This window comes from Theropithecus gelada, chromosome 5 (genome assembly GCF_003255815.1).
Source record: "Theropithecus gelada isolate Dixy chromosome 5, Tgel_1.0, whole genome shotgun sequence".
Lineage (NCBI taxonomy): Eukaryota > Metazoa > Chordata > Mammalia > Primates > Cercopithecidae > Theropithecus > Theropithecus gelada.
In genome coordinates, this window is record NC_037672.1 from 64,185,069 (window position 1) to 64,329,247 (window position 144,179).

At 37.5% G+C, this 144,179-nt stretch overlaps 1 protein-coding gene across 2 annotated transcripts; it reads left to right on the forward strand.

The window, feature by feature from the left end:
* The first annotated feature begins 4,969 nt into the window (after positions 1-4,969).
* CNOT6L (CCR4-NOT transcription complex subunit 6 like) lies at positions 4,970-108,862 on the forward strand. 2 transcript variants are annotated; one of them, XM_025386293.1, is made up of 12 exons: positions 4,970-5,130; positions 49,013-49,134; positions 50,692-50,878; positions 52,232-52,317; positions 65,586-65,675; positions 74,206-74,274; positions 77,643-77,800; positions 80,197-80,351; positions 90,771-90,922; positions 93,238-93,465; positions 95,943-96,145; positions 101,655-108,862. In XM_025386293.1, the coding sequence occupies exons 1-12, from the start codon at positions 5,126-5,128 to the stop codon at positions 101,865-101,867; spliced, it is 1,668 nt and encodes a 555-aa protein (XP_025242078.1). In that variant the 5' UTR covers positions 4,970-5,125; the 3' UTR covers positions 101,868-108,862. The 2 variants fall into 2 exon arrangements, with proteins under 2 accessions (XP_025242078.1, XP_025242079.1); XM_025386294.1 differs by having other exon boundaries at positions 4,973-5,059.
* The last annotated feature ends 35,317 nt before the right edge of the window (positions 108,863-144,179 follow it).

The window sequence follows — 144,179 nt, forward strand, 5'->3', positions numbered from 1 at the left end:
AAAATCAAATTTGCCAGGCACAATGGCTCACGCCTATAATCCCAGCACTTTGGGAGGCTGAGGCGGGCGGATCACTTGAGGTTTTGAGACCAGCATGACCAACATGAAGAAACCCCATCTCTACTAAAAATACAAAATTAGCCGGGCATGGTGGCGCATACTTGTAATGCCAGCTACTTGGGAGGCTGAGGCAGGAGAATTGCTTGAACCCGGGAGGCAGAGGTTGAGGTGAGCTGAGATAATGCCATTGCACTCTAGTTTTGCAAAAAGAGCAAAACTCTGTCCCACCACCCCCCAAAAATCAAATTTAATAGACTATCAAATAGTACTAATTTTCTTTTTCTTTTTTTATGAGGTTGGAGTTTCACTCTATTGCCCAAGCTGGAGTGCAGTGGTGTGATCTTGGTTCACTGCAACTTCTGCCTCCCAGGTTCAAGTGATTCTCCTGCCTCAGCCTCCTGAGTGGCTGAGACTATAGGCACGCACCACCACGCCAGACTAATTTTTATATTTTAGTAGAGACGGGGTTTCACCATGTTGGCCAGGCTGGTCTCAAACTCCAGACCTCAAGTGATCTGCCTGCCTCAGCCTCCCAAAGTGCTGGGATTACAGGCGTGAGCCACCACACCTGGCCAAATAGTACTAATTTTCTTAAAAAATTGAAATCTTCATCTTTTGAATAAGCTGCTCAACAGAATTTCAGAAAAGAGACAAAAGAACAGTTATAAGGGATCTTATAGGACCCACCACTACCTGTGTTAACAACAAAAACATGGAGAGATAGGAAGATTTATTCAGTTCAAACATTAATTGCTAATTTGGAAAAGACACAGGTGGTCTCTAGAACACGAAGTACCTTTTTCTTTAATTGAGTAGGAATAAACCAATTCTCCAATAATACAAATAAACATAATTGTTGTTTCAGAACAAATTGTACCTATATACTGCTGCTATTAAACCAATTTGGTCAAAAAGGCCACACTTAAGCCAGAAGCTTCAGTTGGATAAATCATTTCTTTAAAGATTTTTTTTTTTTTTTTTTTTGAGATGGAGTCTCACTCTGTCACCTAGGCTGGAGTGCAGTGGTGCGACCTTGGCTCACTGCAACCTCCTCCTCCAGGGTTCAAGCAATTCTCCTACCTCAGCCTCCTGAGTAGCTGGGATTACAGGTGCCTGCCACCACACCTGGCTAATTTCTGTATTTTCAGTAGAGATGAGTTTTCAGGCTGGTCTCGAACTCCTCACCTTAAGTGATGAGCCTGCCTTGGCCTCCCAAAATATTGGTATTACAGGAGTGAGACACCGCACCCAGCTATTTTCTTATTGCATTATTTCTAACCTTAAATACTGCAATATCTGATAAACATGAAAAATTCTCAGAAATGAGATATCAAAAGCAGGTTACTTTCAGTAGCAAACTTTGATCCACTATAAAACTGCTTCTTTACAATGGCTAAAGTGCTATTCACTTGTTGTCGTTTCTGGGATATCTTTTGAAGTGGAATCTTATGAGGAACTTTTTTTTTTTTTTTTTTTTTTTTTTTTTTTGAGACAGAGTTTCACTCTTGTTGCCCAGGCTGGAGTGCAATGGCACAATCTCGGGCTTACTGCAAACTCCGCCTCCCAGGTTCAAGTGATTCTCTGGCCTCAGCCTCCCGAGTAGCTGGGATTACAGGCGTGGGCCACCACACTCGGCTAATGTTGTATTTTTAGTGGAGATGGGGTTTCACCATGTTGGTCAGGCTGGTCTCAAACTTCCAACCTCAGGTGATCCACCACCCGCCTTGGCCTCTCAAAGTGCGGGATTACAGGCCTGAGCCACTGCGCCCGGCCTGTTTATTTTTTAATCTCACTGAAGACAATTTCTTGGCGTTTGTATAGTGCCAACTATCTGAAAACTTATTTCTCCAATGTCATTCTAATTGCAAATGAGAAAAACAGCAATCTATTTTTTGATAATATAGTTAATATATAAAAGTATTCCTTTCCTTTTGTTTTTAGTGAGTCAATCAATTTGATATCGTATAAAGAGGACATCTTTGAGAGTAAATACTAAACTTAACCTGCACTAAAATAAATGATCCTATGACAACATCCACTGTCCATCATTAACTCTGAAAGTTACAATTACCCCTCCCTGCTATGGATTGTGGTGCATTTACTACTTAAAATTTAGAGGCCAACAAAGAACATCCCATATATAAAGTTGACCTTCAGGACCACCAAAATCCACCATTTATTAGTGCTTAACATTCACAATGGCCCTGTCATTTTTCCCCACTACTGTCACTACCGCTAGGCAGCCTGTGAGAGTGGGCAGATGTCATATGGCTCACGTGTAAATGCCAGTGCTGTCAGCCCATCCTCCTAGACATTGTTGTGACTATTAATTTTGTGTCATCTCTCATACTTTCATTTCTGGTTTGTTCCGTGAGAATTTCCTGTTTATGTGTCAGCTTCCCCTACAATGATTGTGAGTTACTTAGGAAAAGGGACTATATATGCTTGGCTGTGTGTCTCCAATGCTAAACATAGCGTCTGGAACACAATATGCCCTCCACATGTGCTTGTTTATTGTATATGAATGAAAATTCATTGACTACTCATAGAAAATTTATCGTTAAAGATGCTTAAATCTGTGAGGTTATCACATTATCTGATTTGTATTTTTTCAGGTATTTATTTTCCTCTTTCCTTCCATATTTGGTAGTATTTCTCCTTGGGAGAGAGTGTTTGTGTGCCAAGGAGAAATACTGTGGCAAGATGCCACTGAGGCAGGTCCACTATTTGGACTCCTGAAGTGACTTGCTTGGCTTTTCTGCTTACAAAGTCAAAGATAAGTATTCATTTTATGTCAGCCTAGACTCTTAGTTGAGAAAGAGTGAGACTTCTTCCAGGCTTAAGGACGTTTTGACATGTTTTACAGAAGATGGTGTGGGGCTGGTGTTGCTAGGGAGGGAAATGGAAAATTAACATAGGTAGAAAAGAAAGTAGTCTGTGGTCTTGTGAACTGAGGGGCTTTTTTACTCACTCATTCACCCTTCTTGGTGCCAAGATGAAAGTGGTGCAATAGTTCTGCAATTGTGGACTCTTGTAACAGCTGTTCAGTTTTAGCTAAATGATGATTTGCATTTTTACCGCACCTTTCCCCCCAAGAGAGGAAGGCATTTTACATTCAGTAATAAGGCCTAAGATGAACTGCAACTAACGCAACGTGCTTAGTGTGCTAAACACTCCTATGGGGGGAGAAAATACTGAACATTGCTAATATACCCTTGACCAACACTGGTACATACACCAGTCCGGGCATGCATTGAGAAAGAGATTAAAATTGTGCAAAACTGCAACAGCAGTACTCTGCCTCTACAGCCGGTGTAATTTGCTTTTCGGACTGCTGGCGGTTAAAAGCTGAAGCTGGCCCACAAAAACAAAAACAAACCCCAGAAACTTAAAGTATCAGAGCCACGTTCACCAAGTAAACATTACTATTTCTAGTTTACATTAGGATGTTTTCATTCTGTAGATGGATGGATAAACTACCAAACAACAAACTAAAGTCTACAACAAGAAGGGAGAATTAGAAAATAGGACCAGGTTATCGCTAAGCGTCACAGGTTCTTTTATTTACCCTTCACGACACAACTTACAGATGTTACACGTTTTAAAAAAAAATCGACCGAAGAGGTCAGGAAACATTTCCTTCGGTCACTTCACCTCACCTGGCGTCTCCGCCACCTAAACCTACGCTCCGCTTCGCCGTCAGGTCGCCTCGGGCGAGGAGGGTGCAGTAAACAGCGCCCACACAAGAACCCGGGGTGAGGCGGTTTTCCGTCTCTTCCGCCAAGGCTCTGTGGATGTGGGTTTTTGAAACCCTGCCACTCTTCTCAGCCCCGCTCCTCGCTCAAACCAGGGAAAGACAGTGAGAAAACAGTCAGGGCAAAAGAGAAAACCAACAAGAAGCCCCGGCCTCCGCGCGCGCACCGCGACAAAACGCGGCGCACGGGGGGCGGGGCCAAAGCGCGGCGTAGAAGCTCCGCCCCGTCACCGCCCCGCCTCCTTCCCCTCACCCCAACCCTCCGCGCTGTGGAGTGACTGACTCCCGCCAGCCCCTCCACGTCAATCAACCCTCCTCCTTCTCGCACTCTCTGCACCTTGTTATTAATCTCAATACCGATATCGCCCGGACGTCTCTCCCCCGGCCCTCGGGGGTGTGAACGTGTGTGAGCGGAAGCGAAGGCACCGAAAGCTGGCGTCTCTGTTCAACCGCGGCCCCAGCAGCACCCGGCGCAGCAGCAACCCCCGCAGCGGCGGCAGCCCAAGCACCAGGAGGCCAAGGCCAAGGCCAGGCTCTGCGTGGCTCTCGGAGCAATAGCCGCGGCTCCGGCCCTGCGGGGGCGCAGCTTCCTTCGGCTGGGGCCTTCGCGCCGGCGGCCGCGGCCCCGGGGCCTCTCCTGCGCGCCTGGGGTCACTGTCCTCGAAGCCCGGCGGCGCGGCCCTCGTCCCCCTTCCCGCCCCCCGGTCTGTCTCCTTCTCGCTCCCTTCAGCCGCCCTCCGCGCCGCCGCCTCTGCCGTTCGTCAGGCGGCCCGGCCCGGCCCGCCCGCCCCGCATCCCCTCCGGCCGGTGCCTCTCCCCCCGGCGGGCTGCCTGCATGTCTTTGCTGCCCTCAGCCCCGCCGCCACCGCCGCCGCCGCCTCCCCCGCCGCCGCAGCACCAGCACCAGCCGCCCCGTCGCCGCCGCCGCCGCCGCCGCCCGGACCCCGGCGCGCTGAATGCAGGTGAGGAGGGGGCGCGGGCCCCCCGAGACCCCGGGCCCGGGTTCCCTGCGCGCCCGCCCGCGAGTCCCAGGTCTGGGCCCGGTTTGCCGCCGCGGCTTCCCCTCGGGGCGGGCGGGAGCGAGGCCCGCCGTGGGTGTTTGTGTTTGCGTCTGCGGCCGCGGCTCTGGAGGGGAAGCATCTGTGGGGGCCTGGTGCGCGCGCGCGCGCGTGTTTGTGTGTGTATTTCCCCTGCCGCGGGGAAATGGCTGCTGTTGCTTCTTCTGGGCCAGAGGAAGAGAATGAGGTAGAGTGTTCTTGTGCCTCCGAGTAGGATCGAGAGTGTTGGGAAGAGGAGCGCGTCCCCGGGGAAATGAGGTGGGAGAGGGACAAATGTGCGTGTGGGTGTGCGAGTTGGGACTTTGGCGGGTGGGGGGGCGGCCCGAGGACCCACGGCGAGTGGGTGTGTGTCGGGTGACTGGAGGGGGCGGCGGGGCTGACCCGCGTCTCTTCAGAGGCGGGCGAAGGTTCCGGGGTGTGTGTGTGTGTGTGTGTGTCGGGGGTGGCCCGGGGCCGGGACCCCAGAGTGGCGTGTCCCTCCTGTTTTGTGGCTGAGGCTCCCGAGCCTCGCAGGTGAGAGCTGCTCCTCGGGGGCCGGCCGGGGAGGGCTGAGTGAGTGCGGCACACGCGCGGCAGCGGGGCTGGGAGAGCTGCGGGTCGGTGCCGCGCCGCCGTTCCCCGGCCGCGGCAGGAAGCGCGCCGGCCTGCAGCGCGGCCTAACCGCCTGGGCGCCCGCCCGCCTCCCTGGACGCCTCCCGGGACGCCGAGCCCGCGCGAGCCCACGGCGCTGCTTCGGGCCTGGGCAGGTGAGGGTCGGAGGCGGGACGCGCCGATTGCCGTCGCCGTGGCCGCCTCCGCGTCTCCTGAGAGGCGAAGGCTTATTTTGGCGTTCCAACTGCAAGCCTTCGCCCGGCCGGCTGTGGGACTCGAGGGAAAGTGAATCAGAACAGTTGGGAATCCGCGGTGTCGTGTTCCCTTCTTTTCATCCTTCCCCTAAGGCTGTGTGGAGGGACTGAGTAAATATTTTGGATTTTTGTTGCAAATACTTTGCCGTTGGTAAGTTTTTTTTTTTTTTTTTTTAATTAGACAAACATTTTCTTGGAAGGGTTGAGGAAGAAAGGGAAACTGGCTTCCCTGGCCAGTGGTATTGGTGGGACTGGGTGGATTTTGTGCATTTGAAATTGTTTTATCCTGCCTCCTAGGGGGAGAGGCGTGTACGCGCCGCCGAGCTGAGGAGCTGGGTGAGGAAGAGGAAGTTACTGGAGCTGTCATCCTCCTTAACTCGGCCGGCTATTGAGCTTACACTGTTTAGGTGGATTGTGTTCAGGGAGTTTAGCTGAGCCGTTTGTACACATTGGAAGCACAGTGTTACATTTTACCGTATTGCCTCTAGTTATCTTGTCAATGAAGATAGGCTCAACAAACACGTTTTCCTCAGTCTCCAAAAACTAAATCAAGCAGCCTCTGTCGTCTACTCAGCATGTGCTGCTGGAAAGCTATTTTGAGACTAGTCTAAGCAAAACTCAATTGTAAAGATAAACCTGCTGCCAGTAGGTGTACAGTACATTTCAGAGCCAAGTACAAATGGCATTTGGATAATTATTTGCTAATGTGCTTTTCTACTCCAACCTCATTACATTTGTATGTAGTTAGATCATTTAGCTAGAACCCTACTATGGATAAAATCATAATACAGATTCGATCCTTGTAGGCCGTACTCTGTGTCATGGCCAGAGATTGCTCTTTGCACCTGGTCTCACAAAGAAATAGTGTATGCTGTTCACGGGGAAGTGGAGGGAAGAGAAGGAGGGGCGAAGAGCTGTTCTCTATTACCACTACTGGAAAAATAATTTAACACACGCAGTTAGTGGGAAAAGGACTTGTTTTACAGACTTCAGTTAGCATCCCAGCTGTGTGATTTTTCTTAGCTGTTTGACCTTAGGCAACATACCTAGTATCTATAAACCAGAGTTTTTATCAGTCACAGAGAGCGAATACCTTTATAGTAAGGTCGTTTTGAGAATAGAATGAGAAAATATATGTTTGGCATATAGTAGATGCTTAGTTAAATTTTAGTTCTGCCTCCTGCAGCCCTGACTATGGGCATTGAAGAGCCTTTGTAAGCACAAATATGATTAATTATTTAGAGCAATATTAAGTAACTATAACATAAAAAAGACAATGGAATCTTTCAGAACCCTTCAATGTACAAAAGGTATATATATATAAATGACTTTAGTGTATATGAGAAGTCATTTTTCTAATAATAAAAATGGTCATTAAAATAGCCTAGTCATTTATAAAAATAGTTATACTTAATATTTTTTTCATATTTTCAAATAGACCATCTCTCAGTTTCATTATTCTTTATGATTTTTGTTTTGTAGCCCTGGAAAAAAATTTGCAACCACTATATAGCACATACATGTTTCAATACAGTTAAACGTTAAAAAGGATCAAGGAACCAAAATTTATATAGATCCCTAAAGTTTAAATACTATGAAAAATGCTAGCTCACGTTGACTGATTTTGGTAAACAAAACCTCTTAGAATATTTCTCTGAATGTAAGGTAAAATCCTGGGTCAACTTAACTTTCAATAACTTTCCATTTTTATTATTTTGTCTGGAGTAGGAAACGTGTTCTTAAATTTTAACTGTGCTGTGTGGAAAAAATAATATCATGGAGAGATATGGAATTTAAGGTAAAGATAACAGAAAAGTTAATATATTGTTTTCTTTTTGTTTTGAGTAAAGACAGGACAAAGAAAATGTGGGAGTTTGGTTTAAATTTGTCATGGCCCTATTTACAAATGCCAGGTTTCCCTGTAGGACTTACGTAATTTATTTGTATCAATAAATAATAAGCTGTAAAAAATCTTATTTTCTAAGATTCAAACTAAAATTTCAATACATTCAGTATAACTTTTATGCATTTTTTTAATATAAAAATTTCTGTGAAGCTAAGAGTCACAGGATGGGGAGGGGGAAGCGCTCATTGAGGGGCTTGAATTTTTGTAAATAACTAGGGGCAACTATTAGAATGCAAAATATGATTTTCTTGAAGTGTGTATGGAGTGTGTATTTACACTGAACAGAATATTCTGCCATATGGTTATATTTAAAGGAATAATTCTTACCTTAAAACTCTAAATGATACTTTTTAATACCTTAGAAACAATGAAATAGAAATGAATTTGCTCTTATTTAGTATTTGATAAAGTAATTTTCATTGGACTTTATTAATTATTTTCAAAGACTTCATAATTTTTTTTAATTTGGGAGAATTGGTGAGAACGTTTCTGTAGTAATCATGAAAACAGATAATATTGAACTATAAAGATATTTGGATATGAAGTGGAAGTACTAAGGCTATTTAAACTAAAGGAATTATGTTACAACAAAATCAAAGTGGAAACTTGTTTAGATTTTAAAATTTAATGTTACTTAAATGGGTTTTTAAGCAATCTTTCCAAAATATCTGTTATTAATGTCTTTAGGGAGAATTGGAATACTTAGGAATTTCTGTGTGTATTACTTTGGGTAATGCTAATTAGAGTAATAAATACATTCCAAAATTTCAGAGAAGTTTACTTGCTTTCATGACAGTTCAGTGCAGATGTTTACTTGCTTTCATGACAGTTCTACTTGCTTTCATGACAGTTCCAGTGCAGGTGCTCCTGGTTAGCAGATTTCTTGTGGCTTTCCTCTATGTTGTAGTTTAGGAACTCATACAACTTATATCTTGTGACTCCACCATTTCTTAGGGCCTTGAAGTCCTCCTTATTACCTGAAGACCATTTCTTAAGAAACTCCGGACTTAAATGACAAACGTTCCTCCAAATTTTATTGGCAAGATTTGTCACAGAGTCTTATTTGAATGCAAGGGGAGTGGGAAATGTCCCTGGCTGGTGGAAAGCTTGGCCATCTCTGCTACAAGGGGCATTTCATGGTGTTATTGTAGATGTTAGCATATATTTATGAAATTACATCCAAAAGGTGAATTATGGTAGTTAAGAATTGCTTTCCATCTTAAAAGAGTAAAATTGTATGTGAGTGGAGAGTGGTGGGGAGAGGAGAAAGAAGAGTCATAGGAGTGGGACGGTGAAGCTCTCATCATTGAGGGGCTTGAATGACAAGTGAGTTTCTGTAGCTATTTAAAGACATACATTTTTCAGAGAGCATTACAGTTGGATCCTGTAACCTTTAGTGGGTCTCTCCTGTACTATCCAGTTTTTGATTGTCATTGTGCTTTAATGAGTTCTGGCAGTTTGAGTTATTTCTCTCTGTATTTTGAAATCAGTTCAGATCAGTAGGACAAAACTCTGAATTTCAGTTTCTGGGTATAGTTTCATAGGAAACACATTTTTAAAATTTTCTTCCTCTGTTATTGGGATAGATGATGATTATTACTTTTACTTTGAGGGAAATCTCATTTAGGTGGACCTTACCATATTCTCTTGTTTGTTGCTGCAGTTTTTATAATTCTAAAGTTATTAAAATTAATACATATGAGCCTTAACCCAGAAAGAACAATAAAATCATCAAGTAAACAACAGAGGCTTAATTATTAATTTGTGCTCATGCTTCATGATGAAAATACTACAACTTTCTTTTACTAACTGCACTGACACTGGATCTCTAATACAGTAAATGGTATTTTGTCACTGAACAACTTTAATTTTGATTGAATCACAATTTATTCTATCATTGCCCAGGGTTGTTATAATGTGAAACCTCAGCTCTGGGTCACCTTTACTTATCTTTTATTCTAACAGTTTGGTTAGGGATCTCTGGGGAGTTATATATAATCTCTTTATTTCCTAAAAGGAAGATTTTGGAGTAGTCTGGTTGACTTCTCCATGGTAAATACTTCTCTAATATCTTGCATCTTGAAAATTGAAAACCTAATCTGAGGACCCACTCTGTACCCATTATTGTACCCAGTTCTAAAGAGAAGTATGAAAGATGTAGAAGAGACTCTTGCAAGGCTTATAGTTTGTGAGTAAAGGAGATAAAGCATATAATTTAGTTACTTCAAAACAAATGAACTAGTGCAAGTCAATACGATATAAACTATAGACATTCTGAGACATAAAATGGAATGTCAGTTGGGTCAGGAATTACTTAAATGGTTGATTTCTTTTGGGCACCTTTTATGAGGTATAATTTAGATAGCTTAGAAGTAATGCATTTAAAGTGTACAGCTCAACAGTTTTTAGTATATTAACAATTGTGCAACCATCACTATAGTTACTTTTAGAACATTTTCATTACCTAAAATATAAATCTTGTATCTTTCAAGAGTCACCCTTCATTCTCTTATGCCCCTAGTTCTGGGCAATTACTGCTTCCTTTCTCTATAGATTTGGCCAATTTTGGACACTTTGTACAAATGCAATCTTAACATATGGTCTTTTATGATAAGCACCTTTCACTTACCATGTTTTCACGGTTCATCCGTGTCATAGCAAGTACTTCATTCTTGTAATGGGTGAATAGTAAGTCAGTGTAAGAATACACCACATTTATCTATTCATGAGCTGATGGACATTCACTTTTTGGCTATTATAAATCATGCCGCCGTGAGCATTCATGTACAAGTTCTTATGTATGTATGTATGTTTTGAATTCTTTTGGATATGTACCTGAGAGTGGAATTGCTGAAACATATACCACTTTGTGTTTAAACTTTTGAGGAACTTGTAGACAGTTTTCCAAAGCAGTTGCAGTATTTTACGTTTCCACCAGCAGTGTATGAGAGCTCTAATTTATCCACTTTGTGCCAACAATTGTTATTATCTCCTTTTTTCATCATAGCTCTCCTAGCGGGTGTGATTTGATCCTGGTTTTGATTTGCATTTCCCTGATGCCTAATGATGCTTTTTATGTGCTATTGGCCGTTTGTATATCCTCTTTGGAGAGAAGTGTGTGAAAAGACTCAAAATCTTTGCCCATTTTTATAATGAGTTTTTTTTTTTTAATTACTGAGTTGTAAGAGTCTTTTATATACTCTAGATGTGTCCCTTATATATGATTTGCAAGTATTTTCCTCCATTTTGTAAGTTGTCTTTTCATTTTCCTGATGGTGTCGTTTGAGGCACAAACGTTTTCAGCTTGATGAAGTGAAATTATTGTTATTATTTTGCTGAGCTTTTGGTGTCGTATCTAAGAAATCATTGCCTAATCTAAGGCCACAGAGATTTACTTCTGTGTTTTGTCCTGAGAGTTTTACAGTCTTAACTCTTACATTTAGATCTTTGATCCATTTCGAATTAATTTCTGTACATGATCTGTTATAGAGGTCTAATATTTCTTTGCATGTGGATACTCAGTTGCCCCAGTACCATTTATTGAAAAGATTATTCTTTCTCCATTGAATTGTGTCATCACCCTTGTCCAAAATTAACTAACTGTGTGAGAATTTATTTCTGGACTTTTAATTCTATTTCATTGATTTATATGTTTATCCTTACACTAATATGGTCTCAACTATTGCAGCTTTGTAATTGAGAGTTCTGATTCCTCAAACCTCTCAAACTTTTTCCTTTTGAGAAGAAAAAAAGAAAAACTCTTTTTTTCTTTTTCAAGATTGTTTTGGCTATTTGAACCTCTTGTATTTCCATATCAATTATAGGATCAGCTTGTCAGTTTCTGCAAAGAAGTCAGCTGGAATTTTGATGGAGATTGTGTTAAATCTGTGCATCAATTTTGGGACCACTGCCATCTCAATATTAGGGCTTCCTGTCCATGAACATGGGATGTTTTTCTATTTATTTAGATCTTCTTTGTCAACAGTGTTTCATAGTTTTCAGAATATAAGTTTCATACTTCTGTCGCTGCATTTCTTCCCAAATATTTTATTCTTCCAGATATTGTAAATGGAATTAAAAAAAAATTGGGGGTTTTTTGCATGGCAAGTGTATAAAAATACACTTGATTTATGTTTGTTGATCTCATATCCTGCAACCTTGCTGAATTTCTTAGTTTCATTAGTTTTTGTTTGTTTGTTTGTTTGTTTGAGACGGAGTCTCACTCTGTCACCCAGGCTGGAGTGCAATGGCGTGTTCTTGGCTCGCTGAAACCTCTGCCTCCCGGGTTCAAGTGATTCTCTTGCCTCAGCCTCCCGAGCAGCTGGGATTACAGGCGCCCACCACCATGCCTGGCTAATTTTTGTATTTTTAGTAGAGATGGGGTTTCACTGTCTTGGCCAGGCTGGTCTTGAACTGCTGACCTCGTGATCCACCAGCCTTGGCCTCTCAAAGTGCTGGGATTACAGGTGTGAGCCAGTGCACCCGGCCAGTTTTAATAGTTTTTAAGTGGATTCCATATGATTTTCTACATACGAATATCATGTCACCTTCAAACAAATGATGTTTCAATTCTGCTTTTCCAATATGGATGCATTTTAGTTTATTTTCTTGCTTCATTGCCCTGAATAGAACCTGCAGAACATAATTGAAAAGAAACATCAAGAGAAGTCACTTGACTTGCAGCAAATCCTTGTCTTGCTCCCAATCTTAGGGGGAAAACATTCCATCTTAAGTATGATGTTAGCTGTGTGGTTTTTTTTGTTTGTTTGTTTTTTAAACTGCTCCTTGTGGAGAAGGGCTAGCCCATAGGCAGGCAGTGTGCAGAAAGTAGTGAGCTATAAATTTTTCATGAATAGCCTTTATCAGGTTGAGAAAGTTCATTTCCTAGATTGTTGAGTGTGTGTGTGCGTGTGTGTGTTTGTGAGAGAGTGTTAGGATTGAGTTTTGAGGGAAGTGTGAAATGTGGATTAGAAAAGTAAAGATGCTATGTCAGGTAATAAGGGGCAGATAATAATGCTTAACTTGCTGGAGGAAGAGGGGCTAGCTTTTCCTCCTTTTCCCTGTCCCTTTCTGCCCCATTCCTTTCTTGTTTTTGTTTTTGTTTTTTTGAGACGGAGTATTGCTCTGTCGCCCAGGCTGGAGAGCAGTGGCCTGATCTCAGCTCACTGCAACCTCTGCCTCCCAGGTTCAAGTGATTCTCCTGCCTCAGTCTCCTGAGAAGCTGGGACTATAGGCTAATTTTTGTATTTTTAGTAGAGACGGGGTTTCACTATGTTGGCCAGGCTGGTCTTGAACTCCTGACCTTGTGATCTGCCCGCCTCATCCTCCCAAAGTGCTGGGATTACAGGTGTGAGCCACTGCGCCCGGCCCTTTCTTGATCTTTAATCATCTTCATATCAGTACACATACACATTTGGAGATGGTTTAATCTTTTACTGATCTGAATAGTTAAGATTTTTTGAGCAGTGGAAAGTATCGTTTCTGTTGAAAAATACTAAAAAGCATGTGGAGAATTTCTTACTGAGTAGCTTGATAGCTAGGTTTGGAGGGCATCAGAGGAGATACTAAATCATAAATGAAGTGCCAGCCATGGACTTAAAAAGAAGTGAACACAATGGAATTCTTTAGCCATAAAGAATGAAATCCATCTTCAAAAAGAATGAAATCCTGTCATTCTTGGCAACTTGGATGGAACTAAAGGACACTGTGTTAAGTGGAATAAGCCAGGAACAGAAAGGTAAAAACACCACGTATTCTCACTTCTAGGTGGAAGCCAAGAAAAGTCGATCTCATGGAAGTAAAAAGTAGAAAAGGGGATTCTAGAGGCTGGGAAGGGTAGGGGGAAGAGGGCTAGGGAGAGAGATTGTTAAAGGGCACAAAATTATAGCTAGATGGGGGAGTAAGTTCTGGTGTTCTGTAGCACTGTAGGATGACTATAGTTAACAATATTATTATGTAGTTTCAAATAGCCAGAAGGAAAATACTGAATGTTCCAAATGCAAAGAAATGATAAGTGTTTGAGATAATGGATATGCTAATTGCCTTGATCTGATTGCTACACATTGTATGTATGGAAACATCACTGTGTACCCCGTACATATATACAATTAAATGCCAATTAAAAAAATTTAAAAAGTAAGCAAACATTTGCCATATTGGGGCTATGGTTAATAAAAAATTTTATGTTTAGTTTAATGTACTTTGAATCTAGCTGTCAGCTGACATTCTCCCACCCTAAACATTTCAGCATCAATGGCTTTGTTTTTATAAGTTTTCTTTATAATTTTCTAATTTAACAAATTTCATAGGAAACTTTGCTTAGTAAGGTAAAGTTGTGTTTCCCTTTGATGTGGTGATTACCCTTTGTTTACTTTTTGAAATTTTAATTGTGTTCCCATGCAGCCATTTTCTGATTAGATAAATATTTTTAAAAATTTTTATTTTTGTCTTTCATGTATAGCTCTGAGAAGTTAACTTTGAGTTTAGCTAAGAATATTCCTGTTAACAGGTGAAATTGGAAAGTGGTAATAGAATTTTTATTTTGTATTTTTTTTTGTAGCAGGATTATTTTCATTAATTCTTTTTAGTCCACTTTAAAATTTTGGTACAGATAAAATTTATAATTATTTTTTAAAAAATAAGTAGTTTGTTTTGCTCTATGAGAAACTCATTATTTGTACTGAATAGATGCCTGGTAATTTGGGGCTTTCAAATATTGTTTTCATTTATTAACAATTGAAATTGGTGACACAAAATAGAGATTAAAACACTTTATGTTCCTTATAGTCATCTTTTGCAGAGAGAACCTCCCTCTCTAATCTTAAAGTTTAAACTCTATTTTTCTCTTTCCCATATTACTTAAATAGGTTTCCGAAATGAGTAACATAAATTAGAGTTATATAATACCAGCTACAAATACTGCTAAAAGAATAGAACTAAATTTAGTATATCCCAACTTTAATGTCTCTCTATACAAAGACTTTGTTGGAATCTCATATCCATTGCTTTCTGATCATAATGTTTATTATATTTAACAAAGCAAAACCCAGAAATTACTTACAGGGTATGTTCTTCTATAGGTTCATATTTAGTACAATCTTCTGTAATATCTACATATAATTTTGTGGAACAACATAATGTGAGTTATATACAGAATGGTAGCCTTGAAACACTGTAAGAATTTGAATCACCAAAAGTATAACCTGTTAATTAATATTTATTAAGCTTCTATTTGTTATAGACTATTGTATTCAGGGTTCTGGGGAATAAAAAGAAATGCAGAATAATCTTTCTACCAGGGAATGAAACTAATATTTATTTGACTACTGAGTACCAAGGAATGTGAAAAGCCACTCCCCTCCTTCCCTTTAAATGTGTAATCTAAATTATTCTTCTTGAAAATCCTATGAGAGAGGCAGTATGATTCTCATTCTAAAGCTGGTTAAGAAAGTGAGCCTTGGATCATCCACTTTCTAGCTCTACAGAAACTCATTTAACCTCTCCATGCTTCAGTTTTCTCATCTGTCATAGGGCGATAATATTCCTTATCTTGTAGAGTTTTATGAGGATTAAATGATGTACTGTAAAGTATTTAGGACACTACCTGGCACATCTGTAGTAAAAAACCAAACTAAAAATCAATACACGTACACTATTACTGTTTCCTATTAGGAAAGAAGTTAATTAACATGCCCAAGATTACAACCAGATCTATTTGAATTTAAAACACTCTTATAGTATAATGCTTACACTTATAGGATGTTTAAGTTTGGATCTAGTAAACAAGTGAAGGCAGAATATGCTAAGTAACTAATATTAAGTGCTGTGACATACAGAGTACATATGGATTTTAAACTACAGGCATAAGTAAGAGAGGAGATAAATGTTGCTCTTGCCTTTATGATGAGAAGAAAGGCAGAGAAAAAATTAATAGACAACTGCAGTATCTTCCTTGCTAGTCTACAACTTCCATTATATCTCATTTAACATCTTTTCCTTTATATACATTGTCACTAGGGAAATCCTTGTAAAATTCATCCCACATTGCTTACATTCTCTACTTGTAATCCTTTACTAATAATAGTTAGTGTTTTCTGGTTACCTACTATGGGGCTAGGGTAGGAGACAACAAGCTTCTCTTCTTTTCTCTTTTGTCTTCTCTTTCCTTCCTTTTTTTTTTTTTTTAAATGGTAGAGTCCCACTCTCACCCAGGCTGGGGTGCAGTGGCATGATCTCAGCTCGCTGCAACCTCTGCCTCCCAGGTTCAAGCAATTCTTCTGCCTCAGCCTCCCGAGAAGCTGGGGTGGCAGGCGCACACCACCACACCACACCTCACTAATTTTTGTATTTTTACTGGAGATGGGGTTTCACCATGTTGGCCAGGCTGGTCTCGAACTCCTGACCTCAAATGATCCTGCCTCAGCCTCCCAAAGTTTTGGGATTACAGACATGAGCCACCATGCCAGGCCTAGCAAGCTTTTTTCTGTGAAGGGACAGATGTAAATATTTTGGCTTTTTGGGTCATGTAAGATCTCTGTTGCATATTCTTTTTTGCTGTAATTTTTTGTTTTTTAACAATCCTTTAATTTTTGTTGTTGTAATTCTTTTTTAACAATCCTTTAAGAATGTAAAAGCCATTCTTTGCTGCCAAATCAGTCTGGATGCAGTTTATTGACTGACCCTATGCAAGGAGATTTACGTGAACTCATTTCTTTTTGTAACAATCCTGGTAAAGTTGATATTATTAATTTCTACTTTACAGTTGAGGAAATTGAAGCTTAGAGAGGCAGATTTGATGAAGGTCAAGTAAGTGATAGATTGAGGCCACTGGAATACCTAAACTTGTGTACTCTCTAGGATGTCTTGCTGCTTCCTGTTACTTTTAAATAAGATGCAGATTTCTTAGCATTATATGTAAGGGCCATGATGATCTTGTCTTTGCTTACTTTTCTAGTTTTTGTATTTGTTACTCCTCTCTCTCACATATTCTGTAGTGAGTGACTTACAGCCTGGTCTGTGCTTTATATATGCCTACAATACCTTATAAACTTTATCACCTCATTGATTTATTTAATAATCTACCTCTGGTACTGTCTACTCTGGGAAACCTCACTTGGTACTTCCAGTCCTGCTTTATGAACTTTTTCTGTGCTCTTCTAGCATTCTGTGCATTCTTCATTGATAACACTTACTACATTGCCTTGTGTTTGACTTGGCTTTATGTCTCTGTTTTGCATTAGACTGTGAGTTTTTTTTTTTAAGAGATGGAGATCTGGCTATGTTGCCCAGGCTGGCCTTGCATTCCTGAGCTCAACAGATCCTCCCCCTGTAGCCTTAGATTGTAGGATTTTTTTTTTTTTTTTGAGATGGAGTCTTGCTCTGTCGCCATGCTGGAGTGCAGTGGCGTGATCTCAGCTCACTGCAACCTCTGACTCCCTGGTTCAAGCGATTCTTTTGCCTCAGCCTCGGGAGTAGCTGGGATTGCAGGCACGCACCACCACGCCCAGTTAACCGAGGCGGGTGGATCACCAGGTCAGAAGATGGAGACCATCCTGGCCAATATGGTGAAATCCCATCTCTACTGAAAATACAAAAGATTGTGAGATTTTTAAGGGCACAGATGATATATGCCTCACCTTTGTAGCTCAAGTGTTTGATACATAGTAGGGGCTTAATACAGAGTTTGGCATATAGTAGGGAATTGGAAAGTGTTTATTAAATGAATGAGTAATTAAATGGCATTACAGACATGGAAATCGTATCAACAGATCTATAGTTTCAGAAAAATGAGTCCAGGTTCAAGGGTGGTGGTAAGTGGGAAAGTAAGCAAATTTCTGGTTAACTTCTAGGGCTTGAGTGGAAACATGAGATTAATAAGGCAAATTGGAGCATGATCGTGGAGGGGCTTGAATATCTTGGTAAGGAATTTTAATTTTGTTCTGGAGTCATTGATACAAAGATTTCAACTCTAGAGCGCAGGTGGTTTTTAAATCTGTAACCTCGGTTCTCTTAATGCACAAATTGTATGTTGTAATACTGTTTTAGATGTTTTGTAGAACATTGATTTACCTACGCAATTGTTTTGATTAATAGATACTGCAAGATGTAGCTCTAGAATATCATAATTATCAGTACTACTATTAAAGACATTGGGAGCCATGGAATGATTTTGAGCAGGTTGGTGGCAGTTTGAAATTCATTTTTTTGTTTTTTTTTGAGACGGAGTTTTGCTCTTGTTGCCTAGGCTGGAGTGCAATGGCGCGATCTCGGTTCCCTGCAACCTCCGCCTCCCTCGTTCAAATGATTCTCCTGACTCAGCCTTCCCAGTACCTGGGATTACAGGCATGCACCACCATGCCCAGCTAATTTTGTATTTTTAGTAGAGATGGGGTTTCTCCATGTTGGTCAGGCTGATCTCGAACTCCAGACCTCAGTTGATCCGCCCGCCTTGGCCTCCCAAAGTGCTGGGATTATAGGCGTGAGCCACTGTGCCCGACCTGAAGTTAATTTTTTAAGAAGATTAATCTAATTGAGGTATTCACAATCAGCTGAGGAGATGGGACTGGAAAGAAGGAGGCCTTTTTAAAAAAAGTTAAATCCTCTCTAGTGAAAGCATATGTAACAAAGAGACTCAAATTATCTCTAAAATTTTTGTAATTTATGTGGTTAATAAAAATAAATATTAAAAATTTGATAGGATAAGATCATATGATCAAAAAACAAGAGAAGCAATATCAAAAAAAGAAAGGGAAATCAGGTAATGGTAATATGTGTCAAAAATTTTAAAAAATTATTATTCTGGATATGACTATATGATTAAAATGCAATATTAATACCTATGGCAGAAAGCTAATAATTATAAAAGTAAAAGAACTAACATAAAGAAATACAGACATGATGGATGGGTTTAAAATGAATTAGATAACACTGAATGTATATTATCACACTGGAATATACAGTTAATCTTCGTTGTTCACAGATTCTGTATTTGTGAATTTCCTACCTACTAAAATTTATTTGTAACCAAAAAAAAAAAAAAAAAAGTTAAAATATAAAGTGGTAAGTCAAGAAATAGATCTACTTAATGATTGACTATGAGGAAGTCAGAGATGAATAAGAAAAACTGAAGAGGCAGGTCAAGGAAGAAAATTGTGTATTTTGTGTTAAATAGATTGCTGTGAATTCTATTGGAGTGATTTCTATTGTTGCGTGAATTTGGGCTCTGCTTACTTTATGCTTGAATGATTAGAATATTCTCGTGATTGGTTTCCCTTCCTGTCACTAATGCATGGATTCTTAATCTTTAGTGCTGTGGACCTTTTTTCAGTCTGAAGAAGGCAGTGAATCCATTGTAGAATAATAATTTTAAATGAGTGAAATAAAATAAATAGGACTTAAAAGGAACTTGTTATATTGAAATACCAAAATATGATATAGTAATATATATACTTCTCTATTAATACGGTTAGGTAACGTCTTGCAATGAGTCTAATAACTACCATAATTTTGGAGTACTGGTACATATACTTTGAGATTTCTGTAACAACTATAATATGAAATGAAAATGTACTTCTGTTAGTGACAAAAATCATAGGTACTGCTAATACTATTATGGTAGATTATTTAGGTTTGCATGAAAATTTTAGAGATTAGTGAAAATGGCAATGTAATTTTTTTCTATATAAATTCGCAGGTTTCCTGAGATTTATGGAACCCAGGTTTATTATCTTTGCTTGTATTGTCTCCTGTTTTACCCTCTTCTATGTATTTTTGTCATAGTAATGTAGTTTTCTTTGCAGATGGTAGTATTTTTATTGCATCATGTCTGTTTTGGGAAGTAATATGTGTTCTTTAAAAAAAAATTCAAATGATAATAAAACGCATAATTTTCTGGTTATCCTGCTTCATGGCGATCAAGCTTGTTAGTAGTATAATATATACAGTAGTCTATTGGTATAGAGAGGATTGGTTTCATGACCCTGTGTATGCCTAAATCCATGCATACATACTCAGGTCCTGCCATGTGTATGAAAAATTGGCCTTCTGTGTACATGGGTTTCTCATCTCACGAGTGCTGTATTTTCCATCTGTGGTTGGTTAAAAAAAAATCCTCATATGAGTGAACCTGTGCAGTTCAAACCCATGTTGTTCAAGGCTAAGCAGTAGTACTGTTATCTGTTTTTGGTCAATGTATACTTCCATAACTACAAAAACATAACTGAAATAGATTCATATTGTGTATACTGTTTTTAATTTGCTTTTTTATTTGAAAATATCTTTTTTCATTAATAAATACACCTCATGCTTTAAAACATTGGATAAAAATTGAGATATGTATTATATAACACAAATATTCACCATTTTGAAGTGTATATTTCAGTGGTTTTAGTACATTCACTGTGTTGCGAACCACCACTACTGGCAAATTCCAGATGGTTTCCATCACCCACAAAAGAAACCTTATATTTAATATCAGTTAGTTCCAGTTCCCCCATCCATTGACAATTTCTACTCTACTTTCTGTCTCTATGGATTTGCTTCTTCTAGGCATTTAATATAAGTAGAATCATATAATATGTGACTGTGTCTGCTTTTTTCACTTAGCATAATATTTTCAAGATTAATTCATGTTGTCGCATGTAACAGTATTTCATTCCTTTTTTTTTTGAGATGGGGTCTTGCTGCATCACCCAGGCTGGAGTGCAGTGGCGCGCTATATCGGTTCACTACAACCTCCGCCTCCCAGGTCAAGCAATTCTCCTGCCTCAGCCTCCCGAGTAGCTGGGATTACAGGAGCCCGCCACCGCACCTGGCTCATTTTTTGTATTTTTAGTAGAGACGGGGTTTCACCATGTTGGCCAGGCTGGTCTCGAACTCCTGACTTCAGGTGATCTGCCTACTTCGGCCTCCTTAAGTGCTGGCCAAAGTGCTGAGATTACAGGCATGAGCCACTGTGCCCGGCCAATATTTCATTCCTTTTTATGAGTGAGCAATATGTTATTATACATAGTTATTATAAATAATTCATGTATATGGTTTTGTGAAGATGTATGTTTTCATTTCTCTTGGGTGTATACCTAGAAGTGGAATTGCTGGGTCATATGTATTTCTGTGTTTTAACTTTTTGAGGAATTGATAGGCTTTTCCAAAGCAGCAGTGCCATTTTACATTTCCACACCTCGCGTTTTTTTTTTTTTTTTTTTAAATGGAGTGTCGCTCTTGTTGACAGGCTGGAGTGCAATGTCGCTATCTTGGCTCACTGAAGCCTGGCCTCCTGGATTCAAGCGTTTCTCCTGCCTCAGCCTCCTGAGTAGCTGGGATTACAGTCATGTGCCACCACTCCTGGCTAATTTTGTATTTTTAGTGGAGATGGGATTTCTCCATGTTGGTCAGGCTGGTCTTGAACTCCCAACCTCAGATGATCCGCCTGCCTCAGCCTCCCAAAGTGATGAGATTATAGGCATGAGCAACCGCACCTGGCCCTACCTCATGCTTTTTAACGGCTTCATTGTAATTCATTTTATTGATGTCCTATCATTCAATCCCCTGTTGATTGACTATTTATTTCTGTATTTTTGAGGGTTATCAATACTAATGTAGTGAAAAAACTTGTATAAACACCTTTGCACACTTTTTTAAAGTGCAAATTTTTAGGAAAGAAATTGCTGGATCAGAGTAATTACACATTTAAGATTTGATACATCTTGTCAGATTGCCCTTTAGAAATGTTTTATAAAATTTTACTCCCAACAATTGTGTAATGTATGCTTATTTTCCCAAACTCATACTCACATTATTAATTTTTGTCATTTTGATAACAAAAAGTCATACATATTTTAAATTTTGGAATGTGTTAATTATAGTGGAGGTAATTTTTTTTTTTGGCCATGCATTCTTTTGTGATTTGCCTGATCATGACCTTTACCCTAAATTTTTCTATTGGGTGTCTGTATTTTTTTCTTATTGTTTTGTTAATAGCTATTTACATTTTAGAAACATTACCTTATTGCTCATTATCAATATTGCAGAGACTTTGTTCCAGTTTCTTGTTTATATTTTGATTTTGTTTATGACTTTGCTCTTTGCCTTATAGACATTAAAGTTTTAAAATACTGTTTATCATTCCTTATAAAAGGCCTTTGCCTTGCTTAGAATAAGTTTTCTGCACCCAAAGATTATAAAATATTTTCTCCACATTTTCTTCTGGGAATGTCTGAAATTTGGCGTGATTTTGTAGAAGCTTGGATTTTGTATTTGGTCTTAACTATGTTAAAATTCCTGTCTAGCCACTTACTAGCTGTGAGATGTTAGATGTCTGCACAACTTCTCTGTATCTCAGCTTCCTCATCTGTAAAATGATAGTTGATAGTTAGGGTCTATACTTTTGGTGAAGTTAAATGCAGTAATTCAAATTCTCTAGCATACCATCTGGGCACATACGGGGTGTTGAGTGCATTTTTTCTTTTCTCTCTCATTCGTAAACTCTATCAGTCTAATTAAAATCTGGTCCAGAAGATAAGGGAGGGGAAAGTTTCAAGAAATAATGTCCTTAGTTTTCGAAGTCAGAGAAACCATGTGGGATGAGTGCTGGTTGAAAAGGAGATTGAAAATTCATTTAGTAATTAGGAAGTCATTTATGTTTAATGAAAACATATTTTAGTAGCATAAGAGGCATATTTTAATACAAAGAAGACTAAAACCTATATAACATACATAAAGGATATGTGCATATGCAACATGTATTCGTCATGATTTGTAATATTTGGGAGAAATAGTTGTAACTCTACTCTTTTCTTCTTGTTGGAATACTGGTAAGAGGATAGAGAATCAATGCTGACATACAGTATATTTATATTGTATGTATAAGTTGTATATAAATTTAGGTAATTTTTGCTATTAATAGTTACAAATTACTGTATTTGTAACACACCTCACAATCATCTGTTTTAGAACAGATGATTTAGCTCCATTGGAATCTTCTTAGTAGCTTTATAATGGACTTTAATGGAATTTACACATATTCTTCACTAAATTGAAATTATGCGTAAATAGTGTTATATTTCTTTTGTGGAAAGCAAGTTTAAATACATTTTAGAAAGAAACGGGACATAAATGTTTACAATATGGTAGTCATTGTTTACATTTTTGTCATCTTGTTTCGTGAACTATAAGGATTTTAGGGTAGGGGGACATAGTTTTTGCTATATTGCCCAGGCTGGAATACAGTGGCTATTCGCAGATGCAACCTTAGTTCACTATAGCCTTGGGCTCCTGACTTCAAGCAATCCTCCTGCCTAAGCCTCTGAGTAGCCAGGACTACAGGCACATGCAAGGTGCATGACTTATCCTGGGTTTTTGATAAATATTCATAAAATGTTACATTCCCCCCCCCCCCGCCTTTTGTCTTCTGATAAAATAACTTCGAAATAAAGGTTTTAAGATTTGTTAAGAAAAATAAATAAATCCTCCTCAAGTGGAGTAATATTAGACATGGATTCTCTGCAATTTGGTTTCAGAAAATGATATCAAATTCTATTCCTTGACTCTTAGTAACTATCTAAAAAGTTTTTTTAGTATGTTGTATGTATACTGTCATTATTTTGTCAGCTTCAAAACAAGAAGAAGGAAATTATTCCATATTGGTTAGCTCAGGAGGAAGGTAATGAGTTTTAAGTAACAAAACAGGAAATTAGCTCCTCTGTGACCTTTGATGAGTTTGTGAAGCTGGCGTTTTGAGTGCAGGATTGAAATTGTGAAGAGCATTATATTTAGTTTGCTTTGTTGCTTTTGCAGAGTATCTTTTTGCCAAGAAAACCTAGGAATTGAAGTTAAAGGCTCTGCTACCTTCATGGGAAATGAACAATACTCTTCCTTCTGCTGGCAAAATCTGGGTGTCTATATTTTTCAGTGGCTGGTTTTTGCTTTCACATAGGGTCAGAGTATCCTTTTCCTGGAACCAAGCTTGACTCAAAGCCATTGTAAGTTCTCTTGTTCTTTATCCTTCTAATCAACTATTTTTGGAGCTATTTTAAAGTTGACACCCCTTCCCTTCTAACCTTTTCGCTCAATACAAAGCACCACCTTCTTGGCAGTCATTTGTATGAGTAGAGTGGATACTTTTGTAGGCATTTTATTCATGCCAAAAAGTTAAGGGTTAGCTCTTTGTTTAATGCTAGTTGTTTTGGATCAATGTGAGTCAGCATTGGCCTTACCTTTCTTTTAAATCCTTCTGTAATTAAGATGTTGGTACCTTGGAACCCTTTCCTGGATGGAGCTTTTCTTTATACTTTATCAAGTTTTATCTCAGACAGTTGGGTTACTAAGATTTTTCTGTCTTACTCTACTGTTTTTAATGGAGACTTGTAGATTTTAGATATGGCTTATACACATTCTAAACCCTGGTTCTCAGGATAGTCATACTAGTTTTAACACGTCTTTATGCATCTTTTATGTTTATCTGACATTAAAATATTGTATAATTTGGTTCAGATCAAAAGTATGGGATGGCTGTTACATCTATTCTCAGACTTTCATATTGTTCAAAACTTTGTATACAAGACTTTTTTTTTTTTTTTAAGAGACAGGGTCTTGCCTTGTTGCTCAAGCCGGAGTGCAGTGGCATGATTATAAGCTCATTGACCTCCTGGGCTCAAGTAATCCTCCTACCTAAGCCTCCCAAGAAGCTAGTGCTCACTCACAGTCACATGCTACTGTGCCTGGCTACTTTAAAAACAAAAAAATTTTTTTTGGGTAGAGGTAGGGTCTCACTGTGTTACCCAGGCTGGCCTTGAACGCTTGGGCTCAAGCAGTCCTCCCACCTTGGCCTCCCAAAGTGCTGGAATTATAGGTGTGAGCCATAACACCTGCCTTTGTATAAGACTTAATTTAAAATATTTTCCTGAAGAAATAGAAAAGCTAAAGTAATTAGCTTTATGAAAAGGATTCATTAGTTCAGTTTTTGATACTATCAAGTTCAGTTTTCTAGTAATTAAAACCAATTTCTAGAATTAGTTTTTTTTTTTTTTTGATGGAGTACAACATTCTTAGTTTATATACAGGTGATTGTTTATATAAACAAACAGATATTACATTTGTGAAAAAATACTCAGTTCTTGGATTTGCCATATACCACCAGAGAGGCAGAGCCCGAAATTGGAAGATAGGAAAGGGAAAAAGATGAAGGATTTTATATGAAGTGTTAGAATGTTACTTAAGTTTTTTTCACATTAAAGCATTGACTAAATCTACTTTTTCTAGAGGATTTGTTACTTGGAATGAAAGATCTCTTATACACTTGGTTTAAAATAGATGATATGTGATCCTTTTGTACAGGTACCCTTGCAACATCTTAGTTTGGGTCTGAATGTGTTCCTTTTTTTTTTTTTTAAATACATAGTTTCACTCCCCTCACCCAGGCTGCAGTGCAGTGGCACGATCTCAGCTCACTGCAACCTCCGCCTCCTGAGTTCAGGCAACTCTCCTGTCCTATCTCACCTTCTGAGTAACCGGGATTACAGGCGCCCACCACCATGCCCAGCTACTTTCTGTATTTTTAGTAGAGACAGAGTTTCACCATGTTGGCAAGGCTGGTCTTGAACTCTTGACCTCAGGTGATCCACCTGCCTCGGTCTCCGAAAGTGCTGGGATTACAGGCGTGAGCTAACACACCCGTCCTGAACATACTACTTTTGACCTTGTTTATACTAGCCTAGGCTGGAGTACAGTGGCATGAGCATGGCTCACTGCAGCCTCAACCTCCTGGGCTCAAGTAATCTTCCTGAGTAGCTAGGACTACAGGTGCATGCCACCATGCCCAGCAAACTTTGTTTTTTTGTAGAGACAGGAACTTGATATGTTGCCCAGGCTGGTCTTGAACTACTGGCCTGAAATAATCCTGTCACCTTGTCCTCCCAAAGTGTTGGGATTACAGTCATGAGCCACTGTGCTTGGCCTGTTTAACAATTTCCAGCTTGGGGCTATTATAAGTAAAGCTATAAGAATATTTGAGTTCAGTTGAGTCTTTGGGTGAACAAATGTTTTCATTTTTCTTGGGTAAATACCTAGGAGTGGAATGCCTGGATCATATGGTAGCTGCATTTTTTTTTTTTTTTCTTTTTTTTGAGACGGAGTCTCGCTCTGTCGCCCAGGCTGGAGTGCAGTGGCCGGATCTCAGCTCACTGCAAGCTCCGCCTCCTGGGTTCACGCCATTCTCCTGCCTCAGCCTCCTGAGTAGCTGGGACTACAGGCGCCCGCCACCTCACCCAGCTAGTTTTTTGTATTTTTTAGTAGAGACGGGGTTTCACTGTGTCAGCCAGGATGGTCTCGATCTCCTGACCTCGTGATCTGCCCATCTTGGCCTCCCAAAGTGCTGGGATTACAGGCTTGAGCCACCGCGCCCGGCCGGTAGCTGCATATTTAACTTTTTTCTTTTTTTGAGATAGGGTCTTGCTCCTTCACTCAGGCTGCAGTGCAGTTGTGTGATCATGGCACATTGTAGCCTTGACCTCCCAGGCTCAAGCAATCCTTCTACCTTGGCTGCCTTAGTAGCTGGAATCACAGGTGCACACCACCATGCCTGGCTTTTTTTTTTTTTTAATTGAAATGGGGTCTTACTATGTTGCCCAGGCTCATGCTGAACTCCTGACTCAAGCAGTCCTCCCACCTCGGCCTCCCAAAGTGTTGGGATTATACGTGTGAGCCACTGTGCCTGGCCTGTTTACCTTTTTAAGAAACCTTCAAACTTTTCCCCAAAGTTGGAGAATTTTGCATTCTCATCTGTAGTGTGTGAAAGTTTCGGTTGTTTTCTTGCTCGATTTTTAAAAAACGTAGCCATTCTAATAGGCCAAAGTATAGAGTAGAATCTCATTGTGGTTTAATTTTCACTTCTCTAATGACTAAAGCATCTTACGTACTTTTTAACCATCAATATATCTTCTTTGAAGTGTCTATTAAAATGCTTTGCCCATTAGAAATTTTTTTATTGCTGAATTTTGACAGTTCTTTATGTTGGACATACATTCTTTATCATATACATGATTTGTAAATATTTTTTCCCAGTGTGTGGGTTATTTTCTTTTTTAAAAAAAATCGTTTATATATTTTAGAGACAAGATTTCAATCTGTTGCCAAGGCTGGAGTGCAATGGCATGATCATAGCTCACTGCAGCCTCTGGGCTCAAGCAGTCGTCCTGCCTCAGCCTCCTGAGTAGCTAGGACTGTAGGCACCTGGCTGATTTTGTATTAGTTTTGTGAAGATGGGGTCTGGCTGTATTTGCCCAGGCTGGTCTTGAACTCCTGGTCTCCAGTGCTCCTCCTTCCTTGGCCTCCCAAAGTATTGGGATTACAGACAGGAGCCATTATGCCTAGCCTATTTTCTTAATAATGTTTTTCAAAGAGCAAAAGTTCTTGATTTTGATGAAGTCTGACTTTGTTTTATAGATCATGCTTTTGTTTTGGTGTTGAAGAAATCCTTGCCAAAGTCATAGTCACCAAGGTTTTCTTCTGTGTTTTCTTCTAGATATTTTATAATTTTGGCTCTGTGATCCATGTTGAGCATAGAGTTGTCCCACCCTTATTTGTGGGGGATATATATTCCAAGACCCTCAGTGGATGCCTAAAACTGCAGTTACCACACGAATTTCTGTTTCCTTCTTCACAATGTTATGGGTAGAAGATTAATTCTTACCATAGATCTTGGCAGCCTCACTAGACGATTTTTTTCTTCTCTTATTAAATTGAAAGTTTTCACCTTTTCACTTAAAAAGGAAGCCTCTTATGGTTTCTCTTTGGCATATCTGAATTTCCAGCATCACTACTCGTGCTTTGGGGCCATTATTAAGTAAAATAAGGGTTTCTTAAACACACTGTGAGACTGACAGTCTGATAACTGAGACAGATACTGATTGACTAATGGGCAGGTATACTAAACAGTGTGAATATGCTGGACAAAGGGATGAATCATGTCCAAGCAGGACTGAACGAGACAGCATGGGATTTCATCACACTACGCAGACTGGCACACAATTTAAAACTTGTGAATTGTTTATTTCTGGAATTTTCCATTTAATATCTTCTGACCCAGTTGGCTACAGGTTACAAACTGCAGTGAAACTGTAGATAAGGGATGGGAATGGGGGGGCTACTGTGTTTTTTTTTTTTTAATATATATATAGTATGAGGTAAAGTTTGAGGTTCATTTGTTTAAAATATGATAATCTAATTGCTCCAGCACTATTAGTTAAAGATTATCCTCCCCACTGAATATCCTTGGCAGGTTTTTTGTTTTTTTTTTTTAAATAAGGACTTTCTCTGTCAGGCTGGAGTGCAGTGGCACCATCATGGCTCAGTGCAGCGGCACCATCATGGCTCATTGCAGCCTGGACCTCCCAGGCTCAAGTGATCCTCTCTCCCCAGCCTCCCAAGTAGTTAGGACCACAGGGTCACCACCATGCCCAGCTAATCTTTTGTATTTCTCTGTTAGACATGGGGTTTTGCCATGTTGTCCAGGCTGGTCTCGAACTCCTGAGCTCAGGCAATCTGCCTTCCTCGGCCCCCCAAAGTGGTGGGATTACAGGCATGAGCCACCACACCTGTGTCCTTGGCAGTTTTGTTGAAAATTAATTGACCATATATGTTTATGTTTGCTTCTAGACTCTGTTCTCTTGATGTTTATCTTTGTGAGTACCTTATTGACATGATTACTGAAGCTTTGTAATAACTCTTGAAATTACATAGTTGTGTTAGTCTGTTCTCACACTGCTATAAAGAAATAGCTGAAACTGGGTAGTTTATGAAGAAAAGAAGTTTAATTGACTCCTGGTTCGCAGGCAAGAAGCATGATTGGGAGGCCTCAGGAAACTTACAATCATGGCAGAAGGTGAAGGGGAAGCAAGCATGTCTTAGCATGGCAGAGCAGTGGGGAGAGAGAGTGAAGGGGGAAGTGCCACACATCCCCCTCAGACAACCATCTCTCCTGAAAACTCACTATCACAAGAAAAAGCACGGGAGAAGTCCTCCCCCATGATTCAATCACTTCCCACGAAGCACCTCCCCCAACACATGGAGATTACAATTTGAGATGAGATTTGAGTGGGGACCCAGAGCCAGATCATATCAATGGTGTAAATCCTCCAATTTTATTTTTCTTTTTCAAAGTTGTTTCAGTGTTAGCTTTTCTAGACCATTTGTATTTCCATATATATTTTAGAATAAGCATGTTAATTTCTATAAAAAATGCATCATGGGGGGAGCAGGGCTGAAAAACTACCTATTAGGTAGTTTAGTTACTACCTGGGTGACCCTAAACCCCAGCATCACGCAATATACCCATGTAACAAGCCTGCATGTGTACTCCCTGAATCTAAAATAAAAGCTGAAATTATTAAAGATAAAAGGAAAGAAAAAAGATCACTTTCAATGAATTAAAAAGAACCCACCTTAGGTATTTCACTGGGATTGTGTTAAATTTGTAGATCAGTTTGGGAAGAATAACATCTTAATATTGATTCTTCTGACCCACGAATATAATGTATGTCTTCATTTATTTAGTTCTTTTAATTTTTCTCAGTAATGTGTTATAGTTTCCAGTGTACTGGTGTATTAGTCCATTCTCACACTGCTATAAAAACATACCTGAGACTGGGTAATTTATAAAGAGAAGAGGCTTAATCAGCTCGTGGTTCTGTGGGCCCTGTACTTACTTCTGCTTCTGGGGAGGCCTCAGAAGACTTACAATCATAGTGGAAGGTGAAAAGGAAGCAGGCACATCCTTACAAGGCCAGCAGGAGAGAGAGAGAGAGAGACAGAGAGAGAACAGGAGTGAAGGGGGAAGTGCCTCACACTTTTCAAATAACCAGCTCTCTTAAGAACTTTGTCATGAGAACAGCAAGGGAGAAGTCTGTCCCCATGATTCAGTCACCTCCCACCAGGCCCCTCCTCCAACACTAGGAACCGCAACTGGACATGAGATTTGGGTGTGGACACAGAGCCAAACCGTGTCAACTGGTTTGTTTGCACATCTGTTTTTTATATTAATCTCTATTTTTTTATGTTATTGTAAATGATACTTTAAAAAATTTTACTCGCCGGGTGCGGTGACTCATACCTGTAATCTCAGCACTTTGGGAGGCTGAGGTGGGTGGATCACCTGAGGTTGGGAGCTCGAGACCAGCCTGACCAACATGGAGAAACCTCATCTCTACTAAAAATACAAAATTAGCCAGCCGTGGTGGCGCATGCCTGTAATCTCAGCTACTCATGAGGCTGAGGCAGGAGAATCGCTTGAACCCGGGAGGCAGAGGTTGCAGTGAGCCAAGATGGTGCCATTGCACTCCAGCCTGGGCAACAAGAGGGAAACTCTGTCTTTTTTACTTTTGCTTGTTACCTGTATGTAGAAATGAATACACTTGATTTTTTTGCAGGGGGCATATTCATCTTATATTCTGCCACCTGTTAAACTTATTCATTAGTTCTGGTAGATGTTTTTGTAGATTCCGTAGGATTTTTTACATATATATAATTTATTGTTTGTGAATAAAGATGAGTTTAATTCTTTCTTCCAGTCTCCATGACTTTTATATTTTCTCTCTTGCTTAATTGCATGGGCTAGAACTTCTGGTGTAAACGTGAATAGAAGTGAGAGCTAACGTCCTTGCCCTGTTTCTGATCTTAGGAGGAAAGCATTCAGAATTTCACCATTAATGTTAGCTATAGATTTTTCATTGATGCCATTTACCAGGCTAAGTAAATTCCCTTTTATTTTTTAAAAGAAGGTTTTTATTTTTAAATAGGAATGGCTGTTGGATTTTTCAGATGCTTTTTATGCATCTATTGAGATGATCATGTGTATTCTTTTAGGTCTCTTAATAGGTGGTTATTATTATTTTGAACATTAAATCAACCTTGCTTGCATTACTGGGGTAATCACCACTTGGTATAATAATGGATCACTCTTTTTTTATATTGCTGGATTTGATTTGCTAAACTTCAAAAAAAAAAAAAAAACCCTTTATTTACATTTATGTTCATGAAGTCCATAGTTTTCTTGCATTCTGATTGTCTCATTTGGTATTAGGGTAATATTTGCCTCAACTTTATGGAAGAGTTTGTGTGGAATTGGTATTGATTCTTCCATAAAGGCTAACCGAAGTTGAGAACTACCAGACTGTAATCTCTCTTTCCTTCTATTTCTAAAATCTTTTTTGTTGTTGTTGTTTTTGTTTTTGAGACGGAGTCTTACTGTTGCCAGGCTTGAGTGCAGTGGCATGATCTCGGCTCACTGCAACCTCCGCCTCCCGGGTTCAAGCGATTCTCCTTGCCTCACCTTCCCGAGTAACTGGGATTACAGGCGCCAGCCACCATGCCTGGCTAATTTTTTGTATTTTTAGTAGAGATGGGGTTTTACTGTGTTAGCCAGGCTGGTCTCGAACTCCTGATGGCCTCAGTTGATCTACCCGCCTCAACTTTCCACAGTGCTGGATTACAGGTGTGAGCCACTGCTCCCGGCTGGCTATATAGAATTTACAAAAATTGTTTCACAGTTTTTAAGTTTCATGGGAGACATATTAGTAAAATTTATAACGCATATACCTGTACACTCTTACCCTATAGAAAGCTTATCTGTCTTCTAATCTTGAGCAGTTTCTATAGTAATCGTGTTGGCCATGTCTTTCTCAGCTCCCGTACCCAACACTCAGAAATCAGTGGCTGCTGCTAAGTACTCAGGGAAATGCCCAGAATTCCTGTCAAGTTCTTTTCTGTTCTCCTGCTCTGTCCTCAGAGTTTTCCAAGTCCATCATACGAGACGGGGGCAGCATGATATAGTCTCTGCTGCTGGGACTGTAGAGCCAGACTGCCTGGGTTAAATCCCACTGTGCCACCCACTAACCATGTGACCAAAGGCAAATTTCAGAATGCCCCCATACCACTCTAAATTAAGATAATTAAAACACCTCCAACTTAAAAGTTGTTGTGATTAAGCATAAAACACTATGGATAGTGTTTGTCACATGGTTAGTGCTCATTGAATGATAGTTATATCCTATTATTTGTCTTCATTTGGAAATTACTGGGATGTTCAGCCCTTGGTGGATTAGCTATCTGCTTCTCAGCATCTAGAGACAATTTTGATGGCTAGAATATCATGACCTTTTACCAAGAATTTGGAAATAAATTTAACTCATAAACCTCTGGCTTTTTTGTTTCTCTCTGACATAATGATTTCTTTGCATGGTACTTGATTTTCTAAATGCTTTTTTCAACATATACTGTACTCAGGACTCATGCTTAGGTCATATTTGTGCAGGGATTCTTAACCTGAGCACCACTGGCATTTGGGGCAAAATATTTCTCATTGTGGGGTCTGTCCTGAGTACTGTAGGTGTTTAGCAGCATCTGTGACCTCTATCTACTAGATTCCAGTAGCACCCCTGCCAACCCACTCAAATTGTGTTAACCAAAATCATCTCTAAACATTGCCGAATGTCTCCTGTAGCACCGAATGTCTCCAGTAGCACCCCTGCCAACCCACTCAAATTGTGTTAACCAAAATCATCTCTAAACATTGCCGAATCACATCTGGTTGAGAGTCACTTTTTTAGAGGGGACTTTAGTATGTGCCGCCATAGAAGACTGTGATCTCTTATTTTAGTATTTCTTGGAGAGAGCCATGACAGTTACTAATCAATACTTATTTTCTAGACTGTCATTTTTTTTTTCTTTTTTTTTTTTGAGACAGAGTCTCACTTTGTTGCCCAGGCTGGAGTGCAATGGCGCGATCTCAGCTTACTGCAACCTCCGTCTCCTGGGTTCAAGCGATTCTCTTGTCTCAGCCCCCCAAGTAACTGGAATGACAGGAGCATGCTGCCGTGCCCAGCTAATTTTTGTATTTTTGGTAGAGACGGGATTTCACCATGTTGGCCAGGCTGGTCTTGAACTCCTGACCTCAGGTGATCTGCCCGCCTCGGCCTCCCTAAGTGCTGGGATTACAGGTGTGAACCACTGCCTGGCCTGTTAATTTTAGTTAATATATTTTTCTCATATTTTCAGTTTAGCATAGCTATTTGATTTAGTTGCTGCCACTGGGATTGGTGAATAAGGGCATCTGTTTTTGTTTTTTTTTTTAATTTGCTGATTGTTCAAACTGCTGGCTTAAAGTATATAATTTTTTGCCTCTATAGTTGCCATGGATGTAGGTACCTAGGGAAGTTTTCGTGGTTAACAGCACCCAAATCTAAACTTTTTTATATGTCATTGCATTTTAGTTTCAAAAAGAAGAGACATAGCTTACTGATGATTGTACTTCTTATGTTATGCCTAGAGATCGTTGGGAAAACAAGTATTTTCTATCTCAAGACAGGATATTACTGCTTGGGGATAATCTGTTATCCATGGGCATTTATAAATGACCTTTAGGCGCTTCTAAACAAAGTAAAGTAACTCTGGGTAATTTTATTTGAATTTAAAATTTTGAACAGCTGATGAATAAATACAGTGTAAAGTATCCTTGTTTTTAAACGTGCTTTTGAATATGATATTTATGCTTCAAGTGTATATATACGTACATATATATATTCTCTGGGAGGAATATGGTCTTGAATCTATAAGAACATGCAGTGTTTCCTTTAGATGCAAGGTTTTCCTTATTGGAATATTTTTCATAATACCAAATGGTTTTTAAAATATTATGGGTATGTGAGTGATTTATAGTCAAAAATACCTACCATTTATTGTTTAAATAATACCAAAGCAAAATCAGATTAATTTTTCTCAATCAGAATATGAAAAAAAACTTAGAAAAATATCATGGGCGCAACAGAAGAATGAGCCTTAGAGAAATTATATGCTATTAGTATTAGGCTTATAATAACAAAACATTTTACAAAAACCATAAATGTTCTGCTTTTGATCAAAGAAAATATGGATGTTTAAATGGACACTGACCTTTTTACATACCCACACCCATTTATTTTGTGAATCTGTAATTATTCTTAAACTACCTCCTCTACTTGGCAGTGTTTTCTCATTTTATTAATCTTTCCTTTTTTTTTTTTTTTAAACCATTCACATTTGTTACTTATCTTGATAGTCTGCAGATATCTTTAGGTAATATATAGCTTTCTCAATGTTGATAACATGCTAGGCTATCAGAAATAGACAAAGATGATGCTGAAGATGATGATGATTGTTATTTGGAGACAGAGCCTCGCTCTGTTGCTCAGGCTGAAGTGCAGTGGCGCAATCTTGGCTGAGCGCAGTGGCGCAATCTTGGCGCATTGCAGCCCCCCACTTCCCGGTTCGTAATTTTCCCGCCTCAGCTTCCCAAGTAGCTGGGATTACAAGTGTGCGCCATCACGCCTGGCTAATTTTTGTATTTTCAGTATAGACTGTGTTTCACGATGTTGGCCAGTCTGGTCTGGAACTCCTGACCTCAAGTGATCCGCCTGCCTCAGCCTCCCAAAGTGCTGGGATTACAGGTGTGAGCCACCGCACCCGGCTGCAAAGATTATTTTTTAAAATGTGAAAGTTTTGGCCGGGCTTAGTGGCTCATGCCTATAATCCCAGCACTTTGGAATGCCAAGGTCGGTAGATCACGAGGTCAGCAGTGTTCAAGACCAGCCTGGCCAAGATGGAGAAACCCTGTCTTGACTAAAAATACAAAAAAAAAAAAAAAAAAAAAATTAGCCAGGCGTGGTGGTGGACACCTGTAATTCTGGCTACTTGGGAAGCTGAGGCAGGATAACTCTAGCCTGGGCAACAGAGCAAGAATCCGTCTCTAAATAAAATAAACTAAAATAAAAAAAGGAAAGTTTTATGCATATCTTCAAATAATAGTCAAATGCCTTTTTATTTTTTAATTAAAGCCCTTTGTAAACAACAATGAGATACTAGTGTGCCTTTTAGAATGGCCAAATCCAGAACACTGACAACACCAAATGCCGAGGAGGATGTGGAGCAATGGGAATTCATTGCTGATAAGAATGCAAAATAATATAGCTAATCTCGAAGATAGTTTGGCAGTTTCTTACAAAACTAAGCATACTCTTACCATATGATCCAGCCATCATGCTCTTTGGTATTTACCCAAATGAGTAAAAAACTTATATCTACACAAAAACCTGCATGTGAACGTTTATAGCAGCTTTATTCATAATTGTCCAAACTTGGAAGCAACCAAGATGTCCTTCAGTAGGTGAGTGGATAGATAAACTGTGGTACATCCAGACAGTGATGTGTTATTCAGTGCTAAAAAGAAATGAGCTATCAAGCTATGAAAAGACATGGAGGAAACTTAAAATGCATAATGCTAAATGAAAGAACCCAGTCTGAAAAGACTACACACTGTATGAGTCCAACTAAATGACACTCTGGAAAAGGCAAAACTATGGAGGCAGCAAAAAGAGGAGTGATTACCAGGGGAAGGGAGAGAGACAATGATAAATAGGCAGAGCACAGAAGATTTTTAGGACATTCTTTATATTTAAAAATTTGTATGTTGTGTTTAGCATATGGGAATGATTTTTTTTTTAGACAGTGTCTTGCTTTGTCACTTAGGCTGCAGTGGCACAATCACCACTCACTGCAGCTTCCACTTCTTGGACTCAAGCAATCCCCCCACCTCAGCTTCCCAAGTAGCTGAGAACATAGGCACATGTCACAATGCCCAGGTAATTTTTGTATTTTTTGTAGAGACAGGGTTTTGCCATGTTGCCCAGGCTGGTCTCAAACTCCTGAGCTCATGCCATCTGCCCACCTTGGCCTCCCAAAGTGCTGGGATTACAGGCATAAGCCATCATGCTTGGCTTTTTTTTTTTTGAGACAGGGTTTCCTTCCGTCTCCCAGGCTGGAGTGCCGTGGCATGATCATGGCTCACTGCAGCCTTAACCTCCTGGGCTCAAGGAATCTTCCTGATTAGCTGGGATTGTAGGCATGCACCACCACCCCAGCTAATTTTATGTTTTGTAGAGACAGGGTCTTGCCATGTTGCCCAGGGTGGTCTTGAACTATTGGCCTCAAACAGTCCTCCCACCTCGGCCTCCCAACGTACTAAACAAAAAAAAACTGACTTTTTTTTCCCCTTTGGCTAAAAGTTCCTTGCATTGTATCTGAATATTTCGTTAATGAGAAAATTGAGTTGACTGAATGGTTGCATTGGGGCGGGGTGGCGGGGTGGGGAGTCGGAGGGGGATAGGCTGTGTACTCAGTCAGTTTGTAGGATACCTTAAGTTTTTCCTTGAAAACAAGCAGTTAGAGGGTTTACTATCACTTTGGGTTTGACTAAAAGCTATATGATTAGCTAAATAATGTACAGTTTGGGAGACAGCTCTGCATTGAATCATTCTGTGTTGACCTTATTCTGTTTTGGCCTAAAATCCATCCCATTCAAGCATACCAGTTTTAGCTGCTTAAAATTTAAAAATTGAAAACATTATCTTCATTGTAGTGAAATACTGGTGATGTGTGGAAGGGGAGTTAGTGGAAAATTTAAATCAATTGGTTTACTTATGAAAAAAGAGAAAGGCGACTTTTACTGTCATATAGATATGGCTGTATTTTCTTTAACTACCTTATTGTTGAGCATAAACTCTTGTCTTTAGGCTTAGGTTAAATTCCTGAAAGTGGCATCATATTTTATTGTCTTGTGTTTGTTTGTTTTTTCCATTTAGAATGAAGTTAATTTTTTATATATGTATTATACATTTGTACTTGTTTCATCAATTGCCTATTATTATTATTTATTATTACTATTTTTTTTGAGACAGAGTCTTGCTCTTTTGCCCATGCTGGAGTGCAGTGGCATGTTCTTGGCTCACTGCAACAGCTGCCTCCCAGGTTCAAGCAATTCTTTTGCCTCAGCCTTCCGAGTAGCTGGGACTGCAGGCACATGCCACCACGCCCGGCTATTTTTTTATATTTTAGCGGAGATGGGGTTTCGCTGTATTGCTCAAGCTGGTCTTGAACTCCTGAGCTCAGGCAGTCTGCCCGCCTTGGCTTCCCAAAGTGCTGGGATTACAGGTGTGAGCCATCGTGCCCAGCCGAATTGCCTATTATTATTATATGTTCTTTCTCATTTGAAAGGTATTATGCAATCTCTTAGTGTATTTAAAATTGTTAACCTTATCATGCATGTCATACATATCTTCCCTATTTTACTTGCTTTTCATTTTGTCTTACATAATGTATAGGAGGTTTGAATTTTTAGATAATCATATAAATACGTCTTTTTATGTTTCTATTTTTGGATTCCTGCCTGAAGAGATCTTTTCCACTCCAAGTTTTTAAAAAACTGTTCGCATACATTTTACCTTAGTATGCAAAAAAATTAAATCCTGAATATATTCATTAAATCTTGGAATGTGATGGAGCTATTTTAACTTATTTTTTGCCAAATTGTGGAATATAGATTTCCCACTAATATTGGAACAAAAAAGAAGTTTGGTCAAAGAAAATAGATTTTCAGATTTATGATACTAGTATGGGAGATCATTTTGAGAGTTTTCAAACTTTAAAGATAAAGGATTTACTGAAGGCATATATCTGAGGCAGATCAATGTAGTGGAATTGGATTTGAATTCCAGTCCTGCTCCTTGCCAGCAAGCTTCTAAACCTCTTTAGATTACAGTTTTCTGAATGCTAGAATTGAAATAGTAATACCTGCTTACAAGATTGTTGGTAGAGATGAATTAAGTGAAATAAAGTTAGGTAAATAACTTATATGTAGTAGCTAGTAGTTGGTAGTTGCAGTGATGGTGATTATTGTCATCATCATTTGCTGCCCCTAAAGAATCCCAAATTTACAAATAGATAGTGTAGTCTCCTTTAAGTGGATTCTCTGAGTTTCAAAGAAGAGTTTGAGTACATATTTTAGATTTGAGTCTCTTTCTAACTGAATGAATCTCTTCACTACACTAGTGATTATAATTGTGTATGCTGAGAAACTGGGGGTAAGTGTAATGACAGTCAAATGCCATGCTATAGTTTGCTTTTATGATGGCAAGTGACAAGAGTATTTTGTATTTAATGTTAAGTACAGGGATTTTAGGGCATTTGTAATGTCTTTAAGAATGTGATAGCTAAATCAGTAGAGGATATAAGCCCACTCAGATGTGTAACTAGAAGCAATGTTGTTGAGTAGAGGAAAATAAAAGGGAATGAAGGAAAGAGGCAACTAGGATTGGTAGTTTCATTTATTATTATTATTATTGTTGTTATTATTTTTTGAGACAGAGTCTCGCTTTGTTGCCCAGACTGGAGGGCAGTGGCACGATCTTGGCTCACTGCAGTCTCCACCTCCCAGGTTCAGGTGATTCTCCTGCCTCAGCCTCCTGAGTAGCTGGATTACAGGCACCCGCCACCACACCCAGCTGTTTTTTGTATTTTTAGTAGAGACGAGGTTTCACCGTGTTGGCCAGGTTGGTCTTAAACCAGAGGATCAGCCCGCCTTGGCCTCCCGAAGTGCTGGGATTACAGGTGTGAGCCACCGCGCCTGGCCTCATTTATTATGACTCTTAGGGATGGCAAATTCTTTACGTGAGGAAAATGATTTATAGGAAAGACTCAGTTAAAACAAGCAGATTTTTGAAGCTTTCTATCTTTACATATAGAATGCCATCTCTCCATGACTGGTGATATTTTTCAGCAACCCCTGTGAACAGCCTCTCTCCTCATATTGTTTCTTTTTTAACAAAAAATTTTAGGCTCACACCTGTAATCACAGCACTTTAGGAGGCCAAGGTAAGCAGATCACTTGAGCTCAGGAATTCAAGACCAGCCTGGGGAACATGGTGAAATCCTGCTTCTACAAAAAATACAAAAATTAGCCAGGCGTGGGGTGGTATGCACATGTGGTCCCAGCTACTTGGGAGGCTAAGATGGGAGGATCACTTACGCCCAGGAGATCAAGACTCCACTGAACCATGATCATACACCATTGCACTCCAGCCCAAGTGACACAGTAAGACCCTGTCTCAAAAACAATTTTTAAAAAAAATTTACTTTCATTTTCTTTAGCAGTACAAACAGGGTCTCACTGTGTCACCAGGCTGGTCTTGAACTCTTGGACTTCAGCATGATCCTTCCACCTCAGCCTCCCAAAGTGCTGGGATTACAGGTGTGAGCCACTCTGCTCAGCGTTCTCATGTTATTTCCCTCCCTCCCTCCCTTCCTTCCTTCCTTCCTTCCTATCTACCCTCCCTTCCTTCCTTCCTTCCTTCCTTCCCTCCCTCCCTCCCTCCTTCCTTCCTACCCACCCACCCTCCTTCCTTCCTTCCTTCCTTCCTTCCTTCCTTCCTTCCTTCCTTCCTTCCTTCCTTCCTTCCTTCCTTCCCTCCCTCCCTCCCTCCCTCCCTCCTTCCTTCCCTCCCTCCTTCCTTCCCTCCCTCCCTCCCTCCTTCCTTCCCTCCCTTCCGCTCTGTTGCCCCAGCTGGAGTGCAATGGTGTGATGCCAGCTTACTGCACCCTCTGCCTCCTGGGTTCAAGTGATTCCCCTGTGTCAGCTTCCCCAGTAGCTGGAATTACAGGTGCCTGCCACCACGTCCAGCTAAGTTTTGCATTTTTAGTAGAGATGGGGTTTCACTATGTTGGTCAGGCTGGTCTTGAACTCCGGACTTCAGGTGATCCACTGTCCTTGGCCTCCCTAAGTGCTGGGATTACAGGCATGAGCCACCACGCCCGGCCATGTTATTTCTTATTTATGAGTCTTTGCTTATGCTTTTATTTTTGCTTTGTCTGTCCCTGCCATACCTACAACCCCTTTCCTTGAGGGAAATACTGATTCCTGTTCATTCTTTAAGATTCAGCTTAGTGTCACCTGCTCGTGGAAGTCTTGCATCATCTCTTCTACTTCAGCACTGTGACACTTTGAGACAAGTTTTCTTTTAATCCTGCTTGTTTTGTGCGTGTGCATGCAGACCAAATCTTGGTCAGCACTAGATATTGTCAGTTATTAAATTTAATCCTTCTAATGTGTAGTGATATCTCATTGTGGTTTTTAGTATTTCTCTGATGCCTAATGTTGTGCATCTTTTCGTGTGCTTATTTGCTGTCCATGTATCTTCTTTGAAGTATCTGTTCAAATATTTTGTTAATTTAAAAAATAAGATTGCTTTATTTATTTTGTTTTGAGCATTCTTTATATATTCTGGAGTGTTTTTTTTTTTTCAGATACATGTTTTGCAGATATTTATTCTTAAACCCTGACATGTCTTTTCCTTCAGCTTTCAAAGAGCAGAAGTCTTAATTTTTCTTGAAAGTTAGTTTATCAGTATTTTTTCTTTTATGGATCATACTTTTTATGTTATGTCTAAGTAATCTTTGCCTAATTCAAGGTCACAAAGAGTTTTCTCTCATGTTTTCTTCTAATGTTTTATAGTTATTGGTTTTATATTTAAGCTCATGGTCCTTGTAAGTTTACTTTGTAATGCAAGGTATGGATTGATGTTTATTAATTTATTTTTCCATATGGATATACCATTGTTCTAGCACCATTTGTTGAAAAATCTCTGCTTTCTCTATGGTTATCTTTTTGTTGTAAATCTATTGATCATGTATATGGGTCTATTTCTAGTTTCTCAGTTCTGTTCCATTGAACTGTGTATGTCTATTCTTTCATAAATACCAAACTCTCTGGATTACTGTAGTTTTAGTAAGTCTTGAAAAATCAAATACCATGCACATCTATGTTTATATCTTTTTCAGAAGTGTACTGGCTATTTTAGATTGTCTTTCCATATAAATTTTAGAAGTAACTTGATTTCTGCATGGGGAAATATACAGAAGAAGAAGTGAAAGATAACTTAAGCCAAGAATGATGAGAAGAAAGTTGATACCCATTAAAAAAAGAGGCAAATGTACATATCAGAGGGGATAGAAAACACAAACTAAATCAAAAAAGTGAAAAGAAGTTTGGGTGCAGTGGCTCATACCTGTAATTCCAGCACTTTGGGAGGCTGAGGTGGGCAGATCACTTGGGCCCAGTAGTTCAAGACCAGCCTGGGCAACATGGTGAAACCCATCTCTACAAAAAAATACGAAGATTAGCTAGATGGTGGTGGCGTGCACCTGTAGTCCTCGGTACTCAGGAGACTGGGGTGAGAGGATCACTTGAACCCAGGAGGTTGAGGCTGCAGTGAGCTGAGGTTGCACCACACTACACTCCAGCCTGGGTGATAAAGTGAGACCTAGTCTCAAAAAAAAAAAAAAAAAATTAGATTATATTCAGTATCTTTAGATGAGTGGGAGGCATTAAATGCAAGGCATTAAAGCATTGTAATTGTTAAGTTAGGTGGAGACTAAGACTTAATTTGGAATTCTGGGAGGAAAATCATAAGCTTAAATTGTCCATATTGATAATGAAATAAAATGAAACATGTCTATAGTAGCATTATTTTTGAAAATTTGAAGTGATTGATAGATTTATAACCCCAAGTCTGGTCTCTGTTTTTTTATTTTAGTATTTATTTATGTTTCATGTTGTTGCTGCTGCTGTTGTCTTGTATCTCAAATATGGGAGACAGTTTCTAAATATGCAGAAAAGGAATTGTATTCTAATTCTTTCTCCTTTATTTCCTCCTGGTATTACTATAACTGACAAGTAGACTATGCCCTCATCGCTTTCCAGAGCCAGAAGCTTCCTGTAAGTTATCTCTGGATTGCCGTAAAGTTATCTTTGAATTACCTTTGGAAAGATGTATAAAAACCAATAACATTTTCTCATATTCATCTAGGGGCTTTATTGCCACATATGCCTATGCATTTTATTTGCATAGATAACTAATGTTTGACTTGAGATATATTTAATAAATAGAGCCCCAAGAATAAACTGACTAGAAATAAGACATATTGAGTCCAAGTATTTCCTTGTTCCTTGGGTTGTCTAATTATTTGGTTTGCTAGCAAGGGTTGTAGAAAATAATAATATCACTGATTCAGGAAACCAGTTGCTATCATCTTAAGTTAAATGTACTAGTATGTGTTTAACCCGTTATCTTCAGTCACATTCCCCAATATTAGGCCATTTAAAACTTGCCATTCTTATCCTGGGAACTCTGTTCTCTCCACCTATTCTTGACCATGCCAGAGGTTATCAATTATTCATCACCCTCCTCCTTTGTGATAAGAATGTTTTATTTTCCCTTTAGTTGTTCTGCTTATTTTAGAGTAGTGACAATAGAGAACAATGCAGCTACCCGATGAGGGAGAAAAAGAAAGTAGTAACAAGAAATGCCAAATTCCTTGCAGAATTATTGAAAAGCAAAATACTGTATAGCTTTTCTTTTTCAAGTAGTGCTGTGGAAACAGTATATGCTCCATGAGGGTGAGGACAATGTACATCTTGTTCACTATTGAAGCACCCTAGTGCTTGGTACAGTAAGTGTCAGTAGTGAGCAATAGGCATGCAGTAAATATTTCTTGAATAAATGTTAAACTGGTCAGAAACATTAGACCTCAAAAGTTTGAAGGTTATTTTTTTCAATAATGATGAGTGACTTTGCCATTATAAAACGTAAGTTTTTTTTTTAGAGTGGTCACAGAGCTGGAGATGTCATGAACACTTGGAATTAAGTCTTTTTTTTAAAACATGTTTGCATTATTTTATAATCTATGAACTTTAGTTGAATATATAATTAAAGAAAGACAAATGCCATCCACAGGCCCTTGGTATGGAAATGGAATGGGATTGCTAATGAAATTGTTCTTTATCCCAGGACGTCATTTAAGCTCTTGGGATTGCCATCAATCTTCACTTTTGTCAATATGATCTTACTATATGCAGTGTAGTTTGCTAGGGGCAGTTTTTGTAGTGTCAGCTGCTTATCTCATTCAGGTGAAGTACAAATTTAGAATGACAGTTGTAATGATTAATAGTTGCGTATCGTTAAAAGTAAATATTATAGTTGGGTGTAGTGGGGACACCAGTAGTCCTAGCTACTTGGAAGGCTGAGGCAGGAGGATTGCTTGACCCCAGGAGTTTGAGGTCAGGCTGGGCAACATAGGTAGACACTGTCTCTTAAAAAAAAAAAAAAGGCTAGGCCCTGTGGCTCATGCCTGTAATCCTGCTAGCACTGGGAGGCCAAGGCAGGAGGATCTCTTGAGGACAGGAGTTCAAGACCAGCTTGGGCAACATAGTGAAACCTCGTCTCTAATAAAAATAAAATAAAATAAAATTAGTTGGGTGTCATAACATGTGCCTGTAGTCCCAGCTACTGGGGAGACTGAGGAGGGAAGATCACTTGATCATAGGATTTCAAGCTTGCAATGAGCTATGATTGTACCACTGTCCTCCAGCCTAGGTGACAGAGTGAGACCCTGTCTAAAAACAACAACAACAACAAAAAAGATATTGATAAGGAAATAGAAACTTAAAAAATGGCACAGTGCAAGAGTTATTTGCTTTGTTAAGCAAGATAAACACAGACACATTTTCTTAGGAAGGGAGCTTATAGTGGTTAAGACCAGATGGGAAGGATAGTTATTTAAGATGAGTATGTAGTAAATCACACACACACACAAAAACATGTTTTCCCGTCTGTAACTTTTGGGAATAAATGCCAATATAAGACAGATTTATCTGAGAATGTGTAAAATGGAATAAGTTATTGATATTTACTCTGAGCTGTAAATTAAGCCTCATATAGGCTTATTTTTGTGTTCTTTCAATTTTAGGAACTCTGCCAGCATCTGTATCTCTGCGTATGACTGATTTTGCAAACTATTGTTGAGATGATTAGTGATTTGTATTTTGGGTTAGATTTCATTGAGTTAGCAGTCTGATTCATTATGAAGCACTCCGGTGCTTGTAGGATTTTTAGTCTGAATCCTAAATGAAATAACACTAATTGTGCCAAACTATAGACTGAGATAAAATGACCTTACACTTAGGGTGGTAAGAGAGAAACTGTAATGTAATGCTATAGGACTTACATCTTTACATACACTATAGAGGCTTCTGTTTTTTTGTAAGCTACTCTAGATGACCAGTATTTACAGAAGCTTAGTTCTAGCTTTTACCAGTTTGCCTTGATTTGGCCAGCTTGTTTTTTTCAAGGAGAGTTATGCTGGTTTATTTTCCTAGTGCTACATATAAAACTTGAGATTTGGGGTAGTATATTTGGATGTATTTCATATGTATTTTTAAAATATACCTTTCATTGAAATAGCATGTTATGTAGATTTATTTGCAGTTTTGGAAACTCTAAATTTAAATTTTTCTGTGCAAAGCAGACCTAGCGTTACATATAATATTGCTTATAAATTTAAAAACTAAAATACAACCCCCCCTAAAATACATTAAACATTTTTTTATTTTTAATGTGTTTTAAAATTTTACTTTAAGTTCTGGGATACATGTACAGAACATGCAGGTTTGTTACATAGGTATGCATGTACCATGGTGGTTTGCTGTATCTATCAACCCCTCATCTAGGTTTTAACCCCTGCATCCATTAGGTATTTGTCCTAATGCTCTCGCTCCCCTTGCCACCCACCCCCCGACAGGCCCCTGTGTGTGATGTTCCCCTCCCTGTGCCCATGTGTTCTCATTGTTCACCTCCCACTTAGGAGTGAGAACATGCAGTGTTTGGTTTTCTGTTCCTGTGTTAGTTTGCTGGGAATGATGGCTTCCAGCTTCATCCATGTCCCTGCAAAGGACGTGAACTCACTCTTTTTTTAATGCTGCATATTTTTTAATGTTTTTTAATGCTATGTTGCCCAGGCTAGAGTGCAGTGGCTATTCAGAGGTGTGGTTATAGTGCACAATGGCCTTGAACTCCTAGCTGCAAGCGATCCCTCCACCTCAGCCACCCAACTAGGTGGGACCGGAGGAGTGTACTGCTGTGCCCAGCTTTGAAATACATTTTCTATGAAGTCAGTATTTTACAGAGTTATCTGAAGTTTTTGTTTAATAGAACCAAAGACAAATTTATTAAAGTCTTCACTCTGTGGTAGTGTTTAATCAGCCTTTGGTGATGGAGATTAAAACTTTTTAATGTAAGGAGTATATAAGACGTAGGAGAAAATCAGGTTCCTTATCTAGGACTGATGGTTACTCTCAGAAATTTTACTCAGAGTCTCTGAGGCCTTTGTAGGAGACACGCTAAGAAATGAAGAAATAAAGAGTGAATGAATGGCAGACTCAAACAGCTTGTGTAGTATTTGGGGAACTAAGTGGAGTGTTTTACATAGTGTTGAAATGAAGTTAGATGGCGAAGTTGGAAAGGTGTTGCTAACAGGCTTTGTTATGTAATCGGGATTCCCAGTATAAATTTGGCTGATGTAATGGGAAGATCTTTTGAGAATCTATGTAAATTGTTGTAGAAATTAGAAACTCTTGGAAAAACTAATTAAAAAACCTGCCTCTTCATTAGTTTGAAATTAAAGATAAGAAATTAATTGCACTGCTGGCCGGGCGCGGTGGCTCAAGCCTGTAATCCCAGCACTTTGGGAGGCCGAGATGGGTGGATCACAAGGTCAGGAGATCGAGACCATCCTGGCTAACCCAGTGAAACCCCGTCTCTACTAAAAAATACAAAAAACTAGCTGGGCGAGGTGGCGGGTGCCTGTAATCCCAGCTACTTGGAGGCTGAGGCAGGAGAATGACGTAAACCCGGGAGGCGGAGCTTGCAGTGAGCTGAGATCCGGCCACTGCACTCCAGCCTGGGCGACAGAGCAAGACTCTGTCTCAAAAAAAAAAAAAAAAAAGAAAGAAATTAATTGCAGTATGTTTTCCCAAATAAAGCATTTCTCTTTCTTGGGTGAAAAATGTTAATCACTCAGTATTTAAGTCTTGCACTGAGCTGTATATGAGACTATTTGAAGCCACATGATCAGTGTCACATTTAGAGATTGAAGTTACATTTGAATAATTTATTTCATAATTTGAAGATATTTTGAAATAGATTTTTGTGGTATGCCTACAAGGTGGAAAGTTGATGCCGAGACCTGCGAGGGGAAAATAAAGCTGAACGGAAGGATTTAATAATGTTAATTTCCTGAAATTGAGTTCTCTGTTATTGATTGATTGATACAGGATTTCACTCTGTTGCCCAGGCTGTAGTGCAGTGGGGTAGTCTCGGCTCACTGCAGCCTGCGACACCCGGGTTTAAGTGATTCCTATGCCTCAGCCTCCCATGTAGTTGTGATTTACAGACATGGGCCACCACACCCAGCTAATTTTTGTAGTTTTAGTAGAAACAGGGTTTCACCATTTTGGCTAGGGTGGTCTAAAACTCCTGACCTCACTACTGACCTCAAGTGATCCGCCCACCTTGGCCTTCCAAAGTGCTGGAATTACCAGCGGGAGCCACCTTGCCAGGCCAAGTTGCGTGTTTTTAATAGCACAATGAAAACCTAATTTTGGGGGCAATCGTGACCAGAACTATACTAAATTATTTAGTAAACTCAAATGAGAAATGTTTTAGCTTCAGTCATTTTTATTGACGTCCTAATCAAATCCAAAAGAGACCTCTGACCCCTAATATGAGTATTGATCTTACTTTCGTTTTTACATATTATAGATACTGGTAAACATTTTATAGTGCTTTTATTATTTTTTTTTTAAGGAAGAGATTTTGTAATTTTAATAGACTTACAAAGATTGAAACATGCAGAATTAAAGAACAGAAATGTAGTTCCATATAGTATCTGTTTTAGAGATTAGAATTGGAGCACCAGAAAAGATGGTAATTATTAATCTTCTATCTAGATTTTTAAAACATCTGGGAAAATTGAACATGTGGATGAATTACCATTTCTTTGTATCAATTTTTAGAAAAGCATTGGGTGTTAATTGGCTGTGAGATGAGTAGGGAGGGAGGAAGGCGGCAGATTTTAGGATTATAAAGCATATGATCATTGATCATTCCACAAATACATGTTAAGTGCTTCCTATGTGGCGGGAACTGTATAGAGATATAAAAAGGATATGTCTCCACACAGAAACATAGTCCCCTTAAGGAACATCCCATCTAGTGGGAGCTGTGATTAAAACAGATTAAATTGCCTTCTAATCCTATGCCCTGTGTTTTATAAAAATGATCTAAAATTGGGCCGGGTGTGGTGGCTCACACCTGTAATCCCAGCACTTTGGGAGGCCAAGGTGGGTGGATCACGAGGTCAGGAGTTCGAGAGCAGTTTGACCAACATGGTGAAATCCCCATCTCTATTAAAAATACAAAAATTAGCTAGGCGTGGTTATACACGCCTGTAACCCCAGCTACTCAGGAGGCTGAGGCAGGAGAATTGCGTGAACCTGGGAGGCGGAGTTTGCAGTGAGTTGAGATCGCGCCATTGCACTCCAGCCTGGGCAACATAGCAAAACTCAGTCTCCAAAAAAAAAAAAAAAAAAAAAGATCTAAAATTAGTGAAACCTATATGTTTTTGCAAATTTAGGGTGTTTTACCCATTTTCATTGTAGGTAATGGATTACGTAGTGCGTCTTTGGATCTAGAACTGTTTGATTTGGCTTTGCTTAATCTTGTATTTTATTTGTAGACTCTTACATTATTACACAAAAGTACCCAAAGAGACACATGTGCCTTATGGTGTACAGCAGAAATTCTGAAAACCTTGTTACCTAAAAACTTTATTTTCAGAAGTATTATATATAGGCTGAATATGGTAGAAATCAAATTTCTTCTCCTGCAGAAAATGATCATATTCTTTGTGCTATATGAAGTTCTGAGACATTTATGGAAAATAAAATACGGCTTAGCATCGCCCAAATTGTATGATAAGATTAGAGTTGAAGAGCTTAACCTGGAAAGTTGGAAACTAATTACTGTTAACATATGAACAGATACGGAAAACTTTCTCTCTGCTCCTTTAAGTAAGTGGAAAGGAATGACTATTTTCCCTTTAGAAATGTGAGAGAAAATGATAATATAGGAAACTTTGATTGCAGTCTTATAAACTAGCGTTTTGATTTGTTACATGATAGAATATCTCTTTTTTCTTTAATCTCTATATGTAACAAATTTCATTAATCTCTACATGTAACAAATTTCAGATGACCTGAAAGCAACTCTTCAATTTGGGATATAAGGTCTAAACTTTACTTGCAAACAGTTCCAGATTCAGACGCTTGGTTTTGGGGTGTATGTATATATGTTAAAATATGAGCAAAGAACCCAATATAAATACTATGTGGCAATTTATTGAAAGCATGCAGGAGTTTAATTTAGGCTCAGGACGTTGTGTCATTTGCTATTCTTGTTAGATATGAACTGGATTTTATTTTCTGCCTACTACCAAGCAGTACTTCTTATGTTGAATAAGGTTACTTTTAGAGCCATTTGTCATCTACTTCATACATAGCACATTTGATGAGTTTTATGTCTATCTGGTCATCATTGATAATTGTTCAGTGATTATTTTGGCAGTTACAGCAGGAAGATGGCACAGTATAGTCCTGTGCTGCATAACAATGTTTGAATTGCCTAATAATGCATTTCTCAGAACATATCTTTGTTAAACGACACATGAGTATACTAGTTTTGATTAGGGTGACCATGTAACTCATCCAAATTGGACTCTTTTGAGCATGAAAAGGGATGATAATAATAATTGCTTCAGAACAACAGATATAAACCAAGACTGACCCAGGCAAACTAAGATATGTACTCATACTAATTATAATTAGGACACTTTTGATTAGTAGTAACAGAAAACACAATTCAAACTAGCTTAAACAGTAAGGGAACTATATTGGCTTGTGTATCAGAAAAGGCCAGCATTTGGGTGTGCTACAGGTGTGATTCAGTGAGGACTCTGCCTTTGTTTTTCTGTTTTCCAGACTCTGCCTTCCATGGCTGACTTTCCTTATTGTTGTTGCATGGCTGCCAACAGCAATTTGGGCTGTATTCTTCTTTGTTTATGACCAGCAGGAGAGAGAAGCCTGCTTTTCCTATAAACATAGAAAGAGTTCTGCGGTTTTGTGATTATTAGATACTCCTGAACTAAATCTCTGTGGCAAGGGGAATGTCATGTGCTGATTGTCTTAGGCATGGGATATCTGAATATCACTGAGGAAAGGAGAATAGGATTGCTGATTCTATTAGACTAGTCAGAGTCCATTCTGGAAACTACTACTTGGGAAAGCAGTACAGCTAAATGAAGGGAAGGGGTTAGGAAGCAACCATGATGTTCATTGCAAAGTCCAGTGCTGTTGCTTATTTGCATTTTCCCTGAGGCATCTGATAATAAGTTCCTGCAAGATCCTAGCATACTGCAGATAACGTGTGTGTTTTCTTTTTCTGCAAGTGAGAATTTGTGGTATAAAATGACTTACTAGACTGGTAATGGGGAGAGAAAAGGAGTTACCCTATCTTATTTTCTCTTTTTTTAAAGTAAGACTATAATAATTGTTGATCTCCTTTTTTTTTTTTCTTTTTTTAAACAGACTAATAGGGATGCCAAAGGAAAAATATGATCCTCCAGATCCTCGCAGAATTTATACCATCATGTCAGCAGAGGAGGTAGCCAATGGGAAAAAATCTCACTGGGCAGAATTAGAAATCTCGGGTGAGTGGAATCTGAAGCATTTAATCTGGCATGTAATAGTGGTAATAAAAAAGTTGAGTATTGCTATATTTTTTGTTGTACATTTTTAATTAGACAGACTAGTTGAAAAGCTACAAGATGTTGAGATACTGGTGTTTAATATATCTGTTTTATGTGTGACTGAATATCTTTGTTTCCATTCTTTGAGATTAATTACATTGAGCAGGCATCTGGAATTGAGGATATTGGGAGTTTAGTTTCTAAGTAAAACCAGGTTCTTTGATATAATAGATTTCATTTAGGCTATTTCAGAGTAATTATTTTTGCAAATTGAAATCTTTGCCATCCTCCTATCTCAGTGTCGGCAAAGGAGAAAACCTGGAAGCTATCTATTTATTCTAATAAATTATAATAACTATGTTACAGGACCTTACTACCTGTTTGGGATTGGGTAAAATAAAATGTGATTCCTAAAAACTCATAATTCCAGTCTAATAATGAGAAAAACATCAGACAAACTCAAGCTAAAGGACCTTGTGCAAAATACCTAGCTTGATTAATACTCAAAATTGTCATTGTCGTGTAAAACAAGTAAAGGCTGAAACTGTCATAGACCAGAGGATACTAAGGAGATGTAACTAAATGCAAAATGGTAGCCTGCATTGAATCTGGAATAAAAAGGTATAAAAACTGGTGAAATCCAAATAAAGTCTAGAGTTTAGTTAGTAGTAATGCACCAGTGTTGGTTTCCTATTTTCGACAAATGTACCATGGTGATGATGCAGATTCTAATGTTAGGGAAGCTGAAGGAGGGATATATAGGAACTCTCTGTGTTATCTTGGTAACTTTTCTGTGAATCTAAAATTACTACAAAATTTAAAGTTTATTAAAAATATAAGTATTATTTTTCTTTTATGAATTGGTATAATACAGATTATATATAAAATGCCATTTTTTCCCCAATAGGCATTCATTTGGAAGAGTTAAACCCTACATTGTAATGTCAATAGCAAGAATTACTTGCACATTTAGCTAAAAGGTAACTGGGTGGATGGATGATTGGTAGTCAAAAGAATGAATATGAGCCGATCTTACTAAGTTAATCTAGGGTTTCTTAACCTTGGCACTACTGACACTGAGCTGAATAATAGTGGAGGGCTGTTGTTTGCATTGTAGGACACTTAGTAGCATTCCTGGCTTCTACTCACTAGATAGCAGTAGTACTCCTTCAGTTGTGGCAACCAAAAATGTCTCCAGGCATTCCAAATCCTTTGAGGAAACCAAATTGCCTCTGATTGAGAACTACTCAGTTAAACTCCAAGGGTTTCCACATTTTGCCACTTCTCATTTAATACATGGAAGGTTCATGAGAAAGAGTGGTTGTCATGTGAAAGTGGCATGAACGTAAAGGAGGGCCAGGCGTGTTTGGAAGCAATCAAATGCATTAAATGAAAAACTAAAATGTCAGAGATACAATATCCATGTGTATTTGCAGCCTCTCTTACCACTTTTTAGTCCTTGTAGTTTAGGTGTCATCTTGGGCCTGGGGTTTTACACTTCAGTATTTTGCCTTTTAGGTAGAGTGCGGAGCCTAAGTACATCACTTTGGTCATTGACACACTTGACAGCGCTGCACCTAAATGACAATTACCTTAGTCGCATTCCACCTGATATTGCCAAGCTTCATAATCTGGTTTACCTGGATCTGTCATCCAATAAACTCAGAAGTTTACCAGCAGAACTAGGAAACATGGTGTCTCTCAGGTGAGGAAGTAATACAGACATGACTCATTATATAAAATTCTAAATTTAAGAAAATTAGGGGTGTTACTCAATTATAGTAGGATTTTTGTGTGTTGTAACTATCAAATTATATAAACTGTCTAAGCATAGTGCTTGAGTTGGCCTCCGTTATTCATTTCTTTTCCTTTCTTTAAATTTGGAGGGTCCTGAATTAGAGTGTGCTTATATTACCAGTTTCCTTGACAAACTTGAGGTGGGGTGAGGCTAAAATAGTAAGTCTCATTATCCAATGTGATAAGACTGATCAGAAATGCTTGAAAAATGAAGTTTTGCTGATGAATACAACTGATAAGAACATAGCTCTATTATTTGAGTCAAAGTATATTTATATTTCATAATACAACTCCTTAAGGAAACCTTAAAACCTGATGAAATGGATTTATTTCTAATTTTTAGGGATTCTTTAAAAATTCCCTAAAGAAATCCTAAAAAAACTTTGTAGGAAATCTTAAGATCTTATCTAAATGTTTCCAGTGATTATCTGTTGAGTAATAATTTTTAAAAATTGCCGTCACATGTTTAAACTTAAACATTGTTTTAAAATCTTGTTCCTCACTTTCCTTTACTTGCTTTTTTTACTTTTGGTCATCCACTAATGAGGGTGCTATTTTTTTGCTATAGTCTGCTCAAAATTTCACAGTCATAAAGTTAGATCTTACTTATGCTGTCCTATTCTTGTCTGTACTATCTATGCTTTATTTTAATATTTATGTTTCATGTCAGTAATTGTCGATCATAGTGTTTTTTTCATCTTTTCACATTTTCTTTTGTCTTCTTTAATATACTTCACCTGTTTCTTATTAATCTTTTTATTAATTTTTTGGTTTGTTTTCTTAGTATTTTGATATGATTAGTATTCAGTTACTTAAGGTATAGGTGATTGGCTGCTAATTACAGTTTATTCCTGAAGTTTGTGTAAAAATTTGTACTTTTTTCTATTGATTAGATGGGGTTCAAGGATATCTGTTGGTTAGATACTAAGGATATCTGTCACATTTGCATTTGACAGGCATTTTTGGTGAGAAAAAAGGGGGTAGATTTAGCCTGAGAATGATATGCAGTTCCTACACCTCCAACTTTAATGTGAGCTAGAGAATGAGTAAATCATAGAAATAGAAACATTGTTAATAGTAGTGGCAATTACACATTTCATAGTACTTTTATATTGTACAGTATTTTTGGATGAGCACATAGAGATGTGCCTTGAATATAAACAATCACTTATAGTATGTTAGAAGGAGCGTTAATGGCAAATACAGATGTTAATAAAACTTAGTATATTAAACTAAATTTTTTTTTTTTTTAAAAAAACAGGGAATTGCTTTTAAATAACAATCTGTTACGGGTTTTGCCTTATGAACTTGGTCGGCTCTTCCAGCTACAAACTCTAGGTTTGAAAGGTAAGTGACTTTTAAACAGTGTTCAGGTATTCTGATACTTTGAAAGAGCATTTTGGTCTTTAAAAAGGTTAAGTTTTAGTATGATTTTGAGAATGTGACTACGTGTACTTTCTCTTGAAAGAAAAGTAGTTCTTTATGTATCAAATTGAACTTGAAGATTTCAATATGTGCCATCATTTTAACAAACTTGTAAGGGGAAAATTTTTTGGTTTTTATATCTTACCTTTAATTTTCTGCAAAACTGAAATTTCTTAGAAGAGATAATTTAAATTAACACTTAAAAAAAAAAAAAAGTGAATACTAGGCCGGGTGTGATGGCTCACGCCTGTAATCCCAACACTTTGGGAGGCCGAGGCGGGCGGATCATCTGAGGTCGGGAATTTGAGACCAGCCTGACCAACATGGAGAAACCTACTAAAGTCTCTACTAAAAATACAAAATTAGCCGGGTGTAGTGGTGCATGCCTGTAATCCCAGCTACTTGGGAGTCAGGAAAATCACTTGAACCCAGGAGGCGGAGGTTGCGGGGAGCCAAGATCGCGCCATTGCGTTCCAGCCTGGGCAACAAGAGCAAAACTTTGTCTCAAAAAAAAAAAAAAAAAAAGGAATTACTTTACATAATAATAGTCTAAACCTCAGCCAGAATGCCTCATGTTTAGCTTTTGACTAAATAAAATAGCATTGATGTGTGATTATAGGAGAGAAAACGTTATAATAGTAAAATTAGCTATACCTGTTAAGTAAATTATTCTAAGTAACGTGTATCAGTCCAAAATACATACTTCTCTGACTATCTTTCTCAGTCAATTTGGGATGAAAGGCACACTCAATTCATAGAAACATTGAAATTTGTATAGTTTTCTCTTATGGCATAGCATATGAGAGTTTATGAATTAATAGGACCAAGTACAAATATTCTGTATTAAACATTTTCTTCTGTGCTCATGAGGAATAAACATCAGTCAAAGCCTTGTAAAGTATACACTTTCATAGATTTTATTTTCCTTCTTAAAAGACTATTTTAGTTTCCATGATAATGTTCTGCCTGCATTTGCTTATGTCATATAATGGATCATTAAGAATGAAGTTTGAATAAGAATAGAAAGAATGATGATATTATTGGTTGAAATAACATATGACAATTAGGTTTCCTTATTCAGTTTCATAAATTAGACAATTATATGAATGGTTTGAATCTTGTGTTTATAGTTTCTCTGTAAGATTTTATTGATTTTTTAAAATCACATATAAAGTAGAGAGGGAGAATACTTATATCTAAAATATTTTCCTGAGGATTGAGGATTAACCCAAGGCATTTGAAATTGTACTGTTGAGACATTTCGCCTCATTTTCTTTATACTCAATCTCATTATATAGTTGAGATAGCCATTCAGCTAGAGTTGGAGTAGGGGCAAGTCTATTCCTCACTAGTAGCTATTTTCTTCTTCCTGATATTGATAGAAAGCATATCAATGACAAATGAATGATTTACTTTTTTTTTTTTGAGATGGAGTTTCGCTTTGTTGCTCAGGCTGGAGTGCAATGGCACGATCTCGGCTCACCGCAACCTCCACCTCCCCGCAACCTCTGTCTCCCACGTTCAAATGATTCTCCTGCCCCAGCCTCCCAAGTAACTGGGATTACAGGCATGCGCCACCATGCCCGGCTAATTTTTTGTGTTTTTTAGTAGAGACGGGGCTTTCTCCATGTTGGTCAGGCTGATCTCCAACTCCCGACCTCAGGTGGTCCGCCCACCTCGGTCTCCCAAAGTGCTGGGATTACAGGCGTGAGCCACCACGCCAGGCAAGTAATTTGCTGTTGAATCCATTAGAAACATTCCTGAAAAAGCAACTGTTAGTATTTCTTACTCTTTCATAACTCTGTTTCATATTATCTCAAGTACAAGCATGTTTCCAGAAAATTTGTACTAAGTATCAACTGAATGAGTAATTTTGAATATTATCTTCTTAGTCCTTCATTCAGTTTTTCTAGTTAAAATGATAGTTTTCCAAACAATTGTCTTTGACTGGCCTTCGATTCTAGTGGCCTTTTGTCTACTGATTTACATTCTTTGAAATCTATCAAGTCAGACACCAGCTCTGCTTCACCAACTGTAACTTAGCTTTGTTTATGCCTGTGGATAAATTCTTTTTTATTAAATTTCAATTTGTTATATGGTAAGTACCTATACATAGCGCTTTTCTAAACTTCTTTGAGAGTCTATTTAGTTTTTTGTCAGTGCCACTTTCCAAGATGATCCAGAAAACCAGATCTCTTCCTTTTAAAAAGTTTAAGATGGTAATAGCAGGAGTAGCTTTTGAAGCAATTGAAGGGATACAGTGTTGCTAATGAATGGTAGTTTTATATTCTTAGGAAGGTAAAATTTGAAATAATTTCAAAGTCAGACTTACCATATTATGGCACTTTATGTCAAAAAAAAAATGGAATGGAACATTTGAAATAGCACTGTGATATGGTTAAAAGAAACAATGAGAATGAACTGCTTCTGAGACATTTTGTCTTGAAACTGGAAGATTTTTTTTTCTCTATTTCCTTTTCTTCCTTTGAAACTCAGATACTGAAATTTTAGTAATGATTTGGGTCATGCTGGCTCAACAAGCTAATTTTTAGAAATTTTATTTTGAGATTTGAGGGGAGTGTGGAGAGTAGGTTATTTGAGGAATTAGGATAAGAAGGCCAATTTTAAAACTATAGACACAGACATGGCCAATCTAGTAAGTTGGAAGTGTTCTGTGAAGTCACTTAGAAAAATAAAAATGTATTAATTTTATGAAGAAAAGGCATAAGTAAAAGCAATTCTCATACAGTTATTGTAAAAGAATTTAGAATTCATGTCCTAAGGTGTAAGGCAATACTTTATCCTACATGTGGGCCAACAAGTTGTCCTTGAGCAATAAAAATTGATGTCCCAGGTCATAAAAATATGTAGGACCTCACTAATTTTGAAAATTTCTAGCTTTCTTCCAAGAATTATTTGGTCCGTTTATGGACCATGTCAGTGGAAGACTTACTTTGTAAATCTGTTTTATTCTTGAAGTATAATATAAAAGAGTAATTAACATACATTTTAAAGAAAATAATTAAATGAATAGCTGTTCTCCTATTAGCCAATATTTTAAATACCTTTTTTAAAAAAATGCACTGGGAAAATATAATTGTCATTTATATAGGAGACAAAATACTTATTTTTGTGTTGTATGTGAGCTTCTAAAAATCAATAAGAAAAAGAACAGTCTAGTAGAGAACATATTAATAGTTCATACCAGATGATATACAAAGAGGTCTAAAATTGGACCTGATCAGCCTTACGCATAATAATAGTACAAATTGAAATTATATTCAATTATCATTTTTCACCTATCAGATTGGGAGAATTTGAAAAATTTGACAAAATAGCCCTGTTGGTGAGATTATGGGGAAATAGCCACAATCATACCTTGTCATTATAGATACCCTATACCTTTTATGTTTCCTGCGTTTTCTTTCACGATTACGTCTTTCTCCCAGATGTTACTACTATCCTGAATTTAGGTATTGGGGTTGTGTATGCATCCGTTAAAGGTGTTTTAACCTTTTTATGAATGGAATCCTACTGAATGTAATTTTCCATGACTTGTTTTGTTTTTTTTTTGTTTTGTTTTTTGTTTTGTTTTGTTTTTTGAGATGGAGTCTCACTCTGTTGCCCAGGCTAGAGTGCAGTGGTGTGACCTCGGCTCACTACAAGCTCCGCCTCCCGGTTTCACACCGTTCTCCTGCCTCAGCCTCCTGAGTAGCTGAGACAACAGGCACCTGTCACCACACCCGGCTAATTTTTTTGTATTTTTAGTAGAGAGGGAGTTTCACCATGTTAACCAGGATGGTCTTGATCTCCTGACCTCATGATCCACCCGTCTCAACCTCCCAAAGTGCTGGGATTACAGGCGTGAGCCACCACACCCAGCCTATGACTTGGTTTTTATTCAGCATTATGTTTTTATGATTCAGCCATGTTGATGCGTACATCTAATGACAATTCATTGTTTTACTGCTGTATTGTATTCTGATATGTGAATATACTATAATTCATTCATTCTGCTGTAGATATTTAGGTTGCTTCCATTTTTCTTTTTGGCTACTATCAGCAGTACAGCCGTGAACATTCTCATACATGTCTTCTGATATACTTCATAGGAGTGGAATTGGGATGTAGAGGTCTGTACATCCTTAGGTTTTTTAGGCAATGCCATAATGTTTTACAAAGTAGTTGTACTAAAAGATACTACTTAAAATTAATACAGTTTTCATTTTCAGTCTTTTCTCCAATACTTGATATTGTCAGATTTTTAAGTTTTGCCAGTTATTGAGTATGAAATAGTTTCTAACTGTACTCTTAATTGACATTTTCCTAATTGCTGATAAGATTTTGCATTTTTTCATGTGTCTGTTGGCCATTATATTTCTTTGAAATTACTAATGATGTTTTTGCCTATTTTCTATTCGATGGTTTCTTATTGAATTGGGGGAGTTCTTTTTTCTATTTTGCATTATAAGTGTCTTCTCCCACTCCATGGCTTTTCCTTTTGTTTTCTTGTATCTTTTTAATGAATAGATTTCTAATATATATATATATATTAGACAGAGTCTCGCTCTGTTACCCAGGCTGGGGTGCAGTGGCACAATCTCGGCCACTGCAACCTCTACCCCCTGGGTTCAAGCGATTCTCCTACCTCAGCTTCCCAAGTAGCTGGGATTTACAGGCGTGCATCACTATGCCTGGCTAATTTTTGTATTTTTAGTAGAGACGGGGTTTCACCATGCTGGCCAGGCTAGTCTCGAACTCCTAACCTCAGGTGATCCTCCCACCTCAGCCTCCCAAAGTGCTGGGATTACAGGTGTGAGCCACCATGCCCGGCCAGATCTGGTATTTTTAATGTAGTTGAGTTTTGAAATCTTTTCTCTTGTTTTTAGTACATTTGTGTCTTGTTAATAACAGAAATCTTGCCCTTCCTAAATCAGAAATATATTTTCTTGTATCATCTTTTAAAAGTTTTGAGGTTTTGCTCTTTGCAGTTTATTCTTTAATTCAATTGTAATTGATTTTTTTTTTTAGGGGGGACAAAGTCTCACTCTGTTGCCCAGGCTGGAGTACAGTGGTGCGATCTCTGCTCACTACAACCTCTGCCTCCTGGGTTCAAGCAATTCTCCTGCCTCAGCCTCCTGAGAAGCTGGGATTACAGGCTCCCGCCACCACGCCCAGCTAGTTTTTGTATTTTTAGTAGAGACGGGGTTTCACCATCTTGGTCAGGCTGGTCTCGAACTCCTGACCTTAGGTGATCTACCTGCCTCAGCCTCCCAAAGTGTTGGAATTACAGATGTGAGCCACCGTGTGTGGCTCTTGTAATTGATTTTTAAATATAGTATTGAGGGGTCTAATTTAGGGAGGAATTTAATTTTGTTTTTTTCCCTTTGAGTAACCAGTTGTCTCAACATCATTAGTGAATAGTTTTTCCTTTTCTCATTGACCAGTAAAGTCACTTTTCTTATATATTAACTATGTCTAGGTCTATTTTGGGAATTTCTATTTCTTTCCAGTAGTCAATTTGTCTAACCTTGTACCAATTAGCATATTATCTTACTTATTATGGCTTTATATTAAAACTTGGTATTTGGTTTTGAAAGTCCCCTCACATTTTTCTTTAGCAGTGTCTTGACAATTTGGGCACCATGGCTCTTCCTCATACATAAGAAACAGCTTGTTAAGTTTCATGAAAAACTCTGTTTGAACTCTGGAATTGCATTGACTGTCTGGATCAATTTAGGAAGAATTGACATCTTAATTGTATTGAATCATCCTATTCATGAATTTGGGCTCTTTGTCCATTTATTTAATATCTTCTAGTAAAATTTTATAGCTTTCTACACCAATCAAGTACATCTGTTAAACTTATTTCTAGGTACTTTATACTTTTTTTGTTTTTATTGTAAACCACAACTGTCTTTTTTACTTTTTTTTTTTTTTTTTTGCGACGGAGTTTCACTCTGTTACCCAGGCTGGAGTGCAGTGGCGCAATCTTGGCTCACTGCAACCACTGCCTCCCCGGTTCAAACGATTCTCCCGCCTCAGCTTCCTGAGTAGCTGGGGTTATAGGCTCCTGCCACTACACCCAGGTAATTTTTGTGTTTTTAGTAGAGACAGAGTTTCACCATGTTGGCCAGACTGGTCTCACATTCCTGACGTCAAGTGATCTATCCTCTGTTGCCTACCAAAGTGCTGGGATTACAGGTATGAGCCACCGTACCTGGCCAACTGTTTTATTTTTTAAGGTTTTTCTTTCTCTTTTTTCTTTTCTCGCCCATTTCCTATTTGCTGTGGGACATAGAAATACAATTGGTTTTCTATTTGTTTTAAAATTAATCTTATAGTAAGCCTTCTTGGCTAAAATCTCATTCTTCTAAAAACTTACCTGCAAATTTTTTGGAGTTTTACATTCAGTAATCATTTCATCTGAAATAATGCTTTGTTTTTTGTGTTTTTTTCCCCAATTCTTACATATTTAATTTCTTTTTTCTTATTTTAATGCACTGACTCTAGGATAATTCATATGATGTTGAGTAGAAGCATTAATACTGGGCGTACTTCTGTTGTTTCCAGTTTTAAAGGGAATGCTTCAGTATATGTTGGTGGCGACTATGCATTGTTTGGTTCTGGAAGTTGAGATAAATGTGTACCTATACTGGATTGTACTTTCAAATGTAAGCATTTAAGGCTACCACTTTGCCTGTTTGGCTACTTTTTTGTTGCATACACTGTTTTGATAGGAAGTATTACATTACTGTTTTGGTCTAAGTATTTTTAATATGGGTTATAATATCTTTCTTGACTTGTCGGTTGTTTAAAATATTATTTAAAATTTCCATGCATCTGATTTTAAATTTGGTTATTTTTATTGTTAGCTTTAAAACTTAATTGCATTATAGGCTAATGAACCAGTTCTGTGACATCTGTTGATTCTTGCCCTATAGCATAGTATATGATTGGTTTTTGTAAATGTTTAACCTGTATCTGAAAAGAATTTTTTTTTCTCTACTTTCTCTAGAGTAGAGGATTCTTGAATCGTCTTGGGCACAGGATTTATTTATTTGTCCATTATTTCAGTTTGTTAGTTGTATTTCTCAGATTTCCTGTGTCTTTAGAAATTTTTGACTGTTGGCTTTTTCAGTATTTTTGTTAAAATTTCCATTAAAATGAAATTGTTTATTATGTACTTCAGTCAGTTTTTGCTTTACATATCTTGGGTTTATTTTATTAAGTAGTACCCACTTAATATTATTATAATCTTATGATGATAATGTCTTTTGGTGAATTGAACCCAATACTAGGTACTGAGCTTCTTCCTTATTAGGATTTTGTCTTATAGTCTGTATTTCTAATATAGCTATGCCAATTTTCTTTTGGTTAATGTTTGTCTAGTATATCTTATCCATTTACTTTCAACCTTTTGTGTGCTTACATTTAGGTATAGCTCTTATAAGTAGTATATAGCTGGACTTTGTTTTTAATCCATTCTAGTCTTTGTTTTTAATGTGGGTTCAGACCAGTTGCCTTACGTAAAATTATTGATATTTTTGTTATTGCTGTCCTACCTTTTGATTCCACTGTAATTTTTTTCTGCTTCCTTGCCCTTCTAAAAGTAGGGTTTTTTTTCCATATTTTTCTTTCTGTTTACTTTCTCTTTGTTTGAAATTGCTCTGTTCTGTTTCTAGACTCCTTGTGTTTATTCTTGAGATGGTACCTTGAATATAGTTTTTAAAAGATTAATTTTAAAGTAACTTTAAAAATTGACCTATTTATATATAGTGAAATTCTTACCTCTTTAGTAAGAATTGGTGTCTAGTTCAGTGAATGTTGACAGACATGTAGTTGCATAACCAGCACCACAGTCAAGAACAGTTCCATCACTCTCCAAAATTCATTTATGCCTACTGAAGTCAATGCCTTCTTCTCTCAGCCCTTGACAACTACTTTTCCAGAATGTCATATATTGGAAAATACAGTATGTCGCCTTTTAAGTCTGGATTCTTTGGTTTAGCATAACGTGTTTGAGGTTCATTCATGTTGTGTGTATAAAGCCTGTGGCACATCCATATAATGGAATATTACTTAACAGTAGAAATGAAGGAAAATGTGCTTTTTTGAAATTTTATAATTTTGGATTTTACCTTTAGATTGATGGTTTGTTTTAATTTTTATGTATGGCACAAAGTTTATTCTTTTGTGTATACATATCTAGTTATTGTAGTATTATTTGTTGAAAAGATTATACTTTCTACAGGGAATTTTCCTTGCAACTTTGTCAAAATTAAGTTGTCCAAATATGTGTGGATCTACTGCTAAACACACTATTCTGTCCCATTGTTCTGTGCTAATACCAAAATGTTTAATTGTAGCTCTGTGATCAGCTATGATACAGGGATTATGAGTTTCCAAACTTTGTTCATAGTTTTCAAAGTTGCATTGATATTTGTAGATGCTTTGCATTTTCATATACATTTTAGAATGAACTTATGATTTGTGCAAAATATCCTGCTGGAATTTGTCAGGGGATTATGTTGAATATACAGATCAGTTTGCGGATAATCAATACCTTAATCTTGAGACTTAATATTGAGTCTTTCACTCCAGTATAGCTCTTCATTTACACAGATCTTTGCTTTAGTTTCTTATAAAGTTTTGCAGTTTTCAGGGTATAGCTCTTGTAAATATTTTGCTAGATTTATATCTACTTACTTGATTTTTTATGCTATTGCAAATGGTACTGCTTTTTAAATTTTCAGTTATTCATTGTATAGAATTAAATACAATTGATTTTTAGTTGTATTGGCCTTATCTCTTGTGAAGTTTGTAAATTTACTTTTTCTTGGAGCTTTTTACCAACTCTTGATCTGTGAACACAGAGTTTCATTTCTTCCTTTCTGATACATATTTTTAATTTCATTTTTCTTGCTTTATCACATTGGCTAGGACCTCTAGTACTATATTGACTAGAAGTGACAATGGTGCATATCCTTACCTTGTTCTTGATTTTAGGGAGAATGCATTATCTTTCACCATTAATATTAACTGTAGGTTTCTGGTAGATATCCTTTCAGGATAAATAATCTTTCCTTCTGGCTGGGTGCAGTGGCTCATGCCTGTAATCCCAGCACTTTGGAAGGCCAAGGTGGGTGGATCACAAGGTCAGGAGATTGAGACCATCCTGGCTAACACGATGAAACCCTGTCTCTACTAAATAGTAAATACAAAAATAAAAAAAAAAGTTAGCCAGACGTGGTGGTGGGCACCTGTAGTCCCAGCTACTCAGGAGACTGAGGCAGGAGGATGGCATGAACTCAGGAGGCAGAGCTTGCAGTGAGCCTAGATTGCGCCACTGCACTCCAGTCTGGGAGACAGAGCAAGACTCCATCTCATTAAAAAAAAAAAAAAAAAAAAAATTTTTTTCCTTTTACTGTCTTCATGGCTGTCCCTTCATTGTTAATATTTATAATTTGTGTCTTTTCATTCTGTCAAAGAGAAGTTTATCAATTTTATTGCCTCTTTTTTAGAGTGTGCCACCTTTTGAATTTGGCAATTAAAAAAAAAAAAAATTTTATTGATTTCTGCTCTTAGTTTCGCCTGCTTTGGGTTTCATTTGTTCTTACCATTGAATTTAGAACTTTTTGTTTCTAATGTCAGCATTTCAAGCTGTAAGTTTCCCTCTAAAAAATGATTTTTCCATATCCTACAAATGTTGATAATGTCATGTTTTCATTTTAACTCAAAACATTTAATTATACTTTTATTTTTTGAGACCGGATCTCAGTCTGTCACGCAGGCTAGAGTGCAGTGGTCTTATCATAGCTCACTGTAGCCTCTAACTCCTGCACCCAAGCAATCCTGTTCAGCCTCGTGAGTAGCTGAGACTATAGGTGCACACCACCATGCCCAGTTAAATAAATTTTTTTTTTTGTAGAGATGGGGTCTCGCCATGTTGCCCAGGCTGGTCTTGAACTCTTGGTCTCATGGAGTTCTCCCACTTTGGCCTCCCAAAGCACTGGGATTACAGGTGTGAAACACCATGCCCAGATCAATTAAAACGTTAAAAAAATCTCCTTGTGACATCCTTTTTGGCTCATGGATTATTTAGAAGTGTGATGTTTAATTTCAGAATATTTGGGAACTTTCTGGGTATTTGTCTGTTGGTATCTAGTTTTATTTTGTTCGACCATGACTGTATGTTTTGTATGATTTTATTTCCTTTTTAATCTGTTACAGTTTGTTTTCTGGCCCAGAATATGGTCTCACTTGGTGAATGTTCATGTGCACTTGGAAATAATGCTTATTTTCGGTTTGTGAGTGGAGTATTGTGTAAATAATAGGCCAAGTTGGTTGATAGTGTTCTGTTCTTCATCCTTACTAATTTTTTTGTGTGCTTTTTTCTGTCAATAACCATAGGAGTGTTTGAAGTCTCAATTACAATTCGTGTAACTCTTTGGAGATATTATTTTATTGTATTCTAGCTCCTGTAGTCGCTGTTGACACTTGTCATTCTCCTGTTTATTCTTTTGATAGGATTGGTTCTTTCAACAAATCTCGTTGTTTTGTTTTTTGTTTTTTGTTTTCTTTTTTTGAGGTGGAGTCTCACTCTGTCGCCCAGGCTGGAGTGCAGTGATGCAATCTCGGCTTACTGCAAGCTCTGCCTCCCGGGTTCATACCACTCTCCTGCCTCAGCCTCCTGAGTAGCTGGGACTACAGGCGCCTGCCACCATGCCCGGCTAATTTTTTGTGTTTTTAGTAGAGATGGGGTTTCACTGTGTTAGCCAGGTTGGTTTCGATCTCCTGACCTCATGATCCGCCCGCCTCAGCCTCCCAAAGTGCTGGGATTACAGGCGTGCGCCACCGCACCCAGCCACAGCCCATCTCGTTTTAAAGTCTTCTGTTTGTCATTTTCTAGTTTGCACGATAATCTATTTTTAAATGAAATCCTTTCATAAACTTCTGTGTATATATTGTGCATCCTGTATCAGTTCATTTATTTAAAAAACTGGTTTTTGAAAATTTGCAGCCATTCCTCTTCAGATACTGCCTTTTCTCACTTCTCTCTGTAATCTCTCTTTCTGGCTAGGAGTTAACTGTTTACTGTTTGCTGCAGGTGTTGATGCAGTGGTAAGGTGTGGAGGGAGAGGAAGTGCCCTATAGTCCTGTAATTGGGTCTGCTTTAGTGAGCCAGAGTTGACTATTTTCCTACTTGATGTCAAAGGCTAGAGAGGGCATTTGTCTTACTCTTGGTCTGTTAAGCTTTGGGAAAACTTAGATTCTGGTAAAATAGTTTCCTTTGAATATAGTACTTATTAAGGAGAACATTACTTTCTCCTGTCCCCTTTTGGAAGAATGAGGAGATTTTTGTCCAGTCTTTATAGTGAGAGCCTGGTAAGACTCCTGGAAGTAAAATTTAGGAAAGTGTGGGAATGCCCTAAGACTAGGCTGGAGTTTTTAACTCTCAAGCTAATCTACATGGAGCCTCCAGCAATTTGTCAGTTACAGTTTAAAGTGTTCTAGTTCTAGCTGTGGACTTCTGCTGCCAGTAAGTTGTGATTCTCTGTATTTGCTTTTTTGTGTTTGGGACAGCAGTTTGTCCTATAACCTCAATTGTGAGGACAGGAATGACAGCTTTTAAAATCTTTATATGTTGGATCAGAACTTAAGTCTTGTTCTTCTTTCTAGAACTCCAATTTCATATCTTATTCTAACTTCCATATCTTTTACTGTCTTATGTTTTCTATCTTTGTGACTCTTAGTGATGCATTTTGGATAATGTTCTTTGAATCTGTTTTTCTTGATGACTGATTTTCTTTTCAGCTGTGTCTAATCTACTGCCTAACTCATTCATCAAGAGTACTTGGAGTTATAATTACATTCAGTAAAATATCCACATATGTAAAATCCAGCTTCACTAATTTTGACAAAGGTATACACCTTAATAGCCAGCACCTAAATCAAGATGTGGAGTATTTCCATCACCCTAGGAAGTTCCCTTTTCCCACTTGCAAGTCAATTAGGAACTACCAAGCAGACTTCCAAAGTATTCATACCATTTACCAGTAATTGAATTGAAGTAGAAGAGTTCAAGGTATTCTGCATTCTTTGTAACATTTGGTTGGTCATTAAAAACAATTTGTTTAGGCCAGACACAGTGGCTCATACCTGTAATCCCAGCTCTTTGGGAGGCCAAGGCGGGCGGATCAGTTGAGGCCAGGAATTCAAGAGCAGCCTGGCCAACATGATGAAACCCTGTCTCTACTAAAAATACAAAAACTAGTGGCGTGATGGTGGGCGCTTGTAGTCCCCAGCTGCCTGGGAGGCTGAGGCATGAGAATCCCTTGAACCTGGAAGCTGGAGGTTGCAGTGAGCCCAGATTGTGCCAGTGCACTCCAGCCTGGGCAACAGAGTGAGACTGTCTCAAAAAAATTTGTAGCTGTGCTGGTGGGTATGTGTTGCATTGAAGGTTTGGTTGTTATTAACAGAACCTTCAGTTTTGGAAGTTCTGTGGTTTTTATTCAAATTTGAATGCTAGACTGTTGTTGCTTGCTTGTCTTAATGAATACCTCCTTTATTTCTTAAGGGACTATAGTCTGTTACCAATAGTGTGTTCTTTGATATATGATGAATCTGTACTCTTGGTACTCACACGTTCCTAATTACTATTATAACAAAATTGTTTTCTTGTCACATGTCACTAACATATCTTGGTAACACATTTTCTTCTTACTTGAAATATATTTGTTTTTCCTATATGTGATATAAATATTCTAAGAAGACCCCTTCTTCTTTAAGATATCACTCATTCTTTCTTCTATAGGGCTGTCTTTGAGTTTGTCTGTGGTCTTAAAAGATAAATGCAGGTTTTCGAAGATTAACATAGAACCTATAGGATTACTTCAAGGTGCCAGGTTGTGATATTACTTCAGAACTAAGATTAATATATATGCTTTTATGTATATGTGTATATATGTTTTGGACAAGCCCAAATTTTAGAGTGTAAAGATTTTGAAGTTTTTCTTTATGACTGTTTTAAAGAGAATATTTATTTACACATGTATTTTTAAAATGTATATAATAGATTAAATACAGTAGAATTCAATTTAAGAAATTAGTATTTTATTTTGTAGTATACATTTCTGTCTTGCCTTGCAGTTATGTTTTATAGGTTTTATTTTTGTCTTCTGCTTTAGGCAATCCTTTATCACAGGATATTCTCAACTTATACCAGGACCCAGATGGAACCCGAAAGCTACTGAACTTCATGCTTGACAATCTCGCAGGTAACTGTTAGTGACAGAGCTGTAAAATAAATTCTACAGATATTATTAACCAGCTAATATATCATATGTTGCTCAAGAGCATCTGACTGTTTTTTATAATTGCTTGTGGGTTTGGAGTTCCTTCCATTATGTATCCTATGTTAGTGGAACATTCTTCTTTTCGTATACTGAATGTTTCCTATTTACCAAGCAATATGTTAGATTAGTTGCATTATTTTGTTTAAGAACCTAGGACATAGGAACTTTAACTCACAGTTTAGAGATGTAAATTTTGTGATTCAGAGACTAATTTATTTATACATAGCTAATCAGTGCCAGAGCTGTGAATCTAAGATTATCTTGCTCTTAATCACAAAGATACACAGTTTATTAGTTGTTTGAATTTGGTGCAAATTACTTGGAACTCTCACATTTTACACATTTTTAATGAATGAAATGACTAGTTTGATTCACCACACATTTGTGGAAATTTTGCAACCAGGTTTTAAATTAAGAACACCAGATTTATTTAAATACAATTTAAAGTCGTTGTATTCCAAATGGAAATTTTCTTCTGTAAGAAGACCACGCTGGACGTGGTGGCTCACACCTGTAATCCCAGCACTTTGTGTGGCCAAGGAAGGCGGATCACCTGAGGTCAGGAGTTGGAGACCAACCTGGCCAACATGGTGAAACCATGGTGAAACGTCTCTACTAAAAATACAAAAATTAGCCAGGCGTGGTGGTGTGTACCTGTAACTCAAGCTACTCCGGAGGCTGAGACAGGAGAATCGCTTGAACCGGGGAAGCAGAGGCTGCAGTGAGCTGAGATCACGCCACTGCACGCCAGCCTTGGTGACAGAGCAAGACTCTGTCTCAAAATATATATATATTAAAAACAAAAAAAGAAGACTATTAGGTATTTGATTTAAAACTGTTGTGTGTGTTTTTTGGTTTTTTTTTTTTTTTTTTTTTTTTTTGCTTAAGCTCTGAAAATATGGGTAAAAGTATGGAGATACTACTGTATACAAATATTTTTCTTAGCATGATGTCTTTCTATAAAATACAGAATTCTGAAACAGCTAGAGAAATCGTAAGTTCCAGCATAGTGGCCACCATCACATGTTCGTCATATTCTTTTAAAATTCTCTTCATCGTAAGACGCCCTTCTTCCCCACTCCTTCACATAAAGTAAGGTTTATAATATGGCAAAACTAAATATTATCTGAAAAGTTTATGGCTAAAAAGACTAAAAGTTGATCAGTACAAATGAACAAATTTATTATAGAAGCCTTCTTAGTAAATAATTAGGAATATGTGACAATTTAAGCTGTATACATAGCATATGTATGCTGTTTCTAACTTACTTTAAAATTAAATATCTTGGCCGGGCGTGGTGGCTCATGTCTGCAATCCCAGCACTTTGGGAGGCCAAGGTGGGCGGATCACAAGGTCAGGAGATCGAGACCATCCTGCCTTACACGGTGAAACCCCATCTCTACTAAAAATACAAAAAAGCAGCCGGGTGTGGTGGTACGTGCCCGTAGTCCCAGCCAATCGGGAGGCTGAGGCAGGAGAATCGCTTGAACCTGGGAGGTGAAGGTTGCAGTGAGCCGAGATCGCGCCACTGCACTCCAGCCTGGGTGACAGAGCGAGACTCTGTCTCAAAAAAAAAAAAAAAAAAATCTCTTCTTTCTGTAGATGTAGCCAGTCAATCCAGCCATATGTGTGTGCTGTGTGTGTGTCATTTGTAAGGAGTTCTTGTATGTTTTAGATGTAAGCCTTTTGTTGGTAATATGTTGCAAATATCTGCTCCCATGCTATTATTAACTTTTTCATTCTCTTAATTTGTTTTTTGACATACAGAAAAATTTTAATGTACTCCCATCCAATTTGTTGATATTTTCTGTTACGGTGCTGCTTTTATCCTTTTTAAGAATTTTTTCATACCACAGGATCATGAATATATTCTCCTATGACATTATCTAGAAACCATTTTTTTTTTGTTTTTTTACTTCTAATGTTTAGAATTAGGTTTTATGACTTTTCCATATGTATTTTATATTAACTCTGAGCCTTTTATTGATTAGGTTGTCCTTTCACTATTGTTTTTTAATGTCATCTTTGTCATAAATCAGGTGTCAAGGTATGTGTAGGTCTGTTTCTGGATTCTTTATTCTCTTCCATGCATCTTTATAGCAATGTAACAGTGTTTAATTATGGACAGCTTTATAAAAAGTCTTGAGATCCAGTAGAGTGATCCAGTAGAGTAAGTCTTTCCCCTTGACCTATTGTGAAGAATCTTGGCTAGTTCTGGCCTCTGTGTTCTTTTATCTTGTATTTTAATTAAAATTTTTAGAATGAGGTTTTAAAATCTCTCCCCTCTCCAAAATGTAGAGATTTTATTTGGGATTATATTGAATCTATATAGATGGCTTTGGAAATAATTGATATGTTTACAACAGTGGATCCTTGTATTTATTATGCTTTTTATAATTTCTCTCAATATTGAGTTTTAGGTTTCTGTGTAGTGGGCTTGCCCATACTGTATTACATTTATTCTAAATATTAACTTCTTAATTCTCTTAAAAATAATCATTTTAAAGATATGTCTTACTATCTTAATGGTTGTTACTGATTAATAGAATACAACTGAGTTTTGTATATTTTTTGGTATTTGATCATCTTCCTGAACAGTTACTAAATGCCTTGCTAAAGAACATATTCAGCCACTTTGCTAAATAGTTTTTAATGCTAATGCATTTTTTATTTTAATGTATACAATTATGTCATTTGCAAGTAATGAGAGTTGTGTTACTCCGTTTCTAATCCTTTTAATTTTCTTGCCAACCTACACTTATTGCACTAGTTAGCTAAAAGTGGTGATAATGGGCATCCTTGTCTAATTTCATAATTTTTGATTAAGTATCATATTCACTGTAGTTTTTATATAGATAAACATCAGATGAAGGAAGTTTTTTTCTATTCCTAATTTGCTAGGCAAGTTTTTTTTTAAAAAATATGACTAGATTTTGAATTTTATCAAATGCTTCTTTATTAAGATGAGTAGATTATTTTTATTCTTTAATATGGTAATTATATTGATGGTTTTTTTTGTATGTTATGCCACCTTTGGTATTCCTAGAATAAAGCCAACAAGGTTATGATAAATTATTATCCTTTTATACCTTAGATTCAGTTTGCTAATATTTTATTTAGTGTTTATTTATTTATTTATTTATTTATTTATTTTTATGAGACAGAGTTACGCTCTGTCGCCCAGGCTGGAGTGCAGTGGCGCAATCTCAACTCACTGCAGCCTCCACCTGCCAGGTTCAAGTGCTTCTCCTGCCTCAGCCTCCTGAGTAGCTGGGATTACAGGCACGCCACCACCACGCCTAGCTGATTTTTATATTTTTAGTAGAAACAGGGTTTCGTCATGTTGGCCAGGCTGGTCGAACTCCTGACCTTGAGCAGTCTGCCTGCCTTGGCTTCCCAAAGTGTTCGGATTACAGGTGTGAGCCAGCATGCTCAGCCTATACAGGATTTTTTGCATCTGTGTTTATGCATAAGATTGGTCAGTACTTCTTTTCCTTCAATGTCCTTGTCAACTTGTGATATTGAAGTTATACTGGCTTTGAAAATTTGTTTAAGTATTCCCTTATTTTCTGTTGTTTGGAAGAATTTGTTTAAGGTTGATTTTTTTTTTTTTTTCTTTCTGGGTTTTTTTTTTTTCTGGTAGGAAGTTTTACATTACTGATTTAATTTCTTTAATAACTATAGTACTATTCTGATTTCCATTTCTCTTTCTATGAGTTTCTGAAAGTTGTGTTTTCTGGAAATTAGCCCATTTTATCTAAATCTTCAAATTTATGAGCCGTAAGTTGTTCAGAATATTTTATGATGTCTTAATAGCCGTAGGTTGTGTAGTGATGTCTTTTTTGCATTTCGGATATTAGTTTATGCAAAGTCTTGCCCAGGCATTTATTAATATTTTCTTTGAAAAGAAGAACCAACTTTTAGCTTCATTGGTCTTCTTTATTGTGTTTTCAATATTATTAATTTATTTATCTCTTCCTTTCTTCTGGTTTCATTTGCTATTCTTTTTCTAGCTTAAGGTACACATGCCTTAATTTCCAGTCTTTTTTTCCTCAAATATTTTTATATATTCATTTATGTATAAATATTCCTCTAAAGTGGCTTTTAGGTGTATCTCACAAGCTTTAGTTTGTATTATTTTCATTATCATTCAGTTCAGCATGTTTTCTAATAGTCTTTATTTCTTCCTTGGCCTGTGAGTCATTTAGAAACTTGTTTCTTTATTTTCAGAGTTCTTCTAGTTTTCTTTGTCTTAGGTTCCTAGCTTAATTCCATGGTGATTAGAGAACATATCCTGATTAATTTAAATTTTAAAAATACGTTATTTATTACCTCTGCAGATGATTAATTTTTGTAATTAAGTACACACTTGAAAATAATGTCTCTTCTCATTAGATGCAGTATCCTATATATTAGTTTGTTTGTTAATTATATTGTTTGAATGTGTTAGATGTACTCAATGATTACTTTGGTTTTGTTCATTACCAATAAATCCATGTCAAAATGGTAGGTTTGTCTGTCTTCTTGTAGTTATTTCAGCTTTTCTATTACATATACTTAGGGTATATTTTCATGTGTTTTATATTCATGGTTATTCAACTTTCTGTCTTGCTGCACATTTACTTTACTGATTCCTTGTTCTTTCCTTTTTTGATGTTCCATTTCTATTTTCCTTGATATTTAGAATTTCCTTAGCTCACTGCAGCCTCCAACTCCTGGGCTGAAGTGATCCTTCTATCTCAGCCTCCCAAGTAGCTAGGGACTACAGGCCCATGTCACCGTGTCTAGCTAATTTTTTAAAATTTTTGTAGAGATGGTATCTCACTGTGTTGGCCAAGTTGGTCTTGAACTCCTGGCCTCAAGTGATCCTCCCATCTCAGCCTTCCAAGGTGCTGGGATTATACGTGTAAGCCACTGCATCCCGCCCCCATTTAGCTATTTTTTGAGGGCAGGTCTGCTAGCAACGGAAGTGTTTTCCTTCGTCTGTTAACATCTTTATTTCCCCTTGATTTCTGAAGGATACTTTTTCTGGATACAGAATTTCCAGTTGACAGTTCTTTTCTTTCAGTCCTTGAAAAATATTGTACCACTTCCTTAGGCTTTCATGGTTTCTTAAAAGAAATCTAGTGTAGCCGGGCGCGGTGGCTCAAGCCTGTAATCCCAGCACTTTGGGAGGCTGAGACGGGCGGATCACAAGGTCAGGAGATCGAGACCATCCTGGCTAACACGGTGAAACCCCGTCTCTACTAAAAAGTACAAAAAACTAGCCGGGCGAGGTGGCGGGCGCCTGTGGTCCCAGCTACTCCGGAGGCTGAGGCAGGAGAATGGCGTAAACCCGGGAGGCGGAGCTTGCAGTGAGCTGAGATCCGGCCACTGCACTCCAGCCTGGGCGACAGAGCCAGACTCAGTCTCAAAAAAAAAAAAAAAAAAAAAAAGAAATCTAGTGTCATTTGAGTTGGTGTCCTATAGGTAATGCGCTATTTCTATATGATGTTTTTAAGGTTCTTTCTTTAGTTTTCAGAAGTTTAGTTATGATCTGTCTTGGCATGGATTTCTTTGGGCTCTTCATATTTGAAGTTTGCTCACCTTCTTAAATTTGTTAGGTGTAAGTATTTCACATAAATTTGGAAATTTTCACCTGTTCTCTCTGAGAATACTTTTTTAGCTTCACATCCTTTCTCCTGTCCTTCTGTAACTCTGGTAATACAAATCTAGATTTTTTAAAAATTATGGTTCCACAGGTTTTTTCAGGCCCTGTTCATTTGTTTCAGTCAGTTTTCTTTTTGTTTTTCAGACTAAGTTGTCCTGATTCATTGTCAAGTTCACTGATTTTTATCTTTTGGCATCTGTTATTGTGCCTTTCCAATGAGTTTTAAAATTTTGGTTATTGTATTTTTCAGTTGGATTATATCTATTTGATACTTTTAAAATAATAATTTCTCTGTATTTGCTGGATTTTTCTATTCTTTTCAAGAATATTTGTAATTACTTGTTCAAGCAGTTTTATGATGGCTCTTCTAAAATCTGTCAGATAATTTCAACATCTGATTGAGCTCAGTGTTGGTGTCTGTTGGTCTTTTAACACTTAAGTTGTGATTTTCCTGGTTCTTGGTGTGACCAGTGGTTTTTATTTGTACCCTGAACATTTTGGATATTATGTTAGGAGACTTCTGATGCTTTTTAAATCTCTGATTTCAGCAGGCAGTTACCCTGTTTAGGTTTAGCATGTAGATTTGGTTGTCTCTTCAGGTTCAGCTGACACCTGCACTGCCGGCAGATCAGGCCTAGTGCTGCCAGTCAATGTTAGGTGTGGGGAGGAAGGATGGCTCTCTTGAGCTCTGTTGAAGATTGAGTCACCAATATATTTATTTATTTTATGTGATAGTAGCCCATATAACTCTTTATTTCTTTGTTTTGTCATATCATTGGCCATGTAGTTTCATCTTTAAAAAAAACTGATTTTAAATGCTTGTCTCATATGAATATATTATCCTTTTGTAAAAAAAGTTAAAATTCCTGTTATGATTAAAATTTCTTTTAATCATTACTTTTAATCACAGTCCCTTCCATGCAGGTAATCACACTTGTAAGTTGGGTGTATATCCTTTTACTTTCTGGTGAGCATTTACATACAAAAATTATACCAGCAGAAATTTTATACTGTTACTTTTAATGTGTGGTTTAAACATTTTTAAATAAAATATATCACATTTTATTATTCTGGTTTTTTTTTCCTACTTCTTTTTACTCAACAGTATTCCATGGGTATGTTTCCACTTGAACACATATTTATCTTTTTTCTTTTTAAACTATAGCATAGTCTTTCTTAAAATTTAGGATATTATTTAGCCATTTACTATTGCTTTTGTTAATATAAACAGTGGTGTAATGGTTATCTTTTTGAATGCTGCTTAAAGAAGATAGGGCTGATCCCAGGACATAGAATTTTGCTCTGTCATAGGGACATGGATGTTTTAAATTTTAAAAGATGCCAGTTTATTCTCAAGATAGCTGTACTAATTTATATTCCTACCAGCTGTACATGCTGTTTGTCGCCATCACCAGTCCTGGATGTTATTGCACTTAAAAATTTTGCATGAACTTGGGTAACAAATATGCTATCTCATCTTTTTAATTTTCCTGGTTAGTAGTGAGATAGAGTATTCGCTCATATTATGTTTTTGGCTCTTTGGATATTGCTGATTACTGTACATTATACTTAAACTGCTACATTGTCATACACTAGTTAAGATTTGGAAGCACTAGAATGTTGATATTATATTACCTGTTTTATTCTAGAAGTTTCTGGATTTCTGAATTTTTAAGCAAGCCAACTTAGGTAGATTTTGCTGATAAGGATCCCAATAGCTAGAAATTTTTTTGTTTACTTTTTCTGTTTCTATATTAGATTTTTCATTTTTGAGACACTTGCTGTGATTCTATGGCACTCACATAGCCAGAAGATTGTTTTCTGGGATTCAGTATGTTGAACAAGCTGGATGATTTGTCTATTACCTTATAACCTTCTTTTCTTTCCTGGGAAGATATGGAATATATGAAATGGTGTTCATTCTACTCTGTGAGGAGTATGGCTGCTAAAACACAGTACTATATAGGTAGACTTTCAGAACACCAAAACTGTTAGTAAAGTGACAGTTTTAAATATCTGGGCTACTTTGGTTTTGACCAAAGTGGCTAGATAAAGATGGAGAGTTTTTTGTTTTAAAGCAATACATTTCTCAGCCATTACTACCATGGGCAAATCTGCAAACTTGAATCAAGTTGTCCTGTAATTTCAAAGATTTTGAAAGGAAAAGAAAAGGGGGTAGTTAAATCTTAACTCATCTGGTAGTTAGGTAGCATTTGGTTCCATAGTATTGATAACCATATCTGAGCAATTAGTGTTTAACAAGTGCCTTCCTTTTTTCTGCATAATGTAGTTCTATCCTTATCTCTTGTTTTGTGTTGACATTATAAAAGAGAGAGTATAATCAGGAAATGAAGGCCGCACTAGAAAATTCACTAACTTTAATACATTCATAGGTACTTTTTTCTATTTTAAAGATGTTTGACTCTTTCAATTCATCAGGGTTGGAATTTCAGATGGCTTTGATTTCCCACAAGGCTAAGTCAATACACTTTACATATATAATTAAAGACCTAAGATTTTACGTAGGGTTTTAAATAGGCACTTTTCGTAAATACCATGTAAGTGAAAATGCCATTAATGAGTTTCCTAATGTTATTTTCTTGTATTAGTTCTGTGTTCTCTGCATAGCTTTTCTTAAATTTCCTTTGGCTACTAAATCTTCATTAAATTTCAGCATTAGATTAAGCCAGTTTGCAGGCCGTTACAGCAGAATGGAAAACAGAGGTGGTTTTGACATTATAAACATGTCAGAATTCAGAAACACATGTAATTAACCTATATTTACAAAAATTTTTTTTCCAGTTCATCCAGAGCAGCTTCCTCCGAGGCCATGGATTACATTAAAAGAACGAGACCAAATTCTGCCATCAGGTAAATAGTTTTTCTCATTCTTCCTTTTTTCCCAGAAATACTTAAAATGTTATTTGGGCTTCATGATCTGTAATAAATAAGACTTCATTTTTACCTCTTATGGGTAGATGCGTTTAAAAATACTGATGAATCAACTTTTAAAAAGTCCACATTAAGATAGACCTGTCAATAAGTGTCTTATATGTTTCACAGTAATGCAGCCCTTGGTTTTAAAATTATTTCTATAATACAGCTTTCCAAATGGCATCTTCACAGAGAGTATTGGGTGATGTAAGAAAAATGAATAACAGTGGTTTTTCTTGTGAAAAATTTTAAACTACTGAGAAGTACTTGATCTTTCTTGAGAGGTAGATAACATTTATGGAAGAATAACGTAGACTGGGCATATATTTACTGTATTGGCAACAAAGTATAATACCAGCCCAGGGGTGTAGAAATAATACATGGTATTTGAGCAATATAGGTATATAATCTAGCATTTCTAGAACTGAAGTAATGTAGAAAACATAAGCATTTATCTTTTTGCAGGGACCGATAATAGTTTGACGTTTATAAATTCTTCTTCATATTTGGTATTTTAGGCTTGGGAATTCTACTTAAAATAAGTTATGAATTACTGTTTTTCCAAATGTCTTTTTTTTTAATCACAAAAGTAATAATTTTCATGATATCTAATTTCATTTAAAATTAAATGAAAATTGCAAGCGTTTCAGTGTGAAGATTAAACCAGTTACAGAATAGTACTACATTAATAAATTTTGGCTGGGCACTGTGGCTCATGCCTGTAATCCCAGCACAATGGGAGGCCAAGGCGGGCAGATCACTTGAGGCCAGGAGTTCAAGATTAGTTTGGCCAACATGGTGAAACCCTGTCTCTACTAAAAACACAAAAATTAGCCAGGTCGTGGTAGCGCACTCCTGTAATCCCAGTTTCTCAGGAGGCTGAGGCATGAGAATCGCTTGAACCTGGGATGCTGAGTTTACATACAGTGAGCCAAGATTGTGCCATCGCACTCTAGCCTAGGAGACAGAGCATGACCCTGTCTCAAAAAAACAAGATAATTAATTGTTAAAGGGTAAATCACAATTAGACTTTATATATTTTTTGAGCAATGTAAAGGCCTTTTGTTGGTGAGTTTTGGGCTTTTTTAAGTTAAGAGAATTCAGAACAAGTCTTTTTTTAAGTATTTGGAAATGTGGGATATATAGCCTCTTCATGGTTCTATTTGCATTTTAATAACACTACAAAATATTATAATATGCAGTACATTTTTGTGTCTTTCAGAGGTAATAATTTTAAAACCACCACACTCTAGAGCTGCAATATCAGCTTGTTTTAAGAGGCACTGTGTCAATGTTGTGAATAACATTTTTACTATAAGGTTGCATATTGGTGGTTTAAGTGAAAGGAGTACCTAATGTTTTCTACAAAACTTAAAGCTAGATAGATTTATTTTATAGTTGGCCTTTCCTGGTGTATAATTAATTATTCCCTTCTGATGTTAAAAACACCATTTTCTAATTCTTTTGAATATGAGTGAACATAATCTTGAAGAAGAGATTTTCTAATATTGCATAGCTACATTTCCATTAAGAAACGGAACAATAGAAACAAATTTTCATTAATTGCTGAATTCTCAAAGTAATCTGTTCTTGAGTTTTCTTCATTGAAAAACTAGTGTGGACTTTTCTTTTGAGGTATGGTGCTTCCCTGAGTAGGAGCTGAGTACTAAAAAAAAGTTACTGTTAAAAATGCATTTTACTTCTGATGCATAGAGGGATGTATATAATACCTTGTGGTGGCTAAGGGTGATTTATTGCTAAAAAAAAAAAATAATAATAATGATAAACTATATGGGAATCAAGCCTAGATAATGAAAAAGGTCCCAAATAGAAACAGAGTATGAGAGATGAGTGATAATAACACTTAGGTAGTTTTTACTTCTGTTTAAAAATTGCTGGTTCATTCTCAGGCACTCTCAGGGATATAAAGAGTTTTGGCTATATTATAAAAATTGCAATCTCTGATCTTTTAAATGAAATCTCATTTTACAAAGTCTTAGGAAAAAACTGAATGAAGCAAATGGCAGTCTACCTCTTTCACCTTACTTCCAAATGACATTTCAAATCCTGAGAAGCATAGTAAGGTAAATTCAGGGTGCTTACTTCACAGTGTAGTGGTTTGGAAATGATGCTGGGTCATTTCCAAGATAAATACTCAGAAAATACAAGTCAACTCAGATTGAAATTTTGCTCCCAGTATACAAAATGGTCACCAGTCAGACCCTCAGGGGACTGAACTGAGTTTCTCTTAATACTTTTTCCATCATCTGAAACAGAACCAACTTCAATCAAGTGTCACTTCACTTTGAATTCCTCATGTCTTATTTAAATAAGTGATTCTCAGCCATGTCTGTTCATTATAATCACCTGGGATGCTGGGATGCTTTTTAAAAATACGAATAGCTAGACTCTTAATATTCCAACTTAATTAGTCTGGAGTCAGATCCTTACTTCAGCATTTTTCTTTTAAAGATCTACAAAGTGATTCTACTAGGCAGCCAAGATGGAGAATTACTGATAAAAATCAGGGCTTTTGAGACTTTAACATGCAATTGCATATGAATTACCTGAGGATTTTGTTGAACTGCACATCCTGTCCAAAAGAGGTGTTTATGGGGCCAGAGATGCTGTATTTCTAAATTCCCAGGTGATTGATTACTGATGCTGCTGGTCTTCACAGCACCCTTAGCAAGTATGCACACAGTAGCAAGGATGCAAACCGTCTTCTCCTATTAGTTTGCTCACAGTCTTTTTATAGTTAAAGGACATTTAAAAATGAGCATTTTATTTCAGAAACGCACCTTTGATTGACAAAAAGGATTCTCTTACAACTAAATTTTGTTAGTCCATACTCTTCTGCCTCAAAGTAATGATAGCAGTAGGAGGCCAAAAAAAAATGCTAACTATAGATATTTTGTTAATAAGAAGTAATGAGATTAGAGCTCTTTAATTAAAATGCAACTACAGTTTAATTTTGTCCCACTCATTTAAAGAAGCTTTCTTCAGCACATTATAAGCAAAAAATTAGCAGATTTAAAATTTTAAATTTTTATTAAATTTCCTCAAAACTCTCAAATATGAGCTGTTAGTCTAATTCCAGATTTAGTAAAATAAATTTTGTATGATGGACTCCAGTGATGTTTTAGCAGATTAGCAATCTTAATCTTGCCTAGGCATTTTACAATGATGATATGTGGCGTATGTGTGTGTGCTGTGTGCTTGTGCAGGTGTACACATGATATTGCTTTAGAAAAAGTTGCCTAATTTTCTCCCGTTTGTCTGTTGTTTTTTCTCCCACTTCTTAGCATCATTCACGGTTATGTGTTACAATGTGTTATGTGATAAATACGCTACCCGGCAGCTATATGGCTATTGCCCATCCTGGGCATTAAACTGGGAATACAGGAAAAAGGGAATTATGGAAGAAATTGTTAACTGTGACGCAGATATCATTAGTCTTCAGGTAACACCATAGAAATTAAACTGTCTTTAACTTAAAAGGTGAACTTAAACATAAGAGAAGATCTGACCACTGGGAGAGATCCTGTGTTTAGAGCCAAAGCTCAAAAAGAATTGTTTTCTCTCCTCCTCTTAAAAAAAATGGACAATTTAAATAAGCATTTAAGACATTTCCATAGTGAAACTATTTTGCTGACTGAATACAACCATCTACTTACATTTATTTACTATTCACTTAAGTGGAAATAATCTTACCCATTATTCATGTTAATATTCACCTCATGATCATTGGTATTGCTGAAAGAGAAAACCACAGAAGATTGCCAGTCTTTTAGGAATATAAATTTAACTTATATTGGGGTCTGTTTAAAAAAAAAAAAGCTTGCCCACAGTTATTCGTTAAACAGACATATTTTAAAATATTATACTATAAATCATGCGTTATTTGCCTTACCTTACTTTATAAACCATCTCTGAAATTTAGATTCTTCTGTTTTATAGCACTTTATTAATTGAACTTTACTGAAGAAGCAGAATCTTTTCATGAAATGTGTTTTATTGCTTCAAAATTTAGCTAATGATTAGCCAAAAAGATGTTTGAATATTTTTTAGTAACTTTTTTCTTAGCAACTTTCAAAACATGTTAAGTGCTTAAAGGTTTAAAAATTTTTAATTGACAAATAATTGTATATGTTTATGGGGTACACTGTGATGTTTTGATACATATATTTTTTAAAAATGATCAAATGAGGCTAATTAACATGTTCATCAACTCAAAAACTTACTATTTCTTAAAGGTGTTTAAAAATGTGTTACAGGCCAGGCGTGGTGGCTCACGCCTATAATCCCAGCACTTTGGGAGGCCAATGCAGGTGGATCACTTGAGGTCAGGAGTTTGAGACCAGCCTGGCCAACGTGGTGAAACCCCATATCTACTAAAAATGCAAAAATTAGCCAGGCGAGGTGGCGTGCACCTGTAATCCCAACTACTTGGGAGGCTGAGGCATGAGAATCTCTTGAACCCAGGAGGCAGAGGTTGCAGTGAGCAGAGATCACACCACTGCACTCCAGTCTGGACGGCAGAGCGAGACTCTGTCTCAAAAAGGAAAAAAAAGTGTGTTATAATTTCACACATTCTTTTCATTATAGCCTGAGAGGGAAAATTATTTAAAAATTTTTTATGTAACAGAGTAGCTTGATAATTTATTTTTATGTTGCTTGGGAAAATATAAAAATCTTTTAAAATTAAAATAAAATTTCTTCTAAACCCTGAGACTAACAGAGAATTGGGGAGAGGAGGAGGTAAACAAAATTGGCTATTTTAGTTTCTTGTCTACCTCTTGGTTTAGTATTTGTAGTGATAACAGCCTCACACCCTCTTAAATGTAGCAGTTTGAAGGATAAAACATCATAATTCAAGAAAATTGTCTTATAAAAGTGATGCTATAATACTATACTGTATTAAAAAGAGATCATTCTAGAGAAGTTAGAAATTTTGAAAAAATGCAAAGCATGATGGAGGGAAATACCTAATTTCATGTCATAAGATAGTTGTTGTGTTAAAACTTCTGGAGTATTTTTCTTCTACACATTAAATAAAATATATTTACAGATACATTTTGTTTCTTATTTATTGTACTTAATAGATTTTCCATGTTACTAAAATTCTTCAAAACTAATTAATTATATGAACGTATATTGATTAAGCTTTTCCCCTACCATTGTACATTTAGTTGTTTATGGGTTTTTGCTGTCGTAAACTCATGCTGTTAGCAACATCTGCATACATAAATTATCTTCATATTTATTTCATTTAGAAAGACCTGTTAAAATATTTTGTGAGTCAAAGAATAAAATAGGCTAATAATTATCAAATTAATAGAGGCCATTGGATGATTGTGATTTTAGGTACTTAAAAATTTCTTAAAGTAGAATTTTTTGTGAATAGATTTTATGTTTCTCACTCTTGGGTATCATTTCTTTCCACCATAGTTCAGAAGGATAAGCAGTTTTTAAAATTACCTTTTTATATATAAAATATACTATTCCCTATCACAGAATCTATCATATACCCAACTTGCTTTGTTTAGTTGCCAGTCTTGAGGAAGTAAAGTATAATGGAATGAACTGTAAATTGGGCATCAAGAGACCTTGGGATGTAGTCCTACTCCTGTTACTATCTGTGTGAGCATGAGAAAATCATGTCACCTTTCTGGTTCTTTCATGTTTAAAAAGCTACCATTGTCAAGTAGCAGCTGCTAGCAATCAGGTAAGATAGTAAGATAATATTTGCTATGTGAATTATTTTTATTAAGTTACATCTTATAATGCTGAACATTTTTATATCTTAATCAGCATTTTCCCTCTGTCATATAGATGATAACTTTTCTTTCATCTCAGGAAGTGGAAACAGAGCAATACTTCACTCTCTTTCTGCCAGCATTGAAGGAGCGTGGATATGATGGATTTTTTTCTCCAAAGTCACGTGCCAAAATCATGTCTGAGCAGGAGAGAAAGCATGTAGATGGTTGTGCAATATTCTTCAAAACAGAAAAGTAAGTTAAGGGAACAAAGCACAATGGTGTACTTTTATTTATTTAAATTCTTACACTTTAAAATTGTCTTTAGTTTGGCCCTGTAAAATAAACAGAAAGCTAGAAAAAAGTATTACACAACTTAAAAGTGTTGTTAATGTTTCATTTCTCAGGCTGTATATTTGGAATAAGGATATTTATTGTATTACTTCTTATGCTTTTATTATCAAATAACACTAAACATTTTAAGAGATACAGACTCGAATGGGCTCATATTTCAGAACATATTTTCGTGAAGTAAAATATTAGTTTTTTTGTAAAAAAAAAAGAAAGTGGTACCTTTTAAGGTTAGCCCTAAGTGCTCTGGGATTCTTTTCTGTGATTTTTTTAATAGTTGATTTTTGAGAATCATTCATTTTACCAATCTTTTATCTTTTACAATTAACATTTCATACAATTGTTTAATCATTTATTCACTAAATGTGTACTGAACATTTGCTTTGTGATAAGTCCTGTGCTAGACACAACAGACACAAAGATAGTCAAGACATAGTTCCTAATCTCACTGAAAGCTCAAATCCGGTAGGGAAAGCTAGGCATGTAAGACAATTACAATATCATATGATGTATATATAAGATAGAGATATGCATGGATAGATAAGAGAGGCAGGCACAGAGCGTATGGAGGTAGAGAGTTAAAAGGGTTGACTGAGTCAGGGCAATTGAAAATGAAACGTGACATCTGATAGAGGTTGAATCCCATGGTTAATAATTTGGATTTGAGGCCGGGCGCAGTGGCTCAAGCCTCTAATCCCAGCACTTTGGGAGGCCAAGACGGGCGGATCACGAGGTCAGGAGATCGAGACCATCCTGGCTAACACGGAGAAACCCCGTCTCTACTAAAAAATACAAAAAACTAGCCGGGCGAGGTGGCGGGCGCCTGTAGTCCCAGGTACTCAGGAGGCTGAGGCAGGAGAATGGCGCAAACCCGGGAGGCGGAGCTTGCAGTGAGCTGAGATCCAGCCACTGCGCTCCAGCCTGGGCGACAGAGCCAGACTCCGTCTCAAAAAATAAAAAATAAAAAAATAATAATTTGGATTTGATACGTTAGGGAATCATCTATTTACAGGATAAGCATATACATGCTTACAGCTATTTTCCAGTATTTCCCCATTTTACATCTATTTTATCAAAGCCAATCTATTTTTATTGATTCAGGCACATTATCAGCATGACATGCTATTTTAAGTGAATTTGAAAGATATTTGGTTCACCTCCCATTATCTATGCCTACTTTCCTGTCTTTTCCATGAATTTGTAGTAGAGATATTCTTATTTTGGTTAATGATTAGTAAAAAACCTTGTAGTATTTGAGGTCAGAATATACTAAATTCTTCTAATGGTTTGGTAATTTTTTATGCATTTTAGAATAATTCTATTAAAATTACGTATCTTAACTACGGGAATATGTTCTGAGAAATGCATCATTAGCTGATTTTTTTGTTGTGGGAACATCGTAGAGTGTACTTACACAAACCTAGATGGTACAGCCTACTTTACACCTAGGCTATAAGGTATAGCCTGTTGTTCCCAGGCTAGAAACCTGTACAGCATGTTACTGTAGTAAATAGACAATTGTAACACAATGACATTTGAGTCTAAACATATCTAGACATAAAAAAGGTAATGTGCTGTGATGTTAAGACAGCTACAGCATCACTAGGTAATAGGAATTTTTCAGCTCCATTATAGTCTTATGGGACTACCGTCGGCATGTAGTCCCTCGCAGACTGAAATCTTGTTATATGTTATATGACCATACTTCAGAGTGTTTGCCATCTGTCAGGCCTTTTCTAATTGTTTATATTAATTGTCTTGTTCAAATTTTAAAGCAGCCCTTACAGGCAGCTATACAGCTATTTCTTTGTTTTTATAGATGAGGAGACCAAGGTACAAACAAGTTCAATAACTTGCTCAAGTTACACAGTAGTCTGATTTCATAGTCCATACTTACAACTACTGTAATCTTGAGGCTTCTTGTTTGAGCTTTTGATATCAGTAATATCTTTTATAAGATTAACTCATTTAGAAAAATTGCCCTGAATTTGACATTTGTTTTTGTTTTTTAGACAGGGTCTCAGGGTCTTACTTTGTCACCCAGGCTGGAGTGCAGTGGCAGTCATGGCTCACTGCAGCCTCAACCTCCCCAAACTCGGGTGATTCTGTCACCTCAGCACCCTGAGTAGCTCAGACTACATGTGCATGCCACCACGGCTGACTAATTTTTGTATTTTTTGTAGCGATGGGGTCTTGCTGTGTTGCCCTAGGCTGGTCTTGAACTCCTGGGCCCAAGCAATCCACCTGCCTCAGCCTCCTACAGTGCTGGGATTACAGGCGTAAGCCACCGTGCTTGACAGTATTTGTTACCTATGTTCATACACAAATTTCCTTGAAACACCGTAACTTAAAAAAAATGCACCAGTAAACTTGAGACATCTAACATCAGGCTATTTTTCTATTTGCTATAGTTTCTTTCAAGATAATATGGAAGGTTTTTCTTGTTACTCTCACAGTTTTGAGAGGAAAAATCTAAAATTCCTTAACAATTTACTAGAGGTAGTTAAGGCTTTGAAATAACAATTAGAACTGTTATCTGGGTATTTACAAATTGGTTCTTGAATTATTAAAAATGCTGTGAACTAGTTAAGTAATGAGCACACAGGAAATACTTAGATGCATGCATCACCTGTTTTTCTTTTCTTCCTCAACTCTTTTTTCCTGAATGGTAACATGGATCTGGCAACAGATTAAGACTTTGAGTGTGATACATCAGTGCATTGTACCTCTTTTCAACTTCTTTCCTGGAATGACAGGACTGTATACCTCCTATAGTAGAACAAAACCACCTTCTGTCCCAGTACCAAATATTTATCCGTGTCTTATTAGCTATCTATTCAGTGCCAACTATTTGGAATTTAAAGTATCCTACCCTGCCTGTATTCTTTCTTCAGATTGGAAATATAACATAGAGCAAAAAAAGACTGAGTTTTGAAGTCAGGTGCTTCTTCTATTTATTTAGCTATATAATTTTGAAAGACTTACCATTTCTGGACCTGTTTCTTCATTTGTGTATTCTTGTAAGATCATTTTTGTAGAGGTTACAAAACTAACAAGGATAACTGCGGGGAGAGTAGTTCGACACTGTACTTATTCTCAGTCTCTTTCTTCTGTAATCAGATTATCTGATAATTCCTCATCTTCATTGATGACTGTTTAATCATACATGAAAAACTGTTACAGAATACACAACAATAAATGGAAACTATCATAATTACCATTTATAGCAAAATACTATAATAAAAATCTCTAATCCATCATGATGAAAGGATAGAGTATTGTTTTGTTTTTTTTTTTTTTTTTTTTTTTTTTGAGACGGAGTCTTACTCTGTCGCCCAGGCTGGAGTGCAGTGGCTGGATCTCAGCTCACTGCAAGCTCCGCCTCCCGGGTTTGCGCCATTCTCCTGCCTCAGCCTCCCGAGTAGCTGGGACTACAGGCGCCCACCACCTCGCCCGGTTAGTTTTTTGTATTTTTTAGTAGAGACGGGGTTTCACTGTGTTAGCCAGGATGGTCTCGATCTCCTGACCTCGTGATCCGCCCGTCTCGGCCTCCCAAAGTGCTGGGATTACAGGCTTGAGCCACCGCGCCCGGCCTAGAGTATTGTTTAGTAAAGGCTAGGACACAAGTTACCAATATTCAGATAATTAGAATGTAATACAATATTCTTTAAATCATATTATTCTAGTTTAGTTTTGGGGGATTCAGAATCTACTTCTGGATTTGGCAGCACCTGTTTGGTCATCATTATGAATATTTTTTGGGAGTTACATGCATAAAGATACTAGAAAATAGAACTTTGAGTTATAAAATGCCAGATCTCAGCTTTTGCTTTGTCTTTTAACAAATATTATTTACATTCCAAAGCATTTTATAAAATACATTCATACATATGCATATGTTTTTTATATGTATATAATGTATATGTAGAAACTGAGTTTTAAATACATTTTTTTTTTTTGAGACGGAGTTTCGCTCTTGTTGCCCAGGCTGGAGTGCAATGGCATGATCTTGGCTCACTGCAACGTCCGCCTCCTGGGTTCAAGCAATTCTCCTGCCTCAGCCTCCTGAGTAGCTGGGATTACAGGCATGCGTCACCACGCCCGGCTAATTTTGTATTTTTAGTAGAGGCGGGGTTTCTCCATGTTGGTCAGGCTGGTCTCGAACTCCCGACCTCAGGTTATCCACCCACCTCAGCCACCCAAAGCGCTGGGATTACAGGGGTGAGCAACTGCGCCAGGCGAATAATTTACTATTGAATCCAGTGGACTTACCCTTTGTATTAGAAACATTCCTGAAAAAGCAACTGAAAAATAGAAAAATTAGCAGAGAATTGCTTGAACCCGGGAGGCAGAGGTTGCAGTAAGCCAAGATCGTGCCATTGCATTCCAGCCTGGGTGACAGAGCAAGACTCCATCTCAAAAAAAAAAAAAAAAAGGCTGTACAAATATAGGATGTTGTTTATCTACTTCCTTATTTAACCTAGTCTCTCAGCTTACCTTTTCCAGTTAGTTACCTTCCGACACTCCCATGATTACTTAAAGGGACCAAGAACACATCTTATAGCATTTTATACTGATTATAGTAAGAACTTCTATTTGGTTTGGTTTTAACAGTGTTGGGATGTGATCCAGAAGGGGTCAGAGTTAACTTTTTGTGATTATACTATTGTCTTGACTGTGTATTACATTGTCCCTTTTTACCTGTAATTGAATTCAAGGAGGGAATGTTACTTAAATCCTATAGATTGCTTTAGTTTCTTATAGTTGGCAGTCACTGTCCTCTCTCTAGCATTAATTAATTACATCACAGCCCACAAAGTTATTTTTAGACTACAAGTTGGTAAGAAATTGAGTTATGTCTTTATTTGAAGGACTGCTCTGGACGTGTTCTTTTTGCACATGAAACATCCAACCTAATAATACTTCTCAAATCATATAAGGGGATTTTTTTGGTCATAGTAGTCTTTATTAAATTAATATATGTTCTTTCTTTTTCCATTTGACCTTTTGTCTAGTTTTTTTCCAAAAATGTGAATATACAGAAGAATTCTTAGAATAAAATATCACCAGGAGTAATGCTTTTAGCATCTGTGTACCAGTCACAGAGTATGAGTAGTAAACTAATGTATCAAGAGAGACAAATTTAAGATTTTCCGTATTACCAAGGCTATATGACTTGGAACAATGACTGGAAAGTAACTGTAAACCAATATGTCTAATTAAGAAGAAACATCTAATAATAGAAAGAATGGCAGAAAACCTCTATATTTCAAAATGTTACCTGTGTGGAAATCTGTGAGACAGACAGTACATGCAGAGTAGAGTACATTTGGTTTGTATGGGAAGGGAATGTAAGAAGTAGCATTGTTAAGGTAGTAGGGATAGAATATGGGTAATTATATCTTACTATATTATAAATTTGTTACAATTATAAACAAGTAAACAAGATAAATTGTAGACGATTACAGCCATCAGCACTAATGCTAGAAATCTCATTCTTTTAAAAGCAGAATACCTGAGAAAGTCTTAAAGTTCAAGAAACATATCAATACTCTTATTTACTAGAAAGAAGGAACTTTATTTGCTTCAGCTAGTTTTCAACTCTCTCTTTGGTTTTTCAACCCTTGGTGAAGCTGTAGTGATAAAACTTGAGTGAGAATGTGTGCGCTAAAGTTTCTCAGTGTCAGTGGACGGGAGTATTATAATGACAGATGCATCCTGTTTAGGAAGACTAGTTTTGCTTTTATCGACTTTTGAAAGCAAAGACACTAAAAAGAAGATACCTTTAAAAGGTTGAGAAGTTTTAAAAGTCAAAAGTATGGCAGTATATACCAATGAGAAAGAAGGTTGGAAGGGTAGTTGCAAGCGTCTAATAACCCAGCAGTTGCTCAAGATTTATGTTTAAAGAATTGTTATTTAAATGAAAAAAATCAGTCATGTATTTTTAAAAAAGTTTTATGAACCTATGATCATTACCAAGAAACTTAAGGAAAAGAAAAGGCTGGGTGAAAGTGCTAAGGCAATGAGGAGGATATTTTAACTAATATTATGCACTGTAAATAACAAGGAAGGAATGGACCCACTGCAGACTGTATAATCAGTGATTGATGATCAACAAAAAACAGCTATATACAGTTTATGTTTTGCTTTCATGATTTCTATTGAGAAGAATTTTCCTCAAACTAGAAACACTAAGACCAGGTAAAAAGGAGAATGGCAAACCACGAAGGTGAGATTGGTAAGCCAGGAGAGTCACTAAACTGCACTAACTAGTTAGGTTTTCAAATGAAGATAATTATATCTTATGGTATTAAAGATCTTACAGAAGTGTGGTTAGAGAACTGGCAAAGGTAATCTGTTACAAATATTGGAGTAGAGAAATTCTAGGATTTGGGGGATGGATGAACTATCAAACTTTTCAAAAAGACAGACTTGCCCAGCCTCAGTTTTCTTCATCTTTGTAATGGCAGTAGTAATACCTCCTACTGCAATTTGGGTTCTCCAGAAAGAAGACTCGGAGATAGTTCAGTGTTCAGGAGGTTGTTAGAAATCAACACTTGTGGAAAGAAAGGGGAGGAAGCAGAATTGGACATACGGAGAAAAGTGAAGTGTTGCAGGCCTGACTGCCTCAGGTGACTCAGCAGGGAGCTTTAGAGCTTATATGGCCTGTGAGAGTTAAATCACCAGCGGCCCAAATCCCTGGACCTTTTGCTTTTGATTTCTAATTGGATGGTGATGCTCCTAGAAGTATGTGACCATGAGTAGGCAGCTTTCTGCAACTGAAGCAATCCCTGAAGGACTGATGAGGAATCTGAGCAGTATATCTCCATGTGCAAATTTTAGGACTAACATATATGAGGTGCTTAACACAAATCTTGAGACTGCATAGATCCTCAATAATGGTAGCTTTTTTATTGTTATTTTTATTATAATGTCCTATTGAGAAATTTAATTATTTTGAGAGAAGAGAATACATGCTCATAACATTTCTAAATGTTCAAAAGCTGGCAGGGATATTTAATCTGTTAGAAAAATAGAATTACGTCCAATAGAAAAATAGAATTATATCCCATAAATTTGTACAACTATCTTATATATCTGTAAAAAATTTAAAATTAAATAGGATGAAGTTTCAGAGCACTTAATATCCAAATAGGTGAACTAATGAGCGGAAGTTCATGAAGTCATACTTAACTGAGGTAATGATTGCTGCTCTTAGATTATTAATGGAAGGAATAAAAAGAGGGAGGGACAAGAATCAGCTGAGACTGCAGAAAAATATATGTAGCAATGTTCATTACGGCATTAGTTAAAATATGTGAGAAGTTAACTTAAATGTCCAACACAGGTTAAATAAATTATGGCGAATCTGTATAGTGGACTATAATTCAGTCATCAAAATTGATTTGGAAGAATGTTAAATGTTATAGGAAATGTCCCTGATAGAATAGTATTGTTTTAATTGCGTAAAAATATGTGTGTGTGTGTGTATGTGTGTAGAGAAAAGTCTGGGGAAGTATATTAACTTTTAAATGCAGGTATTGAGTTATAAGTGACTTAGTTTTCTTCGTTCTCATATCTCTACAATAAACATATTTAATGTAATCATTTTTTCCACATTTTTGTTTTGAAATACCTATAAATGCAGGACTGACAAGACCTGTTTTAAAAACAAAAAGATCAAAACGTTTCAGATATGTATCAGTTCCTGTTTGGCTTATAATTAATATGGCTGTCCCCAAAGTGAAGTTTTAGTCTTTATTAACAAAAATACAGTTAAAAAATGAAGAAGGCTGTAGTTCATTTATGCCCAGTTATAGGTACTGCACCTTTGGGTAAACTTGAGTTGTTCAAATGAACTTTTCAAAAAGACAGACCTAGTTGTCAGTTCAATTTAAATTTGTTGAGCAAATTTAAACAAATTGTTCAGATGAACAACATCACATATCTTATAAATAACTGATCATTTCTTTTCCGGAGAAGACATGGAGGGTGGGAGAGCATTGACATCTATTGTCAGATATTTAAAGTGGTGTCATTTGGAAGATAAATTAGTTTTAATGTATATTCTTTTAAAGAAAAGATCTAGATCTAGGTTTAATGGAAAAAATGGGAGAATACAGGAAAGCAAATTTTAGTTAAGATAGTTCTTTTAATTAGAGTCCTGTGTTCCCCTACCCCCACCCCACAAAGAATGACCTGGCTGTGGTAGAAGTAAAATTATTCCAGTTCTAAAAATATTATAATTAACAGAATTTTAAGACTTCTATACAGAATCCTAGGTTCCTGTAAGTATACCATAGAAGTTCTGTGAATATTTAGAAGATATCTCAAAAATTAAATATGAATAATTGAACCATAATTTGACAATAACATGTTCACTCACATGTTTCAAATACAAGTTTTAACATTTTGGAAATCATTAACATGTTCATAAAGTGCTGCTTAGTTAACTTGTTTTTGATGCAGACCTCTGAATCAAATTTCTTCATGCCTGCTTCTTTTTTCTGAATAATAGGGCCAGTTATTTACCATTTATAGCTGTGTGAATCAGGATTTTTAATAATACTCTGTAATCAAAACAAAATACGAAAATTAATTGGACACTGAGACTAATGTAAAACTATATCATCTCTGTCCTCTGATTTCAAATTTTTGTATTCATCAAAATAGGTTGCTTGTTTTCAGTGGTTGATTTATTCTAACATAATGCTGCTTTTATCTGTTTTATCTGTGGGAATCTCACCAGAAACTGTAAAAGGTATTTCACAGCTTAAAATTGTTTGAAGAAATCTGATATGGACAATGGTCAATCCTGTCTATAGGACACATTTTGGATCTGCTCACTCCTCTTGATTTCTCTTGCCTTTGTTCAAGCCACCATCATTTCTCTTTCAGATAACCTTACAAACTTTCTAATCTGCCTCCTAGTTAACAGTTCTTTAATTGAGCAGCTAAAGTGATCTTAAAAAATGTAAATCAAATGATATCATGTCCTGGCTTAGAACTTTTATCTCTCCTCTTCAGCATCATTTCATACCCTTCCATTCTTTTCTAACACATGAACTTGCAAACCTTTTTGCTGTCTCAGGACCTTTCATATCTTCTACCTGGGATGCTCTTAACCCCATTCCTCACCTTAGTAACTTTCATCTTTCATATTTAAGCTTATAGATTACCTCTTTAGAGGGTAGAAACTATAGTCACTTTAAGCACTGTGGGTTAGAAATAGGCACATAAACTGACCCTTTACACTTGTCAGCCCATCTGACACATTCAAAATTGGAGCAGGGAAGGGAATATTGCTTCATTTAGTACAGCATCCTGTGGCATAGTAAGTCAATATTTTTGAAGAAACAGAAACTAGTTTCTGTTTTCAAAGCTTGAAAGTGGGGAGGGGATCTGTTATGAGACTAAGTATGTCTTCTCACCACTGAACACCTAGTGCAAGTAATGTATTTAGTAGGGTTTGATTACTCATAAATATTTCACAAATTAATACGATTAGGCTAAAAACGGTTAAAGAACTTGACCAAGATCCCACTGCGATTAAATGGCAGCACTAAACTAATTATATTAAATCCTACAACTCTACAATACTTAATAACTTGACATTAATGAAGGAAAGAAAATATTATTAGTGTAGAAGCTGTAATCACAGAGAGGGTCATTTCTTCATCTTGCAGAATCTGTTTCTCAGAATACTTATACCCCATTGCAGTTTTCTAGTAAAAGCCAGATGGAAAAATCAGTTACTCCTTAGCTGAGATAAAGGTGTGCCCCTGCATTTTGTTGACAGAAACTTTGATGTGGTAGAAATAAAACTACAAACAGGGTAGGTGGATTGTATTCTTTTTATGTTTTTATCATTAACTTAGTTGAGATTGTGTGCACTTTTAAATACCAGAAAATTCTAGCAGTGGCTTAAATGAGGGAAGGGTGGTTTTCTAACACAAGAACTCCAGAAATAGGCAGTCCAGAACTGGTTCAGCTGCTTCCCCATTTTTAGAAGGTTGGCTTTTGCCTTCCTGCTTCTTACTTCATGGTCACAAGATGGTTATTATTTCTCCGAGCACTAGCTGTAAGGGGCAAGATATAAAAGCATGAAGGGATATATATGCCATCTTTGTTAGGTGGGGCCTCTGAGAAACTTTTCACAATAGTCAGACTTCTTGTGTCTTAGTGGCCAGAACTGTATCACATGGCCACTTGCAGCTAGAAAATGACAAGGGAGACAATGCATAATGTCATGTTTCTTTCATTTAATGTCTTTCAGCATGATAGTCTAAGTACCTAAAATTATTATAATAATGTACCTTTTAGATTTACATTGGTGCAGAAGCATACAGTGGAATTTAACCAAGTGGCGATGGCTAATTCAGATGGATCCGAAGCTATGCTGAACAGAGTGATGACAAAAGATAATATTGGTGTCGCTGTGGTATTAGAGGTCCACAAAGAACTATTTGGAGCAGGTGAGTGCAATGTAAAATATTCTTACTAAAAATAAACACCATCCCAAGTTTTTCCATCTCAAAACAAGTGAATAGAATTTTGCTGTTATTTATTGCAAAGTTATTTTCTTTTGAGGAAAGTTAAGGGAGATGGGCGGGAAAATAGCACCATTGTGTAAAGCATCTTATATTTGTTGGGATATTCTGTGCTCTCTATCACAGTCTTTTTTTACTTACCAGATAATATATGTAATAAAATCTTTTTAAATATGCCGTTAATCCCAAGCAGTTCTTTGAAATAGGGAGTATTTTGATTAGGCTGAATTTAAAAATTATGATGACTTAGTCCTCTTTTTGATTCATATTTTTAGCTTCTTGAGTGTGATTCTTTTGTCTTTAAGGTTAAGGACTTGGCACATTTTCTCTAATTTCTTTGCTATATCTCAGTCATTTTCAGGGTAAGAGCAGGATCTTTTATCTACATGGTACTTTCTTTAGCATTTTAGATTATTTATAGCTGCCTTCAGAGTCAGAATCTCATTATGTACTTTACACACAACAGACCTTTTTTATCCTTCCTACTGCCTGCCTTTGAGCATTTCATTGTTTACTAGTACATTTTAAGCAAGAAAGGAGTGAGACCACGTCAGGGCTTTTTTTCCCTTGTACTTTTTGTAGAGGAAAAGATTATTTCTGCCTTGAGTATTGATTTGAATTGTTCAGACCATGCATATATGTCAGACCTTCTTTTCTCACCATACTTCAGTTTATTCATTATCAAAGATAATCTTTGATCGTGAAATTTTGAACTTTTAACTTTTCTTAGCCCCTCCGTTTTTATCTACTTTTATGTCCTTTGCAATCTTATTCTTCCCAAAGTTTGGTACTTTTTTTTTTCTGATATTGTGGAGAATTTCTTTTGTAGTTTATTTGCAGATGAGTAATTTTAAATAGTAGACACTTTCACGTTCTGAAATACATACCTGTTGTGCTCCTAGAAGGGGAATTTAGTAATATAGTGCTTATGGCTCCCTTGAAGGGGAAAATTTTTAATATTGTGAATACTTAATCTATAGCTAAAAGTGACATTATAAAACTTCTAGGAAAAGAAGATAGCTTAGAAGATTTGGCTACAGGTATTTATCTTATGATCAAATTGCTTTAAATGTGACTATGTCAGATATAACAGATACTTCAATTCCTTGTTTTCTCAACACTGAAGATAATTATAGCTTGGTAAGACTGGAAAGAAACTTTACCAAACTAGTAGACTTAGAAAATTAGGTCTTTTTCCCCAAAGCTTATATTCCAGTAGAAAAATTTGAGATACTTTTATAGAAATTATAAAAGAAAAATTAAATTTGTATGTTTACGGATAGTCCAATGGTTTAAAGGTATGTAAAGTAAAAAGTGAGAGATCCCTCCTGTCATTCATACTCTAGAAATAGCTCTTGTTGATTTCTCTATAGGGATACTAACATACAGAATGTGAGTATGTATATTAATAGTTTTATATCTTGAATATTTTATGGACATCTGTCAGTAAATGTTAACTATGTTTAATTTTCAAAAATCTTAATGTATTCCATCCACCATTTTGGAAAGTACGATGTTAATGTTTATTTTAACAGAATTAAAAAACATAAAATTATAGGAATAAAAGAAAAAACCTTAGAGATATTCTAGTGGAATATTTCATTTCCTGAAAGAATCTGGTTAAATTACTGACCCAAGACTACATAAAACAATTAGTAAGAAAGCCAAGTCTAAAACCCAGGTGTCCAGACTTTTATAGCACACTACTCTATAATTCTGGTTTTTAAAATAATGTTATTTGGGTATATGGTGTGAATTTGTTCAGGTAGCAAATCACTTGCTTATTTTATCTTATATAGGTTAATATAATTTACTGCCTTTTACTACTGACCTATCACAGTTGTGCTGTGTTGTGCTTGGGAAATGCAAGGTGAATGAGTACTAGACAGTAGTAAGAATTTAGATTGAGGTTTAGGTAACTCAACTGAAAACCTGCCTTGCTACATTATTGTGCTATTTAAATGACAGATATTTAAAGGGCTGTACCAAATTTGTGGGCCAGATTTAGCCATGGACTACAGTTTGCCAACTTGATCTAGGAGAGTAACTCCCGTAGTAGGATTACCAGAATCTCAGCCCTTTAGCTTCTAAGAAGTACTTTATCAGATAAAAGGGAAGTTATAAATTCATGGAAAAGAGTAAAGAAGTAGCTGTGGATCGTACTGAGAAAACCTGAGGATGCCACATTTCTTCAGACATAAAGCATAACTGTGTCTTCTTTTTGTAATGTTTAAATTTAGGTATGAAGCCTATTCATGCTGCAGACAAACAGCTGCTTATAGTGGCAAATGCCCACATGCATTGGGACCCAGAGTATTCTGATGTGAAGCTTATCCAGACCATGATGTTTGTCTCAGAGGTTAAAAACATTCTGGAGAAAGCCTCTAGTAGGCCTGGCAGCCCAACTGCAGATCCTAATTCCATCCCGCTGGTGCTATGTGCAGATCTTAACTCATTGCCAGATTCAGGTATTTATAACATCATTTCCTCACTGCTTTCAATTTCACTTTTACTCTTGGGTTCAGAGGCCAGCTAGCTCCTAAATTTTGAATAGATAATTTCTCTTCTAAATTAGGGAATGTATCAGTAAGAATCCTATGGATGGGACACAGGGTAATAGAAAAGAGTTTAATAAAGAAGCTATTTCCAAAGGTGTTGGCTGGTTTAAGGGAAACAAAGCAATAAATGATGCAGTACTCTGCCACTAGGGGATTTAGTAATAGATCTCTTTACCACTCCTGTACCTAAAAGGGAAAGTAGTGGGAGCTGTCTGTCATCAGAACTTGGAAAAAATACAGTTGTAGGAAAGGGCCACATAATAGGAGTGATGGCTTTGAATTGCATGAAGCAGTCAATCCCTGGCAAACCAACAAGAAGGGTACCAGGGGAATATATATTCTTACCTCACTCTGCTTCTGTCCTCTGATCTCCTGCCAGGCTGCCCATTGATCAAATCCAACCAGAAGCTAGGAGGGGGAGGGATTTGCAGTTGATGCAGTAAAGATCAGCTTCCTGAGGCACAGAGTGTACTGCAGAAGGGTGATCTGAAGGGGCAGCCAGAAAATATTCATTACAGGTAGCTATCTAGTTTAATAATGTTAGCAACTTTTAAGTGAATTCATTAAGTGATATTTGGATACTGTTAGTAGGTACAGAAGAATGATTAAAATTATCGTAGGACTTCATATTACTTCTTGAGCTCCTCTAAACTACTTTATGTCTGAACTTATATCATTTTACTTTTTATAAAAATAATTTCTGCATTTTAGGTATCAAATAGAAAACATTAAACTATTACTCTTTTGCTAATACCAAAGCATATGTTAAATTTTGTATATTATCACTACTAGGCTATTTTAAGTTATTTAAGTAAGTAACAATAAGGTTACTATAAGATAACCTAAATGCCTCCACTTGGAATATTAAAAAAGTCACTGAACGTGAAAACATCTTTTTCTTCTTAGCAAATAATGCTGAAATCATTGTTAATAAATATCTGTCTTTAACCCCTAGCCTGATTGGCACTTTAACCACATGCTCCTTTCTTAATCCTTTCTTAAGTTGAATTACTCTCAAGTGCAAGTTTTTCTCCCATTGTATTTGATTTGTTAAAGCCAGTTAGCTGGCATTTGGCAACACAACGCAGTGAAATGTCTTTGGTGCCAGACTGTCATGGTTGGATCCTGATTCTGCTACTTATGAACTATGCAATCTGTGACTAAGTTCCTCATTTTTCCTTTTATTTTTTTGTTTTGAGACAGAGTTGCGCTCTTGTTGCCTAGGTTGGAGTGCAATGGTACAGTCTTGACTCACTGCAACCTCTGCTTCCCGGGTTCAAGCGATTCTCCTGCCTCAGCCTCCCAGTAGCTGGGATTACTGATGCATGCCACCATGCCCAGCTAATTTTTGTATTTTTAGTAGAGATAGGCTTTAACCGTGTTGGCCAGGCTGGTCTCGAACTCCTGACCTCAGATGATCCGCCCACCTCGGCCTCTGAAAGTGTTGGGAGTTTACAGGTGTGAGCCACCGCACCCAGCCTAGTTCTTCATTTTTAACAAGGGGGGAATCATGTTATCTACTTCATAGAATTGTTTGTGAGATTTACATGAATAAAGCACTTAGAACAGTGCCTGGCATGTAGCAAATACTAGGTAAATAGTGCCTTCTGAGCTATTTACAATACTGATAATTGTGCTTATCACACATTCATTATATCTTACTATCAATCCTTATTACAAATAGAAAGATGACTCTAATAATGCACTAATCATCATAAGGGTTTTGATACTGTTTTCATGTTTGCTAATTCAGTGGAAGCAGTGCACTTTTCTGAATGCTATTCTTCTCTTCAGCCTTGTATTTTTAGCCAAGTGGTATATTTCTGGCATATAATATTCTTTATAGTGTCAGACTGAGAAAACTCACTGTAGCTCAAAATAAAGAATGATATTGTCTAGCTGACACTAGACATTGAAATGTTAAAGATGCAAAATCTGTTTTTGTTGTAAACGTTTTTTATTAATATGTTCTACTTATATATTTGCAGAGTTGTTGCTTAGAATGGGAAAATGCTAAAGAGATAGTGGTTTGGAATAATTTTCCGAAAACATTTAGGGTTAATGCCTTCCTGGTGAATGCTATCCTAGGTCCTGGAAATTTTTGGCCTGAAGAACCACCAAGAAAACTAAGGATATCTTTGAGTGTTCCTGACATATTTTGTTCTGAAATAGGCAAACATCCTTTGATTCAATTGATTGAATCGTATGAAATGGCTGGTATTTGATTTTTTATTTTTAAATAATGACAAAAGGCAGTTTTATATGGTTCAATCTAAGAAAACCATTCTGAGCCTGGTGGATTAACCTGGTAACAAGTCTTGGCTGTGAAGCCTTGTGTAAGGTCTAAATGCTAAATGGGAGTGTCTCTTTCTTCTTTATTCTACCAGGTGTTGTGGAATACTTAAGCAATGGAGGAGTAGCTGACAACCATAAAGACTTCAAGGAACTAAGGTACAATGAGTGTCTTATGAACTTCAGCTGCAATGGAAAGAATGGAAGCTCAGAAGGGAGAATCACACATGGCTTCCAACTTAAGAGCGCCTATGAAAATAACTTGATGCCTTACACCAATTACACCTTTGATTTCAAAGTGAGTGACAGCCTTTGGGCAGGTGTAGAAATTATTTCAGATACAAGCATGTAACAAGAAAGGTGTAAATTCTTTATGATTAATTGTATAATCTTCAGGAATTTTTAGATTCTTAAAATGTCTAGGCTAAGTATGCACCTAGATATAAGTAGGTTCATTGGGTTTTGTGGCTGTTGTCTTAAATTCTTTTTGCTCTCTCGTTTGTTTAGATTTTAAATAATATAATAACAAAAACTTTGAAATGCTTACTAGGTACGAGGCACTTGTCAAAGCACTTTGTATATATCAATATAGTTAACCCTCACCTGCTCAAACCATCCCTAACTTTCAGCAGTAACCTCCCTCCTGCCCCCGACAGAAAAGCACTGAATATAGCAAAACTCACTTTGAATGAATTTATGTAGTATTTTCTCAAGATTTTCTTTCTACCTTCCATTGATGTCTTAGTATCTTTAAATTTTTCAGGTTTCTTTTGGGAATGGGGTTAGAGAAGGTTGTACTTTGGTTCTATTTTATATCCTTGTATTTGTACTAATATATTCCTAGGCAGTGGAACACTCTGAAAGAAAAAGACATTTTTTGACAAATAAAAAAAAAAAATGGAAAGGCCAATTGTACAGGACCAGCTCTTCTTTAGAAAGACAGATTGTGGTGGCTTTATGTAATCTCTTTTCCAGTGCTAGTTTTCTGATCACTCTGTGTACCTGTAACTCTGCTATTGTACCTCTCTTTGACTTTCTGGCATTTCAGGCATCTATAGTAGAATCTTACACTATCTGGAAAAATCCAAGTGTTAGAAAGCAGTTTGGTATAAGAAGCCTAGCAGGAATTTAATAAAATGCCAAAGGAAATTTACAAATGGCCTCCCTTACATCTCCAATAACCTTTTTCTGTTTTTGTGTGGGTTAGCTCCTTTCCAAGAAACAAATAGAAGGAGGAAGAAAAGGAATTCATGTGTTGTTACTAATCAGCTTTCATAATCATGAAGTGGAAAAAAAAGTGCTTAGAAATTGAATCTAATTTAGTATTTTTGCTATTAGAAAAGATAATTCAATCCAGCGATAGTTCATTTTGGTCCAGCCACTCATATGTAGTTATGTGCTGGTAAATATTTAATAATGAGCTTTTTGGGTTAAAGCTCTGATTTGTGGTGTTTGCCGATTTCTGTGGTTTAAGTACTTCTACTGTAGCAGAATCCAGTCTCCCAACACGATACCATTGAACACAGAGTTGGGAAGAGGTGCTAGAAAAGCTAGTACTAGCTGACTCTAGCACATCATTGCTTTTATGTAAGCTTAAAGGAACACCTTTTAATGGTACACAGTTTACCACAGCTTAAATCCTATCCTTGTAACTATAGTGATATATATCTGCCAGCGTAACCCAGAAAACCTGTGATAAAGTTCCTGAAAATAAGTGTTTAGTAATTCTGCAACTATCATTATTATTTAGGTGTGTGTGTAGGTAAAAAGAAAAAATTTTTTTTCTTTTTCACATAGACTTTTTTTTTTTTTTTGAGATAGGGTCTCAGTTTGTCGCCCAGGCTGGAGTGCAGTGGCAGGATCTTTGCTCACTGCAGCCTCAAACTTCTGTGCTCAAGACATCCTCCTCCCTCTGCCTCCCAGGTAGCTGGGACTACAGGTACACACCACCACGCCCGGCTAATTTTTTGTATTTTTAGTAGAGACAAGGTTTTGCAATGTTGCCCATGCTGGTCTCAAACTCTTGGGTTCAAGCCATCTGCCTACCTCAGCCTCCCAAAGTGCTGGGATTACAGGTGTGAGCCACCGCACCCAGCCTAGACTTTTTTTTTTTTTTGAGACAGGATCTCGCTCTGTCACCTGGAGTGGCACAATCATGACTCACTGCAGCTTCACCCTCCTGGGCTTAGGCAATCCTCCCACCTCAGCCTCTTGAGTAGCTGGGACTACAGGTATGTGCCACCATGCCTGGCTAAGTTTTGTATTTTTGAGGGCTTTTTATTTTGGTAGAGACAGGGTTTCGCCATGTTGCCCAGGCTGGTCTTGGGGTAATTTTTGTAATTTGAGGGTTTTTTGGTTTTGGTAGAGACAGGGTTTCACCATGTTGCCCAGGCTGGTCTTGAACTCCTGGGCTCAAGCAATCTGTCCACCTCAGCTTCCCAAAGTACTGGGATTACAGGTGTGAGCCACTGTGCCCAGCCTAGACTTTTTAAAAGCTTATTTCTTCCTTGTCTGTAAATAAAAAAATCAGAGAAACACAATTTGGGGCATTAATATACCTTCCTTAGTCATCTGAATTGGTTTAAATTATTTATTGACAGTCCTTCAAAAGATCTTGTGTTAATAATTGAATAAAAAATCCTATTGAGCCATTTACGTTGTTCAAATAAGTACAGCTAAAGAACTAGAAATGTCTGGCTCAGAGAGTGTTTGATGTTTGGATGTATAAGATAGAATCAGAGAGAAGGATAAAGGTATAAGTTGGTGGGAGAGAGTAATATATGGGAAGATAAATAGGCTGGCTGGATAGATAGATGGGATGAGAGGATAGAATAGTATTTGAAGGAAAGATGGCTAGAGACTAAACTAAGGGCACACATGAGTAGAGAGAATTGAGCTCTTAGTCCAACAGAAAATGAACTTTTCAGTTTTATACATATATTTTGTAATGCTATCCCAATATTGAAATCTATCAGTAAAAGAAGATAGGTAACATCAAATGTAAAATACCTTGTGATCAGCATCGAATACAGATCCATTTGTATTAGTGAGGAGCCATTGTATCAGAGAGGTGTTAAATTTTGTTTCTTGGCTTAGTATTTGTTTACTTTCTTGGTCCTTGAACAAAATAGAAATGTAGAAAAGAGGTATTTAGAGCTCAGATTCATTTAATTGCAAACTGATTTGGAATAAACTGAAGAGTAAACAATTAGAAGAATTACTCCTTTTTCAACATTACTTTCAGACCAGGTAAGTTTAATAAACAGCTTAATTCAAACCTGCTGCTGATCCTCACCCCACGCTTATCCTCTAATCTGAGGGTGTGCCTGAATCATTTAATAAAAGGAAGGGCAGCTTTTATTTTATAGCAAATAGTAAACTTTTCTGTTACATTATGAAATTGGTATTGTAATTTTCTGGCATTCTTTTAAAAAACAAAGCTTAGCATAATGGTAACTCAGACTATTAATATTTTCATTGTGTTTTGACTTTTTTCCAAATACAGTTCTATAGACTTATACAATAATAGTCCTTACTAATATAAAGAGTGCATTTTCCCACATTATTAGTATTATATCTTTTAAAAAAGAAACTGACTCAAAAGGGTTAAAAATCATTAGTCTGTAACCTCCTTTGTGCCTATGATCAAAGTTAGGGATCCTCCTCATAGGTGTATATGTACAAATACATTGGGTGAATTCAGACATAACCTGGCTAAGGGTTTTGGTAAGAGTTTTTACTCCAGATATTTCAAACCAAGAGAATGGTTACAAGTGATGCGTTCAATTAAAAACATCTTACTTCCTGGAGTGTTTAACATTTTTTTCTTGGGGCCTACCTTTGCAAAGAATTCTAGCAGTTGATGTGCATGATGGCACTCTAATAAGGTTGTAAGATATAGGAGGGTTTGTTGCCCAGGCTGGAGTGCAGTGGCGTATTCTCAGTTAACTGCAACCTCTGCCTTCCAGGTTCAAGCAATTCTTTTGCCTTGACCTCCCTAGGAGCTGGGACTACAGGTGCATGCCCCCAGACCCAGCTATTTTTTTTGTATTTTTAGTAGAGATGGGGTTTCACCATGTTGGCCAGGCTGGTAATGAACTCCTGGCCTCAAGTGAGCTGCCCGCCTCGGCCTCTGAAAGTGCTGGGATTACAGGAATCAGGCATGAGCCACTGTGCCCGGCCTTATAGGAGGTTTTATTCCACATAAGTAATTGAGATTATTTCATGTGTTTTATTTTAGAATTGAAGCAAAAAGTTGTCTCATAAGGAGAAATAAAATTACCCTGATCCTTGTTAACTCATTTTCTGAAATATCACTGTAAAACTGTAAAACTAGGCATATAACCAAAATGAAGGGATAATACCTTATGATCCTATCATTTTTTGACCATTTAAACTTGGAGTCCCCTGGACTCATGTAAGTTCCTTATTTTGTGGTAAAGTAGGGTTGGATAAGGGCTTCTTTTCTTTTATTATTATTATTTTTTAAGAGACAGAGTCTTGTTGTCAGCCAGGTTGGAAAGCAGTGGGACAATTATAAGTAGCCTTAAACTCCTGGACTCAAGTGAGCCTCCTGCCTCAGCCTCCCAAGTAGCTGGGACTATAGGTGCATGCCACCACACCTGGCTAATGTTTGAATTTTTCGTAAAAACCCGGGTCTCATTATGTTTAACCAGGCTGGTCTTGAAGTCCTGGGCTTAAGCCATCCTCTTGCCCCCGCCTCCGAAAGGGTTGGATTATAGGCATGAGACACTGCACCTGAATCTTCTCTCTTAGGAGAGGAGCAGTTTTGGTGTTTTGATATTGGTCAAATGAAAATCAAACTGAAATGATTGTGTCCAAAATCTCACAATATAAAAATTTGTTTTCATTAAAAGTTTTTGTGTTTTAAGTAGCCCGTTTCATTATAATACTTTTTAAAGTATTGGCTGGAACTCATGTATAGTATTTGTAAATAGGTTTTTACAGGTGTAGAAATATTTCTCCCTCCTTGGGCTCAGGCTGTCCTGATATGAATAGGAACTAGATAAGAAGAAATTTGATTTTGCTCTCTTGCATACACAACCTGGGATAATAAAAGCCCCCTGGTTTTGAGACTTACTGATCAGACTAATCAAGTCATTTAGCTCTGAGAGATAAAATTGCTATGTATGGCTTCCTGCTGAATGATTTTTGCTGAGTTATCCTTATGCAGGAAGGAAATCCAGAATTTACACATATTCTAGTATTTGTGAAAATGAGTATTTTAAATTAAGAATAGGACAGTTAACTGTGTAGTGTTTTGTATGTATGTAGCAAATCTGGGAAAGCTAAACTAGGATTAGCAAATTCATAAACATGGTTTACTACAGCTTCAGCCAGGTGTGTTTGGATATCTCGATATGCAAATAATTGAAAATAATACCATTAACTATGTATGTGCTTATATAAATATTCTTATTTTCTACTTATTATAGCCAATAGGATTAGTACAGGTTCCATTATATTTATACTGATATGTTAGATTTCACTAAACCAAGCAGGCCAATTCTGAAGATAACTGGACATAATTTAATGTGTTTAGCTTCTCAAATTATCACTTACACACAAATGGAAGGATTTATAATTCCGGTAGCATGCTGTGTTTCCCTATTGAGCCACCTTTATTTCATGTAATACCCATTGAAGATTTGAGTCTTACTTGACCCACTATCAAGACAACAGGTACCAAAAGAAAAGATACTCAGTTTTTTGTTTTTTATAAGTTATGGATTGTTCTTTATATATCCTGAATTTTTCTTTTCTTCCTATCCCCAATCTCTTTCCAGGGCGTGATTGACTACATTTTCTATTCCAAGACTCATATGAACGTGCTTGGTGTCCTGGGGCCTTTAGATCCTCAATGGCTGGTTGAGAACAACATCACTGGGTGTCCACACCCTCACATCCCTTCAGACCACTTCTCACTGTTAACACAACTTGAACTCCACCCTCCACTCCTGCCTCTTGTCAATGGTGTTCACTTGCCTAATCGGAGGTAGTGGAGTACTGCCCCGCCAAGACGGGGATCTGTTGCTATGGACCTGTACAGTTGTAAATCAAAGTATGTAGGAGTGAAGTATGGCCATCCTTAAGCTGCTTCTTCAGGTTTCTTTCATTATGTGTTTGCTGTAAGACTTTGTACATTTTTGTGCATATTGGTATCATTTGGCAGTAGGGCTGGAACCAAAGTATTACTCTCTTTCCAAAATTTTAATTTAACATGTTTTTAAATTGGACCTCCTTCTTTATATTGTATTAAGAGCCAGCATTCAAAATTGATAAATTACCAATTTGAGGCCCAACAACAGTGTATTTGTTTTTCCAAAACAAATACTTTCTTTTGAGTGGTTTCAGTGAGCCAACCATTTTATAAAAGGCAATTTTTAAAAACTATAAATACAGTATTTTAAACTGAATGATGATATGCCTTCCAGGGAAAACCTTAAATTTTTCCTTTATAACTGATTTTTGGGTTCCCAAGTCATTTGCACATTAACAGAGTACTTAAATTTGCTCGTTCTGTACATAAACTATGAGATAGCCTCTACACGTTGTAAGAGAATTTGAAAAATTAAAGATGGTTGTACAATATGCTTTCATAATCAAGCATGTAACACCACAGGACAATTTGTTGGCCAAATGCTAGTTTGGGGTTTTTTTGAGGAATCAATTTGGTTTTTTTGTCCTCTCTATATAACCTTGTTGGAAGTATTAATTCTAAGCCTGTCTCTCAAGTTTATTTATAGAGAAAGAGTAAGTAATCTATATTGCCACATACCTTGAAAATAGAATGCGGTACATTTAGGATGCCCACAGAATGAATTTTTCCTTATTCCAATTCAACCTTCTTTCTGTTCGGTTGTGCCAGGAAAACAGATGTTATATGACCTATATCATTTTTGCCATTATACTCAAACGTTAAAGAAAATCTGAATAAAAGGACCTTGATCAAAGTTTCAGATAAGGAAAATCATACAGATACTTTGTGTTTCCAACATAGATTATGGGGCTGTTGGTTTTTTTGAGATGACAGTGCAAAGGATTTGGGAGAGAGGGAACACATTTGGGGCAGTAGTTGAAAACCTTGGGCCATTGTCCTGACTCTAGCTGCCAAATGGCCATCATATGCTTTTAATCTTTGTTTCCTTTGTCTGTCAGGGTTGAATTAAGAAGCTACTGGTTTATTCCCAATTGTTGATGCCTTTAGGTATGTTGGAATCTTTTTTTTTGCCTAGGAGGGGCCAGTTGAAAATCTGTGACTCAAGAGGCAGTGAACAGAATACTGTTTTCTGGGGAATAATTCGTTGGCTACTTGATGTTAATTATGGCACAGTAACAGGAAAAGGTTGTGTCTGTGTTTTTAAGTTTTTCTTTATTCTGCTTTTTTGCTGCTATAAGAGTTTTCTGAAATTTATATTTTAAACTTTTCATGCACTTTACTGTTTCTAGTCTCAAAATGTGATATTTTTATTAAACAAGAAATTTTCCATTATGCGAATGAAATTTTAAAAGACAATAGCCTATATTTGTGTCTCACTAATATATAAAGTATAGGTCAAATTTAAATTATTTAATTAGTTTTAAATGTACACAATTTGTCTCCTCTTTCAAACCTGACATCTTAGACTGTTTTATTGGTCTTAAATGATACATTTACTTTGGTCATTTTATGCTAATTTCTTCCATAGTAAATTAATCAGGCTATATAATATTTCCCCAGAAGGGTAATTTTAGTGGGACGAGGGTGGTGGGATGATGTCATATCATACATGGGATTGCATCAGAAGGGTTCTGTAAAGCCTAAACTCCCTTTTAAAAGTGCCTAGTGATAGAGGCGTTGTTTGTCATCTAATTGGAATGTCATTGTAGTTCAGTGAATTTTGATGTAAATAAAATATTCTTTTAAAAATGTTAAAGTACCAGAATAAACAAAAAGAAACAACCCTTAAGATGACAGATTTTCCTCAACATGCAGGTTTCCCTTCTTATATACCTCAAGTATCCAACATCTAGCCATGCAAATTGATTACCTGAAGCATAGTACTGGAAAGTAGAATAGCATGAAAAACTTAATTTTGTGGACATTACCTTTTTTTGTAATCAGCTACTGTATGTTTTATTTTAGATCTTTTGTTTTGGGTGGGTTTTCTGCTCTGGAGGTATATGCACTAACAAAACATTTTCCTCCTTTCATATACGCATGTTAATTAGCAATGTGAGCAATATTTCCTACCATACTTCACTCCCAATATTTTTTGAGATGTTTGTATAAAATGGAATTTAAAGTTCACTTATGATTGTATATGAACCACAGAGGAGCCCATTTATTAATAAAAAACTTTTTTATTAATAGTTAAATGTAGAGGGAAAAAATAAAAAAAATGGGAAACGTTGTAAACAGCTTAAGTTTATTTTGTGTATGATCGAGGCACTCTGTTGCAGGAAGGTGTGTAATTGGGTTCTCTCTGCTTCAAATGCGCTCTTTCAAACCATTCATTATCCTGTGTATTTTTAATGTGGTTTTAGTAAATGTTGGTAGTAGCTCTGTTGAAGTAGGTAATTGTGTTATGTTTTGGGTGGTACACACTTGGGGCATGGTAACCCAAATTTCATGTGCACGGTTTCCCTTTAGCCCACTGCCCAAATTTCACATACCCTTCACCCTCTGTTCCCTTTGTAAAAGGAGTGGTATCTGTTTTGAGCTGCCAATTCAGATGATCAGAAATGCTGCTTTCCTCAGCATTGTCTTGTTAAAACGCATGCCATTTGGAACTTTGGCAGTGAGAAGCCAAAAGGAAGAGGTGAATGACATATATATATTCAATGAAAGTAAAATATATATTCTCATATACTTTCTAGTTATCAGAATGAGTTAAGCGTTATGCCATTGGGCTGCTGCATATTTTAATCAGAAGATAAAAAAATCTGGGCATTTTCAGAATGTGATACATGTTTTTCTAAAACTTAAATATTTCGATATTTGTCTAAGAACTGGAATGTTCTTTAAATTTACTAAAACAGTATTGTTTGAGGAAGAGAAAACTGTACTGTTTGCCATTATTACAGTCATACAAGTGCATGTCAAGTCACCCACTCTCTCAGGCATCAGTATCCGCCTCATAGCTTTACACATTTTGATGGGGAATATTGCAGCATCCTCAGGCCTGACATCTGGGAAAGGCTCAGATCCACCTACTGCTCCTTGCTTGTTGATTTTGTTTTAAAATATTGTGCCTGGTGTCAACTTTTAAGCAACAGCACTGCCTAAAAGCAAGCAGAGAACAGAATCCCAGCACCATTCTATAGGCAACTTTTTAGAATTCAGATATAGTAAATCTGTTCCAGATTTATGATGTTTTATGTAAAAAAAAAATTTTGTATAATAACATAGCTGAATATTTTTGTTTCATTTCTTTGATGTAAGGCGTGTGAACATTCGTTTGAATATCACATGTTGAAGTCAGGTATGGCACAATGGGTTCTGAGACCAGCTTTTCCTCCCCTCCCATTTGCCTTGTTCCAAGCTCTTTCTTTTCAAATTACTTTTCTGATATTCATAGGCAGATATTTAATTTTACTAATTAGCATCCTGTGTGAAAGTATTAAAGAAGCCACTGTGTTTTAGTGTAGTTGGCAAAAATATAAAAGCTCCCTTTCTTATTTGCCCGTATTTTTTGGTGTCTTAAAGTTATATATTAAATCACAGAGAAGCAAGGGAGAAAGTTGAAAGATATCTAAGGCTCATATCACTTGATTCTATGGTAGATTATATTAGCATTGAGGATGTGGCACATTAAAACTGGAACATGGGCAAATATAGTGTTCCATTTTAAAATTCTAAGTTTATATTGTTAAATGGGTGAAAATTTAAGTTTGTATTTGCATTTCCAAGCGTTTCTAAAAATCACTAATGCCATCTATACTTTTAGTATGAAACAGCAGAGTATAGAAAGCACAGGGAAGAATAGGCTAAATATGTTCTTTGAAGAACCAGAGGCATATAACCATATCATTATGTCATTCATAATACATGGCTAGATTTTCTAATGATAAAACTGTGTCCCAATGCTTATTTGATTCTAACCTTTTAAATTCTGTTTCTGAGGTATTTTAATAGCTTTGCAAAATATGCTGACCAGTTTTTGGAAAATAATGGTTTTTATAGCAAGCAAAGACTTTACGGCACATTTTCAAAATAGCACTCATACATACTTACATTTTGACAGAAATGTGAATTCTCACATTGGTAAGATATTCTTTTTGCCACCTGCCCTACCCTTTAAAAAAGGTCACTTTTGTAATGTGTAGCAGATTCATTTACGCCTTTCCCTTTGAGTCATATCATGTTTGGAGAACTGTGTGAATTATAGGTAGACAGATTAACTAGGGAAGCCAGAAACTTGAACTAAAGTTTTGAATTTGTAGACAGATGAGAACTTTTATACTATGGTTGCTTTGGGCGATTCTAATTTTGTAATAGCATCGTAATCACCAAAATTAAATTCAAACATTTTAGTACATCTTTAACCTGTCTTATTTACCAAAGTTCTAATCTGTTTAAGAACAGGATGCCAAGACCGTCTTTCATTTTATAGAGTGATATGCTCACCTTTATTTTATAAGTGTCACCTTAAAGCTTGAGGGTAAAAAAGAAGCAGCCCTTATATCTATACTACAAGATGTCTTGAACAAGATTCACAGAAAGAAACTAAGCAGTTCTTTCCAGGAAGGTGGTAAGGAAGAGCATGCATATTTCTTGTTTTAACCAAATACCTTTTTTATGTAAATGTCTCTATTAAACCACAGGTCCTACACCAGGAAATAGGGTGATACCAGGAAAATAACCAAGCTTTATGAACCCAGTTGGCAATTTCTTGTGGCATACGTTTGGTTAGACTTGGGTTATTCTTGGAACCAAAGGAAAATAAACATGTTGAGTTCTTCTTTCAACAGACATGAACATTGAAGTAATGGAATATTTTTTAAGCAAAATAGCTTTCACTTTCAAAGCATATGAAATAAGGACATTTGTGCTTATTAAATGTTAATTTTTATGGTACATTGTATAAACTGGGTAGCATTGAACTGCATTTAGAAGTATGTCATCAGAAACAAATCACATTATGAAAATGATATACAAATGCCAAGTGATATGACTCTTTTGGCATGGTGGTAGCATGGTCCATTCAGCTTTCAGAATCTTTTGGAGGCTCTAGTTTGGTGCCTATTACTAGTTATTTTTGTTAGGACAATCTCAAAATTTAGATAATTTTCCAGTTGTATGTCTGTCACTTTTAACTCTAAGGCATAAGAATCATGGTAACCCTCTCAGAAGTGGTCCTTTCTTGCTCATTTCAGTTCCGTATTAATTTCAAATTACTGATGTATTTTCTTTCAAGCTATCAATTGTTATATGTACCACATTTTATTTAGTTTGTAGTTATCTGAAGTCACAAAATTGGTTCAGCATTGATATCAAACAATGGCTTTGCTTCTTACCAAACAGACTTAGTATCCTGCTGCTTGTTTCAATCTTGAGGCAGTAAGTGATGCAGTATCTGGGTTTGTATTTACTTAGAAACTGTACTGTCCTTTCTCTGTGCTTAACTTGCTAAAAATATATTCCCTTACCTGTGAAATTCCTGAGCGGTGCTCTGCCAACTTTTCAGGGGGAGGGATTTGGATGGCTGTGTTACTGCACACTGGATCTGGAATTGTTCAGGGTTATGGGTGACACATTTCTTAAAACACCAGCAGCACTGAGATGTGCACTATGGGCATTCGTACAGTTGTCCAAATGCAAACAACTTTTTCATCTTGGAGAAGCTGAGATACAGAGTTCAATAGAAATACTTAGAATATTTTGAGAAGGTTGAATGTTTCATCTTTGGCTTTGTTGTCTCTGGAGTGGGGAAGTATGGAGGACTTTTTTTTTTTTTTAAAGAGAGTGTGTATGTACTTTTTCTCTCTATAAGGGCCAGGGTGTGTTGGTCAAATTCACCATGGATTAATTTATGTCTTCTGTTGTGATTTTTTTCAACTATATAACAAGTGCCAACTAATTGTCCATGGGACAATCTACTTTTCCACTCAATTTATTGTTTGAGTAGGGAAAGGTTCACTTATTTTCATTACCTGGCATTAAGTTAAAGAATTCATTATTTTGCATACATTTGAGTCATTCTGTGGCCTATAAAGTGTTTTTGTAACTATCTAATTCTAATGGTTGGAAAGCAAAGCACATGACTATAAAACCAAGCAAGGTGTTTTAGTAACTTTTTCCCTGAATACTTGGTAGTTTCCACTGATATTATTCCAAAACAAATTCTGCTGTTCTAGGTTGTATATTTACTTTGCTTTTGTTCTAAGAAAAAGCCAAGGACTAAATCAACTTGTTATTGTGTTTCAGTAATCAGTTTAAAAATCTAAGATTTTTTAAAAATTAGAATATTTAATGAAGTGCCATGTAATTGTAGCTTGCTAGTGTTTCATGTTTAATAGACTGGTTCTGTAGGTGTTTTAACCATTTAACACTCTCTGCCATCCCTGGAGAAAGTGGTTCTACTCTTACTGAACACATTCTCTTTGACAAAATCACCAGCTGCTTTATTTTTCTATTTATTACAGTTAAACAGTTGATGAGGTCTGAATCTTGACCAAAACTGCTCAGCTGAGATGTTTTTCACAATAGACACTGTACAAAGTGTGCGTGCAAAAGGACACGGTTGGTAGTATTTTTTCATTAATGTGAACATTGACTTAAAAAAAAGCAGTCCTGCCTTTTAAATCTTGTGGCAGCTCAGAAGGGAGGTGCTTAAGAACCTTAACTACTATGTCAGATAACAAAATATTTTTTTCCATTTTGGAGATTGGTTACTGCTCACACATGATGTATAGGGCTAAATATATGCTTGTTTCCTTGCACCTGTGTACTTCCCTTCTCTCCCTCCCTTTCCTTCCCCTGTAGGCAATAAATGGCCATTTTGCAACTGCATACCTTTGTCTTGGTTTTTGACTCTTTATTTGTGCAGTATAAACCTCTGCTTTTAGGTTGATACGTCTCTTCTAAAGTGAAGTAGAGAGCCGAGATAATTCAGGGCAAAATACGTAATTACTAATTCATGCTACATTTTTTTTTTCTAGTGAAAACTACTAAGTACATTGTTTAAAATAAAATCTGAAGCTAGTTATATGACTTGCTTTGCCTGAAGAAACCAGAGCAAAGGGGTATATGTCACTTCGGAGTGGAACTTTGAGAGCCAGTCTTTAATTTGCCATATTTCCTTTTCTTGCCTGTGTGATCATAGAAGCATATGTTGAGATGAAATCTCTCATTCCAGATCCTTAAGTGACTTTGATGAACAGAACTCCCCTGCTGTCCTTTGGACATGTAATGTAAGAAAAAACTGCTAAATCTCAGTGTGTTAATACAATAAAGTTGTGTTATTAGGGCTTAATTTAGTCCATCCTGACTGACAACCACCAGACAGATATTGCTGAGTTATCAATATTGAAGAAACTCAACAGCTGGACCTGCTAAGATCTCAAATTTCATTCAACAAATATTTAGGTGTCTTCTATTAACAAGGTGCTGTGGGTATATTAAGATGAAAGACATCTTTATAATGCCTGTCCTCCGAGAATTCATATTCCAAATACTCTTTATGACACAGAAGATATTCCAGTGTTTTAGTCAAAGTAAAGATATCTTAAATCGTAGAATCTTGGGAAAAAAGAGAAGGCACATAGTGAAATAGGAATTCTGCAAACTATGTTTACAGCCATTCAACTGAAAAATGACTTTAAGGTGTAATGGAGAACGTTATTTTTAGTGAAACAGAAACCTGCTGTGCAGCTTAGTAAGTACTTGGAAAAGATAATGGTAGATTATTTTGGAACAGATTGTCAACATTGACAGCTCAGGGCCTGTTGACTTGTTTTTACCAAGGATCCAATGTGAGGCTGTCACTGACCCTGAGGACCTTGTCTTCACAGAAGCCTTTGTGTTCACCAGCCTTTAGGAAGTCCTCCAAAAGTGGAATCACTCTCACATGAAGTGAATCTTGAAGTTGTCCAGATTTTCAAGATAAGTGCCTTGTTAAGATACCTTTGTGATGAGGCATTGAAGACATTCACCAAGTGTCCTTTCATTTCACCATGTGACCTTGGGTAAAATGTAGGCTCAATGGTAAAGGGGAGATGAACTAAATCTCATGAAGTGGCTGTCCCAAAAGCAGAAACCAAGACAAGGGTTTGCATGGAGGTAGTTTCTTTGGGTAATTGATCTCAAGAATGAATGGGAGACAAGGAAGAATGAAATAGGGAAGGAGTTTGGAAAGTCAAGGATGCGTCAGAGAGCTGATTGATTACTTCTCTGGGCAACTGGGGCATAAACATGCCAAGGACCCTCTGTGGAGCTGAATAGAAGGCACCTGAAAATTATCTTCATGAGGAATGGGATAAGGCAAAGGTTACTCCGTGGGTGTTAATTCCTTTTCCCATCCATGTTTGTGCATGTATCAAATTCACTTAGCAAGTTCCTGCAGGTGTCCCATATAGTGATAATGGAGAAATGGGATGAGGAGGGTGGGTGCAGAAAGCGAGAAATAATTGGTGTGGCTCAGCAAAGTGTATCAAGTTACACTGGTGTGCATCTGGTTGCCAAGGTAATAGAATAAGGAAGTGAGCTGAGAGGTGTGAGGTGAAGCATAAGAGGGATCCACTACAGTGTTACTGTATCACTGAGATCTGTTTGGGCCCAGGGTCAAGTCCATTTCATCATAGCCTACATTGTGGCAGGCTGTAATCTCAGTAAAAAGAAATAGATGAGGAGTAGTGGAACAAAGAATATAGTCCCCTGCTGCAGCTGGTTCTGAGGTTGTGATTAATATTTATCTTCCCTCTTCTATTACACATTTCAGATTTTACACAGCTTTGCAGCAGCCTGTTAGTGGATCTAGGTTGCTTCTCTGAGGTGGTGTGCCCAGACCTTCATCCCAACAAGATATAGTTACACTTGCTGGGTGACAGTTGCTTTCATAGACATAAAGGAACCAAGAGATGCCCAGTGAATCTTGGGTTTCAGACATGGTTCTTTCTGCCTCCCATTGTGGGAGCAACCCCACCTTCTCGTCAATATGAGTCTGTGTATGCCAGCACTGTGAGCCCAAAATGACCCCTTTCTGGGGGCAGCCAATATATTTCCCGTGCCTGGGTGTGGGTGGATATAAAGTCTGGGTCTTAGCCCACCTCAGCAACTCTGAAGGGCCTTCCCATCTTCAGAGTTCCCAAGGCTCCTTTCTGCATGGTTCCCCTGAGCTCTTCTCAGTCAAATCGTAATTCCTTTCCTTCCGTTTTACAGGGTTTGATTCTGAGAGCACTCACTGATAAGTTTCCTGCATGCTAATCTCCATCTGAGTCTCTTCCCAGAGAAGTCCACCTGCAACACTGAGCTCCAAGGAGGCATGCCAGCAGTATATTAGGACTGCCTCCAGGACTCCTTGCTTGATCCACTGAAGAGTGCCACCATGTCAATAAAATGCAATCTTATTCTGGTGCCCTGGTTTGCACTTTGAATATCTACTTTTACATGTTTCTTCAGTTCCTAGTCATGTTCCTAGCCCAGACCTTAGAATTCTTTGGGTGTGTACACTATATTCTTCTGGTGTATTCCTTGCTCAGACTGTAATGTGATGATAGTTACTGGTCACAATCAAGGAGAGGAGGCAGGAATGGATCTAATGGAGGTTGAGCATCATCTTGTGAGACACCTGCTACATGTGAGAACTTTGTTAGTTATGCAGGCAAAGGGAGGTTTCTTTCCTCTAGCAAGAAAGGGGGGTCTGAGGGCTAAGAATATCTGGGGATTCAATCTTCTCTAGCTTTTCTACCCAAATGTCCCCAGCCCAGGGTTTAGGGCTCACTTTGAATGCACAACCTCAAAGATGATGCATGTATTCTTTGTGGCTCTGCTACTGTGCAAATCCTGAGCCTGATCTTTGGCACTGTTTGCCCCATGGCTGCTGAAATGATAGTCTATAAACACGGCCGTGGATGCATTCTGACTTTCACAGTGTGCCTTGAGTTATAGTTAGCTAATTTGAGCCTGTCATTTTCCTTTTTTTCAAGGTGTCTAAAAGTCCATTTTGAAAACCAGTTAACCTTACAGTCCTTAGACTTACCATTGCCTGCAACAGCTTAAGTGCCAGTTGCCTTTCCACGTGCACTTCAAACCCACTACTAAGGAAAGTTTACTAGTGTACTCTCTAGTCACTTCACCAACCAGCAATGACTAGAGAGTGATGCAGGTCCAGAATTCATCTACAGCCTTTGCTTCTTTGGGCTACTTCTGGTACTAATTGTTCTAGACTAAGTTCCTCTGGAGGACAGCCTGAGAGATCTTCCCTGTAGGTAATTTATTTTGGGATGTGATCTTCAGAAACAAGAATATGGATTGCAAGGAGGCAACTAGGAAAGGAAGGCCAATTTAGTAGTGAGTTATTGAGCTGATCACCTCTGTGGGCAACTGAGGCTTGATCCTAGCAGGATCCTTCTGAGGAGCTATGTAAAATGCACCTCAGAATATCCACTGGAGGAGTAAAAGAGGAGAATATCCAGTGGCTCCTATACCCCACTGGCCAAAGTTCACTTACCTAGGTGTTAACTCTCTCCCATATCCAAGGTTACCTTTTCTTATGACAATGGTGAAGGATTCTGAACTTCATTTGAAGCAAATCCAGGGAATAGACATAAAATTAACTGCAAATGATACAGTTCTTATTGAAATAAATTTAAATGCCTGGGCATGATGGCTCACACCTATAATCCCAGTACTTTGGGAGGCCAAGGAGCATGGATCACCTGAGGTCAGGAGTTCGAGACTAGCCTGGCCAACATGGCGAAACCCCATCTACTAAAAATACAAAAATGAGCCAGGCGTGGTGGTGCATGCCTGTAGTTCCAGCTAACTGGGAGGCTGAGGCAGGAAAATTTTTTGAACGTGGGAGGTGGAGGTTGCAGTGAGTCAAGATCGCACCATTGCACTCCAGCCTGGGTGACAGAGCAGAAGAAAAATGTATGCATAGTTCTGTGTTTTCTAAGCATATTGTATATACTTGTATTCCTTATTTGTAGACCATGGCAAATTAATATAAAACGTAGAATTTACTGTTGTGAGGTTTTTATGTGTCGGGCACCATTTATACGCTTCATATAAACTCATTTAGTCCTCACAACAACATGATAAAATATATACTGTAATTCTCTTAATTTTCCAGATGAAGCTGAGGCCCAGAAAGATTGGTAACTCAATAGCTATGTAATCTTGGGCATGAGTTGGTACGGGAAAGGGCTCTGCAGCATATCCAGACTATAGTGAAAAGTAGCCCTTCCCACTGGGCCATGGAAACTTACAGACCTATGGCGTTAGAGGTTGAGCTGCTGTTATACAGCAGGGACAGGGAGGAATAAATCTGGCACCCAGGAGTATGCGTGGGCAACTCTTGGTACTCTTTTGTCCCATTTTGTTGTTAAATTGACAAGGACAAGAATCATGGCTTGAAAAGAACACAGTAACTGGGTTCTGGGTTAGCCCAGTAGGTCAACCAAAAAGACCAGCAGAGATGCTAATTGATGAAGAGAAGCCGTAGGTGAATCGGTCATGGAAGAAGGAGATGATGAATATCAGTTTTAGCCCCAGAAGAGCTACAACAGAAGAGGCTGTAGGTTACCTCACTAGTCTTTCCCTTCTACATATCCCTAGGGGATGTAGGGGCACAGGAAGAGGGAAGAGGTGCTTTCAGAAATTATGCAGGCTGGGTGTGGTAGCTCACACCTGTAATCCTAGCACTTTGGGAACCCGAGGCAGGCAGATCACTTGAGGTCAGGAGTTCATGACCAGCCTGGCCAAGATGGTGAAACCCCATCTCTGCAAAAACACAAAAATTAGCCAGGCATAATGGCGGGGGCCTGCAATCCTAGCTACTTGGGAGGCTGAGGTAGGAGGAGACTCGCTTGAACCCAGGAGGCAGAGGTTGCAGTGAGCCGAGATCACACCATTGCACTCCAGCCTGGGCAGCAAGAGTGAGACTCCATCTCAAAAAAAAAAGAAAGAAAGAAAGAAAGAAATGTATTATACAAAACAAGTAGCTCTGAGTGGCCCAAGGTGAAGCTATGGTGACTGCTCTGATTGCCATCTTCAGGACTCAAATATTCATATTTTTTCAACAATATAGGAAGGTGGGGGCTTTCTGCTGAGGTCTTCCCTGAGGAGGGAGCCCTGTCTTGCCCAAGGTCATGCCCCATCAGGGAGGAGGGATCCTGTCTGCAGCCAATGACTGGTGAAGGTGGGGTTCTTAAAGCTTAGCCCCTTTACATCAATATTTGGCTATTCTGTAGGGACATGGCAGCTCCAGAACTCCTTTTGCACATGTGTAAGGCCTTTGTTGTGACTACATTGCTTTTTCCACTTCCCAAGTTTGATCCTGACAACTGTCATAAGAACTTCTTGAATGCTAGTTTCTACTTCAAAATCTGTTTCCTGGAGCGTCTATCCTGTGGCAAGGAGTAACAGGTTTGACATGGCAGGTAATATTAGTGCTCCCAGATTATAGAAAATCTTGCCATGGAAAACTGTAATACTTGGCATATACGTTGTATGTTTGTGTGTGTATCATAAGGATATAATGAATACTTAAAACTGTAAAACATATGAGGGGAAAACAGATAGGCTTTATTTAAGAGATCAATGTAGGCCTGGCGCGGTGGCTCAAGCCTGTAATCCCAGCACTTTGGGAGGCCGAGGCGGGTGGATCACGAGGTCAGGAGATCAAGACTATCCTGGCTAACATGGTGAAACCCCGTCTCTACTAAAAATACAAAAAACTAGCTGGGCGTGGTGGCAGGCGCCTGTAGTCTCAGCTACTTGGGAGGCTGAGGCGGGAGAATGGCGTGAACCCGGGAGGCGGAGCTTGCAGTGAGCCGAGATCACGCCACTGCACTCCAGCCTGGGAGCACAGCGAGACTCCGTCTCAGAAAAAAAAAAAAAAAAAAGAGATCAATGTAGATCCATTTGTGGGGATTTGTGATCTCTTCCCCTGGATTAGAGGTGTCTATAATAACAGATTGCATTAAACAGAGTTTGGTTGAATAAACTAACAGATACAAAAAAGTGGTTTGCCTGTCAGGAGTTAGAATCATGGCAAGGGCTGTCCATAGGAGGTGGTATCACAGAAGGAGGGGCTGGCTTTTGAGGGCTGGGATCAGAGGAGGCTCAGGCTCTGCTGGAAATGCTACCTGAAGTAAGGGAAGAAGAAATTCCCTGGCTTTCCCTCCACTCTTTCCTCCAGTTTCCCACCAGGTCTCCCACTGGCTGAACTTAACCGTAAGTGATGGGTAAAGAAGCCTGGAAAATGTTGTTTCTTTCACACATTCAGAAGAGAGGAACAGTGGGGAATGCATGCAAGACAAAGCAAGCAAATGATTATTAGTACATACACTGTTTTTACTACTCAGCATCCATTCTCACACTTGTAGCCATTTTAAACTGTGATACAACCACAAGCTAATGCTGCTATATAACGGGATGCAACTGTCCTCTATATGAGCATGCTTCCCTCACCAATGCATTTCTTAACAACTTGGTTAAAGGAGAGTCCTATGGATCCTTCAAAGCAAGGGTACGGTTGGCAGTGGTTAAGCAGTTTGCACGCTGTGAGTCCATTCCAAACTTCTGATTCTCCAAACTCCTTTGCCTGTACTGTGCTATCTAATATTATAGCCACTAGTCTCATGGTTAATGGCTATTGAGCACTTGAGATAATTTGTTAAAAACATTAAAATGTGGGTACTAGAAAATTTAAAATTACATTTCTGGTTTGTGTTTTATTTGTCTGAAAGCATTGTTCTTCAGTATGTCAAGCAAGTTCTGCCATCTCTACTTCATATCTTACTGGCCTTATTCTACTAAACTACCAGGTGATTGATACCACCGCTGATGCTTGAGCCACCACAGGAAATCCTGAATCCAGGTATATGTGTCTATCTCAATAAATGCACCCTGATCCAACCTTTGTTTCATCCTTTTGAATAGTCCTTTAGAATATATTTTCATACATGTCCCCTACATTTCTTTTAACATAAATTAACATTTGCAGTTCCTTTGGTGTATTTGCTATTTCATATGGCAGCAGATCATATACTTTCATCTGGGCTATGTTGGATCAAACTCTTGTTATGAGATTAGAAATAATGATAGGTGGTTTGAATGGGCTCTGGGAGAATAAGCATCCTCTTCTAGGGCATCTGCCACTAGTGAAGTCATGCAGTGGTTTTATGCAAGTGAAGATTATTTGCCTCAGTTTGGGTGTTAAATTGAAAAACTGACAAAAGGAGAGCTGCTGTTGCTGGAGAGGAAGGCTCAGGGCAATTCAGCATTCAGAACCTCATCCCTGTCTGCCCATTGAGTCTCAGGTACCACTCCTTCCCAACCAGGTCCTTTACCTCAGCATAAAATACCTGATAGGACTATACATGTAACTGATGATGCATTATCAAGTGTTGGGCCTGATACTCAGTCTTCTGCCTTATGGTAATGGAGGTATGGAATGTGGCTATATAGTTTGATTTTTGGGTTAAAAATTTAAGGCCTTAGGCCTGTCTTTTTTCTTTGTGCACACTCTTCAGGGCAGTCAGAAACATCCATCCTATGTAATAATTCTTGTTAATTATTATTACTATCATAATGGTTAAATGCAATAGTTACTTGACCAAAGTCTTGCCTTCAACTTGTTCTATGCCTCGAGAAACCACAGCTTATAGTTTAAGTATGATATCACCGCATACCACAAATTACTAGTGTCCCATTTCTTGCCTATAAGGAGGTCATCACTGCATTCATGATCAAAAATGACAACACAATGTTAGACTTCTATGTGGAGTATCAGTAAGAAGCCCCTCAGAAAACCAGAAATCACTCTGCGTATAGCAGACAGAAGACTTTTAGTACAGGGGACTTGTTGCACAGGTAATAGAAGAGTTGTGAAGCCAAATGAGAAGATACTGAGGAATCCTGAAATTAGGAAAAGGAGGAAAGTGCTACCACCATTTTGGCTGATGGGGTAGAAGGGAAGACATAGTGTTCTCAGAGCTCAGAAACTGAACCATCTAGTAGGCGCCAGAACTTCTCAGTGGCTGTCTTGTGAGATCTGGAAATACATAGAATTATCCTAAAGGAGTTGGTGTTACGGGAAAAAGTCACTAGGCCGGGCACAGTGGCTCACGCCTGTAATCCCAGCACTTTGGGAGGCCGAGGCAGGCAGATCACGAGGTCAGAAGATTGAGACCATCCTGGCTAACACGGTGAAACCCCGTCTTTACTAAAAATGCAAAAAATTAGCCGGGCTTGGTGGTAGGCACCTGTAGTCCCGGCTATTTGGGAGGCTGAGGCAGGCGAATGGCATGAACCCGGGAGGCAAAGCTTGCAGTGAGCCGAGATCACACCACTGCACTCCAGCCTGGGCGACAGAGTGAGACTCTGTCTCAAAAAACAAAACAAAACAACAACAACCACCACCACCACCACTTACAGCCAGATATGCCACTAAGCAGACAGAGAAAGGGAGAAATACCCTGGCTGCTTCTCTTCTCCAGGGTATGTCTTCAAGTAATCTAGTAAAGCTTCCCATTTGCCAAACCTATCAGAAGCCACTTGTCAAAGGAGCCTGAGAAATGTAGACCTTGAGCTACAGGAGAACTAGGCAAGGATGAGAATGAATCTGAGAACAAGCAGGCAAATGACCAGCGCAAGAAGCACATCTCATTCTCAGTTATGTACACACTATGTGCTGTGGATAGAGTCCTAGAGATGATATGGTGCTTCAGAGAAGCTTGCAAATATATGGCTATATCATATATATTATGTATGTTGTAACAGCATGAATGCCAGATAAATCTTGTGTAATTCTAGCATTAGTTCTGATTAGGGCTAGTACCTATTTTTTTACACAGTATATAGGTGAAATTATTATACGTACCATCTTATGAGAGGCATGAAATTACTTAAAACGGCAAGCTTTTAAATAAGATTCTACCTAAGTACCTTCCTTATTCAGAAACCCAAAGAACAACATACATTTTCTCTTCTATGAGCTTGGCTCTCTTTAGTGATTTGCAGCTACATAGCCAAGATGATTTGTCTAAACTTAGGAGACTACAAACGATGTGTGAAAATGAGGTACTAAACATATGGAAAGGAAATAGTATGGCGCCTCCTTTGAGATATTTATTTCTGCTGAAACTTTAATCTCTTAGTATTTCACATCTATAAAATATTCTTTGTGGGGGAGGGGGAAGGAAACTCCCTTCTGCTTTAAGAGTCCCATTTTAAACCAAAAATGCACTTGCCCAACTTTTTATTTATCCCCTTAATAGTTTTGAACTGTGCCTATGGAAAGTCAGGTAAATTCAGAAAGCTTGAGTTTAGATATTTTACATCCTATAACCACGCTTAAAGGGGAAAAAAAGGACTTCATATTTTGAATATGTGAATTCTCTACCCTGTGGTCAGGAAGTTAGATTCAGGCATTGATCCAATGATCCCTGGAACATCTTCCACTGTTTTCCCAGTGGAAGGAAGAAAGATTTGCTAGAGGGGCTGACAGCATGAGAATGTGCTGCTACTTTTAACCTTCCAGATTGGGTTTCTCCCCAACATAAGTGACCAAGCAGTTGTTTTTGAAGAGTCTTGAATGATATCCACATGACCAGTTTCTCCATCTTACATGATGATGTCTTCCATTGGTACTAAGGGGATGTCTTCGGTTAATTACTGCAAACATTGGAGTCTGCAAACTCACCCCTTACAAACTATATGACACTGAATACTAGATTAAATGTGAATAAGGCAAAAGATGAATTTTTCATCTACTATCCTAATGCAGGCCAGTCTCTAGGCATACTTTTTGTTGGGGTAGAAGGGGGTACAAAAAAAAAAAAAAGACATAGAGCTATTGGGAAATTCGCCGGGTAAGTTAGGGAGGTGAGAGGATACTTAAGATTTTTGCAACTACCCATTTTTGGAGGGTGGAGCAGTTTTTTGGTTCATCTTTGCACACAATGCTCAATAGAAGTTTATTAAATTAATTAAAGGAGACAAATACGACAGCCCTTCAAATACTTAAAATTGTTATATGGGAGAGGCATTAATAAGTCTTTCTGTAATAGCCGCTTTTTGTTCTTACTTTTATTCCCTTAAAGTCACACAGAATAATAAATGGGAGAGTTTCTAAATTATTGGAATTGTTTAAAAATTGACCACATAGAGATTTTTTTGCTATTACTTCTGGACAACCATAGAAGAAAATATGCTTTTTGTCGATGATCAGGCTAGATGACCACTAATTGGCCTCCCAACTCTGCCATTTAGAATTATAGAATCTTCAGTTTTCATTTTCATCCAGATATTTATGTTTGTATTCATTAATCAAAAATGTTTTCAGAGTATCAAAGAGTTAAAATATAACTCAAGGTATTTGGAGACAGACCTGTCTCCAGGGCTGTTTTAGTAAGTTAAGGCACACCTGTATGTTGGAAAACCTAAGCAGGCATAATGTGTGTTTATGAACAAAGAAAAATGGTCATAATATAGCATTAAGGAAAATAAAAAGTTAGACCAGTGATGGTTTAAAAGTAATGGACAGAAGGTTTGTGAAATTCTATTTTGAAGCTTTAATGTTTAAAAAATGTTTTTATCAAATATGTCTAGGATATGTATAAATAAACTGGGACTAGAAGGAATGTAACTTCTAATTTTCTTATCTGGACCAATTTACTTATTTGGCATAACTGAACAACAGCTCAACTCTTAACGTAATTTAGCCTCTTTTATTCTGCAGAAAGTTTGATTCCATTACCCTCTCACCTTGAAATAAGCAAAATGGTTTGATAGTGAAGGAAAGGGAGGAGTCTACCCTTGTCCTTTGTTTCCCTCATCATACACTTAGTCTTTAAACCCTCTTTACCTGGAGAGAAGCATTTTAGTGGGGTAATGAATCCAGAAACCAGAGATGGACTGTCAATTCCCAGATATCAAATTAATGATCTTGGTCCTTATTTTCCTCTACCTTTCTTTAGTACTCAGCCATGATGAGCATCCATTTCTTTTGAAAAGTCTCTGTTCTCTTGGCTTCTGTGAAACTTCAGAAGCTTTGAAGATAATGAAGGAAAAATAATTTATTTCTTGTTCATTTTCTCTGTCCACTGGTCTTGAATTATTTCAAGCATCAGCCCTACTTGCTTTCTTTCCTTTTCATTTTTTCCATCCATTATTCCTATTTAGATGACTCCCTAATGTCTGTCTTCACTCCTAATCTCTTTTAGTTATCTATTTCTAACTGCCTCTTGGGAAATTCTTGGGCACACCTAATTTCACTATCTTTGAAACTCAATGAATCGTTCATCATTAGTCTTGTTCCTCCTTTTGTGTTTCTTAGGTAGGGTGAGTAACAGATTCCAGTCAAGACTAGTTTAAAGTTTGAGGAGCCAGGGAACGAAAGATCAGTCAAGACCACTAGGACTTGAGAACTCCTATCTTTCTACTCTCCATTTTATTCAGTACAGACCCATTATTACTAATTTAAGTTGTACAAAAGGCTATCAACAGTCTATTTACTGTGCTCTTTTATAGTTTTATTAATTTTATAGAACTTACCTAAGTTCACCACTAAACTCAGTCTCTCATTCCTGTTTATGTGTTAGGCTGTTAAGGTTCCCAAATTCAACTGCTTTCATCTTGTAGATATTCAGGAACTTAATCCATGGTGAGATGGTGGTATACGTGTGTGTTTGTGCTATAAGGGAATAGGGTATTGCTATATAATCAAGTGTGGGAACTCATAAAAATGGAAAACCTATCAAGGAATTAATTGAATCTGTACCTCTCCTCTGTACTCTTCCTCCCCAAATTCCAAGCTACAGTGGATGGGCTGAGTTATGAACCTATAATTGTCCTCCTGTTTTCTCTAATATTAACTAGAGTTATTCCTTGATCTGATTGCATTCTGAATACAAATGGAATGACTGGAAATGGCTCTTTGTATAACAGGACTGAACTGTGTTTTGAACAACTGCTGCCTAAATACATATTAAAGAGGCTCCTCCAAGTAGATGCCACTGTCTATCAGTAAAAATACTCAGCTGTCTGGTGGGACAAGTGTTAGGTCACGTGGGCTCTCAGCAACTATCACCATATCCTGAAAATAAATGCCAGAAAAAGAAATAAGAAAATTTTTTAGCATATATGGCAAAGGCCTGAGAGTACCTTCCAGTATGGTTTTGGGAAGCAAACAATATTTTTGTGCCCACTTTCTGGAATTAGGCAATTATTATACAAAGTTATGATCTTGCCTGTCTGAAACTACAGTGGTGGGACTGTCACCTCCCAATGGAATTGCGTACTCATGGGCCACCAGTTTTTCTTTAGTGACAGTGACCTGTGTCCTTTCAGGGACATAAGGAGGAGAGTCCTGGTAAAAAGATAAAATTGGAGAAGTATTTACTCTATTCTGCTGTTCTATTCCCCTTATTTGTGACTTAAACAGGTGCCAAGAAGAGAGTCTGAGATGACTTTGGGAAGAAAGAGAGGGCAGAAGAGAGGGAAATAAAAGGGTTTATTTTTTGTGGGGGTGGTGTTGAAGAATTGCTAATAGAAGAAAGAGTTACAGGAGCTGGTGGAAGCAATAAAATGGTTTATGCTACCCGTTGGCTGTGGGTTTATGTTGTTAACATTATGTACCTGGAGCAGAGTATTATATTGGCATTGACTTGTTACTACTATGAATATCTGAAAATGCTTTCTAAACTAATAGCAGTTGTTTTCCTACATTTAAAAAAATATATATGTAGGAAAAAAATGGTTGGATAAAAGTACATCAAGATGGTTACTACTTATAAATTCATTCTTATATTCTGTTTTTTCTCACTTAAGTATTTTTCCAGGTTAACACATATATGTCAAAATCACAGAATATTATGAAGCCATTCAAAATGATTTGGTTGTGCTATTATATGGCTTAATTTTGTATTTATTGGATATTTGTTTCTAATATTTTCCTGTTATATATCACTGAAACATAAATGTATTAGAATTTTTCCTTTTTAATATAAAAACTTACTTTGCTAATGTTTGGAATTAGTGGAATTATAGAGGAGCATTTAGGTATCATGTGACTTAAGCCAAGCTACATGTGGAAGCTTGAGTTTCTAATCTACCTCCGCCATTCAAGTCCAGGGAACCAGAGGGTTAAACTCCTAGCAGATGGTGCTGCTGCTAATGCTGCTGCTGACTGAGCATGTCAGGAATTTAAAGAGTTGCTTAAACAGGGTTAATATATGGCCTGTGGGAAGACAGCTGTTCTGTAGCAGAATTAGAGGTCAGGAGGTTAGCCACATTTCCCTGAAAACAGAGGACTCGCCAGAGTCAGGATCAGTGAAAGCCATTTAGGGAAAGGAAAAATGCAGAAAGGTTCTATTTAAGGGAGCAGTTGAATGAGAGGGTAGAAAGTGCTAGGGTAGAACAGAATAACTACCAAATATAGAGGGGAATAGGGGAATGAAAGGAGACAGAAACAAGCATAGCAGAACACTGCCCCTCCAGCCCCCACTCTGGAGATGCAGAGAAAGACTGTACCACTAGCCCATTTCCCAGCTCCAGGGCTTGTTGTCTTATGCTTTCACCAGCATAGGGATGTGAGCTGGGAGAGCTCTGATCCTGCCAGGCTATTAGATGTTTAACATGGCTAATTGACCCTATGAGAGGACACAATGGGATGTTACCAAGTTGGAAAAAAAAAAATCATTAACCTCTTGGAATTAAAATATCATCAAGTGGCTGATATCTAATACAGTCCAAATTCTGCGAACACCTTGAGGGTCTATTCTCAGTGAAGTACTGTGAGAGGGTATTATGGAGGTTTGAAATTTAAAAACATGAGACACAGTCTCAGCTCTCAGGTAGTTTATTATATAATACAAGGGTGATGAACAGAGGAATTAGATAAACCCATGACTCTAATACAAGGTGACTAAGAAAACTGCTACCGAGAAAGTGACAGGAGAATCAAAAACAAGAGAGAGACCAGGACTGGTGAAGAAAACAGTGAATGTTTCCAAAGGATGTAGGAAAATATTACAAAGATGTAGGAGGGCATTACAAGTGAAAGTGATCACATAATCACAAGCACTGAGTGACTAGTCTATCCCTCATACGCGTTCATGTTAAAATACTCTGAGGTTTCCTTCTTTTTTTTTTTTTTTTTTGACAGAGTCGCCCAGGCTGGAGTACAGTGGCATGATCTCTGCTCAGTGCAACCTCTGCCTCCAGGGTTCAAGCGATTCTCATGTCTCAGCCTCCCAGGAAGCTGGGATTACAAGTGTGTGCCACCATGCCCGGCTAATTTTTGTATTTTTAGTAGAGACAGCGTTTTGCCATGTTGGCTGGGCTGGTCTTGAACTCCCGACCTCAAGTGATCCGCCTGCCTCGGCCTCCCAAAGAGCTGGGATTACAGGCGTGAGCCACCGCACCTGGCCTACCCTGAAATTTCTTTATGGAATAAGTCAGTCTTTCCTCATATTCAATTTCTGGCATTAATGGGTGTTCAATAAATATATTTTGAATATTTGAAGACCCCCAGTTTTTATATTGGCCTATAGAATGATACAAGGAAAGACCATGGACTTTAATGCTTGATAGATATGGGTTCAAATTTCAATACATTTTCTCGCTGTGTGAACTTGAATGCAGTACTCATTCTCTGAGCAGTTTCCTTATCTATAAAAATGAGGAATATAAGGATGAACTTTGCAAAGCTGTTGTAAGGATTAAGGAGGAAGACGTGTTCATACACTTGCTTGGTAAGGGCTAGTGTTCTGCTTTCCCTTGCCTTCACCCTTGCCCTGACCGAGTCTGTGTAGCTGCTTGCCACTTCTTGGTAACACCAGAGGGCAACATCGTCCCATTCTTATATCAAAATTTTTCAGAAGTGAATGCTTCTTTGCAGACAGATTTTTTAAAATGCTTCAGCAAGGGAGGAAATAGAAGCTCCATGCTCCTGAATGTGAATAGGGCGATAAGGGCTAAGCCCTGGAAAGACTTTGGAGCAGCTGCTGTGTTCCTCTGCGGGCAACAGCTATGTGCAGATGCCATTGGAAGGCACTCCTTTGGCCGACTATTTCTGCCAGTTGGGTTAAGAGGACTTCTGTTGCTAACAGAACCTTAGATTGGGAATCTAAATCAATCGGCCTGTTTACTGCTAGAAAACCATTGTGCTGGTGTGATATATCTGAAAAGACTGCTGGAATGTGTTTGCCAGAGTCTCATTACTATGGTGACTACGTATTCTAGTTAGCCTGGGACAGTCCTGGTTTATGCCTGTGGTCCCGGAGTAATTATTAGATCCCTCTTTTACACTCAAAGTATCTCAGTTTTCAGGATAAGTTACATGGCCATCCTACTCAGAACATTAAAAGGGATACTCACTAACGGTAAGGATCTGACCTAGCAAGAGTCCTCTGGTCTGGTTAAGACCGTGCTTGGGCTTTGGAATCAGAAAGTGACATCTGGGTTAAAATCCCTGTTCTATCTGTGTGTCATTGGCAAGTTAGTTAACTTCTTTAAGCCTGTTTCCTGATGTATAGATGAGGAACAACAGAACATGAATACACTGTCTCATTTAATCCTCCTAGTGAAAATGCTTACATGAGTCTCTGGGGCAGTGATACATGGTTGCTACCCCTAGTATTATTTTTAAGATTTGCTGTAAGATTCAGGCTGTCCAAGGTTAGAGCCAAAAAGAGCACCCACACCCGTTTCTCAGAACTCTCTGTCTAGTGCACCAAGGTGGTTGCTGTTTCTATGGAGATAATTCAAGGTTAAAGATGTGACCCAATGTCTATCCCTGAAGCCTTTAGCAAATACTGGGCACAGTATTATTCTGAAGCATAGAGGAGACTAGACATCTGACTATTCTACTGCATTATTCTTTTTGCCGGGCGCAGTGGCTCACGCCTGTAATCCCAGCACTTTGGGAGGCCGAGGCGGGTGGATCACAAGGTCAGGAGATCGAGACCATGGTGAAACCCCGTCTCTACTAAAAATAGAAAAAATTAGCCGGGCGCAGCGGCGGGCGCCTGTAGTCCCAGCTACTCGGGAGGCTGAGGCAGGAGAATGGCGTGAACCCGGGAGGCGGAGCTTGCAGTGAGCCGAGATTGGGCCACTGCACTCCAGCCTGGGCAACAGAGCAAGACTCCGTCTCAAAAAAAAAAAAAAAAAGATTCAGGCTGTCACCTTAGCTGTATTGATTGGATTTCTGGATTTGAGGGAGTTGAGGGCAAGAGTGAAACGAATTGCACAAGGTTACAAAAACAATTATTGAATTGCTCAAGGTTAGAGCCAAAAAGAGCACCCACACCCGTTTCTCAGAACTCTCTGTCTAGTGCACCAAGGTGGTTGCTGTTTCTATGGAGATAATTCAAGGTTAAAGATGTGACCCAATGTCTATCCCTGAAGCCTTTAGCAAATACTGGGCACAGTATTATTCTGAAGCATAGAGGAGACTAGACATCTGACTATTCTACTGCATTATTCTTTTTATTTTATTGTAAAATGTTTTATGTATGAATAAGAATAATCTTGTAATGAACACTAGAAAATGCACCCCTATTAATCCTAACATTACTCCATACTTTTCTTCAAAGAAATTAAATGTCAATGTCATATCCTATTCGTCTTACCTGTTCCTATCTTCCCCTTCCAACAATACAATAAAAATGTTTCAATAAGGAAAAATAGAAATTAAATGTCACATACAATTAAGACCTCCTATGTACCCCTCTTGTATACACTTTTCCCTTATTAGATAGTATTTTAACAGGTTTTTAAACTTAATTTAAATGGTATCATACTATATCCCTCTGCAGCTTTTTTTTTGTGTGTGTGTGTTGCTTAATATGTTATTGAGATTTATCCATGCTGGTAAATGTGGTATACTATGACATATGAATATTCTGCAGCTCATTTATTCATTTTCATTTTCATAGATGTTTTCATTGGTTCCAGTTTTCTGTAATTATGAATTATGCTGCAATGAGCATCCTTATGCATAAGACTCTCATATGTGTAAGAGTTTCAGTATGGGTTATAGCCACAAGTGGACTTGCAGGGTCTTGAAGTATGAGTATTGTTGACTTTACTCAAACTGCCACTTTTTGCCAAATATTACCAAAAATTCTCCAAAGTGGTTGTTCCAATTTTCATTGCATTTAAGTTTTTTTTTCCCCAGATGAAAATATATTATTTAGTTAAAAAAAGAATATGGACCATAGTTATTCCAGCAACCAAAGAACAGAAAAACACACTCATTGTAAAGTATATGCACTTTTAAGAGGTAGGGAAATGAATATTTATTGGATATCTACTATGGGCTGGTGATTTACATCACCTAAGCTAAGTGATTTACATTTGCTTTTTGATTAATCCCATTAACTATCTGTCACCAAATCCTCTTAATTCTACCTAGAAAAAATCTCTTCTTCTCCCTTTTACTCTTTCCTTAAGAATTTTACTTTTTGCAGGAACACAGATGACATCTGCTGAGCTAAACCAGCTGATCTTGCTTCTAGTCTTTGTCCTTGCCAATCTCTCCCTTGCAGGTGTCAGAGCAATCTTCCTAAAGGCATAAATGAGATCTTGTCACTCCCTGTGGTGGAAACTTTTTAGACATTTTCCATTGACTAGAGGATAAACTTCCAACTTTTTGGTTGGGGCTAGATTTTGAAAGATTTTGCTCTCCAACCTCACATCCTTCCTACCCTTTTACCCTTCATTAACCTGCACAACTGATGGACTAGTTCCCCACATAGGCTGTGTACATTTCAAATTGAAAAAAGCATAAGCAAAGCTGTGGAAGTTTGAATGTTCTTTCCATCACCCTTACCTCAGGCCGATTTACCACATCATACGGCTTTGAGTGATTCATCTGTCTAGAGTAGGGAAGGGAGGCGTGTTGGGATGGCTTGCTAGAGAAAGGAAGGGAGATTCAGCTATTTGTCATGGATAGGGAGACCATATAACTTAACTTATATTTAACATTTAACTTAACTGGGACACCTTTGAAAGAGGAAGGTTAAAATAATAAAAATTATATATAATTTTTTGAATGTATTAACTGTAACATATTGGCATTGTTACATTGGTCTGTAATAGAACTATCATATAGTTCTATTTTAAAACTCTTTGCAATAAAGTATCATATACTTACATACATTAGTTCAAAATATTATAGCTATAAAAACCAAGTCAATTTATCTTTAATATTGACATTTTAAACTGAAGTTACAATAGGATTCACAATAATGAGAACTATTTCACTTTTGTCAAAGTGAACTTCCAACCTCGATTTGCTGCAGCAGATGAAAACAATGAGCTATTATTGGACTTAACCTAACTGACTTTCTCTTTGAAGCATCTGAAGACTTAGATATAAAACTGGCATCATTTAACACTTTGAAAAGTTCTTCTGCTAATGGAGCCAACACGTCGACAGTTCTCACTACGTTTTTGTACATGCAAAGAGCACTTGGAATTGAAAGTAAGTGAAATAATTTAGAAGTTTGCTCTAAATGAAAAGTCATGTTTCACTGGGGGATAAGTCATGTTTCACTGGGGGATATGTTAGCCCTGACTTCTGAAGCTGCACATCTTAAATTGGCTTCTTTGGGTGTAGTATTTTTATATATATAATAACTACTAACTTTTTTTTATTAAAGAAAGTACATTGTCTTTTTTCTTAGTAAACACCCTATTGAAGTGTAATTCACCAACTTCTCATAAAACTGCATAAATTATAAGTATAGAGCTCAATGAACAACCTTGGATCAAAAAATAGAACATTGATAGCACCCACGGTTTTATACACCTCCTCCCCAAGGGGAATTGTTATCCTGGCACCAGGCACCATCTTGTAGTGCTGCCTACTTTTGAACTTCATATAAATGGAATCATACATTATGTATTTTTCTTGCTTCTGGCTCCTTTCCCTTAATATTATGTTTGTGAAATTCACCCATGTTGCATATGGTGGAGTTTGTTTCTTTTCTTTGCTACAAAGTATTCCTTTGTGTCAATGCCACAGTTTATGTAGCCATTCTACTACATTTCTACTATTTATTTCCAGTTCTGGATTATTATGAAAAAATGCTGTTGTGAATACTGTTGTACCATTTGTGGGTGCATATGTACTCATTTTTGTTGAGTATATGCCTAGAAGTGGAATTGTTGGGTCATACATTTCTCAAAAGAAGACATACAAATAGCCAACAGGATACAGTTGACCCTTGAACAATACTGGTTTGAACTATGCAGTTCTATTTATATGTGAATTTTGTGGGTTCCACAGGGCCGACTGTGGGACTTGAGTATGCTCACATTTTGGTATTAAAGGAGGTCCTGGAACCAATAGCCTGAGTATATCTGGGAATGACTTTTATGAAAAAGTGCTCTACATTAATTATTAGAGAAATAGAAATTAAAACCACAATAAGATGATCTCACTTCTGCTAGAATGGCTATCATCAAAAACATGAAAGTTAAGTGTTGTCAAGGACTTGGAGAAAGGGAACCCTTGTACCCTGTTCTTGGGAATGTAAATTAGTACAGCCATTTTGGAAAAAAGTATGGAGGTTCCTAAAAAATTTAAAAACAAAATTACCATATAATCCAGCAATCCCACTTCTGGGTATTTGCTTCAAAAGTTTGAAATCAGTTTGCCAAAGAGACATCTGTACTCTCATATTCATTATAGTACTATTAACAATAGCCAAGTTTGGAATCAACCTAAACGTCTACCAACAGATGAATGAATAAAGAAAACATGGTAGGCTGGGCAAGGCAGCTCATTCCTGTAATCAGCATTTTGGGAGGCCAAGGTGGGGGAATCACTTGAAGCCAGGTGTTTGAGACCAGACTGGGCAACAAAGCGAGACCCAGTCTATATAAAATATAAAATACAAAAAATTAGCTCAGCATCATGGCATGTATCTGAAGTCCCAGCTACTCAGGAGGCCAAGGCGAGAGAATTGCTTGAACCCAGCAGTTCGACGCTGCAGTGAGCTATAATCATGCCACTGCACTCCAGTCTGGGCAACAGAGTGAGACTTTATCTCAGAAAAAAATAAAAAAGAAACTCTTCTGTACACACAGTGGAATACGATTCAGTCTTTAAAAAGAAAAATAATGCTACCATTTGTGACAACATGAATGTAATTGGAGGCCATTTTGCTAAGTGAAATAATCCAGGCACAGAAAGACATATACATACTGCATGATCTCACTTGTAGGTAGAATCTAAAATAATTGAACTGATAGAAGCAGAGAGTAGAATATGATAATATGCTTGTGTGGTACAAAGGCTGGGGCATGGGGAGAATGGGGAGATGTTGGTCAAAGGGTACAAAATCTCAGACAAGAGGAATTAGTTTTCTGAGATCTATTGCACAGCATGATGAATATATTTTACATTTTGAAATTGCTAAGAGTAAATTTGAAATGTTCTCACCACAAAAAATATTAAGAATTTGAGGTGATAAATATTTAACTATATTAATTATTCTATATTGTTTTCATAAATCATAGCATCATTTTGTGTCCCATTGGTTATATTATACAAATTACATACATTTATACAATTATAAATTGTCAATTTACAGTTAGAAAAAAGAATTGCTGAGTCATAGAGTAGGCCTATGTTCAAATTTAATGGATCCTACAAAACAGACACTAGGCATCTGAATTGCTCCAGGTCTATTTCCCACATACATTTCACCTGTAATTTCTCAGGTTTCCTATATGGAGGCCTGCTAGTTTCAGGCATCTCACAAGCTGGGGAACGGGCCACTGCATAATTGTCTAATATACCATGTGGCCATTGAGGGCAGCATCACGTTCTCTCCTCTCATTTCTTTATAGAGAAGGGGTAAGCCCAAAAAGTGGGGCATGGTGAGCAAGATAAGTACTGGTAAATAAGAATGTGTCTAGAGACTAGTATCTCCTTTCCTAGTGGGATATACCTGCTGCCACTGGGCTTGATGATTCGCTTTTACCTGAGAAGGGGAAAGATCAGGAAAGAGGTCTGAGACAGTGTGTGGCAATGGCAGGCCAGGTAGGAAATGTGTGTTTCCAAATAGGTACAAAAGATGGATCTAGCCTATGCTCATACATACACTCCAGAATTGGAACCACAGAGCGTAGTTGAGATTTGGGGTCATAGGTTTGCTGTTCCAGTGTAGGGGAAAAGGGTATGCATATCAGAGGAATATGGTACAAGGAACCAAGTTGGAATATGTAGCTGAGTCTCTCAAGAGACTGCCAAATCCTAGGGAAGCTACTTGGGATAAATACCTCATTAATGAGTCAGTTAGGGCACTGGCTCCCCACACCATGTCTATTACTGTGTCTATCACGGCTTCATCAGTGGCGATTACCATGAGAAAGGGAACAGCAGCATTGCCTGGACTGTCCCATAACCAGACAACCTTTTCTCTCACCCTTCTGAGTTGGAATTAGAAGGAGGAAAACTGCAGGAAAGGAGGGTGTGGTGTGAGAGAGCCAACCACACTCCATCTGTAGGAAAGGGGAACCTTGATCAAGTAAGTGATTCAAGTTTTAAAATAAACAGACCTGAGTCTTAATAAGCACAGACATTATGTTTTAATAACTGAAAGGGACAGCAAGTTATAGACTAGGACTGAGATCACATTAGGGATCCTGCTATCCAATGAGATGGAGGATTAACAGAGCAGAGTTGAAAACATTTACTGGAAAAATAAAACAGTTCTATGTTTATTCCAAAGTTGTTGAGACTGCTCAGTCAAGTCGGTTACATAATCTGACATAAATTCACTCAATTAATGTAATCCTGTACCAAGAGGACAGACCCTGTATCTATTTTGTCGCCTACTATATTCCCAGTGTTCAGCATAAGGCCTGGAACATGACAAATGTTAGTTCCATATTTATTAAATGGGTAGCATGAATGATCTGTTTTTCTTGTTACCACATTTTTGTGTTCTAACTAAAACATGGCACACACTCCTAATGATAATTAAACTCTCCCTGAAGGCAATCATCTGTGAAAGCATATTAACGTATTATTCAATTTGCAACATCTTTTGAAATAGCTAGCTTTCAAATCAAAGTAGTAATGGAAGCAAGTTAGAGATTTTGCTTTCAAACTGGAAACCAGTATTAATCAACTTATAACTTTATTACCTACATTGAAGGGAAAAAAATGAACATAAAAATGTGGTTAGCATATTAAGCAGGCACTTTATATGTCTAGAAGTTTCTCTTCAAATGGGTTCACTTTGCAACTGGGAACAGATTGGGTTATTGAGTTGACTATTGCTACTCAGGGTTTGAAGTTTTGTGGTATTTTCATTATGTTGAGAAAGACTTTTTTTCCAGGAAAATCCAAGTGTTAGCAGCATTAAATAACAGTGAGTTCAGCCAATGCCACAGTGGGCAGGCAATACAGTGGACCAGGATGAAGCTATTATCTGTTACAGTTCAGTGTGTCCCAGGGTTTCACACTTAATTGTGAAACCCTGGGGAGAGGGATACTATCTGGGGCCTTTACTTACTAAGAGAAATGTAATGCACTAAGAGAAACTTATCCTAAAATGATCTTACTTATAAGGTACTTCCATGGCATGGACTCAAGGATATTATTACAAGGTTAATAACAAGTCCTTTATCCTCATTTTATCTAATAAAATATTAAGAGTCTGCACTAGAGCAGCAGGCAATATTCTTATTTTTTGTAAACTTTTATTTTAGGACAATGTTAGTACAGAGAGTTCCCATATACCCCATAACCAGTTTCCCTATTATAAACATCTTATATTAGCATGATATATTCATTATAATTAATAAACCAAAATTGACACATTATTATTAGCTGAAATCCATAATGTATTCAGCTTTCCTTAAAAAAAAACAAAAAACAAAAAACAAAAAAAACCCTAAGCCTTTTTTCCTGGTCCAGGATCCCATTCATGACACCACATTATATGTAGTTGTCATATCTGCTTAGGCTCCTTTTGGCTGGGACAATTTATTAAGCTTTGTTTTTGATCTTTATGGTTTTGAGGAATAAAATTAGGCATGTTTAGAATGTGCCTCATTTGGGGGTTTTCTCATGATTATCCTGGGATTATGGGTTTTGGGAAGGAAGATCACACAAGAAAAGGGCAGTTTTCATCGCATCACATCATGGGTACATAACTGAACATGAGTTACCACTATTGATATTGACCTTGACTACCTGCCTCAAATAGTTCTTATCAGATTTTTCCACTGTAAAGTTACCCTTTTCCTCCTTTTCCATACTGGAAGAAAGTCAGATTCACCCATTCTGGAGAGGAACTCAAATGACTCTGAAATTCCAGTTTCATTTTAATTTTATTCTGGCATTACTTTCTGCACCAGTCATACAGAGGTATGCACACATACACAAGTGTTCACACACAAACTCTTTCTTTCTCTCTCATCTCTACTCAGAAATACCAAAAAAGGTCTACACAGAGAGATCTCAAATTTGAAACACAGGCTACCAACAAGCTTTCCCCATACCAAAAGTTTATCAGTAACTATAGGTTGAAACCATAGATCCAAACAAGAACTTTTCCCCACTCAAGTATATTCAAAGATGAAACTCAGAGGTGAAATAAGTTGCTGGTGCTTGTTTTGAAAAAACATGGAGACAATGATCATAAAATATGGATTCCTCATGCCTATTCTTTCTTTGTCAAGGAATAAAGAACTTGCAATGACCAAGCTGGGCCTCTGAAATGGTTGGCGTTTTTTTGTTTTTGTTTTTCCTGGAAGTTCCGGGGATTTGAACTGTTGGCCTCTACTTCCACTTGGAAGCTGGGTTTAGCTCCCAGTGAGGCTCAGGAAGAGAGAAACATAATTTCCTTTCACCCTAACTCTTTAAAGGAGGAGACATACTTATAATTCCTCCTTTCCTTTTTATTGTTAGCAATTATGCAGAATCAAAAAAATAGTATTAACAACAACTAAAAGCAAAATCCCCTCCTCTCCAAAACATGAATGGTTGTTTGTCTTCACTGAAATTTCATATAGCCTCATTTCCAAAATTCCAACTTAGCAGACTTTCATAGTCTGTTTTTAGGAACCTAGTCTGTATTAAATTTCAGATCAAACTCCTTATATTACTTATATAACTATCAGTGGTGCTAATGCAAATCTATTGAGTCTCCTCTATTTTTTCTCTGGGAATGGGCTATTCTATTCTTGGTCTCTAATTGCCTGGGTAAGGAAGAAATTCCTTTTGAGGTTTCACCCCTTAGATTTGAGATACCTAAACTGACTTTGAGTCATTTTCTTCATGCCTCCTGGAAGTCTTAGGAGGACTTGCTACCACACATCCTTTGTTCTTCCCTGATATTTGGTTAATAAAAATGAACTAGAAAGAGAATGGTTTGGGATAATTGGGGAAAGAAAGAAATGTTATCTGGCATTCTAAAAGATAAATGAACTCGGGATTCATAAATTCTGTATGAGATGGCACAGAAGAAAAAAAAAATGTGGTTCCTTATTCTGATACAGGAAGAATTGAGGAGAGTATAGACCAGTACTATCCAACAGAAATGTGATGTGAGCCATATACTTAATTTTAAATTTTCTAGTAGCCACATGAAAAAGAGGAAACAGGTGAAACTAATTTTAATATGTATAAGTTAATATATTGAAAATATTATTTTGACAGGTAATCAATATAAAAATACTAATGAAATATTTTATTTTTCTCTAAGTCTTTGAAATTCAGTGCATATTTTATATCTAAAGCATATCTTAATTTGGATACTAAATTTTTAATGATTAAGCTGAAGCAGTTGAATAAAAACAAAAAAGTTGTGTTTAGCAGAAAGTGTTTTATTCTGCTTAAGTTTTTACATTTAAATGAACTAAAATTAAGTAAAATTGTAAAAATTTAGTTCCTCAATTAACACTAGACATTTTGTAAGTTCTTAATAGCCACGTGTAGCTGGTGGCTACTGTAATGATGGTACAAGTATAGATTAAGATGTAGAGCACTTTTAAGTTGGAGAGTTTGTACAAGTGGTCTCTACCATCTCTGCAAAACAGAGGTTAAGAGTACCGGTTGAGAGTTACAGAAAAATAATTAGAGGTTTGATTGGATATGAAAAGCTTTCAATTGGCCAAAGTTGGCTAAGAAGTCAATGCTGGATGAGTAAAGCCTGCTGAGGGTTAACTGTGTGGTCAAACAACTTACTATGGTTGTGAGATTGCCATGGTACCTCCTGGCAGTCCAGGAGCAGAAAAAGTCCCACATACCTAGATTTTCTGATTGTTGGGAAGCCTGGAGAGGGTCAGGAGGTAAGTGAATCTAGGAAAAAGGCATGGCCAAGCTGAGCTGTGGTCCAAGGTGTGAGGAAATGACTGAAATTAAAGCAGTTACTTAATCAGGTGAACAGGAGGGTATAATGAGAGTAAGGAGCAGCTCAGGGTTGTTGAGAACTTTGGGAGTGCTGGACGGGAGAGTTTGATTGGAAAGAGGATTTTCATTACCTGATACTCTAATAGAATGTTAAAAGGGGCTCTTCCAGTTAAAATAAAAAGTGTCAAGTGCCCTCCCCTTCACTGCCTAAACTCCTCCACGTGACTCTAGAGCAAACTAAAGAGGCCCGTGGACCCAATTCAGTTATCATTTGTTTTAGTAATTAAACTTTTATTGGATTACAGCTGAGCTTATTCATTTGTTTTTCTGATTGCTTTCATACTACAATGGCAGAATTGAGTAGTTGCAGCAGATACTATATAGACTACAAAGACTAAAATCTTTACCATCTGCTTTTTTATACAAAAAGTTTACTGAGCCCTGGGTTAGCCAAGCTTTACACCATCTATGAAGGATTTGTAAAGAGGGTGGTTCCAATCCAGTTCTTCCACTAATTCATCAGCTTTTTAAGAGGAGGCTAAGAATAAATGATTTCTCAGACACAGTAACGATTCCTTTGGAGAATTAGTGTGGTACATCTCCATGGGGGAATGTGGGGAGATGTATTCTCCATCCCCAAACTGAAGTCAAGTGAGGAAGACTTGAAAAGAATCACTTTGAGTTTATATTGCATGCTTTACTGAAATTTGGATAACACAAGGACTGGTTCCTGAAAAAAATAAAGCCTCATTAGTGGTGGCTGGTTAGAGTAGGGAAAGAGGGCCACAGTAGCAGTGACATGGACCTGATGTAGTAACTGTTCTTTTCCTCCTTGCCTTCCTTCCTGTCCTCATTCTTCACAGCTTTATTGGGATATAACTTATGTGCCATGATATTCACCCTTTGAAAGTGTATACCTCAGTGGATTTTAGTAGACTCAGAGTTGTGTGACTATCACCATTATCTAATTGTAGAGCTTTCCATCTCCTCCAAAGGGACCCTGTATCCATTAGTCATTTCCTGCTTCTTTTACTCCTCAGCCCTATGTAACCACTAATCTACTTTCTATCTCAACAGATTTGCCTATTCCGAGCATTTCACATAAATGGAATTAGAAAATATATTGCCTTTTTTGGTCTGGCTTCTTTCACACAGCATAATGTTTCCAAAGTTTGTGCATGTTACAAATCAGTGTCTCTACTTTTTGTAGCTGAATAACATTCCATTGTATTGGATATACCATTGCTTGCCTATACCACATTTTGTTTACCCAGCTGGGGGACATTTGGGTTGTTTCTACTTTCTGGCTATTATAAATAATGCTGCTATGAACATATGTGTCACACATTTTTGTTTGAACATCTGTTTCATTTCTCTTGGGCATATACCTGGGAGTGAAATTGCTGGGGATGAATGAAACATAGTCATATCTAACTCTATCCTTTTGAGGAACTGCCAGATGGTTTCCAAAGCTGCCATACTATTACACACTTCCACCAACAATGGGAATGCAGCTAAGTTCTAAGTTCTCCATATCTTTGACAACACTTGTTACTGCCTTTTTTTAATGATAGCCATCCTAGTGGATATAAAGTAGTGTCTGTGTTTTTTATTTGAATTACCCCAATGATATTTATGTTGAACATCCTTTCATGTGCTTATTGGCCATTTGTATATATTCTTTGGAGAAATTTATTCAAATCCCTTTGTTTTTAAATTGGGTTATCTTGGCCGGGCGCGGTGGCTCAAGCCTGTAATCCCAGCACTTTGCGAGGCCGAGACGGGTGGATCACGAGGTCGGGAGATCGAGACCATCCTGGCTAACACGGTGAAACCCCGTCTCTACTAAAAAATACAAAAAACTAGCCGGGCGAGGTGGTGGGCGCCTGTAGTCCCAGCTACTCGGGAGGCTGAGGCAGGAGAATGGCGTAAACCCGGGAGGCGGAGCTTGCAGTGAGCTGAGATCCGGCCACTGCACTCCAGCCTGGGCGACAGAGCGAGACTCCGTCTCAAAAAAATAAAAAAAAAAAAAATAAAATAAAATAAATTGGGTTATCTTTTTATTATTGACTTATAGTAGCTGTTCTTTGTTGTCTTAAAGGGACTTTGCAAAACAGGTCTGCTGGGAAGGGTTAGAAGGTCAGACAGAGACCACCAGATGCCAGGGACTGAGAGCTGTGTCATTCATAGCCATCAGGAGGAGACATCACAAAAGGAATGTTGACAGAACCCCTACAAACCCACAGAAGCACTAAAGAGAAGAAAAGCCAGAATTTGGGCACCCAACAAAGAGATTTCACTGGCACTAGTGTTATGAGACTTCTACTTTTCAGTTAATCTTCTCCTTTCAACCCCCTTCACCTTCCCTGGGGGCCAGAATGAGTGACTAATTAGCCAGGAGCAGGAGGAGGAGGTAGAGAGAAGTGGCCCAAACTGTGGGGGGAGGGAATGCTTGAATGGACTGAGATAGTAAAGTTTTGATTCAATGTAAGTGAACTGTTTACAAAATCAAAGTTAAATACTTATTAACACCTGAGAGTAATTAGAAAAACCATGAGAACTGCCTGAAATTTCATTCATGACACCATGAACAAGTTCAATGGTGTCAAAGGCAGTTGTGTGAAATTAAACATTAAGCCAGTTTATAGTGTCACTCCTACTCACTCCAGTTTGTTTGATTGATCATTACAAGATCTTAGACCTAGTCAACACTCAATATAGGATAAGCATTCAATATGCTCAACATAAATATCATTGAGGGTAACGCAAATCAAAAACACAAACATACTGCTTTATACTGAGTGTTGAATAAGTCTAAGATCTTGTACGGCATGACTGTGTGAACGGCATGACTGTGTGAGAGAGAGTATGTGTGTGTATGTTTGTGTGTGTGTGTGTGTGTGGCGGGAAGGCATCCAGGGGAAGTGCATTAGAAAGTCAGAGAAGAGGGAAGGTCTTAAGCTGGGAAGCCAGGATGTTAGATGGATGGCCAGCTTTGATATTGTGCTCCATCAACAGGATGGAAGGGAATGTGATAGAAATGAAAACAGTGAGCTTGGCACTTAGGAGGGAGAGGAACGGCCCTGGAGGCTAATGGATGGCAACTGTAGGAATGTTGAGAGAATCCTGTATGGGCAGAGAAAATGGAATTCTTGATGAGATGTATTGGAGCTAAGGTCTGGAAGCTTCAGTGAAAAGTATGCCAACCACATCTCTTGGCTTGGTTTTAGGTTGCAGTGGGAGAAGGGAAATCCACTAATGGAGACATTTGAGAAGAAAGAAGAAGTATGTGGCAGTTAATGGAGTTTGGAAAGAAATCTTGAAAGAAGCCAGCAAGCTGTGTTGATAAGAAGAAGCAATGATAAAAGAAAAGTTCAGGGGTGTGGATAAAGCCCAGAGGATAGCAAGGGTGGAGTCTGGAGAGGTCCATGCAGAGGGGCCAATAATTTTAAAGATGAAGGAGACGGGGAGGGAGCAGGCAGACAAGGGAAGGGAGAACAATGGCACTGTTGACAGAACTACTTTGCCCTAAAGTTTCTATTGTAAATTTGATGTGTTGGTGTCAACCTGACCATATGAATGCCACCCCATTAAGTTGTAAACCCCAAATACCAGTGCTAAGAACAACTTGGGGGTTCTCTGACCAGTGGCTTTTTTAAACTGTGAAATTCTTCAATTTGAAAAGGGGCTTTCCAGTAGAAATAATAGACTGTAAATTGTTTACTTGGCAAAATACCATTATACTAAGCTAAGGACCTTCATACATAAGGATATAACAGAGTTTACCTGCCAAGTGCTTTTGGAATGACATGGTAGGGAAATTTTTCCTGACTTGAAAAGCAAAGAAAAGTTCCAAAAAAATACTGCGTTTTGCATTTAAGAAAAACACGGCCATGAAAGAGTAGAGTCAAAGTGTTGGTCAACTAATGAATAAACTGGGTGAAAATCAAGCAAAAGACTAGTTGACATAGTTTTTAGTCATTAGTCAATGATATATCCTTAAAATTGGAATAAATAAAAATGAGTTTTCAGGGCTGCTTTGCTTGGATTTATTTTCTCCATTTTCCTTTTAGGGAATAATTAGTGCTAAAAAAGGAAAGAGAAAAAAGGAATAAAGGGTGATAATTAAAGCATAAAAATACTTAGATGTCATGTTATCAAATACAAAGGAAAGTTTATAAAAGTCTGCTTCTGCTGTGTTTTTCCAATCAAGTGGCACTTATTGGATCTGTACCATGTGTTGTGGCATTATTCAGGAAAGGTATAGGCATGATTCTTACCCTATGGAGGATACATGCTCTTAGGAAAACAAGACTAATCACATGAAGTGTCACAAAGGGAGAACAAACAATACAAGAGGCTTTAGAATAAACTACTTAGTTGGATTTACTCATGCATATTGACAGAAATGACACAGATAACACAATCATGGTTAAAGCAACTGCTGTAATGGTATAAAGAATGTGTCTTGCAAGATGCTGTTTCAGAAAAACTGCAAAAAATATTGTCCTTGACCATATTTGTTAAGTCCCCATTCTAACTCAAACAAAGCTAGGCAATCCATCAGGATATTTCCTAGAATTTGCTCCATGGAACATTAGTATCCTGAGATGCCCCAAGTAAAAGAATTTTGTGGTCAAATTTGAGAAGTGTAGCATACTGTCAGAGTAGGTAGCTAGGCAGACAAGAGCAGAGCAGAAGAGGGCCCCCATCAGGAATGTCAGGCGATCGTCGGGTGATGGTCAGGCGGTTAACAGTCTCTCTAAAATAATAATTGGTTGCAGCCGGCTCTAGGGAAAGGCAGTCTTCCAACAGATAGAAAACACCTGAAGCTGGTGATCAGCAGCTTCATAATCAGTTCTCAGGAGTTGGGCGAGCAGGTTCAAGCATGCGCACTAAGAGGCAAAATGGCGAGTTTAACCAGTATATGACTTTCCTCTAGGAATGCCCCGCTGGTAAGGGAAGAATGCCTCAAGTGAGCAGGTGCACAGCTTCAGTAAACACACTGTGCATGCGGCCCCTCCCAAGCGCTGGCAGGCCACTGCACATGCAGACAACCCTCCCCAAGGGAAAAATCAAGGGAGAAGAAACGGAAACCTGGAAACCATGCCAATGTATAAAAAACCCCAAGTCAAGGGCTGAACAGGGCACATGGATCTCTCAAGTTGCCCACTTGGTCTTCTTCCAAGTGTACTTTATTTCCTTTCATTCCTGTTCTAAAACTTAATAAACATTGACTCCTGCTCTAAAACTTGCCTCAGTCTCTCCCTCTGCCTTAAACCAACTTCTGCCCCTCGGCCAAATTCTTTCCTCCAAGGAGGCAAGAATCCAGTTGTTGCAGCCCATTCAGATTTGACACTGGTGACAATACCATGTCTGTCTCTTGAGGAATCATAGCACATATTTGCATATTAAAGGCTCCAAGAAATCCTGCAAAGAACTCATGTTAAAACTGTACAATCCTGCATATCCCAAACTTATTTGACTAGAGAACACCCTTACAATTGCTAACCCCACTTTGACAAATGCTATGTTAAAGGATACACATGAGATACTCAGGACTCAATGAGTAAGAAAAGCAGAGAGAATAAAACTCATTTGCACCTGGACAGAGGATTTATTTACCCATGTTCTGAATAAAAGCCAAGGCCCGGTGGCCTAGCCTCTGCACAGAGTCATAGGAAATGAAAACACAAATAGGACTCCAGGTGTCTTGAAGAATAATATAGGCCTTGAATGTGGGATTTAAAGCAGCATACCAAATACAGGCCTTCTTAGTTTGCCTCTCTAAATATTCTTTCCATTCTCTGAAAGTCTACATCTGCACAGCCACTAAAATCTCTCTCCTGCTCTATTTTATATCCATGTTTTGCTCACCATCTTGCTGGTGGGGTCTGTTCAATTTCTTCTTCACTCTCACTCTTTTTTGACCCACCTTCCAGCTAATGACTAACAAGAATTCAGCTCCCACCTGCTACCTACACTACACCATGTGGGAAAACTGTGTAACCCAGGAGCTCCAGTTCCCTTGTTTCTCTTGCTCTTCACGGAGGGTTATAGGGGGAGCCTCTTCTCATGTTTATTCTCAAAGGTTTTCTTACGAGACTTTATAGTAGGGCATTTTTAATAATGGGTTTGCTATATCTATTAATGGCAGCATTCCTAATTATACTGAATGTCCCTGAAGGTAGCTTTATTTTTGCAAATAGTATTAACAGGATTCTTTGTGGCTGAACTTGTCTCTGATAACCAGCTCATTCTCAAGGAATGCAGACAAAATTTTACTAGATTCCAATCTATAAAATAGCTTTTATTCTGCATTTAAACTTACAAAAGATTTCCCCTTTCCATTTCAATAAAGATAGCAAAATAACTGGAAGAGTTGCCTCCTTACTTAAATCTATCCCCTGAAAAGCCACAGAAGTAGAAGGGAAGTCAATGAAGCTGAGAAATTTAGATAGAATAATAAAGGTAGCTGAGTCCTGGTACGGAGCTAATAGTTGAAAGCATAGGATAATATTTTTGCATTTTTTGGAATATAAGTCTTTTAAAACAAGAGCTCAAAAACAAACTGTAGGGTAAATGTTGATAGAATTGAACTTATCAACTGTTCCATGAAGGATATCACAAAGTTAACAGACAACTGATTGGGTGAAGATATTTGTAATATCCAAAACTCTCAAGGAGTTAATATCTAAACATATAAGAACTGAAAATTAACAAAACAGAGACAAGAAACCCAAAGAGAAAATAGGAAAAGGGTTTGAATAACCATTTGGTTTTTTTCCTTTTCTGAAGTCCCCTAAAAGTAAATGAAGAGACAACCTCACTAGTGATCAGAGAAATGCAAATTAAACAATGAGATATCACTTTATACTCATTAAATTTGCAAAAAGTAGAAAACAGGATAACATCAAATGTTAATGAGAATGTGGAGAAACAGAAACTTTCAGGTACTCACTCCCTGTGAGAATATAAAGTAGTACAGAACATTCTGGCACTTCTTGGTGAGATTAAATATGCATAGTGATCCTAAATTCTGGTCTTGGATATACCCAAGAGAAACTCTTGCATAGGTACATAAGGGGATATATATAGAATGTTTATTACAGAATTGTCCATGATACAGGGAAATAGAGTCAACGTACATTTCCATTTTGTAGAATGGATGAAGAATGGAGAGGTAAAATAGGGTGGATGTATACTAAAAATATGAGGTAGCAGTTAAAAATGATAATATATATATATAGCTACATAGGTAGATCTTAAAAACCAAATTGAGTGAAAAAAGAACAGAAGGGCCAGGTATGGTGGCTCACACCCATAATCCCAGCACTTTGGGAGGCTGAGGTGGGAGGACTGCTTGAGCCCAGGAGTTCGAGACTAGCCCCAACAACATAGTAGGACCCCATCTCTACAAAAAAATTAAAAAATTAATCAGGCATGGTGGCACACACTGGTGGTCCCATCTGCTCGGGAGGCTGAAGTGGGAAGATCACTTGAGCCTGGGAGGTTGAGGCTGCAGTGAGCTGTGGTCATGCCCCTGCACTCCAGTCTGGGCAACACAGCAAGACTCTGTCTCAAAGGAGGGAAAAACAAAGAATGTAGCTGAGTGAGACCTATAATCCAACACCATTTATGCAAGTTTAAAACACATAAACATACAGAATATCAGCATATGTTCTTTTATACAAATGTCTCATTATAAAATATATTTTAAAAATAGAGAGTGTGCTTATGAGGAAAAAAATTGGAATGGGGTAAATTTTTTGTTTTCAAGGAGAAAAATGATCTATAAAATAAAACAAGAGACACTCCTTTCAGGGAATCATAACGATTGCGTACCATGACTCAGAAGTATAATCACTCAACTGTGCACTGAGATCCAAAAAAGATCAAAGTTATTATAATAAGCAGCAGCTACAGTGGAAATGACTGATAAAACCATGTAAATAGCACTAATAGACAAACAGCAAATGGAATAAAAGTTGCTCTATGGATACACACACACACACACACACACACACACATATATATAAATAAGATTACACATTTAAAGAATGATTGTTACTGGCTGCAAGAATTAGGTCAATGATAATACTGAACTAGATGGGTATAAATCTTGCCAATTTTCATGAAAGGTTGTTAGCAGAGTTACAGCCTGGATATTGTCCACACTTGGATGACTGTACTTTACCTGGAGAAGGATTCACTTCATGGAGTACAAAAGAATAAATAGTTTGATTATAGAGTTTGTGTATAGAGATTATATACAACACAAATATCCTACACTGCCAAATTCTATGTAATTTTTATTTGTATATGATTTCCACTTAAGAACCCCCTATATCTTTCTCATTATTTTGAGTACTCGAATAAAGAAAAGTAAAGCTTTAAAACTTGATGACCATTTTTAACAGAATTTCAGGTACATTTTTCCATTCCAAAAATCAACTGACATTCTGTACTTGCTTTAAAACCCCTCCTCCCCCAATATTTTCATATAGTATTTGTGTTATAAATTGAAGCAAATATTTGATTCACATGGAATTGGGGTTCCATATAGATAATATTACGGTTTTTTCTGTTTGATATTAGAATTATAAAGGTGCTATGTTCAATTCCCCTGGGAAAGATAAACTGGAAATTAGAGTTATCTTAGCCTACACAGATGGGGAAAGCTGAGAAGATAAGGGCATAGAGGGGGAGAAGACTGGAGTCTATTTGCACAAGTTTTTAAAAACACAATGACAACTGATGATAATTCCTTTTAACTTCTGTGAACTAAAACAAAGACACAGTAGGGCTATGGAGATAGATCAGGAAGGAAGGAAACGTCTGTTTTTTTCAGTATAAAACTCATAATCGGCTAAGATGCTCCAGAGACTCCTATTAAACAGAGATTTTTCATGGCAAGACATACTTTCTCCTTTAAAAATTTTTCTTCTAATACCAATGTGACTTGCATTCTGCAAGTCCAAAAGTCTACTGGTCCTAACCAAAGAGCAATTGCTTCTTTTATTCCTATATTTACTATTTTCAGGAGTTTCTGGGGATAAGCATAAAAAAGAAATTAATTATCTTTATTTAATGTGCCTTATGTCCAATAGAATTTAGTGATAACTAAGAATTTGTGGAGCACCTATAACTAGATACTGTATTGGTACTAGGGAAAACAACAGCAAACATACCCACAGCATTATTCAAAGTGCATTACGTATTAACTCTTTCAATTCTATTATTATCTCCATTTTACAGACATGGAAACTAGGTTAAATAACATGCCTAAGGTCAGTGGCAGAGCCAAGACTTGAACCTGGTCTACTTGGTTCCAGAATCTATGCTATTGACTTTACTCTCTGCTGACTCTTGGGAATGGAAAGAAACAAGGCACAGGCTTGCTCTCAGAAGCTCAAATCTTGTGTTGCTTTCATTGTCTCCTAGATGTACTCCCCTAAAACTGATAATTGTGATATCTGAATTCCTTATACTTGAAATAATATGAGCAAAGTAACCTTATTGTTATCCTCTCTTCTTGTACAAGACAGGGTTCTGGTTGGAAACAGATGGCATTTTCAAAGGTGTAATTAAAGAGGGTGTAATAAAGGGACCATTGACAGCAGAAAGCCAAGCTGTTGTTCCTCTGGGCCTAAAGCAGAAAAGTGGTGGAGCTATTACGAAAACCCTGTGAAAGCTTGTAGCTAGGGAAGAGAAATGGCTGACAGGGTTTGCTACCATAGTTGGGGAATATACGTGAAGCCCAACCATGGCCCAGCAAAG

Bases quoted from the DNA above. Each gene is read 5' to 3' on its own strand.
- CNOT6L (XM_025386293.1), top strand. The intron at 65,676-74,205 runs GTAACTGTTAGT...TTTTTTTTCCAG, and splicing joins CATGCTTGACAATCTCGCAG to TTCATCCAGAGCAGCTTCCT. The intron at 93,466-95,942 runs GTATTTATAACA...TTATTCTACCAG, and splicing joins TAACTCATTGCCAGATTCAG to GTGTTGTGGAATACTTAAGC.